The sequence below is a fragment of the Aquarana catesbeiana genome, linkage group LG03, assembly GCF_042186555.1.
Source record: "Aquarana catesbeiana isolate 2022-GZ linkage group LG03, ASM4218655v1, whole genome shotgun sequence".
Taxonomy (NCBI): Eukaryota; Metazoa; Chordata; class Amphibia; order Anura; family Ranidae; genus Aquarana; species Aquarana catesbeiana.
In genome coordinates this window covers 640874618-641018796 of record NC_133326.1, presented here as the reverse complement: position 1 = coordinate 641018796, position 144179 = coordinate 640874618, and the positions used below count along the sequence as shown (strand labels likewise).

Genomic DNA, 144179 nt, shown 5'->3' with positions numbered 1-144179 from the left:
ACTAATAGGCAGCACTGATGCGCACTGCTAGACGACACTGATGCGCACTGATCGGCAGCACTGATGGGCACTAATAGGCAACACTGATGGGCTCTGATAGGCTGCATTGATGGGCACCGATAGGCAGCACTGATGGGCACTGATAGGCAGCACTGATGGGCACTGATAGGCACCACTGATGGACATTGATGAGGCAGCACTGGTAGGCACTGAAGAGGAGGCACTAATGAGGCTGCAATAATATGTGGCACTGATGCTCACTAATAGGCAGCGCTGATGAGCATTGCTAGACGACACTGATGGGCACTGATAGGCGGCACTGATGGGCACTGATAGGCAGCACAGATGGGCACTGATAGGCAGCACTGATGGGCACTGATAGGCATTGATAGGCTGCACTGATGGACATTGATAAGGCAGCATTGGCGGGCTCTGATTAGGAGGCACTGATGAGGCTGCAATAATATGTGGCACTGATGCTCACTAATAAGCAGCACTGATGGGCACTGCTAGACGACACTGATGGGCACTGATAGGCTGCATTGATGGGCACTGGTAGACAGCAGTGATGGGCACTGATAGGCAGCAGTGATGGGCATTGATGAGGCAGCACTGGTGGGCATTGATGAGGCAGCACTGGTGGGCATTGATGAGGCAGCACTGATGGGCTTTGATTAGGAGGCACTGATGAGGCTGCAATAATATGTGGCATTGATGCTCACTAATATGCAGCACTGATGGGCACTGATAGGACGGTACTGATGAGGAGGCACTGATTGGCAGCACTGATGGACACTACTGATTGGCGCTGATTGGTAGTACTGATGGGCACTGATTGGCAGCACTGAGCTCTAACAAAGGGTGAGAAGGTAACTCCTTATCACCACCACCACTAAATCTCTAAAGGCCTGCCATTACATGTCTCAAATTTTGCCATTAATAAGCTGAAGTTTATGCCATGGGTGACCCAGTCGGCAACCACATGGCTTGACTTGGAGCTGGGTGGAAAATTGTCAATTTAACAGTGACTGGATCTAATCAGACATAGCTCCCAACTGTCCCTGATTTCGAGGGACTGTCCCTGATTTCGAGGGACTGTCCCTGATTTGTAGCAATGTCCCTCTGTCCCTCATTCCTCTTCATTTGTCCCTCATTTTGGTCTGATCTATATAGATGTATATAAAATGCACTTTTTAAGTATCAAAAAGTGTTTCCCAGTGCTAAACCTTTCATCTGATTTCTAAATTGCTGCATTTGTAAATTCCGAAAGCCAATATAAAGGAATAATAGTGGTAAAAAAAAAAAACACTTGTGGGTTTAACCAATCTTGGTATTTTTTGTACAATTCTCCTTTAACGGGACGTGGCCAGGGGTGTGTCCTATGCCTGCATTTTTTTGTCCCTCATTCCCATCTCAAAAAGTTGGGAGGTATGGTTCAGGTATTCAACAGTTCTAGCCGGCAGCTGAATTCAATAGTTGTCAGGGAAGATTCTCTTCTCCACACTGTTTAGCGTGGATGGAGGAATCTCCTGGATTTCTGTCTTGCAAACTGAACAAGAGAAATATTTGTGTGTATGGCTAGCCTTAGATATACAGCATTTTGCTACCTACATGACATTCAGTAACAGTTTGTTCTTATGGTAAAGTGGTTGTAAACCCTTCCATATACTCAGTGAAGTGACTAACCTCATGTGATAGACCGAGATTAAACAAATCCTCCTACATAAGTTGTACCTCTTTATTGTTTAAAACTTCTCTACATCCGATCAAAGTCCAGAAATTAAGGAAGCTGTTGTCACGATCAGAGGGTAAGACCACCTGGGACTGTAACTTAAGATCTAGCAGAACAATGAACAACTCACCAGGTGTACCCGGGAACAGATCCTCACAGCTGTGGGAGCAGTGCGATCGCAAGCAAACAGAGGTGTGCCAGAGTCGCCGGGTCCAAGGATCTACCCGGTCTTTACCAGATCCACTGGAGGTGTGGATGTTGCGCTGTGTGGCAGCTCCCAGGTTGCGGCTTTCTAGCATACCCGTACGGGCACTATGGTTGTCACATCATCCCTTTAATCCCGGACACACATTAATTACACGGGTTCTGTGGCTGATTAAGGTGGTAATTAAACTTACTTGGTGCCTTATCTGCATTAAATCAGCTTCAGAACCTGTATAATTCATATGTGTCCTGGATTAAAATGATGATGTGGCAACCCTAACGGGCACAGTGCAAACAAATAGCACGCTGGAAGGACACGGGGTACACACAGAGATTGAGAGACACAAAGCAACAGGAAATGAAGGGATCCAGAGACATAAACCAAAGGGAAAGAAAACTGCACAGCTAGAGGGAAACACTGGGAACAACAACAGGATCAAACAACACACAGAATAAACGATTGCTCAAAAACAGCAAAGACCAGAGGAACAGAAGGGTTCAGCTTCAGCATGGAGACACGTTGCTCAAACACTAAACCACAGGCAGGGTTGCCACTTTTTCTTCAAGCCAAACCTGAACACTTAAGCGGCACACAGTAGCATTTTTTTTTTCATATACACTATAGGATTGTAACAGACCTGGGACACCTTTGGGCACTCCAAAGAGAATAGTAATGTGGCGCACATAGTGCCCCCTCACCCTCCTGTCAAGCCCTGTTCTGTGTCACAGTCCTGTTTGAATAATATGTCTGGGTTTCAGGTGGACTGAAACCCAGACACATGATTCAAAACCCGGACCATTCAGGTGAATCCCGGACAGGTCGCAACCCTAGCCACAGGGTGCACAAGGCGAATTGGCAGGAACCCGAGCGGCTCGAACAAGAGGTAAAACCCGGCACTGGATCAATGTACACAGAACTGTAAGAGCTGTCAGAAAAAAGGGGCGGAGAGCTGAAATTACACACTGCAGAGCTCACTGAGGAGAGCTATAAGAGCTGATTGGAGGGAAGAGACACACCCCTTTCACACAGCACACAGAAACAGAGCTGAGGCTGCCAATCTGCTGGAGATCCCTCCCCTGTCACTATTTTTCATCTGGTGTAAAGAAAACTTGTCAGAAGTGATTTGTGCTGATAGCAGAGGAACAAAGCAGCAGGCAGAAACACACTTAGTGTTCTGGATTGAGACAACTACACAATATAGAGGGATATGCTTTGTTCATATTTCATTTCTGAGGTTTACAACCACTTTAACAACTCTACCAATGCCCACAAGCCCTACAATAATCTCTACCTATGCAATTTACTAGTAACACTCCCTATGTTTTCCCTATCATAGATAAAGCACATTGTCCGTGTGGGTAGAGTGACTTCAACCTTTTATAGTGAGTGGGCTGCCATCATCCTTTTTGACCCTCCTAAACAAGTTCAAAGACCAGACAGGCCATTACGGTTACAAAGAATTCAGCCTGGTCAATTTCTGTAATAATTCACCGGGACCGTGAATTTTGAACCTGTTGAATTCATGGTAGCGGCAAACGTGAACCCCATCCCTAGAGTTCAATAATGTAACAAGTAGCTATTACCCAGAAATATTCTAAAATATATGCCTCAGTGTATAGTAAGGCCCCATTACCTTGTCTTGCCACTAATGTCAGAGTGGTGTTAGGCATTGTTTCTTCATATAGATAAACAAAATCGTTCCCCTAATTATGGGAAGAGAAGTACCCCCAAAATTAAGCATTAAAATCAACAAGACATTTACAGTGCCTTGCCAGAAAATGTTAATGTGCATAACTATTCACCCCCTAAAGTCAATACTTTTTAGAGCCACCTTTTGCGGCTATCACAGCTCCAAGTCGCTTTGGATAAGTCTCTATGAGCTTGCCACATCTTACCACTGGGATTTTTTCCCATTCCTCTTTGCAAAACTGCTCCAGCTCCTTTAAGTTGGATGGTTTGCGCTTGTGAACAGCAATCTTTAAGTCTGACCACATATTTTCTATTGGATCGAGGTCTGGGCTTTGATTAGGCCATTCCAACACATTTACATGTTTCCCCTTAAACCACTCAAGTGTTGCTTTAGCAATGTGTTTGGGGTCATTGTCCTGCTGGAAGGTGAACCTCCGTCCTAGCCTCAAATCACACAAAGAGTGGTACAGGTTTTGATCAGGAATATCCCTGTATTTAGCACCATCCATCTTTCCCTCAACTCACTGACCAGTTTCCCAGTCCCGACTGCTGAAAAAGTCAGTGTGAAGAAAAGAATAAAGTTGGCGATCAGCTTCTGTTAAAGGGGCATCGATCCCATAAGTGCCAACCCGTGTTGCTAATCAGTGCCCTTCAGTGCTGCAAATCCATGCCCACCAGTGCCATCTGTCAGCGCCCATCAGTACTGCTAGTTAGTGCCCACCAGTGCAATCTATCAGTGCCCATCAGTGCTATCAATCCGTGCCCATCAGTGCCTCATCATCAGTGCCTCCTGATCAGTGCTCACCAGTTCTGCCTATTAGTGTCCATCAGTGCCACCTATCAGTACCCATCGGTGCCGCCTATCAGTGCCACCCATCAGTGCCCATCAGTGCTGCCTTTCAATGCCACCACTCTGTGCCACCTATCAGTGCCCATCAGTGCCACCTATCAGTGCCCATCAGTGCCATCCATCTGGAAAGCCTCATTAGTGCCTTCTGATTAGTGCCCATCAGTGCAGCCTATCAGTGCCACCTCAGTAGTGCCCATGAGTGAAGGAGAAAAATTACCTGGTCGCAAAATTTTATAACAATATATGAAAAACTTTTTGTTTTTGTTTCAAATTTTTAATTTTTGTTTGTTTAACAAACAAAAAAAAAACAAAAACCCAGTGGTTATTAAATACCACCAAAAGAAAGCTCTACTTGTGTAAAAAAAAATTATAAAAATTTCATATGGGTACAGTGTTGCATGACCGAGCAATTGTCATTCAAAGTGTGACAGCGCTGAAAGCTGGAAATTGGCCTGGGCAGGTAGGGGTATAAGTGCCCAGTGAGCAAGTGGTTAATATTTGTATTTTTTTTCTGGACTTTGATCAGTATTGATTTTTCACTTTATGGACTAGTAGAGTTTAAATGATATATATTTGATCACTTATGTGCTGCACTATTGTTTATTATGTATTGAGTGTTTTTGTATTAGGACACAGCAGCTAGATGTTTTTTATCCTAGCGCACCAACTTTTACAATGCAGTTATGTATTAATTAAAAACCCTGAAATTTATTTTTAAATACAACTATTGTAGGTACCTGAATCTGACCTGGGAGGAAGGTTGCACAACAAAGAATGAAAATGTTTCATATATATATAGATATATATCTATATATATATAGATATATATACATATATTTTTATTTGCTGAGGTTTATAGAGTTGCGCAACCATAATGACCATAACATATGTAGGTGGTATTTACAGTGTGCATCATGTGCATATGGTGGTGCATGATTTAGCATTCGTAAATGATTTTAGATCATTAAAAATGCGTTTTTAGGGAAATGTTGATGTTGCTAGGGGGAGTTGTCTGTTAGAATTTAGGAAAATGCACCCAAAAAGCATTTTTTGCTGCAATTTCATTAACCACCTCACCTCCGAAAGGTTTTCCCCATTCATGACCAGGCCATTGTTTGTTTTTTAGCACTGGTAATTGCACAGTCATGAAACACTGTACCCAAACAAAATCAATAGAATTTTTTTTCAGACAAATGGAGCTTTCTTTTGGTGGTAAGTGACCACCACTTTTATTTTTTATTTTATAAACGAAAAAAGACCGAAAATGTTGGAAAAAAACAATAATTCTTACTTTCTGCTATAAAATGTATCCAATAAAACAATATATGCAAAGCAAATGTATTCTGCTACATGCTCCGAATATGACATGAGCAAATATTGCTGTTTTTTTTTTTTAAGAATAATATGCCGATTAGGAATTTAAACAAAGTGGTTTGATTTCACGTAAACACAATCAAACATAAAAAATATATATAATTTGCTAATTTAGGTAAACCAAGGAGACATTCTGATATGATCGCATTCAGAGGTAATTTATTGATGTTGTTCATTGACTGGAATTGTTCTTGAAGTTGCATGCTGAAGATGAAATTAGATTTCACATAAACAAAAAGTAACAAGTGCTTCCCTTTCCTAGAAATCCAATAGGCGTCATTGTGGGAACTGGGGCATTGTCAGGACATGTTACTTCCACATGATGAGCCCTGACCAGAGTGGAAAGGAAAGGGGGTGGAAGGATCCTGCAAAATGGAGGTAAATGACTGGCTTACATTACCGCTAATCTCTTAAATGCTGCACTTACCATATGTCAAGCGTCGGGGCTGTAAAAGAAAACAACTAAATAAAATCTCTTCTTCCTAAAGTAAATCCTAAACGATTGGCATTTAGTTTGTTAAAGCATTTCATATCATAAACAATTGCTTTTGTGTGTTGTTTTTTTTTTTTAATTTCTATTAAAATGCTTGTCTTACTTTTTTTAACCTTTTTTTGCATTTCGGTGCTACTGATCTTCTGTATCTACTTTGCGTACTCTTTCTCAGGGGAGTTTTTCTGATGACAACAGTGGAACATGTCTGCATAATGTGTGTTATATAGAACCACTTTTTGTCTCTATCAGAAGCCTGTATGACAGGGTAATAATACAGGAACACAATTGGGAGACGGGACAAAGCGTTGTCACCCCAAAACAGGAAGTGCCTGAACAAGGACCTCCCCCTCTATTTTCCCTTGATCCGGGATAGTCAGTCACTAATTCCCTATTGATTACATGTAACTGATATGACATCAGTTGAGCTCTGGCCACTCTTCCGACCTCAGCATTGCAGCTGGCAGAGGATACAATTCCTACATAGCTACATAGTTAGTAAGGTTGAATAAAGACACCAGTCCATCCAGTTCACATTCCTGTGTTCCATGGAACTGTGCCTGCTGCTGGAGCCTTGGTCTTACTGGTATCGGAGAAGTTGTAGGCAGCAGGGTTGCTGTGCAGAGTGAAATTCTGCTTCTTTTGTAGAAGCTGTCAGGATGTTCTGCAAGACCAAGACTCTGCTGGCGTTTGAGATGCTGTGGTGCTGTTGTGCTGCACCAAGGCTCTGCTGGTGTTGGAGAAGCTGTGGGGGGTGTTGTGCTGGACTAAGGCTCTGGTGGTGTTGGAGAAGCAGTGGGGGTTTGTGCTGGACCAAGGATCTGCTGGTTTTGGAGAAGCTATGGGGGTGTTGTGCTGGACCAAGGCTCTGCTTGTGTGGAAGAATCTTTGGAGGTGTTATGCTGGACCAAGGCCCTGCTGGTGTTGGAGAAGCTGTGGGTGTGTTGTGCTGGACCAAGGCTCTGCTGATAAGAAGCTACGGGGGGTGCTGAACTGAGCATCTGCTGGTGTTGGAGAAGCTGCTATGATGTTGTGCTGGACCAAGGCCTTGCTGGTGTTGGAGAAGCTGTGGGTGTGTTGTGCTGGACCAAGGCTCTGCTGATAAGAAGCTACGGGGGTGCTGAACTGAGCATCTGCTGGTGTTGGAGAAGCTGCTATGATGTTGTGCTGGACCAAGGCCTTGCTGGTGTTGAAGAAGCTGTGGGGGTGTTGTGCTGAACTGAGGCTCTGCTGGTGTTGGAGAAGCTGTGGGGGTGTTGTGCTGGACCAAGGCTCTGCTGGTGTGTAAAAAGTTATGGGGGTGTTGTGCTGGACTAAGGCTCTGCTGCTGTTGAAGAAGCTGTGGGGGTATTATGCTGGACTAAGGCCCTGCTGGTTTTGAAGAAGCTGTGGGGGTGTTGTGCTGGACAGAGTTTCTGCAGGAGTAAGGAGATGGCTATGACATGGCAGGAGGGAGGCAAAATTGTGACTGTATGAAGAAAAACAACTGTGATTTCATACCGAGCTAAAAACATTAAAGTATATAATTATATATTGTGATGAATATCAAGTGGATAATAATATAAACAAAAAGTCCAATAATCCACCACCGATTAAATAAACCCACAATCGGTGGTGGATTATTGGACTTTTTGTTTATATTATTATTCACTTGATATTCATCACAATATATGATTATATACGTTAATGTTTTTAGAGTGGTATGAAATCACAGTTGTTTTTCTTCACACATTGAGGCTTTGAGCCTTACTACCTGCTGCTTTGTTTATACCAGTCTTTCTTAACCTGGGGGTTGGCACCCCCTCTGGGGTTGAATGATGATTTGCCAGGAGTCACCGAATCCTGGGCTGTTCCTGAAGCCCACACCGCTCTCCCAGCCTTTTCGCGGCCGTCCAGCACAGGCTATCCCTGGAGCCTGTGGCCACCCAGCTGGCCTGTTCCTGGAGCCAGCGGCCGCCCAGTCAGCCTCTTCGCAGCCGCCCATTCAGTTCACGGCATGGCTGGGGGGGCAGAGACTAGGGGTCAGCTGATTGGTGAGGAATGTGCAATGGGAGGGTCTGGAGGAGACCCTATCTCCTGATTTCGGAATAGGTGTCACTGCTGCGAGACACCACAGAGCTGGAGACACAGTGAGTAACACTACCTGTGATTAGAGTTGCCATTAAAAGTCCCCACTACAGTTTTCAGATCAGCAGATGACCTTGATCTAGAGCACAAATCACGTCCAATCACAGCTGATCATGATGTAAACAGGAAGAGCCGTTGATCGTCTGACAGACGGCTGCTCTCCTGACAGAGGGGTCTGCCATGATTGTTTATCAGCGCAGCCCCCCCTCGGATGCCCGCCCAGGACCACCAGAATGCTGCCAGGACCACCAGGGATGGCCACCACACTGGACCACCAGGTATGCCACCCTAGACCACCAGGGATATGCCAATCAGTGCCCAGGCAGCTGCCAATCAGTGGCAATTAAAAATGCCTGCCAGTGCCACCAGTGATACCTATCAGTGCAGTCTATCAGTGCCAGCCATCAGTGCCTATCAGTGCCGCCTATCAGTGCCCAGCAGTGCTGTCTATTAGCGCCACCCATAAGTACCCATCAGTGCAGCCTTTCACTGCCCATCAGTGTCACCTATCAGTGCCCATCAGTGCCCACCAGTGCCACCTATGAGTTCCCATCAGTGCCGCCTATCAATGCCCATCAGTGCTGCCTATCAGTACCCATCGTCAGTGCCATCTCATTGGTGCCACCTCATTGGTGCCGCCCTATCAGTGCCCATCAGTGAAGGAGAAAACTTACTTATTTACAAAACTTTATAACAGAAACAAAGAAAAACTTTTTTTTTTTTTCAAAATTTTTGGTCTTTTTTTATTTATTTAGCAAAAAAGAAAAACTGCAGAGGTGATCAAATACCACCAAAAGAAAGCTCTATTTGTGGGAACAAAATAATACAAATTTAGTTTGCGTACAGTGTAGAATGACCACGCAATTGTCATTTAAAAAGTGACAGCGCTGAAAGCTGAAAATTGGCCTGGGCAGGAAGGGGGTGTAAGTGCCTGTTATTGAAGTTGTTAACTAATACTTTGAGGTATTTATAAGGAAGGGAGAAAATGGAGCCATAGGATGTGTACTATTTAGGAATTTAGGAGATAAATGATCACACCCATGTAAAATTTAGGTATGTGAGCTGAACGCTCTGATTAGAAATCTGCCTTTAAATAAATGAAAAAGGTAAAATACATCATACAGCTCCATGAATTAACACTATAGTCACAACTAAACTGAAGACAGAGCCGCTTGAGGGTTAAACTCACATTGCTCTATTCTCAAGGCCAGATAGTTGAAAGAACAGAGGCCAGAAAAATGTTATCACTTTCTCTTTTTTTTAGTATCTGTTAAATATTAATCTCCAGTGTGATATACATTAAAGTCAGTAAGTTCCGGCACCAACGGACATGCCAATGCACTGCTTGTGTACTTTGCTTACTATCTATAGAAATGGTTAGTCCCTTTCAAATTAAAAGATGCACCTACAATTTTGAAAAAAAAAAAACTACTTTTACTTTTTGCTATAATAAATATCCCCAAAAAATATATAAACAAATCAAATTTCATCCTTAGTTTGGGCCGATATGTATTCTTCTACATATTTTTGGTAAAAAAAATCACAATAAGTGCATATCGATTGTTTTGCGCAAAAGTTATAGCGTCAACAAAATAGGGGATAGATTTATGGCATTTGTATTATTATTTTTTTTTTTTATTAGTAATGGTGGCGATCTGCGATTTTTATCGGGACTGCGACATTGCGGTGGACGGATCAGACACTTTTGACACTATTTTGGGACCATTGACATTTATACAGCGATAAAAATAAAAATAGCCACTGATTACTGTATACTGTAAATGTCACTGGCAGGGAAGGGGTTAAACACTAGGGGACGATCAAGCGGTTAAGTGTGTATCCTCAGCGTCTTCTAACTGTAGGGGGAAAGGGCTACCACTGATCACTGCTCCCGATGACAGGAAACAGTAGATCCATGTCATGCCACTAGGCAGAACAGGGAAATGCCTTGTTTCCCCGTTCTGCCTCTCCTCGCTGCCATTTCGGGCCAAAGGCAGACATCGAGTCTGCAGGACCCACGGGCACGCTCCCGTGGCGCACAGCGCAGGCGCACGCGCTATCCTGCGTTTGCGGACTGACGTACAGGTACGACAGTTTGTGCAGGAGTGCCATTCTGCCGACGTATATCGGCATGAGCTGGTCGGCAAGTGGTTAAAGTCACAGCAACTTTGAAAAGGTTCCTGCACTAGTTTGATGGTGCCAGAGAGTGTAAAGTTGCATTAAAGTCACACTCGAAACCGCACTAGTAGGAATGGAGCCTTATTGCCAATATGATGTGGACACCCTAAATGACTGAGTTCAGGTGTTTCCTGTGAAGAAGTGTTAATGCTAAACTATTTCTGCCCCTGTACATAAAGACAACTCCATGAAGATATGGTTTGATGACCTTGGTGTAGAGGAAATCTCCTGGCCTGCCCTGACCTCAATCCTAATGAACACCTTTGGGATGAACTGGAAAGCCAATTGCAAGCCAGCTCTTCTCATCCTGCTGCTGGCCTCACAAATGCTCTTTTGGCTGAATGGGCCAAAATTCCCACAGACACACCCCAAAATCTTGTGGAAAACCATTTCAGAAGAGTGGAGGCTGTTATGGCTGCAAAGGGTCAGCCAACTCCATAATAATATCCCTGGTTTTAACCACTTGTGGACCGCCCCATGCACATGTAGCGGGTGCCCTGCATATCTCGCTGCCTGGACAAGCTGGCCAAGATTCTTCTGAGAGGGAGAAAAGTGCCTGTCAGTTTCTGAGGGGGATATTTCCCCCCTCCTTTTTCTCTTCACGCAGACACACAGGGCTGCTCACTCTGCATCCTCCCCTGTGTCCCTGTTGGCAGGAGGAGGATAGCCAATGACAGGAACAATTACAGGAGCAAATCAGAAGGACTTCTGGAATGTGCAGTCCCCATCTAAAATGGCCCCATAGCTTTCTATGGGCACAGAAATACAAGGGCCCGCCTGCTCCAGGAAGCAGGAAACGAAAGCTCCATCTTGCTGATCTGAGGAGATTCAGACAGCACGAGGCAGAGGATCAGACCTAAAGGTGAGGTACTGCCTCCTAGGTGAGTTCCCTGCACGATTTAGGCCTCCTCTGCCAGTCAGGACATCCAGCCTGAGAGAGGGGGATCCCAGGGGCACGTACAGGCGCACCCGCCCCGGCAGTGAAGGTAACCAGTCAGGTCACCAGGAGAGCCTAATTGTTCCAGGACATACGTTTGGGCCTTGACCATACGGTTGGTTGAGGAGGCTTTTGCCCATTTGCAGGAAACAGGGACACTGCACCACAGAAGAAGTTAAATGGACACTATACAGACATCATTGCTGTTAGTAATCTTGCTGACACATGTAGTGCCACAGGGCTAAAGTATAAGGTCATTCATTCACAGAGACACTGTATACAGACACCATTGACCTTTCACCTTGCTGAGGAAGATCCTGCATTCTTTACTTGATAATCAAGGAAAGTGGCTAGCTGAAGATACAAACTGTTATCTTTTCTTCAAAAGGACTGATGCTGCTAGTGCCATACGGATCTGCACACACATATTCAGGGCTCTGTATATGCAGTGTGTGTGTGGGACAGTTTATCTAGGAAGTTAAGCCAATACATGTTGATTTGAATAAAGTGTTTAAAGTCAGGCCTGTGGTGTCAGGGGACAGAAGAGAGAGGCCTGACATCAGAGGGTCATTCCTCTGCTCTCCTCATGCCTGGACTCACAGAGCCGACCTGAGTAAAGGTAACCAATCTGGTACAGATTACCATATTATGATTATTGTTATTGAAGTGTTTGCCTCTGCTCGTGGGGTTATTCTCAGGTTTGGAATACCCCGAAAGCAGCCTGAATATGGTATTGAGCTATATTGCTCTTAATCTCAATTATTGCTGTCCAATTGCATTACAGTGGAACCTTGGTTTACGAGTAACGCGGTTAACGAACGCTTTGTAAGTCGAGCAACTTTTTTTTTTTTTTAAATCCTGACATGGTTTGCGAGTGTTGTCTCGCAAAACGAGCAGGATTCAAGCCAATGGGGTGTGCAGTACCGCATTTGGCCATACGTGCGGGACGCCGGTGACACTCGGAACGGTTCGGAGCCATTCGGAAATACTTGGAAACACTCGGAAATGCTCGGAAACACTCGGAAATACTCCATTCCCGAGTGTTTCCGAGCCTTTCTGAGGGTTTCCGAGTTCAGCCGAGCTGTCCCCGAGTATTTCCAAGGCTGTTTGTCGCCCCCCCCATCTCTGGCCACATGCGGTATTGCATGCAATAGAAGTCAACGCAGAACGGAAACTCGCTTTGATATGCGAGTGCTTTGAATTACAAGCATTCTCCTGGAACAGATTATGCTCGTAATCCAAGGTTCCACTGTACTTGAATATATATAATGTTACAGTTTGTTACTCTTTTCCACAACAATATTGCAGTAAAGACAATTTCTGTGTTTTATCATAATGTGTGTGTTTCTCATTGGTCATTGCACTTACACTATTGCAGGTGTGCCAGAGGGGCTGAGAGTGTTCTTAGAGTTGAGAGGCAGTGTACGGAACCAAACATACTTAAGTACATAGTTAGGCACACATTTAACACCTTCATTGGCGCTAGAAGTTAACCCATTCCCAGCCAGTGTCAGTGCATAGTATTAGCACTGATCACTGTATCAGTGTCACTGGTGATGTCAGTGTCAGTCAATTCCCATCCAGTGTCAGATTGGCCGCCACACTATCACAGTCCCACTATAAGTCGCTGATCCCTGCCATTACTAGTATAAAAAAATAACAATAATAAAAATTCCAGTTTATATACCATAGTTTGTGTACGCTACAATTTTCACACAAACCAGTCAATATACACTTATTGGGATTTTTTTTACCAAAGACATGTAGCAGAATACATTTGGCCTAAATTTATGCAGACGCTTTATTTTTATATTTTTTTTTATTGGATATGTTTTATAGCAGAAAATAGAAAATATTTTTTTGCAAAATTTTCTATCTTTTTTCATTTATATGATAAAAAAATAAAAAACACAGTGGTGATCAAATACCACCAAAAGAAATCTCTATTTGTGTAAAAAAAAAATGACCTAAATTTCATTTGCGTACACTATTAAATGACCGCGTGGTAATTGCGCGGCCATGCAACAAAGCGCAGTGCCGAATAGCAAAAAAAATGCCCTGGTTATGAAGGGGATAAAATCTTCAAGACGTCACGTGGTTAAAATGGGATGTCCAAAAAGCTCAAGTATGATCGATGTCCACAAATGTTCAGCCTTTACAAAATATAATGTAAAAATAATGCAAAGAATGCAAAAAAATTGTAGCTATACAGTATATATATACTGTATACGTATATGTACTATGCCTAGGCAAGGATGTTGTCATGATCCTTCCAGCAAAATCTTAAGAAATTATGAGAATCCCAAAACTTCCAAGAAAACACTCCTGGGGCTTTTTTCAGGATATTTGGGATACTCAGTATTCCCCAAGATCTCCCCAGAAGGATAATGACATTACATACTGCAGTAGAGAAACCAGGGGTAAGGTAGGTGTGTTTACTAACTTTTTTCTCTGCATTTTTTTATACCTTTCATGCAGTGATTTCTATAGGGGAGAGGACCCTTATTCATTAGGCGCCCCTATCTTGTAAGTGACGTATCATTTTGGAATAGACGGAACCTTTAGCAAACAAAAGAAAAACAGAAAGTAGATGAGATCTGTGGAATGCACAGGCCGACAGTTCATCTGTTTACTTTGTCTAAGTTTATTTTCAAATTATCGTCTACTATTTGATATAAAAAGTCCCAAAACTTTCCAAAACAGTCACCCTTAGCCAACGCCAATAATGTGTCATGGCAGGTGTTTTCCATAACGCCCGCTAAATCCCAATACATATGTTTTCTATTTGATTGCGTTATTTTGTTCTGGTAGACATACATTTTAAACTTACGGTAACTTCTTGCACAGTTTGATCCTATCAAGCCAATTCTAAACAGCCTGTTTGTGAGTCACTGGAAACATAAAGTAAAACAAATCACAGTTTTTATAGAAAAGATTGGTCATTCTGTACAGTGGATATACAAACATCTGCCAGGCAGGTGACGCACATACACTATATTACCAAAATTATTGGGACGTCTGCCTTTACACGCAGATAAACTTTAATGGCATCCCAGTCTTATGCCGCGTACACACGATCGGACATTCCGACAACAAAATCCATCTGATTTTTTTCCGACGGATGTTGGCTCAAACTTGTCTTGCATACACACGGTCGCACAAAGTTGGTCGGAAATTCCGACCGTCAAGAACGCGATGACGTACAACACGTACGACAAGCCGAAAAAAGTCCAATAGCCAGTGCTGCTCTTCTGCTTGATTCTGAGCATGCGTGGCACTTTGTGCGTCGGAATTTTGTACACACGATCGGAATTTCCGCAAACAGATTTTGTTGTTGGAAAATTTTAGATCCAGCTCTCAAACTTTGTGTGTCGGAAATTCCGATGGAAAAAGTCAGATGGAGCATACACACGGTCGGAATTTCCGACAACAAGCTCTGATCGCACATTTTCCGTCAGAAAGTCCGACCGTGTGTACAGGGCATAAGTCTGTAGGGGACCATTCTTCCAGAAGCGCATTTGTGAGGTTAGGCACTGGTGTGGACAAGAAGGCCTGGCTCACAGTCTCTGATTTAATTAATCCCAAAGGTGTTCTATCAAATTGAGGTCAGGACTCTGTGCAGGCCAGTCAAGCCTCTCCACCCCAAACTCGCCCATCCATGTCTTTATGGGCCTTGCTTTGTGCACTGGTCCAATTATTTTTGGTGGAGGGGGGGTTATGGTGTGGGGTTGTTTTTCAGGGGTTGGGCTTGGCCCCTTAGTTTCAGTGAAGAGAACCCTTAAGGCATCAGTATACCAAGACATTTTGAACAATTTTTTCCTCTACAGTTTGGGGATGGCCCCTTCCTGTTCCAACATGACTGCGCACCAGTGCACAAAGCAAGGTCCATAAAGACACGGATGAGCGAGTTTGGGGTGGAGAAACTTGACTGGCCTGCACCAAGTCCTAACCTCCACCCGACAGAACACCTTTGGAATGAATTAGAGCAGAGACTGCGAACCAGGCCTTCTCGTCCACATCAGTGCTTGACCTTACAAATGCGCTTCTGGAAGAATGGTCAAAAGTTCCCATAGACACACTCCTAAACCTTGTGAAGCCTTCCCAGAAGAGTTGAAGCTGTTATAGCTGCTAAGGGTGGGCCAACTCAATATTGAACCCTACGGACTAAGACTGGGATGCCGTTAAAGTTCATATGCGTGTAAAGGCAGGTGTCCCAATACTTTTGGTAATATAGTGTACTCTATATACTGGTTCAGCCTCCAGTGTCAGTTCTCCACCTGCACCGAATTCTCCTTTTGGGTTATGAGCTCAGTGACAGGACTGTTCTCACTCCTTCTATTAGCACTTTGAGAGAGATGGCTACTTCTGTCTACCCACAATCATTCTTTTACAGAAGGGAGGGGGGGACTAGGTGATAAATGTATGTTCTGAAACAAAGAGTGCAGCTCAAATTGTCCATGAAATTGCCTCAGTCAAAGTCCAGACTGTCTTACAAGTCCATATTAATCATTTTAGACTTGTGAAAATCTTCTGTGTTTTTTATTGCCAATCGAACCAATCAGTGCAGTCTAAGTTCTCGCCTTCTTTTGTGGACCTCAAAATGAATCAAGGTCAATAACGCATGTGTGTTATTTAGCCAACATGATATCCGGCACTTATCCCTCTTTCTTCTCCTCCACCACTCTCATAAGATGTAGTACATGTAAGAGAAATTAGGGAAATATAGTGCTCTCTGTACATGTTTGAGAATATTTATATGGTGTGGTGGAAAGCACTATTGGCATAGCAGCAAATTAGTTTTTATTTCATTTTATTTTTTATTACAATTTATAATTTACACTGCTCTGACTGTTTACACATAGATAAATGAATGTTCAATAAGCATTTGAAGTGTAGGGACCCTGCTCTAAACAGTAGCATACCTATTCTAAATTTAGTGCTGCTAAGCTGTAGTCCGCCTGAGTATGAATTGGTAGTTCTGCTTTCCTCAGGTCTTCCCTAAGCTCAGTGCCATTGTTGGCTTCTGCTTGCTGTTGGGGATTGTCCCTGGCAATAGCGTAAGCGGATCCAGTAGCTGGAATTATGAATACTCATATCTCCCAGGTCAACCAATAGAAGGTTTATTGCTAGTGGTGCATGTTTAAAGGCAACCCAGGCTGGCCAGGGGCACCTCCCTTCCTCTCTAAATACAGAACTTGGGCAGGGTACGCACATACCTGAATTGGGAAGCCATTCCACCATCTTAGCTGCCTACGCACCATATTCTTGAAGATCTTGTGCACTAAATGATTTCCACACTGTTTGTTTTTCAGATACTTTACATGAATCACGATGATCCATTACAACACAGCACATACCGAAACTTACAAGAACTTGGGAGGGGGGGGGGTTCCACACAGTCTTTCCATATACCCAATTTCTCAAGTAGCATTTCTCGATTTACGTCCCTTCTAATAGGAGTGCCTAGTGGTTTACCCCAGGGCTTGTTCCTGGCTTCCCTACATTATGACTGGAGCCTCTCTGGGGCTCTGTCTGGAAGTTTTTTATAGGACCAGTAAACTCAAGGAGAGAGGAATTAGAGCAACAGAAAAATGACTGTTAGGTCAGACTTGCACTCTGTACTATTCGAGCTGTAGAGCAACATAAATACAACACACCTACTCCTTGAATGAGCCACTATAGCTTCTTGCTATGTCCACAGCTGCTACCCAACTCTTCCAGACACTCTTTAGCAGATCAAATTTTCACCTCCGGTGCTCTGATCAAGGTAATCACATTCCTGCACTTCCTTCCCTAGATATATCCTCCAGTAGGTCAGCAAGAAGCTTCAGACCCCAGGCTAGGGCCTCTCTAGCACAGTACACCTGTCCTGGGTAGTAGGGTAAAGGAACAAGAACTGGATCAGTACATACCTCCCCTTACAGGCAAAGCCCCAGAGAGGCTCCATGTTCACTCCTTTATATACTGTAGATGATGACAGCTTGGGGAGCTGTCATTCGGCTAGTGCTACAGTTGGGATCAATTGCATGTGTCAGGTTGTCTGTTTTTTTTTCAGGGGAGTTGGCAGCAGCAGGCACCATGATTGACGATGGATTTACAAGGAGGGGCATTTTTGGGGGGGGTTTACTTTTTAAATAAAGGACTTATCAAAAGTTTGGGTACCTTTTTTTCCTAGATGACGTCCTTTTTTTTTTTTTCGTGAATGAGTAGGGGTACTATGTATCCCTTACTCATTTGGGGAGGCGGCATATGGGGCCCCCATATTATTAAAAGGGGCTTCCAGATTCCAATAAGCTTCAGACCCCTACAACCCCAAGGGCAAGGGTTGTGGGGATAAGGTGCTTTTTTTATGCAACATGGGGCAAGGTGCTTTGCCAGGGGGCACACCCCATGTTGAAGGTATGTGGCCTCGTATGGTTTGATGGGGAGTGCAAACTCATAACCCCCTTTTCTGGCCAGCCAGGCTGCATGCTCGGATTAAGGGTATGGTAAAGATTTATAGGGGGCCCTCAAGCTTTTTTTTCTTGTTTTTTTTTTTTTGCATGAAGCACCCTCTTAAAATCCATAGCAGACTCATCGGGTCTGGTATGTATTTTTGGGGGGGAAATTACGCAATTTTTAAAAACATTTTCCTGCAGGATGTACTACAGCAAAAATGGCATTTATGGAAAAAAAACAACAAATAAAACTTCTTTGAAAAAATAAATAAACAGCACACAGATCCCTCCAAAGTTTCCATGCAATACATAACAGACCCTTAGGGGTCTGCTATGTATTTTGGGGGATCTTTGTGGTCTGTGTACCATTTGTTCTTTTAAAACATTTGTCAGCAGTTTGAAACTCCCAGCTGCATGGGATTTTTCCTTTTTTTTTTTTGGTACATATTCCAAAGGCAGTGCCCCCCCCCTCCCCCATTGCTACTTTTTTACACCCCCTTGCCTATTAGCCCAAAAATAGGCACTTTTTACCACTTCAGCCCTGGAAGGTTTTACCCCCTTCCTGACCAGAGCGTCGCTTTAGCTGACAATTGCCGTCGTGCGACGTTGTACCCAAACAAAATTGTCGTCCTTTTTTTCCCACAAATAGAGCTTTCTTTTAGTGGTATTTGATTACCTCTGTGGTTTTTATTTTTTGCGCTATAAACAAACAAAAAAAAATTTTGAAAAAAAAGCAATGTTTTTTACTTTTTGCTATAATAAATATCCCCAAAAAATATCTAAAAAAAACAAATTTCTTTCTCAGTTTAGGCTGATATGTATTCTTCTACAGATTTTTGGTAAAAAAAATCACAATAAGCGTATATTGATTGGCTTGCGCAAAAGTTATATCGTCTACAAAATAGGGGATAGATTTATGGCATTTTTATTTTTTTATTTATTTATTAGTAATGGCGGTGATCTGCAATTTTTATTGTGACTGCGACATTATGGCGAACACATCGGACACTTTTGACACTATTTTGGTACCATTGTCATTTATACAGTGATCAGTGCTATAAAAATGCACTGATTACTGTGTAAATGACACTGGCAGGGAAAGGGTTAAACACTAGGGGGCGATCAAGGGGTTAAGTGTGTGCTAGGGAGGTGTACTAACTGTGGGGGGGGGTGGGCTTCCACTCACATGACAGCGATCACTGCTCACGATGACAGGGAGCAGTAGATCCCTGTCATGTCACTAGGCAGAAAGGGGAAATGCCTTGTTTACATAGGCATCTACCTGTTCTACCTCTCCACAATGCAATCGTGGGCCGCTGGTGAACATCGAGTTCCCGGGATCCGCGGCCTGCAGTGCGCGCGCGCCCGATAGGCAGCAAATTTAAAGGGACATACAGGTACGCCCATTTGCCTGCCTGTGCCATGCTGCCGACATACATCTGTGTACAGCGGTCGGCAAGCGGTTAATTTGACAGATTCGGCACCTATTTATTTTAGTGAGGTTCGAGTCCGACATCCGAACCTCTTTGACGTTCATCAAACTCAGGGCAGTTCGGCTCATCGCTACTCAGAAAATATTAAAGCCAGTAGGTCAGCGCAGCAGCCAAGCACCTATGCCCTGTACACACAGTCGGATTTTCCGATGGAAAAAGTGCGATCGGATTATGTTGTGGGAAATTCCGATCGTGTGTGGGCTCCATCGGACTTTTTCTGTTGGAATTTCCGACACACAAAGTTTGAGAGCAGGCTATAAAATTTTCCGACAACAAAACCCGATCGTTTAAATTCCGATCCTGTGTACACAAATCCGACGCACAAAGCACCACGCATGCTCAGAATAAAATAAGAGACGAAAGCTATTGGCTACTGCCCCGTTTATAGTCCTGACGTACGTGTTTTACGTCGCCGCGTTCAGAACGATTGGATTTTCCGACAACTTTGTGCAACCGTGTGTATGCAAGACAAGTATGAGCCAACATCTAACGGAAAAAATCTGATGGATTTTGTTGTCGGAATGTCCAATCGTGTGTACAGGGCATAACAGATATCAGAAGCAGATCAGTGATGGCAGCCTCTGTTAACAGGTGCTAAAAGTGCACAACACCTTTAATGGATTCCAATTTAGCTAACGATTACCAAACCACTACTGAATAAGATAAGCCAGGAAAAGCCAATACGTAAATAATGACATCATGTAATTACTTTTCTCCTTCAGGAATGTAGCTGGACGCTGACCGAGGGAGGTCAACAGTCCATCATATGACTGTCCATTGTACCCCGAGGCTGCCTGAGATGTCAGCGACACTTCCTGTGCTGAGGATTCGCAGGAGCTCTGGCAGGCTAGCAGCAAAGACATCCGCCTGAACTGAAATCAACTTCAGCGTTTATATCATCATCATCGTTCGTTTATAAACTGACAACGTGTCTTTTCGCACTGTCTATAGACCGATAAATTGGATTAAAATTATTAATACGAAACACAAGCGGAAACAAAAGATACCGAGTGAGCTTTGCACCAGTGTCATTTGTTTGCAGTTTATATGGATTTTTCCAACTTGTACAAACAGCAGTTAAAGTAGATCTAAACCCAATCACTCATGTAAGCTTTACCTTCTTCATTTCCTTTTTAAAGCCGAGTTCCACCCATTTCTGTGTTTATTAAAAGTCAGCAGCTACAAAAAGTGTGGCTGCTGACTTTTAATAAACACACACTCACCTGCATGCCATTGTTCATTTTAGTCTTAGGACTAAAATGGCATTTTAGTTTTAGTCCCATTTTAGTCTTCTGCAATTGTTTTAGATTTAGTCGACTAAATCTCCAGTACACTTTAGTCGACTAAAATGTCCTACGACCAGTTTTCAGCTTTCAGCGCTGTCACACTTTGAATGACAATTGTGCAGCCATGCAACACTGTACTCAAATTGCATTTTTTATAATGTTTTTGAGACAGACAGAGCTTTCTTTTCGTGGTATTTAATCACCACTGGGCTTTTATGTTTTGCTTAAAAAAAAAAAAAAGACAGAAAATTCTGAAAAAACGTTTTTCTTGATTTCTGTTATAAAATTTAGTAAATAAGTAATTTTTTTAATTCACTGATGTGCGCTGATGAGGCTGCACTGATGAAACAGCAATAAAGGGCACTGGTGAGGAGGCACTAATATGCAGCACCGATGGGCACTGATAGGTGGTACTGATATGCAGCAATGATGGACACTGATAGGTGGTACTGATATGCAGCACTGATGGGCACTGATAGGTGGCACAGATGGGCACTGATAGGTGGCACTTATGGGCACTTATAAGCGGCACGGATAGGTGTCATGGATAGGCGGCACTGATGGGCACTGATTGGCTGCAATGATGGGCGGCACTAATGGGCACAGAAAGGCAGCACTCACTGATGGTCACTGATTGGCATCACTGATGGGCACTGTTGAAGCTGCACTGATAATCAGGGCACTGATAATCAGTAGCCTGATTATTTGTGCAGATCTCCCCTGTGAGAAAATCTGTCAGTGTGAGGAAAGGAATGCCGATAACTGGCATTTACCTTGTTTACATGTGATCAGCTGTGATTGGACAAATTTAAACACATTGGTAAAGAGCTTCGTCATCAGGTCCTTACCGAGAATGGTGATGTGCCGCATCCCATGGACAGAGCGCACCATCGCATCGCTGTGGGCGCACAATTGCGGTGAGAGTGAGACGACATCATATGACGTTGCCTCAGAACGAGAGAGCTGCCGCCCGCCCATCATTTGACAATACAACGGGCGGGAGGTGCTTAAATCTGTAGCTTTCGTTAAAATAATACCTGCTAATTATACCATTAAGGTAGGTCCTTTTTCAGGGAATTCCTCTTATGGAGTGACAGCTGTCTTCCAATTGTGCTCCTGAGTTGTCATTTTGATACATGCACCCCTGATAGGATCTATTGCCTCATGAGACAGGGTGTCTGTTTAGCCCCTCTGAATGCCAGCACTCCTGGCAGGAAAAAAAGCAGCATAGTGCACATGGTTGAGGCGAGCATAACATTTTATTGTGCGAGCCACATAATAAACGTGGCGTCAGCCTGCAAGTCCCGCCCCTACGCGTTTAATCATTTACCAGACGTCCTCAGGAAGCATCTGGGAGTGGAGGAGCACGTGTGCAGTGTTGAAAAGGGGGATACGCTATTTAATCACAAGGAGTGAACGTGGTTAATGGCACTTTGAGAGGAATGGATGTTGTTCCTTCCACTGTGTAACATCAGAAAGAGACAAGGATTTTGTCACACCCGGTTTTTGTTCTTTGTTTACCTGGCCGTTAACAGCCAGTAAAGCAGCTAATCAGACCGATCTGTGTTTGATCGGCTGCATTGGAGGCCAGAGGAGAGGGGGTCTGGTAGACCCCAGATATCTCCATAAAGAGGAGCTGTTACTGCCCATGCTATTACAAGAGATATTGTTCATCCTTTCCAATAGCAATAAAGTTACAAAAAAAAAAAATGACAGGTACAATGTAAAAAAAAAAAAAATTATAATAAAAAAAAATGTAAAGTGTCCCCTGTGCTCACGCGCAAATGTGAACATGCACGTATGCATATGTAAATGGCGATCGCATCACACATGTGAGGTATAACTGCGAACATCAGAGCAAGAGCAATAATTTTAGTACCAGACCTCCTGTGTAACTCTAAACTGGTAACCTGTAAAGCGTCGCCTATGGAGATATTTAGGTACTGTAATTTGTAATACTAGCCCTCACCCTTCCTGAAACTCAACACTAACCCTCACCTTCCAGAAACCCTAACACTAACCCTCAAACTCCCTGTAACCCTAACACTAACCCTCAACTTCTCTGTAACCCTAACACTAACCCTCAACTTCTCTGTAACCCTAACACTAACCCCTAACCTCCCAGAAACCCTAACACTAACCCTCAACCTCCCTGTAATGCTAACCTTCAATCTCCCTGTAATCTAACACTAACCCTCACTTTTTCTGAAACTCAACATTAACCCTCACCTCCCAGAAACCCTTTTACTAACCCTCACCCTCGCTAAAATCCAACACTAACCCTCACCTCCCAGAAACCCTTTTACTAACCCTCACCCTCGCTAAAATCCAACACTAACCCTCACCTCCCAGGAACCCTAACACTAACCCTTACCTTCCAGGAACCCTAACACTAACCCTCAAACTCCCTTTAACACTAACCCTAAAACTCTCTGTAATCCTAACACTAACCCTCAACCTCCCGGTAACGCTAATCCTCAATCTCCCTGTAACCCTAACACTAACCCTCAATCTCTCTGTGACTCTAACACTAACCTTCAACCTCCCTGTAACACTAACCCTCAACCTCTCTGTAACCCGAGCACTAACCCTCAACCTCCCAGTAACGCTAATCCTCAATCTCCCTGTAACCCTGACACTAACCCTCAACCTCCCAGGAACCCTTAACACTAACCCTCAACCTCCTGTAACGTTAACCCTCAATCTTCCTGTAACCCTAGCACTAACCCTTAACCTCCCTGTAACACTAACCCTCAACCTTCCTGAAACTCAACACTAACCCTCACCTCCCAGAAACCCTATTACTAACCCTTAACATCCCTGTAACACTAACCCTCACCCTCCCTAAAACCCAACACTAACCCTCACCTCCCCGGAACCCTAACACTAACCCTCAACCTCCCTGTAACACTAACCCTCAAACTCTCTGTAACCCTAACACTAACCCTTAACCTCTCTGTAATGCTAACCCTCAATCTCCCTGTAACCCCAGCACTAACCCACAACCTCCCCGTAACACTAACCCTCAACCTCCCTGTAATCCTAACACTAACCCTCACCCTTCCTGAAACTCAACACTAGCCCTCACCTCCCAGGAACACTATTACTAACCCTCAATCTCTCCGTAACCCTACCTCTAAACCTCAACCTCTCCGTAACCCTAACCCTCAACCTCCCTGTAATCCTAACCTTAACCCATCGTCCCTCAATGTCTACACTCATGATTCCATTGTACCTATGGAGGCAGCCATGGTTGTCACAGGGGCTTTAAACATATCTGCCTTTGATTATCTTCATTACATGGTGGATTGATCGGAATAGTAGTTAACATAATAAAGATAGGGATTTGTGTTTTCTTTTCAGCGTTTCTGGCATGGTCAACCAAGATCCTCCGGGCAGACTTCCTACCCTACCTACTACTGGGACTTGTAGTTCCCCTACAACTGATTCTTGTAGATGCACAGCCTTTGGCACCCTAAGTACCATCCCCCTGCTGTGCTGACCTCAGAACTTGTCTAGCTGGTCCAACCATGACTTAGAATTTACTGTTTTACATCCTGCAAAATAAACTTACACAAATAGTCTTTAAATGTGAACTCCGAGATAAAAATCTATGATCTAAAAACATTCTATTTGTGTCTTCTTACTTAAATCTCGGTGTGTTTTGTGTATTTCTTCCAGATCTGTGCACTAATCCAGTGTGACACTTTCCCTCTGTGTAGGAGCTTCCTGTAATAAAGACCGGCCACTGTTGCTCTCTCCCCTTGTGCAGGGTGTCTGGTCTTGTCTCCGCCCCCTCCTATAGTTTTCTGTAGGCAGCTTGTAGTGAGTGGAGCATGTTGAGTCACTCCCACATCTCAGCACAATGCACATGCAATGTACAACACAGTGATGATGTCACTGCTACCTTTACAAGGTAATATCTGGGTTTTGCAAATTAATTTGGTGCACACAATGTAGAGTGTGGCTATTGAGGAATATATTTAAAGAATTTTTTTTTTTTTGTGTACGTTTGAGTTCAGCTTTAAAAATGTATTTTCCATAGGCAATAGAAATAAAATAGTACCATAGCTGTGTAAGGAGAAGGTGCTTGTTTGTGTTTGTTGGTTTCTGTGTGAATGGCATTAAATCATATGTAATATTAGGTAAAATGAGGAACATGCGTTACAGCACCTGGCATCCCAGGAATCCAGTTGTTTTCTTAGAACAGTAGTTTCGGATTTTTGAAGATCTGTCACCGGTGTCCTGAATATTTACTTAAAGATTTTTTAAAATAGATAAAAAAATATGCACTGGTCCAAATCATTTGGTGGAGGGGGGATTATGGTGTGGGGTTGTTTTTCAGGGGTTGGGCTTGGCCCCTTAGTTCCAGTGAAGGGAACTCTTAAGGCGTCAACATACCAAGACAATTTGGACAATTTCATGCTCCCAACTTTGTGGGAACAGTTTGTGGATGGTCCCTTCCTGTTCCAACATGACAGTGCACAAAGCAAGGTTCATAAAGACATGGATGAACGAGTTTTGGGTGGAGGAACTTGACTGGCCTGCACAGAGTCCTGACTTCAACCCGATAGAACACCTTTGAGAGGAATTAGAGCGGAGATTGCAAGCCAGGCCTTCTCATCCAACATCAGTGCCTGACCTCACAAATGCACTTCTGGAAGAATGGTCAAACATTGCCATAGACACACTCCTAAACCATGTGGACAGCCTTCCCAGAAGAGTTGAAGCTGTTATAGCTGCAAAGGGTCGGCCAACTCAATATTAAACCCTACGGACTAAAACTGGGATGCCATTAAAGTGGTTGTAAAGGCAGAAGTTTTTTTATATTAATACATTCTATGCATTAAGGTAAAAAGCCTTCTGTGTGCAGCAGCCCCCCTATTACTTACCTAAGCCCCATCTCGATACAGAAATTTTGCACAAAAGACTTGGCTATACGGGACCCTCCCTCCTGATTTGCTGAGACAGTAGCAGGAAGCTATTGGCTCCCCGCTGCTGTTAATCAAACTCAGTGAGCCAATGAAGAGAAAAAGGGGCTGAGGCTCCCTGTCTGAATGGACACACAGAGCTGTGGCTCGGCTCGGGTGCCCCCATAGCAAGCTGCTTGCCGTGGGGACACTCAGCAGGAGGGAGGGGCCAGGAGCGCCGAAGAGGGACCCAAGAAGAGGAGGATCTGGGCTGCTTAGTGCACAACCACTACACAGAGGAGGTAAGTATAACATGGTTGTTATTTTAAAAAATAATAAAAAACAAGACTTTACAATCACTTTAAAGTTCATGTGCGTGTAAAGAGCAGGCGTCCCAATACATTTGATAATATAGTGTTTCAGGAATATGAAATGTTGGGTTGACATATTCTTTAACAATGGTTGGGAGTATTTTTGCACCTTGTATTGATTGTTTATTATTACCTTTTTATATGTGTGCTTTTGCAAAAACAAAACAAAACAAACAAAAAAAAAAGTTTGCGGTTTATTGTAATCAAAGTTATTTTCTTGTATTGACGTTATTAGAGAATGGTGCAGTTTTGTGTTACCATAGGATATTTTGGCGCAGTTTGGTTGTACATTTATTTTTTTTTAAAGGATAAATGTTTCTTTTTTAAGTGTTTTACTGTTGCAGATTTGCATACACCAGGTGCTTTGCTGTCATGCGTTATATGATGTCTGGAGAAGTCGGAGAGTCCCCACATGTTGGGACTTTTAGTTCCCCTTCGGTTGACAAGCCACAGACCGCCGTCTGCTCTGGGAGAATGGCTTTCAGCACAATTTTTCTGTTCAGACCTTGTCCTGCCCCTGTGCCCCCTAACCCTGTCCCTGTCACCTTGTGGTTGGGTTCAGCCTTTGCCTGGTTCAAGATCTAAACACTCTGCAAGTTTTTGTTCCCTAAAACCTCGGGAAACCACAGAAGCGCAAATCCCAGCAAAAGAACAAGGAGGTCCAGGACCATCCCCCCATCATAGCAGCTGCCTTGAAATTGTAGTTTCCATAATTAGTTAGATAGCAAAGAATAGTGACTGTGTGCCTACAAAGTGGGGGAGGCAGAGACTGAAAGAGAAAGAAGGAGGGGACAGACAGGGAGAGACTCACAAGGGGGAGTGAGTAGTGAATTCTCTTCTGTCCTCTTGTCTAAGTCAAAGCTGTTGACCAAAAAAGACACTTTGCCTTATTCTACTGATTCTTGCATTTTTTTTTTCTTTCTAAGTTTTTTTCCCACTCCTTATTTTAATAAGCACAGCCTCTCAACCCCCTCCTTCCCTTCTTCTCTCCCAGAAGAGTCCCAGAGCCAAAGAGGAAAACATCTGGATTTTGTTTTTCAAGAAAGAGAGGGGGAAGGAGTGAGAGAGCGAAGGAGAGAGCAGGAATCATGGGTGTAGTGTGCACACCCCAAAAAACCCCTACTTTGGCAGTGGTGAAGTGGGAGAGGAAAGTTGGATGGGTCTAAGATGCTGGCTTGGAGAAGATCGGGGAACACAATACAGAAGAAGAGGACCTGCCTAGATACAGTGCAGGCTACAGGTCTCTTCTCCAACTGGATCATGTGCTCGGGGTAAAGAAAAACTAAATTTGCAGGTTTATCTGCTGTGGAATTTACAAGCGTGGACTTTCCTCGTGTGCTGTGGATATCACTTTGTCCTCTCAATCTGAACAAAGTCTGAAGAACATTTAACAAGGTAAAGAGACGGTAGTACTGACCTGTTTATTATTATTATTATTATTATTATTATTATTATACAGGATTTATATAGTGCCAACAGTTTGCTCATGACTTCTGTGTGTGTCCGATATGTCCTATAAGTGGTTCTGATAGGAAGTCCACCATAGAAGACCGGTGGTTCCAAATCTACTTTTAGCTGTCTCTAGTTTTGCAACACTGGAAGCCATAAAGTTTGGGATCCAGGAACGATGTCAAAACTGACCACGGCAATGACAAATACGAGCAACAGGCGCAGAGGTGTCCCCCAATCCTTGAAGTCATTGTTCTCTGCCCAAATCATACCGATTTTGCTGACCGGTGTTAGTTGCACATGCACAGTGAAGTTTGTGTTTCCTTTACTTCACTAAAAATATGTTGGAAAATCTTTTTTAATATATCGCCTTTGCTGATCGTAGTACATATTAGGATGGCACAGGTTGTGCCCAAGACAATCATGGTTTTGACTTTTATCAGGCTGCATATGGCCGCCCAAACACTTGGGTTTCCAACTAGCCTGTAGGTCCTTCTAGTAGTTGAATGGGGTATTTCTGCTTAAAGAAGCTAAAAAACCATAGCAGGTAGATGACTTCTGTGTGTGTCTCATATGTCCTACCGATGGTTCCAAGTTCACGTTTAGTTGTCTCTAGATTTTGCAATACCGGAAACCATAAAGTTTGGGATAGAAGAACAATGCCAAAACTGGCCAGGGTGATGACAGATATAGGCTGACCATGAATGTGCAGATACCTGACTGAGAGCAACAGGCACAGAGGCGTCCCCCAAACCTTGAAGGTATTGTTCTGTGCCCGATTCTGCTGACTGGTTGCACATGGACAGTGAAATCTTTGTTTCTTTTACATCACTGAAAATATGTCGGAAAATCTTTTTTAATATATCACCTTTAATGATTGTAGTACACCTCAAGACAATCACGGCTCAGACTTTTATCAGGCTCTGTATGGCCACCCCAACACTTGGGTTTCCAAGTAGCCTGTAGGTTCTTTCTAGTAGTTGAATGGGGGTACTTCTACTTAAAGAAGCTAAAAGAAACCATAGCAGGTAGATTGTATTTTTATAAAACACAGATAGCACATACGGGGGTTGATTAACTAAAACTGGAGTACTCAGAATCTGGTGCAGCTCTGCATGGTAGCCAATCAGCTTCTGACTTCAGCTTATTCAATTAAACTTTGACAATAAAACCTGGAAGCTGATTGGTTACTATGCAGAGCCGCACCTGATCTTGTTATCTAAAGTTTTAGTAAATCAGCCCCTCTGTATACACGATTTGCAGTAATAAAACTAGAAACTTTCAGAGTATTTGAGATTCAGGAGGGTTAATTGGCAAGCATGCCCTGACTTAAGGTGGAATAGAATTTGCAATGCAAAGCAGCAAATATCTCTATAAGGCTGTCCATAAACCACAAAATCAAAACATTACCATCTGCTAGTTATAATGTGGTAGTGTATGTCTACAGAGGATTTAGCCTAATGATCATTTTACTAATGTAAACCTTAAAGACAATAGAAAGAAAATTGTTCATATCGTAACTGCAGTACCAACTTCCAATTGCTTTGAGTGTCTTAGGTTACTTCTCTAAAGAAAGAGTTGCCTGCGTGTTGTCACACCTCTGTTTCTAAGTTGGCTGCAGAACTGCTGATCCTAGCATGTCTGTCAGTGCTTGCTGGACTGGTACAGCCGCATGCCCCCAGGGGGGTTTTTGTAGTAGTAAACAGTACATAGTGTTAGGTACTGTAGTGTGCACCTGGGTGGGTGGCACATGGGAATGGCTGCACACACCTCTGACTCACCTGAGATATTACAAATGAATGATATAGAATTTAGAAGAGGTCTTAGCAGGGGCAATACATTTTTGTGTTGTTGCATTCGTGTATTGACTAACCACACCATAACAACCATGCAAGTTACAAACTGATCTCCTGATCACGGCACTGGTCTCTACAGAAGGGACCTAGATGAAAGGCAATGATAGGCCAACTCTGCCAGAACACTTAAACCCCATACACACTATTAGATTTTCTGCAGATTTTTGTCTTCAGATTTACCAAAACCATGTAGTGCAAGGGCCTGCCTGATTGCATACAAATTGAAACTCTTAAAGTGGTTATAAACCCACTTTTTTTGACTTCTACCTATAGGTCAGCCTAGAATAAGGCTGACCTATAGGTAGTGGAAATATCTCCTAAACGTGCACCATTTAGGAGATATTTCACTTGTAATACACCGAAAATTATTTGCGCGGGGAAGAAACAAAACTAAGTGGGGTTTCTTCCCTAGCCTGTGCCGTTTTATCGAGGCTCCCGTGCGCATGCGCAGGAGTGACGTCACGCAGCTCCGGCGAATCACAGAGCCAGAGTCCGCGGCCCAGAAAGGAAGAGGGGCCAGAAGATGGACGCTGCCTACACAGGGGACATCGCTGGATTCTTTTGCAGGTGAGTGGCACATAATGGGCTAATATGCGTTGCATACTAGCCCATTATGCTTTTCATTTGCAGGCTTTGCAGCGAGCAAAAGAGGAAATAAAACCCATCAGGGTTTACTTCCTCTTTAAGGTTTGACCTCATATTATATGGTTTGGTAAAGGGGGAGATTTATTAAAACTAGAACACTAAGAGCACTTAGAATCTGGTGTAGCTGTGCAGAGTAGCCAATCAGCTTCTAACTTCAGCTTGTTCAATTAAACTTTGACAATAAAACCTGGAAGCTGATTGGTTTCTATGCAGAGCTGCTCCAGATTTTGCATGATGACGTTTTAGTAAATTTCCCCATTACATATAGTTACATAGTAGGTGAGGTTGAAAAAAGACACAAGTCCATCAAGTCCAACCTATGTGTGATTATGTGTCAGTATTATATTGTATATCCCTGTATGTTGCGGTCCTTTAGGTGCTTATCTAATAGTTTCTTGAAGCTACCGATGCTCCCCGATGAGACCACCGCCTGTGGAAGGGAATTCCACATCCTTGCCACTCTTATGCCCCGTACACACGGTCGGATTTTCCAATGGAAAATGTCCGATCAGAACGTGTTGTCGGAAATTCCGACCGTGTGTGGGCTCCATCGGACATTTTCCATTGGATTTTCCGACACACAAAGTTGGAGAGCAGGCTATAAAATTTTCCGACAACAAAATCCGTTGTCGGAAATTCCGATCGTGTGTACACAAATCCGACGGACAAAGTGCCACGCATGCTCAGAATAAATAAAGAGATGAAAGCTATTGGCCACTGCCCCGTTTATAGTCCCGACGTACGTGTTTTACGTCACCGCGTTTAGAACGATCGGATTTTCCGACAACTTTGTGTGACCGTGTGTATGCAAGACAAGTTTGAGCCAACATCCGTTGGAAAAAATCCTAGGATTTTGTTGTCGGAATGTCCGAACAAAGTCCGACCGTGTGTACGGGGCATTACAGTAAAGAACCCTCTACGTAGTTTAAGGTTAAACCTCTTTTCTTCTAATTTTAATGAGTGGCCACGTGTCTTGTTAATCTCTCTTCTGCGAAAGAGTTTTATTTCTATTGTGGGGTCACCAGTACGGTATTTGTATATTGAAATCATATCCCCTCTCAAGCGTCTCTTCTCCAGAGAGAATAAGTTCAGTGCTCGTAATCTTTCCTCATAAGAACATTCACCATTACAGTCACCATTAACTGATATTATTTTTCGTTCGGCCCGCAGGCTGAAAATCTAGCAGATTCATTCTTCCATGCTAACAGCGCTTGAACGAATCCTCCCTGCTGGGCTATTGTATCATGACTGCTGGCGGCAGCAGCAGCTGTCAGAATACCCAGGCAGAGACTGCATATGATTGGATGCATCCTCTTTTTAGGCAGACAACTTTCCACCTGGCTTCATTGATTTTTCAATCATAGGATGTCGGGAGGGAGGGGGCCGACAGAGCTGCACACTAAGCAAATTTCATCCAATTCATCAAGAATGGTAAGCTTTATGCTAGATTCATACTTAACCATTGGGGTGCATTCTGTTAACAGTTTTTTTTTTTTTCACAATGAATTGCTGGCAACGCACCTCAGCGTCCCAGAAAACAGACGTGCACATTTTCTGGCAACACACTGCAATGCTCATTAGTGCGCTGGAATGCATTGTGCAGCACGTCCATCAGGAAGCGACGTGCTTTGCCCTAAGTTGCAGCAACACATGTGTTAATATATACGTTCTCCCATCTCAACAGTGTAAGCCGAGTCGAAAGATCGTAATTCAGCCAGTTCAGCAAGGACCAGCCAAATTTCCATCCACCTATGACCATTCCCGTTTGAGAGGAGTCGATCTCAAACGGTACTCTTGGTATATTTTCCGATCAATGTATTCTGACAGTGAAGGAATCCCCGCTGTCAGAATACAATAGTGTTGAAGGGAGGATTCCTCCATCTCACTTTTGTGGATGGTGGAATCCATTCAGTTTTTTTTTAATCAAAAAACCTGAGCCATCTATGGCCCCTCCTGTAGAACAACTGCAAGGATTCCAGGGAAAAGGTAGATATTTTTTAACTTATCACCACCACTTCAGGATGTATGTACACTATATTGCTCCCGACTTTGTGAGAACAGTTTGGGGGTGGCCCCTTTTTGTTCCAACATGACCAGTGCACAAAGCAAGGTCCATAAAGACATGGATGAGTGAGTTTGGGGTGGAGGACCTTGACTGGCCTGCACAAAATCCTAACCTCAACCCAATGGAAAACCATTGGAATGAATTAGAGCGGAGACTGTGAGCCAGGCCTTCTTGTCCAACATCAGTGCCTGACCTCACAAATGCGCTTCTGGAAGAATGATCAAACATTTCCATAGATACACTCCTAAACCTTGTGGACAGCCTTCCCTGTTATAGCTGCAAAGGGTGGGCCAACTCAAGATTGAACCCTACAGACTAAGACTGGGATGCCATTAAAGTTCATGTGCGTGTAAAGGCAGGCGTCCCAATACTTTTGACAATAAAGTGTATATAGAAGATGGCTAGGTTGAGGCTAAAGGTCTGCTTTTGTAACTATCAGGAATTTTTATTGAAATTAAAATACTTATGGTTTAATCTATTTGATATGTCATGACAGTAAATGTAATTCCATGTATGATCCAACATAACTTTTTGTGTTTAGGTACAACGAAAAAAAGCGTCCCCATTGCTACTTATTCAGTACTTATCATTGGGAATATCCCAACTTACATGGATATTCCCGATGGTCAAGCTGTGGTTATAGGAGTGATCAGCACTGATAGGAAAGTTCAGAGATACCTGTTGTGTAGATTTGTAAACAGGCAGAGGGGAGACCTTACACAGAATGCCGCCATAAGGAAGATGTGTGCAGCTTAAAAAAAGTGGATAGGATGCATGGAGGGAGGTATGTAAGATGACAGTAAGCTGAAGAACGTCCTAAGGATCTGTAAGTTATGGGCTAAAGAAGCAGTACTAGGTGTGGAGATCTGTCCACAAATACGGCAACTTAACTTAGCAAATAATCTTTTGATCTCATTTCACAAAACAATCAAAGAAAAAAATGTTGATTTCCATTAACCACAAGGAGAAGGAAATGAAATAATTTTGATTTCACAAACATGGCAGAAAAAACAATCACTTTCAATGAGATTGCAGTAGGTCATGGTTCGGATGCATTTCCATTAGCTTTTTTTTTTTTAGCACCACAGTGCAGTTTGAGCACTGGAAACTAACACCAGGCGCAATGAAAAAGTGAATTCACAAAAAAAAGTAAAGCATACAAAAAAGTGCACAGGTTGTACAGGTAGTCCTCCTTCAAAGAGAAAGGACCCTACCCCTGATCCCCCCAGGGTGCAAGACTCCTGATGGGGACTGGAGTAGTCATGGTCCACCTGGTCGAATCCCATTCCTCAGGGGACCTGCCAAGGCAATGACCACCCAAGAACTAGATGGGGCTTCGCCAAAGGGAGATCCCATGGGAGAGGAAGAACCTGATGATAGGGCCACCTGTCCTTACCCCAAGACTTTCAGGGAAGTCCAAGGACCTACACCCTACTAACTGGAGTTAAAGCTCATAGTGCTGTGCATATAGTACAAAAAAGGTATAATTGTAGGGGTAAGTGCTTTGGGTTTCAATTGCTTTGCATTTCACTTGTTAAATGTTATAATTTAACCCGTTGAAAGGTGCAAATGATGGCTACAAGCCCAGTTTCGACTTCACAATTGACGGAGTTCTGGTGTTTGGTCAAACCTGGTGGTGGTGGATTGAATACAAAATAATACTTTGCGTTATGAAAGAATACTTTATTTGGTATTTGCAATTACTGGTGGATTAAATGTGAATGAAATTGACTGAAAATTGCCATGTAAATGGCCATCATACAACCCCATTTACTTGCTAGAGCAGTGTTCATCAACCCTGTCCTCAGGGCCAACTAACAGGCCAGGTTTTATGTATTACCTTGGGGAGATGCAGACTAGAATACTGCAATCACTGAGCAGCAAACGATATCACCTGTGATGTATTGCAGTTATCTTGCAAACCTGGCCTATTAGTGGGCCCTGAGGGCAGGGTTGATGACCACTGTGCTACAGCACTAGTGCGTTCTGCTGAGCTGCCTAGATCAGTTGGGGTGGGGGCCTTTCAGAATAAATGGCGTCCTACTGTGTAACGCAACAGTGTGAATGGTTTCTTAGACTTTCCCTGTCATACCCTGGGATATATTATAGCAAGAATAAGATCACACGTAGGATCAAAGCAAGATGGGATAAAAATGAAAAGTAAGGAAAGACCATAATGAGGTTTAATTATGTGAAAGCGGAAACTTGTTTCCTTGTTTTATGGTTACACAAACTACAAGAATATACTGCTAATCGCCCTTTTTAATGTATCAAAATTGTATACTTGTGTAGCTACATGCAGCAAAGTGGGTTATTGGATGGAATGGTGTTTCCTCCAGGTGCTCCAGTTCCCTCCCATAGTTCAAAAGCATACTAGTAAGTTAATGGGCTTCTCTCTAATTTGGCCGTAGTGTCTGTGAACTCTGATAGGAACATAGGTGTGTTCTCCACTAGTTGATGTTTAATATGTTGGTGCTCTATACATTTGGAAATGTAAAAAGAAAACCCTCTACCGGGGTCATGTAGGACATACTAAATCATAGTGATATGTGCAATCTAGAAAAAGCTGCTAGAGGAAGCAATATGATGCTGAGACGATGTTGGAAAGGATGGTGTAATAGCAGGAGTTATATGGACAGCTTTATGATGTAACAGGAGACGTTAGAACATAGTCAGTACTAAGACATTCAATCTATTTTCTAATGTCCAGAACTTTTAGGTCACCAGTAAAATGTACTAAATAAGTCCATGGCTAGTTGGAGCTTACCATCTCTACAGTCCGATGCATACATTTCATGGGCAATCTATGGGATGAAACCAAAGGAAAACCACAGTGGCACAAGAAGAACCAACAAACTCCAGCACTCTGAACATTTAAAGTGGTTGTAAACCCAAGAAAAAAAAAAAAAAAAACCCTGCAAGACAAAAACATAATGAGCTAGTATGCATAGCATACTAGCTCATTATGAATTACTTACCTGAGATCGAAGTCCCCGCAGCCGCCCTAGAACACCGCTCTGGCGGCCGACATCGCTCCCGGAGTTACTTCCGGGTATCGCGAGCTCCGGAGCTGTGATTGGCCGGAGCCGCGTAATGACACACTCACCAGTAATGGCACACTCACGGAATCAACGGCATTGCTTCAATGCCATTGCTTCAGTTTGCTTCAGTGCGCATGTGGCGACGCCATCGTACATACAGGGGATATCCAGGGTAGCTACAGGTAAGCCTTATTATAGGCTTACCTGTAGCAAAAAGTTTGTTGTAAGGGTTTACAACTACTTTAAACCCAGCCTTTCTCAACCTTTCCAACACAGAGGAACCCTTAAAAATAGTGTTCCGGTCTCAGGGAACCCCTGCTAAAAATGACTATATCTACAACTTAAGGTACATTAGTGTGATGGTCAGTGGGAAGATTGATGCTTAAACTTGTGGTCACTGGGAAGAGGTACCCTCTTACAGATAGCTAAAAAGATCAATGAAGTCAGTGGGAACTTATCTGAGAGAGGCATAAATTGCTCATTGCTCAAGGAACCCCTGGCAACCTGTGGAGGAAACCTAGGGTACCACAGAACCCTGGTGGAGAAACCCTGATTTAAACCTATTGGATATTGCCATGTAAGTTAGAAACATAGAAACACAGAAGATCGATGGAAGAAAAAGTCCAAGTGGTCCATCGAATTTGCCATAGATCTAGGCCCTGTGTTAAAGCAGAACTTAACTGTATCTGAGCACCACAAACTAAAAACGCTATTTAAATCATTAACTAATAATAATAATATTTAAAGCAAATTCACCCATCCATCCATGTCTCCATGCTTTAAAACACCCCCTAGCATTTCTAGCTGTGGACATCTTGAGTAAGGGCAGATGATTCATGTAGGATTTACTTTCTGGAATCCATCTGCCCTTAGCTCAGGCATGCAGGCAGGAGGGTGTGCTTAGCTGAGAAAGCCCTGAAGACTCCTGGGTTGTATGACATAATTTGCCTAGGCCAGAAACAAGGAAGCAACTGAAGAAAAGTAAGAAAAAAGTTTAAAACTAGGAAATATGATTTACAGTGCCTTCCTATCTATTTACTAATGCTAGCAGCATAAGGATTAAAAATAGTTAATCCTGATTGAGAGAGTATAGTTCTGCTTTGGACATACATGTCCATTCAGGGCACAGTAAGTATTTTTACAAAGGGGCCATCCAACCAGCCCATTTTCACCTCGTCATTGATCCCCTATTACTCCTCCCTCCGTCATAGACAGGGACAATACCTGTTGCTTCTGGGTATGGGGAACATAAGACCTTCTCCCTTGAGATGGTGCTCAGAACTAGTATCTAATAGCTAGACATGAGCACTTTCACATGATGGAGGTATTGATGCCACCGTTCCCCCTGGCATCTGATGCTGGCTTGGGGGAATGTGACATTGGGGTCTTTAGTGTCAGCTATGATGGAAGAAGAGGCAGGGTAGCGCTAATCAGGTGGGATACTGAACACACCAAAAAGGTACGTTATTTCTTCTACTGGAGTGCACCACAGCAGATAGTAGTGTCTTACTGTGTGTTGTAGTGTGCTCCAACACTGGTTCATTTATAAGGTGTGTTGGGGGGGTTGCCATTAGAATACACACCAATGTGCATAACTCACATTTTTGCATGTTGCGTCCGGTAATGCGCCCATTACTGCAGCGCAACACCACAAGTCTGGCCAAAAACTTTTAATCATGTCCCCCTTTCGCCTGTTTCCTCAAGGATGTTTATGATCTGTAAAAGAGCAGCAGGCACAGGCCCCCCGTCAGATATGCCAGTGTTATCCTAATGTATATGGGCACATTTATGCTTAATAAAGCTTTAAACATGTAGAGTATATAAGTTTATTTAGGGTCTGCTTTCAGCTGTTAAAAGTTCAAAATCAACAGGTAGGAAATCATTTATGTTGGGATGAGTCTTCAAAACTCAGAACAAACATGCAGCAAGTGAAGACAGAGCAATATCAGAACTCCTGATTACTTTTGTGAGTATCACAGTTATTGGATCACCATGGCAGATAGTCAACTGGCATTTTAAGAAGGAGATCAAAGATCCTCAATGACAGCCCACGTATCTCTCCTTTAAGAAGGCATTATGGTCAGTTCAGCATTGTGAGATGTGTGCGGTACATGTTGTTTGGGTGCACAGACCTTTTGAAATATGTAGCACATTAATCTGGGAATTCCGTAGGAAGAAAGAAGGCCATATATGGACAATTGCAGTATTTTCATGCAATACAATCATTTTATCTATTTGTAATGGTTATTGTGGATTGCGGTGAAATAGAGGGACAATCTCTTGTCTACAGGAGGATGTCAATTCTGCCAGCCAGCTGTTGTCTGAAGGAACATTTCACCAAGCAAGCTAGTGAACTTGTACCGACCCTATTATTTCTCCCTGAAATATGAGGTTCTTCCAACATCTGCCTACAACATCCTCCTATTTTCTCCATTGGTATAAACATAAATGGCCAGCCGAGCCAATTTTCTGTGTCTATGGGTTCACCAGCTTATGGGGTACACGAGGGAGTATGGGTTTGGCATACTCATCTGACTGCCTTCAGAGGTCTTTACTGTTTTTTTTTTCCAGAATACAATAAATATTTACAGACAAAAAAAATGCATTTTCAAACTCTATGCCATGGATAGGAATACAAAAGCTACCCATCACTTACCTGAGCCACCATAGCTAGTTACAGCATAGCTGTGATGGACTGATATAGTCATTGCTATTTAACAATGTCTGCATGCATCAGACATTATTCTGTACAGATACATCTGGTAGTTCCTTTCATACCCAGTCACCATCCCTTTTTGTTTGTTGTACATCTTATTCTGCACGGCAGAGTCCCTTGTTATTTCTAAGTGCACTGTTTATCTTTTTCGGGAATCCCCATCCTACCTACTGTTCATCTGATCCAATCCATTGCACTGTATATCGTATACAGCACATTCCACCCTTCATTTTATACAACATAGTCCACACTACATCTCTATATAGCACAGTCCACTCTACCTCTTTATATAGCACAGTCCACTTTACATCTTTATATAGCACAGTCCACCCTATATCTTATACAACACAGACCACCCTACAAATTATATAGCACAGACCACTCTATATCACATACAGTACAGACCACTCTTCATCTTATAAAACATCTTTATATAGCACAGTCCACTTCACATTTCATACATCGCAGTCCACTCTATGTCTTATCCAACACAGTCCACTCTACATCTAATATACTGTAGCGTAACCAACTTTCCATATTAGCACAGTTTACTTTCCATCCCATTCTGCACAATCTTATTTAGCTCAATTTCCTATTTCCGCTGTTCACCCAAATCCACTCTTCCATCTATTCAGCACAATCCACTGGCGATGTTATTCAACATTGTTCATTCTGCATCTTATGCAGCACAGTCCAGTATTCAGTCTACTTAGCACAGTCCAGTGTTCAATCTACTTAGCACAGTTCAGTGCCCAGTCTACTTAGCACAGCCCGGTGTCCAGTCTATTTAGCACAGTCCAGCGTTCAGTCTACTTAGCACAGTCCGGTGTTCAGTCTACTTAGCACAGTCCAGTGTTCAGTCTACCTAGCACAGTCCAGTGTTCAGTCTACTTAGTACAGTCCGGTGTTGTCTACTTAGCACAGTCCAGTGCCCAGTCTACTTAGCACAGTCTGGTGTTCAGTCTACTTAGCAGAGTCCTGTGTTCAGTGTACTTAGCACAGTCCAGTGTTCAGTCTACTTAGCACAGTCCAGTGTTCAGTCTACTTAGCACAGTCCAGTGTTCAGTCTACTTAGCACAGTCTGGTGTTCAGTCTACTTAGCACAGTCCAGTGTTCAGTCTACTTAGCACAGTCCAGTGTTCAGTCTACTTAGGACAGTCTGGTGTTCAGTCTAGTTAGCACAGTTCAGTGTTCAGTCTACTTACTACAGTCCGGTGTTCAGTCTACTTAGCACAGTCCAGTGTTCAGTCTACTTATTACAGTCCAGTGCCCAGTCTACTTAGCACAGTCTGGTGTTCAGTCTACTTAGCACAGTCTGGTGTTCAGTCTACTTAGCACAGTCCAGTGTTCAGTCTACTTAGCACAGTCCAGTGTTCAGTCTACTTAGGACAGTCTGGTGTTCAGTCTAGTTAACACAGTCCAGTGTTCAGTCTACTTACTACAGTCCGGTGTTCAGTCTACTTAGCACAGTCCAGTGTTCAGTCTACTTATTACAGTCCAGTCTACTTACTACAGTCCGGTGTTCAGTCTACTTAGCACAGTCCAGTGTTCAGTCTACTTATTACAGTCCAGTGCCCATCTACTTAGCACAGTCCAGTGTTCAGTCTACTTAGCACAGTCCAGTGTTCAGTCTACTTAGCACAGTCCGGTGTTCAGTCTACTTAGCACAGTCCGGTGTTCAGCCTACTTAGCACAGTCCGGTGTTCAGTCTACTTAGCACAGTCCGGTGTTCAGTCTACTTAGCACAGTCCATTGTTCAGTCTACTTAGCACAGTCCAGTGTTCAGTCTACTTAGCACAGTCTGGTGTTCAGTCTACTTAGCACAGCCAGTGTTCAGTCTACTTATTACAGTCCAGTCTACTTACTACAGTCCGGTGTTCAGTCTACTTAGCACAGTCCAGTGTTCAGTCTACTTATTACAGTCCAGTGCCCAGTCTACTTAGCACAGTCCAGTGTTCAGTCTACTTAGCACAGTCCAGTGTTCAGTCTACTTAGCACAGTCCGGTGTTCAGTCTACTTAGCACAGTCCGGTGTTCAGTCTACTTAGCACAGTCCGGTGTTCAGTCTACTTAGCACAGTCCGGTGTTCAGTCTACTTAGCACAGTCCAGTGTTCAGTCTACTTAGCACAGTCCAGTGTTCAGTCTACTTAGCACAGTCTGGTGTTCAGTCTACTTAGCACAGCCAATGTTCAGTCTATTTACCACAGTCCAATGTTCAGTTTACTTAGCACAGTCCAGTGTTCAGTCTACTTAGCACAGTCCAGTGTTCAGTCTACTTAGCACAGTCCAGTGTTCAGTCTACTTAGCACAGTCCATCCTATTCACTCCAGTGTCAATGCTACATATGTACATTTTCTTATTGTTCCTTAAAGGTTAGTCATTTATCCATTTCATTAACTTATCCATCTTAACTAGTTCAGAGTCCAGTCCACTATCCATCTTATGTGCTACGGTCTTATGTCCATCCTATCCACTCCAATGTCCATGCTACTTTCCATGCACATTTTCCCAACATTCCTTATGAGATACTGCCACATTTCAGTCAACTGTCCATTCTTTCCTTCCCTAAATCTGATTTCTGCCTATGGCTTCTGTGTCTTTCCAGCATAGAAAAGAAGGCCTTCCAACCCTCCCAGACTGCTTAAACTTAAACCCGTTGATGTTAAGCATTTAGCCTTCAAACCCACAAGTCAGTCATTTCACCCTTTTACCTACCCCCCAGACTGCCCGTCTGGCCCCAGTACAGCTGTATATTAGCATCAGGGTTAAAGAAAGATGTGACATTGCAGCCCACATGTTTCATCTCCTGTGCCTGCATAACTTTTCAGACCAGATGTTCTCTATCAGAGGAGGCACAAAGGTTCTGAGTCCTTTCTCACACATTACTAGCTGCAGGCTTAACTCTTTCTGCTTATATTCCGTATATACCCTATACCACTACTGCAGAGCTCCCGGACCTTTGGAATCACTGCATATAAATAATCCAGAGAAAATTCCATGTCCCAGCTAATTTCAAAAGTCTTACATCAGTTTTATGTGAGGCTTTGCTTCAGTTTTAGGTACTTTTTTTATCCTATGCCTATATATCAGATAAAGGCTGTGGTCTCGGGTCACAGAGTTACCAGGGGAGACATACAGTAATCCAAATCTCATGTTGCCGATTGTCATTAAAGTGGAACCAAGCTATGATATACTTAGCTACACCCCACTGCAATATTTGTGGGCTCCCTCTTCCTCTGGCCTTTTGCTAGGTTCAACATCTTCAGTCAACATGATTGACTGGCTCACGATGACATAATTCCTGCCCAGTGTATACTCTAAAGATGATAGTGAACAGGAAGGTAAGAAGTCTTTATTTCTTATATGTTTCTTCTGCAATAGAAAAAAAAAAATCCGGCTTGTAATATTTTTTACAACGTTCCACCTTGACACATTCCCACATCATAAAAACTTTCCAGACTGGTGCACTACCTGCCGGTGGAATCTGGTTGGCCCTCATGTTGCTGTTCCGTTCTGTTTGTACATTTCTGTTGCTGTTCTATGGATTGTATACTCTGTATTTATAGACTACCTACTCTAGGTCCATCACCCAGGAGGTCTAGCGGAATAGCATGGCATTTACCTTTTCTCTTCTTCATTGGTCTGATGTGTATTGACATGGAGTGGGAAAACTAGCTAGCCAACTGTTTTGAGTGGGGGGGATTTTGGAACAAAACAGTTGGCCGACGGATCAAGAAATTTAAATCTAGCCCTGTGTACACCTTAAAGGAGCACCCTACCTATCTGTAAACATTTAGTGTTGGGTGGGATTAGGAGTGTGAAAGCAGTGTAATTTTACTGACAACAGTTGGTCATCTAGTGATCTCCACAGTTGCTGGGCTCTCTACTCTGTCTGTGTAATCATTATCACAGGACATAGAAGCCCTCTCCTTCTCCCTCAAATTTTTCAGTTAACTACAGTGGAAAAATTGGAACCAAAGTATTAACTATTATGGGGAAAGTTGTCAAACCTGTCACACAGCAAGGCAATGCTATGCAATGAGAGACAGACTAAAGCTGTCCATAAATTGTACGACTTTCATCTGGGACCTGGGGAACTGGCCAAAATTCACCCAGTTTGTGGCCCTGTTGGCTACCTCTCCCTGATATCCCTAATCTGTCATACCTGACATCCCTCAAGTGAAAAATAGAAGGAACTAAGCGTAAAATTCTCAGCTGAAAAGGGGCTGCACCAGCCAGGTTCAAAACCCGCATATACTGTACCTTACACTAATGTAATTTCCAACAGCCTGTCCCCACCTTGTCCCTTCACTTTCACTTTGACAGCCTTCAGAGCAGTGGCGGTTGGTGCTCTATTTTTTTGGGGGGGGCAGCAAACAAACCACCCACCACTCCCATTCACTCGGTCCGCCAGTCAGACTCGTCCTCCGTCGCTCGTCTATCTGCCCTCCAGCCCCACATTTATCCCATCTAGGTCGCGGGCAGCTTCAGTGGCTTCCCCTGCGCCTCCTCCTCCTCGGTGGCTTCCCCTTGTGTCTCCTCCTCCTTGGTGGCTTCCTGCTCGATGGCCAATACGGTCGCTTCTCCTCTTGGCCAATCGGGTCTTAAGACCCACTTACTGATTGGCCGGGAAGAAAAGCAGGAAGACAATAGTGAATATTAAATTGCTATTTTCATCACAGCTGGGTGGGCTCAGGGTGCAGTGCTCTGCGCCCCGAGCCCACCCTTTTTTGAAGCCAATTAGAGCCCCAGGCTCTAATCATGTGCTTCAAAAAAAAAAATCATTGAAATCCATGCATCCGGCGCCCTGCATGGAGATTAGGGGCCGGAAGCGTGGATTCGGGGGGGCGGTGCCTGCGTGCCCCTAATAGAGCGGCCGCCACTGCTTCAGAGTAGCTTGCAGTCTGCCCAAAAGCCGCTCCAAAGAAACAACTACAACGACTTTTTTTGTCTAAAAATTTTTAGGTTTGCTGTGTGAGTGAGAACGCATAACAAACATATAGTGGGTTTTTTCAAACTTGGCTGCAAAAGTGGAATTACACTTTTAAAAAACAAGCCTGCGAACTTAACCACAGTGTGTGGTTTTTAGTGAAAATTTGTCTCATCTTTGCACAATCTGTCCTTTACACAGCTATCTCAGTCAGTTGCCCGGGACTGCAGGGGCCACAAACACACAAAATTAACTGTAAAATAGCTTTCTTGAGGTCTGCAGTGAAGCCTGCAAATTAGATTTGAGGGTAAAGGAAAGTATTTAGGGTCACTATATTTATAAGAATCTTCAAGCTTTAAGGCTCCACCGCTGTGTGACATGGCTACATTGATTAACAAAGCCATGTCGCACCTATGAACAAAGCCATGTAATCACCATGTCTTTGCTGGCCTGGTGATCACATGGATTTGTTGCTAAACAAAGCCATATGATCACACACAATAATCTCTTGTAGTACTATATGGCTTGCCAGTTTAGTGGAGGTCAGAGGTGTTATCTGACTAGGTATTAACTGTAACTTATCAGCCCCGAGGTTTGTAGTGAGGCCTGTAAATTAGATTGCAGGGTAATGCAATGTAATTAGGTTCAATATATTTATAAGCATAATCAAGCTTTAAGGCCCACCGCTGTGTGACATGGCTCTGTTGACGAACAATGCCATGTCACACCCATTAACAAAGCCATGTAATTTCCATGTCTTCACTGGCCTAGTGATCACATGGCTTTGTTGCTAAACAAAGCCATGTGATCACACACAGTAGTCTGTTGCAGTACTAGATGGTTTGCCAGTTGAGTGGAGGTAAGAGGTGTTACCTGACTAGGCATTAACTGTAACTTAGCAGTCCTGAGGTTTGTAGTGAGGCCTGTAAATTAGATTGGAGGATAAAGTAAATATACAATATATTAAATTACAATATATATATATTTGGTTATATATTTGGTAATATATTAAATATACAATATATTACCAAAAGTATTGGGACAACTGCCTTTACACGCACATGAACTTTAACGGCAACTCAGTCTTATGCCCCGTACACACGGTCGGACTTTGTTCGGACATTCCGACAAAAAAATCCTAGGATTTTTTCCGACGGATGTTGGCTCAAACTTGTCTTGCATACACACGGTCACACAAAGTTGTCGGAAAATCCGATCGTTCTAAACGCGGTGACGTAAAACACGTACGTTGGGACTATAAACGGGGCAGTGGCCAATAGCTTTCATCTCTTTATTTATTCTGAGCATGCGTGGCACTTTGTCCGTCGGATTTGTGTACACACGATCGGAATTTCTGACAACGGATTTTGTTGTCGGAAAATTTTATAGCCTGCTCTCAAACTTTGTGTGTCGGAAAATCCGATGGAAAATGTGTGATGGAGCCCACACACGGTCGGAATTTCCGACAACAAGGTCCTATCACACATTTTCCGTCAGAAAATCCGACCGTGTGTACGGGGCATTAGTCTGTAGGGTTCAATATTGAGTTGGCCCACCCTTTGCAGCTATAACAGCTTCAACTCTTCTGGGAAGGCTGTCCTCAAGGTTTAGGAGTGTGTCTATGGGAATGTTTGACCATTCTTCCAGAAGCGCATTTGTGAGGTCAGGCACTAATGTTGGACGAGAAGGCCTGGCTCGCAGTCTCCGCTCTAATTCATCCCAAAGGTGTTCTATCGGGTTGAGATTAAGACTCTGTGCAGGCCAGTCAGGTTCCTCCACCCTAAACTTACTCATCCATGTCTTTATGGAACTTGCTTTGTGCACTGGTCCAAATCATTTGGTGGAGGGGGGATTATGGTGTGAGGTTGTTTTTCAGGGGTTGGGCTTGGCCCCTTAGTGGACAGTGAATGGAACTCTTAAGGCATCAGCATACCAAGAAATTTTGGACAGTTTGGGGATGGCCCCATCCTGTTCCATCATGACTGCGCACCAGTGCACAAAGCAAGGTCCATAAAGTGAGGCCCGGAGCGAAAAAAAAAAAATAGCGCAGGGCTGGCATAACAGTGTGAAGAGGGGAAACAGGTAAAGAAGGGGTCAACTGGTAGCTTTGTGTTAGTAAAGGGCTTACCTGAATGGAGGGGGGGGTAGTCTGTGGCAGGGTGGGGTTAAGGCAGCTCAGGGAGGGGTGGCTAAGCCCTGGCATCCAGTGGAGCTCGATGGACGCAGGAGACAAATTCCCACCCACCCTGACATCGGGAGCAGCGGGATTGAGGATGTCAAGGCAGCTGGGTGGTTGTTGGTCTTTGCTGGCAGAAGAAAAGCTAGGATAAGGAAGGGTTCGGGTCCCATCGGTGGGATGTGTCCCTCTGGTGTATTCCAGTTAATGTTGGTTTAGCTGGAATATGGTACTGGTTGCACTGCGGTCAGTGTGTTGTCTCTGAGGCCTATTACAGGCATACCCCACTTTTAAGTACACAATGGGCTTTATTTACTAAAGCTGGACGGTGCAAAATCAGGCTCACTTCTGCATAGAAACCAATGAGCTTCCGGGTTTTATTACCAAAGCCTAATTGAACGAGCTGGGGTTAGAAGCTCCTTGGTTTGTATGCAGAAGTGAGCCTGATTTTGCACTTTCCAACTTTAGTAAATAAACCCCATTGAGTACTTAAAAGTGGGGTATGCCTGTATAGTAAAAGGTCCAGCAGTGCATAATTGGAACATACTGGAGTTTTGGGTGCCTCCAAAGACCAACAGGCTTAGTGACTGATATGTTTCTGTTATAAGGAATGTTTTTTCCTTTGTTTATGTTAGTTTAAGTTTATTTGTTAATAAAGAGGCTGCTATGGCCATTTTTTACTCCACTCCCTGTGTGGTCTCCATTCATTTTAGGTATCGGAATGGGATGGGGTAGAATGGGTGTGTGGCCGGGTAGCCTTAGTTCGGCTAAGGTTGGGGACATCTGTTCTACACTGGTCAAGACGGCAGGATTGTACTTCTTGCCAGTTTAGTGGAGGGAAGAAGTGCTGCCTGGCTAGGCATTATCTGTATCTTAGCTGATCTAAGGTCTGTAGTGAGGCCTGTATATTGATTGGGAATGTAAAAGAAAGTTATTATATTCAATAGTTATAAGTATAATGATCCTTTGACTTTCCAGCGTCTGTCAAAAAATGAACCTGAGTGGACTGACTTTCTAACCAGAATGTTACAAAAGAATAACGATGTGGCTAACGTAAGCCAGTAAGACACAAACAAGGCCTCTATTCTCAGCTGACCCCCATATTTATCATTTCACTCGATGAATAACAGATTACTGGCGGATCGCAGGATGGAAGTGAAGCAGGTTTGGCACAAATATGAATACACTACATCATCACCGGCCACTAATTTCCTCCTGTTCCCCGTACTGGCAACACTTGATTCACTTAAGAACGCCTTATTTATACTTTGATTAGTACCATTTCAGAGGGATGTGACTAAGGGAGGAAAACAAATGTGTTCTATGGCTGGAAGAGATTTAGACGCAGCTGTCATGGAGTCTGTCGCACACCCTGCTAATATTACATGTCTAGAGCACAATGTGTATTCTGGCTACGAAAAATCTAAATTAGCTATGCTTGCAATCACTTCCAGGCCTTAAAGGGGAACTCTACTTTAAAAATAAAAGTCCTTCCAAGTAGTCATAAATGCGTCCCTTGCAGGGAGGCTGTACCCACACTGTAAGGGTTAATTGCTTGTTTTGTCCAGGGGAGAAGAGAAATTGTTTTATTCAGCTGATCCTCTGCTCCCCCAGCAGATGGCGCTCCCCAACGGACTGGCGATGGACTGTCCATCGACGTCATCACGTCCAATGTGGGGCTACGGACCCAGCTTTGGTCATAATGACATCAAGACCCTAGACTGCTGGATTGTGGGGGAGAAAAAGTTGCGGGTCTAGCTTTGGGTAAGAGCAGAGGATCGGGTAAGTAGAGTGGAACCTTGGATTGCGAGCATAATCCGTTCCAGGAGAATGCTTGTAATGCAAAGCATTCGCCTATCAAAGCGAGCTTCCCCATAGAAGTCAATGGAAACTAAGATAATTCGTTCCGCATTGACTTCTTTTACATGCAATACCGCATGTGGCCAGAGGTGGGGGGGCGCCGGAGAGCCTCGGAAATACTCGGGGACAGCTCGGCTGAACTCGGGAAGCCTCGGAATGGCTCAGAGACACTCGGGAACCAAGTATTTCCGAACGGTTCCGAACCGTTCCGAGTGTCCTCGGCGCCTCCGCACCCCTGGCCAAATGCGGGTCTGCACCGCCCACCAGATTTTTTTCTGCTAGTTTTGTGAGACAACACTCGCAAACTGAGTCAGAATTTAAAAAAAAAAGTTGCTCGTCTTTCAAAAAGCTCCTTAACCGCGTTACTCGTAAACCAAGGTTCCACTGTAAACCTTTTTGTGTTCCACGGCCCCCCTGCAAGGGATAATTTTTTTAATTGCCCACAGTTGGGTTTTAAAACTGAATTCTGGTAACAAAAACTCATTTGAATATATTCCTTAAAGTGATTGTAAACATTTGATTGAAAAAACATAAAAATAACAAACATTGCCTATACTTACCTGCTCTGTGTAATCGCATTGCACAGAGCAGCCCCGATCCTGTTCTTCTGGGGTCCCCCGCCAGCGTGCCAGGCCTTTCCTCCTCATCGGGTGCCCCCATGGAAAGCCGCTTTCCATGGGGGCGCACGTGTGGCCTTGCTCCCAAGTCCCACTGCTGTGTCCATTGACACAGACAGCGGGACTCGGCCCCGCCCCCGTTCCCGTGCCACAGTATTTGATTACCATTGGCTCCAGCTGCTATCAATCTGTCCAATGAGGAGAGAGACAATGGCTGGAGCCGCTCGTTCACTTCGCTGGATCGGATCGGTCTCAGGTAAGAAAAAGGGGGGAACTGCAGCAAAGAAGGTTTTTCACCTTAATGCATAGAATGCATTTCAACACACATAGAATGCATTAAGGTGAAAAACTTTTAAGGCTTTATAACCACTTTAATAGCCACAAAGGATAGGACCTTATTCTGTGCTCACCAAATACCTTTGCAAACCCAGATATTACCCTATAAAAGCAGCAATGACTTTAGCACTGTGCAGAGAGCAGAGCTGTGGGAGGGGCCCAGCAGGCTCCACCTACTACAGGCTGCCTGCACAAACTCCAAGAGGGGTGGAGACAAGACCAGTCACCCTGAACAATGAGAGAGAGCAGCAGAGACCGCGGTCTTTATTACAGAAAGCTCCTATACAGAGAAAACGTTTCACACTGGAATACTACACAGATATAGAAGAAATATACAAAGAGCATAACAGTTCAAGTGAGAAGACACATGGTGAAGGTATTTAGATATTTAGATATAATTTGTGTGTCCTGGAGTTCAGTTTTAAGAGTTTCCCATAAGCTTTACATGTTAAAGTGTTACTAAACCCAGGACCCTGCATTCACTATATCTGGTGGTCTCCCACAGTACACAGAACACGGAAATGCAATTATTTTTTAGTTTAAATCTAAACTACTTAATACCTTTTCTCATCAGCAGTATATAGCAGTCTTGTGACTTGTATCAGTGTCTGTTTAAAGCTTGTAGGAAGTGTTTTCATTCTGCTCTGACTGTCCTACCAGGCTGCAGGAGCCCTGACCCTCTGTCTGGACGGTACTGATTGGCCCTGTGCTGATCACATGCACCCTCCCAAGAAAAAAAAAACTCTCTAGAAATACACACCAAACTGAGCATGTGCAGCTTGTCCCTTAGCCTCTGTTCTATCAGGAGATGGATTGGGGACAGTAAAAGAAGGAGAGGATCAGAGAAGACAGGATCAAACAGCCTTTTTACTTAATGCACAGTTTTAACCGCTTGTGAGTATAACAAGCATGCTTTACTGCATATACAGATTGATTTTACTGTTGTGGGTTTAGTAACACTTTAATATAGTTTAAAAGGTTAATCTGCAGCTTTAAAAAGAAATCCCTGGTGGTCCTTATTCAGGTATTTCCTGGTATAGGGTGACAATGCTCAATCCCTGTCTCCTAATTGTGCACCGGCATTGTCACGCTGTCACATGACTTCCAATGGAGCCTACAAGTGGCCATTTCAACACACATTATATAAGCATGGTCCACTCCTATCACTATCAGGAAATCAGGAAACCTCGCATTGCAAGAGTTGTTATGGACAGGAAGTGGTTGAAAAGAGGCTGCGGGGGATCAGCAGCACTGATATGCAAATGAAGGATGAAATGTCATTCAGTTTGGGTTTACATCTACTTTAATGGCCTTGCATCTCCTCTTTATATATGCTTGAACTCTGCATGCTGCCTTAACACCTCTCCCACACTCCCTGCCATAAGAACACTCGTCCATGACCTTTAGCTAAAGAGGACCTGTCACTAACTTTACACGGCTGCGTGAATAAATTGCTGATGTGTCATTTTTCAGAATAAACTGTCCTAGTAACATTACAACAAAGTTCTCGAGATGCTTTTAAAAAAAAAAAAAAAACCACGCACCAAAAGCGCCATCAGATTAGCTCAATCAGCAGTGGAGAGTATGCACTTTGAGCTCAAAGATCTTTTTTCAATTGCTCTGAAAAAGGGGAATTGGGCATTTCCTTTTTTCAATGGTTTACATTGACATGCAAGCTGAAAATAAACTTTTGCTGTGTTTAGAATGCTGATAGTGGGTATCTTTGTCTGACGTACTGCCTATATGGTGCGTTTATGTTTCATTCTGCACTACGTGCATAGGTGAGGCCTGCCTTCACAATAGATCATTGGAACGCACCATGTCTCAGGAAACTGTCACAATAAAGGAAACACACAAATACATTATCTAAATAGAGAGCTGATCCAAAAAGGGTCACTAAGATCTTCTTAGTCTGCAATGCTGGAGGAAGGGTGTGACATCATTCTCCAGTGCGACTGATAGAAGAGACAGAACGCTGGGTCTCTGGTTCAATAGGGAGTCTTTGTAGGGTACGGGGCATTTTTTTCCATTTTTCCATTTTTTTGCACCGCCAGCACTGAATGCATGTAATGGCAAGGGGTGCTGAGGTATGCTCGAGGGTCTATTAATGCTGGCTGTTGGAGGATCTATTGTTGCTGTGGTGGGTATCAATTGTTGCTGGGAGGGATCTAGTGTTGAAGGAGGGGTCTATTCTTGTTGGCTGCTGGAGGGTCTATTGATGCTTGGGGGAGGATAAATTGTTGCTAAGAGTGCTCCACTGCTGAGGGTGGAGTCTATTGTTGTTGGCTGCTGGAGGGTCTATTGGTGTTGGGAGGTTCCATTGCTGCTGGAAAGAATCTACTTTTGAGGGAGTGGTCTATTCTTGTTGGCTGATGAAGGGTCTATTGTTGCTGGGGTAGGTGGATTCAGTTACTGCTGGTGGGAATCTACTGTTGAGGGAGTGGTCTATTCTTGTTGGCTGCTAAAGGGTCTATTGGGGTAGGTGGGTTCAGTTGCTGCTGGGAGGAATCTAATGTTGAGGGAGTGGCCTATTGTTGTTGGCTGCTGGGGGGTCTGTTGATACTGGCTGCTTGGGTATCTATTGTTGCCAGTGGGGCTCTCCTAATGCTGGGGTGGATCTATTGTTGCTTAGGGGGTATTGTGTTGGGGGGCAGTCTATTGTTGCTGGGGGGACTATTGTTAAAAGGAGGGTGTATTTTTGCTGGCGGCAGGGGGTATATTTTACAGCTCATCGTTAACAAATTCCATACAATTTACTTAACACCGTAAAATGATTCTTGGTTCTGTATTCTCTAAAAGGGATGGTACTGGGAGGTGGATAGGAGGAGGAATCAAGAGATGGTGCTTGGAGGTGGATAGGGGGCGGAATCAAGGGATGGTGCTCGGAGGTGGATAGGGGGTGGAATCAAGGGACGGTGCTCGGAAGTGGATAGGGGGTGGAATCTATGGACGGTGCTCAGAGGTGGATTGGGGGCGGAATCAAGGGACGGTGCTCGGAGGTGGATAAGAGGTGGAATCAAGGGACGGTGCTCAGAGGTGGATAGGGGTGGAATCAAGGGATGGTGCTCGGAGGTGGATAGGGGTGGAATCAAGGGACGGTGCTCGGAGGTGGATATGGGGTGGAATCAAGGGATGGTGCTCGGAGGTGGATAGGGGTGGAATCAAGGGACGGTGCTCGGAGGTGGATAGGGGCAGAATCAAGGGATCGTGCTCGGAAAGTAGGGAGCAGAATCAAGGGACGGTGCTCGTAGGTGGATAAGGGGTGGAATCAAGGCATGGTGCTCGGAGGTGGATAGGGGGCGGAATCAAGAGACGATGCTCAGAGATGGATAAGGGGTGGAATCAAGTGATGGTGCTCAGAGGTGGATAGGGGTGGAATCAAAGGACAGTGCTTGGAGGAGGATAGGGGCGGAATCAAGTGATGGTGCTTGGAGGTGGATAGGGGGGTGGAATCAAGGGACGGTGCTCGGAGGTGGATAAGGGGTGGAATCTAAGGAAGGTGATCAGAGGTGGATAGGTGTGGAATCAAAGGACGGTGCTCGGAGGTGGATAGGGGGCGGAATCAAGGGATGGTGCTTGGAGGTGGATAGGGGGTGGAATCAAGGGACGGTGCTCGGAAGTGGATGGGGGCGGAATCTAGGGAGGATGCTCGGAGGTAGGTAGAGGGGGGAGACAAGGGGGACTTGAAAGGGGGGTGTTCCTGCACCTATTTATTGTGGAAAAAAACCCTGGTAGGGTATATCCTCTGGCTTATGGACATCTTTGTATTCAGCCCTCTAATGCTGTATGCTGGGGTAAAATACCCATACATGCATAGACTTCTTTCCATTTTAATAGATACCTCTATCCACGCTAAATAACGTGAATGGTGGAATTTACACTGCTGGTTATTGTATTCACTGCAGCGCCCACAGCTGTCTGAATACTCGAACAGTGTCTGATTACCCGAACAGTGACTGCATCTGATAAGAGGAAGTCTAAGACTGAAGCACCTAATCATAAGTTAATTGTCCAGACACAAATTGATTCCACCATAGGGTAAAAGATTGTATTACAGAAACAATGCTTTCAGGGGCCAGAACACACCACCTCATCAGGGCTTGAAAAAAAAGATTGGCGTATTCTGGACTGAGTAAGGTATGTGCGTTTTTTTAACCTGGCTGATGTACAATCTTCTCCGGTTCCTACACCAATACACCAGCCAGGTTCAAAAAAACACATTTACTTTACAGTTTACAGTAATCCTTTTTCAAGACCTGATAAATGGGTTCTGCCCCCCCAAAACACTTTGTCTCTTTGATAAAATCTTTTACCCTATTTTGGAATAAATTTGTGTCTGGACAATCAGCTTCTGGCATGGTAGAGCCAACGTGTTCCAGAGGGCCAGAACCCCTTCACCAGGGCTTGAAAAAGGGACACAAATGTATTCCAAAATAGGGTAAAAGATTTTTATCAAAGAGCCAATGTGTTTCGGGATGACAGAACCCCTTCACCAGGGCTTGAAGGAGGTTAATGTGAATGGACTGCCCTGTGTTTGAAATGCTTGCCCTTAAATGGAAACACGCATTTCTGCTACGCTCAAGTGTGAATGGAATGTTCTTTGGAGGCAGTTTTTAGGCCACAAGGATGACCAGGGAGGAGAGGTGAGGGTTAAAAAAAACACTCATCTATCAAAGTCGCATCGGAATCCTGATCTAGGCTGCTGCGACTTCTCTGAGTAAAGTCGCATTGAAGTTGCATCAAAATCGCAAGTAAGTCACAGGTTCAGCTCACACTGCTGCGACATGGAGTCCTACTTGTGGGATCCCAAGTCACATGACATGTCAAATTCAATGTTTTTGGTATCTAATAATAATATATATTTTTTAACAATCATATATATGTTGTTAATTGTATTCTTTTTATTTTATTTTGAATTTTGCATTTATTTTATCTGGTTCTTACCTAAGCTTCTTCTTTTTTTCTTTCTTTTTTCTTTCTGTAAATTTTTATGATGAAAATTTAATAAAAATATAATATATATATATATATATATATATATATATATATATATATATATATATATATATATATATAATTAAAAAAAGAAAGTCAATGTTTCCCTTTGAGAGCTGTCTTAACTGATATTACACAAGTTGCTCCGACTTTAGAAAATGTTCCTGCACTACTTTGGTCCAACTTGGGTGCCATTTCAGACCTTGTACAGGTTTCTAGATGGCATCCAAGTCGGAGAAAAGTCAGAAGGAAGTCGCAGGCAAAGTTGTACGACTTTGCCGCTGTAGCAGTATGAACCGAGCCTTAGTCTTTAGCTACATTCAACCTACTAGGATGATCAACTGCTTCGGAACCTAAAACTTTTTAAATGTTTAAAATCACAGTAAGTTTTTAGTCTTGTGCTCATGCAAGAAATATTAGATATTGGTGTAATGATTTAAATCGCATTGGGAAGTTGTAAAAAATATGATTTTAGCAACAGTAGCAAATATGTGATTTTGAGTACAGAAAAAGATCCAGTGAATACTTTCCCAATTAAAAAAATTAAGTAGATTACCCAAAAAAAAAAAAAAAAATCGCAAAAAAATCAGACATAATCCATCGCAGTCACATGACATTATTGATCGTTCCATCTGGTGATTTTATGATTCTTGCATCACATGAGCAACCATCAACTGTGTAGCTGTCGCCTTAGCCCTGTCGATACCACAAAATACGTCTGCAGAGTTTAGTTATGTGACATTTTGTACCGCGCTTTTCTGTGTGATGTAATCTACGAGAAGCTGGTTTATTGGCAGGGAAGAGGTTAATAGAAGACAACTGTGTAAAGATAAGACAGCTGCGTGACAGGAAGTAATAGAGAAAAAGAACACGCTGATAGGGGTAGAGGGGAAGACACATGCGGGATATGTGTCTGTACAGACTGGCCTGCTAAGGCTCACGTACCATGCAGCCAAACAGGACAGTTTAATTCTTTATATTGCACAATGTGTCCGCGCTTTTGAGAAGATGGAGAACGTTCTGTGCCATGTGGTGCTACAAAGCATTTCTTATACTCTATATACCCTAAGCATTTGCTTCATTCCTTCCCGTGAGCCTTTCTCAAACTTTTCAACACAGTGGAACCCTTGAAATAACTTTCCGGTCTCAGGGAACCCCTGCTAATAGTTACTATATGATCTACAACTCATAACTATATTACCAAAAGTATTGGGACGCCTGCCTTTCCACGCACATGAACTTTAATGGCATCCCAGTCTTAGTCCGTAGGGCTCAATATTGAGTTGGCCCACCCTTTGCAGCTATAACAGCTTCAACTCTTCTGGGAAGGCTGTCCACAAGGTTTAGGAGTGTCTCTATGGGAATGTTTGGCCATTCTTCCAGAAGTGCATTTGTGAGGCCAGGCACTGTTGTAGACGAGAAGGCCTGGCTCGCAGTCTCTGCTCTAGTTCATCCCAAAGGTGTTCTATCGGGTTGAGGTCAGGACTACAGACCCGTCATATTCTTCCACCCTAAACTCACTCATCCATGTCCACCTTGCTTTGTGCACTGGTCCAAATCATTTGGTGGATGGGGGGATTATGGTGTGGGGCTGTTTTTGAGGGCTTGGGCTTGGCCCCTTAGTTCCAGTGAAGGGAACTCTTAAAGGGGTTGTAAACCCTCGTGTTTTTTCACCTATGCATTAAGGTGAAAAAACTTCTGTCACTCAGCAGCCCCCCAGCCCCTCTGTTTTACTCACCTGAGCCCGTTCCTTTCCCCGCCAGAGGCGTGCTCTACCTCTCTGGCCGAGGTTCTTGACTCTTGATTGGATAGATTGATAGCAGCGCAGCCATTGGCTCCTGTTGCTGTCAATCAAATCCAATGACGTGGGGGGTGGGGCTGAGTCAATCATTCTGTGTCTATGGATGCAAATGCTGGACTCGGGAGTGCACCCGCACGGTAACCCCCTGGGAGAGGGCTTCTTCTAGGGGGTTTCCAAATGCCAGGAGGAGCCGCGAGCGTCGCCAGGGGACCCCAGAAGATGAGGTTCGGGGCCACTCTGTGCAAAACGAACTGCTCAGTAGAGGTAAGTATGATATGTTTGTTATTGAAAACAAAAACAAAAAACAAGGGTTTAGTAACCCTTTAAGGCGTCAGCATACCAAGACATTTTGGACAATTTCATGCTCCCAACTTTGTGGGAACAGTTTGGGGATGGCCCCTTCCTGTTCCAACATGACTGCACACCAGTGCACAAAGCAGGGTCCATAAAGACATGGATGAGCAAGTTTGAGGTGGAGTACCTGTACTGGCCTGTACAGAGTCCTGACCTCAACCCGATAGAACATTTTTGGAATGAATTAGAGCAGAGACTGTGAGCAAGGCCTTCTTGTCCACATAATTGTCTGACCTCACAATTGCGCTTCTGGAAGAATGGTCAAACATTCCCATAGACACACTCCTAAACCTTGTGGACAGCCTTCCCAGAAGAGTTATAGCTGTTATAGCTGCAAAGGGTGAGCCAACTCAATACTGAACTCTATGGACTAAGACTGGGATGCCATTAAAGTTCATGTGTGTGTAAAGGCAGGCGTCCTAATACTTTTGGCAATATAGTGCACATTAATGTGATGGTCAGCGGCAGGAATGCTTCTTACACTTGTGGTCATTTGGAAGAATCATCCCCCTTACAGATAGTTAAAAAGATCAATGGTGTCAATGGGAACTTATCTGAAAGGCAGAAATTGTTCAAGGAACCCCTAGAAACCTTTGAAAGAACCCTAGGATTCCATGGAACCCTGGTTGAGAAACCATGCTCTATACTCTACTGCAGGCATCACTAAATGGCGGACCATGGCTTGTTCCAGATCCGGACCAAGCCACTGTTCCATCCGAACCCACGGTCACGCCATTTAGGAGCCGTTTCTATCCTCCAGGCTTTGTCGCTGTTATTATAATATCATTTTTATATTAGTCCTAGCGGCCAATCACCTGCTGGTTATTACAAAAAGTTTACCTCTTGCCACCCGCACTCAATCCAAAAATGTTCTGCCTCTCTGCTTTGTCTAAGATAGGAAAGTAAAGGGGGGCAAAGGACACTACTCTGGTTGTGTGTGTGTGTGTGGAGGGGTAAAATGTGAAGAGGGGCAGTGCTGTGGGAGGGGGGGGGTGATGTAAGGGGGAAAAATGCTGTGGGTAAAGAAATTTGAAAGGGGGCAGTGCTGGGGGAGGGTGATGTAAAGGGGAACAATGCTGTGGGTAGGGCGATGTGAAGGGGGTAGTGCTGTGGCGGATGGGGTTGATGTGAGGAGGGTAGGGGATAATACTGTGGGGGGTTTTGCTGTGGGGGGGGCAGTGCTTTGGGGATGTGAAGGGAGCAGTGCTGTGGGGGGGGTGGTTGATGTGAGGACGGTAGAGCATATTACTGTGGGGGGGGGGGGGGTTGTTGCTGTGAGAGGGGGGCAGTGCTTTGGGGAGGGGGAATGTGAAGGGGGCAGAGCTGTGGGGTCGGTGTTTGATGTGAAGAGGGCAGAGAACACTACTGGTAGGGGGATTTGTGATGTGAAGGGAGGCAGTGCTGTGGGGGGGGGGGGTTTAAAGGGGGGGAGTGTTGTAGGGGAAATGTGAAGAGGGCACAGTTCTGCTGGGGGTGATGTGAAGGGGCAGAGGACAGTACTGCAGGGGAGGGATGTGAAGGGGGCAGAGGACAGTGTTATGGGGCGGGGGTCATAATCTGAAGGGGTGCTTAAGACTGCTGGGAATAAAGGGTGTGTATGTGTGATGTGAAGAGGGTTCAGTACACTATTGTAAAGGAGGTGAGGGGTGATGTGCAGGGGACCTGAGAACACTACTGTGACGGGGAAACTAATGTGAAGTGGGGGGCTATGATGTATGGGGGGGGGGACTGAGGACAATGATGCAAGGGATTGTGATATAGGAGGAGAGGGCTTTTTTAGCAGACATTTTTTTATGTCTGCTAGAAGAAATTTTTTAAAAAGTTGAACCTCCGTGAATTTTAATTCAATACCCCTGCTCTACTGTACACTCCAAATATTTATTATCCTCTATACCAGTATTTCTCAACCTTTTTTAAGTCAAGGTACCTTTTAAAATTTTGCATCTTGTGGCACCCTATTGTAAAATGAAAAAAAAAGACTAATGCCGCGTACACACGATCGGAAATGCTGCCAGCAAAACTCCGATGAGAGCTGTTTGTTGGAAAATGTGACCATGTGTATGCTCCATCGGTCTTTTGCTGGTGGAATTCCAGCCAGCAAAAGATTGAGAGCATGTTCTCTATTTTAAGTCCCTATCCGAAAATGCGTTCGTCTGTATGCAATTTGGACGCTCAAAAAATCACGCATGCTCGGAATTCCGTTGGAAAAACTATCCAAGTTTTCTCTGATGGAAATTCCGATCGTGTGTATGCGACATAATAGTTTTACATATTGAAGCAACATCCACACACATAGGACACCCATCCATCACTCAGCTAATGTGACTCCAGTGCTGATGGAGAGGAGCAGCGGAGGGGAAAATAAGAATGCTGTGCAGGCGCCCAACGTCCTCCTTATCAACCGATGATGCCATTGGTTGTTAGGATGCCAGTGGCTGGAAGGTTGTAATGGTGGACAATGAAAAGGATTTCAGTTGCAATGTCTTTCCTGTGGAAGAGATACAGGGGTTGGTTGAATTTGGTAAACTTTGGTCTTTTTCCAGGTTTCCTGACTTTGTGTACTGAGTGTACTCTCAGCTTTATTGGATGCCAGTTTCATTTTCTTGGTCTTTTGCACATAAAAACTGCTAATATAGGAATGATCTCATAGGTTTGAAACCTGCTCTAAAAAACAACAACTGAATGAGAGAATATACATTGAATGAGTGATGAAAGAGGTCCTAGTTAGTCTGGGTAGTATGGATGGTTCTTAATTTAGACACTTGGACAAGAGAAGCCTTCCTGTTTTGCTATAAAATAGCTGATTTCCGCAAGCTGCTATAGAACTATCTCCTAGTATGTCTTTAAGAACTAATAGGGCGTATTTCCTAGGATTCTTTCCTTCTGCACTCTCTCTTTTAGGATTACATTGGGGAAATTGTTACAGTACAGGTCCCAGGAGAGAATTGAGATTGCTAGATCTTAACATTCGAAAAAAGAGCTGTGATGAGCTCTTCGTTTATCCAGCCTTGAGTGTGTCCTGCCAGAATGCAGCTAAGTGATCAGGATCCCTCAGTAAGAGAAAGATCTTCTTATTTCATTTTTTACACCGTAAGAATTCTTTATAAAATGTATAACATTAAAGCCTTCTTGATGGGGTAACATGTTGCAGTGCTGATCTTTTGTAGCTGTATCTGGATATGCAGGGAAGATGACAACTCTTCAGCTTGGGAAGAATGAGGAGAAGAGGACTCAGATCCAGGCAGTGGTTGGAAGAGGGGAGATAACAAGAAGGGGAGTATGTGCGAAACAGACAGGCAACTAGCATATTTAAAAAAGAAGTTAGAAATGGTAGTCTCTTTTCCCTTAAAACCCAACTCCAGGAATTACATTAACCACTTCAGCTCCGGAAGATTTACCTCCCTTCATGGCAGAGACATTTGTTGCGATACGGCACCGCTTTACTTTAACTGACAATTGCGGCGTGTTGTGGAAATTTCTATTAATGTATGTTGACAGATGTCCCACAGTGTCAGTTTTGCTGTAATACGCTCATGCGAGCATGTTCACACTTACAGATATTGGTGGAAGACCATTGGCTGTGGAAACCTTCCCTTGGACATGGCAGATCTGTTTGCTCTTTTAGGGATAATCGTTTATGCCTCGCCAAGGGACTGGCCACCTCATGGCAACTCCATTAACACTCCAAGCAGGCAGATCTGCATACATGGGAACTATAGCATAACCATACAAAAATTATGGTTCACTGAGCCATGATAGAGTATGGCTCACGTCATTGGTAGCAGTGGGACCATGACCATCTGCACACGTCACTACTGTAATTCTATTTGAATATATACATGTGTGTGATTGGTTCTTTTGAAAAAATACAAGTTCCCCATTGAAAACATAATTTTGTGACGAAACGCGTCTGGAAGGTACGTGCTGACGTCACCACATCGCCCCATTGAGGAGGACAGGAGTTCTGTGATGTTGGCGCTTCGTTTTAAGCTTCATTTGATTGTTCGCTTGTAAGTGATTTTCTTTTTAATGATAAAACAGTTTAAACATTATTACGCTATTGCTATTATTCCATTCTTTTTGGGACTGGTTTATCCAAACCATACAAGGTATGGAGCCTTCGGTTCAATGCTGTGAGTCCGTTCCATCCATCCATTAGCCTCATCATATCCAGTCGGTGATCCATTTGTTCATTAGGATATCTGCATTTTGAGCCTGCCATCTGAATCAACGTTAACCTGTGATTCAAGTCTGCTACAAATTCATCATACTGTGATTATTTTACAATCAAGGCCTGGGCTGGGTTTAAGCCATCTGTCTAATTGGCTTACATTTCTGGTAAGCATGCCATTCACCAGTTGGGGATACACTTCGTCATGTCAAATCACTGGGTGTAATTTTTGAACCATTGGAACATTTATCATTTTGGACTTTATTTAGCACTATCACAGAAGTTTTCATTTTATATGTTTTTTGGATTGTTCTATTTTTTACAAATTATTTTATTTTTTGCTTCATAGCTCATACTGAAAAGTAAATATTTTTTCAGGTTTATTTTTATTTTAATTTATCTAGCACAGCTTTTCTGTTCTATATTTGTTTTGTGTATATCCCACATTAAGCTGCTGCTTATTAGATTCTTCCAAGCGCAGTTTTCTCTGTTTTCTCCAAAGAATACAAGTGTCTGGTTGATTCTGAAGCCACCACCTTCCTTTGTTTATTCATGTTTACAGTATAAATAAAAGCAGTAGAGCATTCTATGGCAGGATTCTGCTAAGCTCAACGTGATACCAGCGTCTGTCTGTGTTATTTGGAGATATACAAGCGCGCTTTCCCGGCATTATACCAGAGAGCAAATTATTTTCTTATAAGGAGAGCTTAACATTTCCAGAACAGCTGTATCCAAATAAAATGTATGTCCTTTTTTCCCACCAATAGAGCTTTCTTTTGGTAGTATTTGATCACCTCTGCATTTTTTTTTGTTTTTTTTTTGCGCTATAAACAAAAAAAAGATCGACAATTTAAAAAAAACAACAAAATTTTTTCATTTCTGCTATAAAACATATCCAATAAAAAAAATTCTAAAATCTAATTTCTTCCTACATTTAAGCTAAAATATATTCTGCTACATATTTTTGGTTAAAAAAAAAAATCCCAGTAAGCATATATAGATTGGTTTGCACAAAAGTTATAGCATCAACAAACTATGGGATATTAAGAAAAAGTGTGTAGCGCCAAAAGTAAATGAACAGCGATGTGATGAGAATATTGTGTTATAAATGGACAGCACATTGAAGTCCAATTTTGTGAATGAAAATCAACAATAAAAAACCAATGTAGTGATATATATAGATTTAAATGCACAGTCCCATGATAGGATCAGCAATATAAACTTATTGGTGAAAACACAACAGTTCAGTGCAAAGATGTGCACAAAAATTTGGTGGTGACTTGAAAAGTGAATAGTTGATCCAGTACAGTGCTCCAAAATCATCCTCCGCACCCCTGTGAAATGGACACCCACCGGAAAATCTGGCTGCCGCTAGTTTTATTTTAAACTATGGGATATATCTATAGAATTTGTATTTATTTATTTTTACCAGTAATGGCAGCGATCAGCGTCTTATAGCAGGACTGCAATATTGGACACTAACTGACACTGTGTTTTAGGAACCAGTGACACTAATAAAGTGTTCAGTGCTAAAAATATGCACAGTCACTGTACTAATGACACTGGCTGGGAAGGGTTTAACATCAGGGATGATCAAAGGGTTAAATGTGTGCCTAGCCAGTGTTTGCATACGGTGGGGGAGGTGCTTTTACTAAGGGAATATATGGATCCTTGTCCCTGCTTTGCAGGAACACAGGATCCATGCCTTTCTTCCTGACAGAATGGCAATCTGCCTTGTTTACATAGGCAGACTGCTGTTCTGCCTCTGTAACGAACGATCAGCGTGTGCTGATGGACATCACCACGGTACCTGCTGATTGGCTCCCGTTGTGCAAAATCACAGCGGGAGTGAGCCGCCGGTAAAACTGCTTTAGGGTGGTCATGAAGTGGTTAAAAAAAAAGCTACTCTTGCAATGGGTCCTCCCACACTGAAAAGGGTTAAATACTCTTTAAAAGTATTCTACGGTCACAGCACACACTTTCATTTTTATAGCATTAGCTTTGTAATAACAATACAAACAATAGTTATTATTGACAATCCAATATGAATGTACCTGAAATTGTTCCTGTTGTGAGTTCTGCCTGTCTGCTGGCCGTCTCTTTCCACATCTTCCTTCCTTTCATATCTCTTTCCACTACTTCAAGTTCTAAGGACTACATATCCCATGGTCCTTGTTGCCTGCAAGCAGTGATTTCTGTACTGACTCCGCCTCCTGAAACTCCTCCTCTCAACACCTCTGTAGTTCAGAAGGCAGGTTCTGTGAACTGTGTGACACATCAGTGCTTACTCACAGGACATAGTGACTATGTGTCAAAGAATTCAAGGAAGGAAATGTGTGGGGATCTTCCCAAAGTTTACAAACTTCAAGATCGTTCAGATTAATAGGAGTAGACTTGAATTAATTGAAATAAAATGTGGAAATGAATATAGGATTTTACATTTTGACTATAGATATGCATTTAGATTTGGGAAAGCATAAAATAAAGTTTAATACTTACCTTGTTCCTTGCTAAAACAGGCTCCCTTCATCTATGCAACTGGTCCCCCAAAGCCTCTTCTATAAGGTGCTCCATGCTGTAGTCTCACAATGATGCCATCAAGTACAACCAAGGGACAATAGCCCTGCATTGCACATGAGGACAGTGAAGGACTGTCCAAAAGCTGGAACAGAGAAGAGTCTGGAGCAGTTCCCAACCTGGGGCCTGTTGGATTGGGAAATAAGGTATGTATTACCTTTTTTCTCATCCCCTAAAGTTAATGAGCGTTTTATCCTTTCGGTGTGTATGGTGGTGATGGCCAGGGAACAGATTCATCACTGCAAGGGCAGTTTTTTTTTGTAATTCCTGGAGTTGGACTTCTAAGTCTTCCTAGAGGAGGCAAAGTAGTAGGTTCACATTATGGCAGGCAAAGTGAGAATCCTATACGTTCCTTCTTTCCTCTCCCCTATCACTCATGCACTGCCAGAGCTCCCAGAAACTCCTGTATAACTTTTGACTTTTCAAGAAGTCAGAACTTTCAGAGGACTATGTGCACTACAACTCAACATCAGTGATTGTCCATTGGCATTTTAACCGTAATGATATAATAAAAGGCCCACTGATTCTTTGAGAGTTTAGTAAATGTCATATTCTCTACCTTATGAATATGCCCCTAAGTCAGTGGTTCTCAACCTGGGGGTCGGGACCCCCCCGGGGGTCAAATGACGATCTGCCAGGGGTCACCGAATCCTGGGCTGTTCCTGAATCCCGCACCGCTCTCCCAGCCTTTTTGTGGCCGTACAGTTGGGCAGTTCCTGGAGCCGGTGACCACCCACTCAGCCTCTTCGCAGCCGCCCATTCAGTTCACAGCATGGCTGGGGGGTAGAGACTAAAGGTCAGCTGACTGGGGAGGAATGTGAAGTGGGAGAGGCTGGAGGAGACCCTATCTCCTGATTTCGGCATAGGTGTCACTGCTGCGAGTAACCACAAAGTCGGAGACACAGTGAGTAACACTACCTGTGGTTATAGTTGCCATTAAAAGTCCTCACTACAGTTCTCAGATCAGCAGATGACCTTGATCAAGAGCAAGTTGGCTGATCATAACTTCCCCCAGCACTGCCACTGATCCCACCCCCCACCAACACTGCCACTCGTTCAACTCCCCGCCAGCACTGCCACTCATCCCATTCCCCCCACCATGGAGTAAGAGAAAATAAAATAGAGAATACATGGAATGGAGAGGAAAAGAGGAGGAGGAACAAAGAAAAGGGAGAGAAAGAATACGAGAACAAGAACGACGGCTAGAGAGAGGGAAAGGGGAAAAAAAATCAAGAAATTGGGATAGAAAGAGATAAAGGGGAAAGAAAGGAGAACAAAGAGAAAGAGTGGTACATCCTAAAATGTACCATAAGGGGTTTTAATACTGTACGAGTGGAAGGGACTCAGGGAGCGCTAAATGTCCGTGGGTTATGGGCGCAAATCACTTGTCTTGCCTTGGGTGCCAACAACCCACGCTATGAAAATAATTTTACTGTTAGGGGTCCCCACATCTTGGGGAATTTTATCAAGGGGTCACGACACAAGAAAGGTTGAGAACCATTGCCCTAAGTGAATGTTATGAAGAGACTTTTTGGATATTTGCACCCAAATATGATCCTCAATGAATCAAACAGCAGTGAAACTTGTTTCCACTGACTTGTAGGAAGGGTATACTCACCCTCTGGCCAATAGCATTTATAAAAAAATAAAAGCCTAAATCAGTGCTATTTAAAGAGGAGGAATGACGTATGTTATCAGTTGGAAGTGTCACATGGTAAACACCCTGTCACCCATGTCACTGTCAAGCATTTTTCTTTGACAAGTCTTTTCCTCAAGAAATAATAGTTAAACATTGTGAGGCGTTCACTGCTTTTAAACTGACTCTGAAACATATGAAGCAAGATCATAGTGAGTCGGTCCATACCAAAGTCATACTATAGTTATAGGTGGAGCCTGGGTGGGGGGCATCCTGTCTTTATTCCCAATTCCATCCTTTCCTATTGTTCCTGCTCTATACAAATGTGCTGTTTTCTTGGGGACATATTCCCTTTTTTTCGAATTTCAGTGCCTGGAACAATTATACTGGTCAGGGGAATTCAAGTTTTAGAAACACTGGGCTCCATTCACAAAAGTATCTCGCATGCGATATGTAGGTGTTCAGACACATTTTCCATAAATAACGCATGCGAACCTGAAACTGTCAGTTAACTATACCGTTCTGCGGTATTTATCCCAAAACATTGATAGCGTTAAAAATAATTAAATGTATGCGGTAATTAAGTAGTGATCGAAGACATGCAGTATTTATGAAATGTGTTCTGGATGAGTCATCAGCTGTCAGTGGGGCTCCCCACTGACAGGTGAGTGTAAAAAAAAAGAATTGCTGGCAATTTGAAAAAAAAACGTGGTGGGGTTCCCCCCACAATGTTTTTGAGAGGAACCCACACGCCAATTTTTTCTTTAAAAAAATTATGTGGGGTCCCCCCAAAATCCATACCAGTCCCTTATCTGAGCATGCAGCCTGGCAGGTCAGGAAAGGGGGGGACGAGCGAGCGCCCCTCTCCTGAACCATACCAGGCTACATGCCCTAAACATGAGGGGGTGCTTTGGGCCAGGGGGGGCTCTGCCCCCCAAAGCACCGTGTCCGCATGTTGATGGGGACAAGGGCCTCTTCTCCACCACCCTAGCTGGTAGTTGTGGGGGTACTGTTGAGTATGTGAAAACTCTTGAACGGGTGTTAAACTCAATTCACAGAAGGAAATGAATAAATAAATGTATGCAGTAATTAATTACTGATCAAGGGCATGCGGTATTTATGGAATGTGCACTGGATGAGTCATCAGCTGTTAACGGGGCTCCTCACTGACAGGTTCATGTAAAGAAAAGAATTGTCGGCAATAAACAATTAAAAATGGTATGGGGTCCCCCCCCAATGCATACTAGGCCATTCGGTTCTGGTATGGTTTTTAAGGTGAATCCCCACGCCAATTTATTTTTTTAAAAATTGTGTGGGGTCCTCCCAAAATCAGTAGCAGACCCTTATCTGACCATGCAGCCCGGCAGGTCAGGAAAGGGGGGGGGCAAGCGAGTGCCCCCCCTCCTGAACCATACCAGGCCACATGCCCTAAACATGGGGGGGGGGTGCTTTTGGGCAGGGGGGCTCAAAGCACTCTTCCCCGCAACCCAGACCAGTGGTTGTGGGGGTTTGTGGATGGGGGCTTATTGGAATCTGGAAGCCCCCTTTAACAAGGGGGCTCCAGATCCTGCCCCCCTATGGTAATGAGTGTAGGGTACATAGTACCCCTACTCATTTACCAAAAAAATGTAGTGGAAAAAAAGACAGGAGCCAACTTTTGACAAGTCCTTTATTGAAAAAACAAAAATAAATAAGTACCCCAGTGTAGATCCATTATCAATCATGATGCCCAACGACCCGAAAAAAAAAACTCTGCTCCCGCTGTCTGACAGCTCTTCCTCCTCTATATAAAAGCTATGTAAACTAAAGAGCAACGCCACCCAGAGGACCTGCCCTCTTGTGACATCACCGACAAAGCATTCCCCAGTCAGTGACATCACACAGGGTGGAGGGATTCCAGAGGGATAAGCCCCCGCCCGCAGACCCCCACAACCAATGGCCAGGGTTGTGGGAAAGAGGCCCTTGTCCCCTTCAACTTGGGACAAATTGTTTTGGGGGTGTGTTGAGGGCATGTGGCCTGGTATGGTTCAGGAGGAGGGGGGAGGCACTCATTCGTCAACCTCTTTCCTGACCTGCCGGGCTGCATGCTCAGATAAGGTATGGATTTTGGGGGGCCCCCACGCCATTTTCAAAAAACGTATTTGGCACAGGGGTTCCCCTCAAAATCCATACCAGATCCAAAGGGCCTGGCATTGATTGGGGGGGACCCAATGTTTTTTTTTCCCCTTAATATTTCATTGCCAGCAATTCTTTTTTTTTACGCTAAGCTGACTCATCGGTTGTGAAGGACGTGGCAGCCGTCCACTCCTTAATAACCATGACAGTTACTGGTTGTTAAGGACACCAGCGGTGTCCACTCCTTAACAATGCAGTATTTACTGCTGTAAATAAATACGCTGGCTACCACTAGGCATTAAATTACCGCATGTTTTCACTTCTAAAATACCGAATGACTTCATAAAACAACTCATGCAGTATTTTAGTAGCATTTTTTGTGAATGCTTAAAAAATGTACCGTATTTCTTAAGGTGCTCCATACCGTCTCATAAATGGAGCCCACAGTCTTTTGCTCATTCAAGACAAAGTGAAGGTGTCTCCTGATTGTATGCCTGTGAAGGTTCTCATTTATCCAGGTCATGGTATATCTAGTAGTAGTTTGTCATTATTCAACCGGATGCTGAAGACATTTCACAACTTATACAAGCTTGTTCTTCACCTCATTATTTATATCCATACAGGTAGCACCGACACCTTAATCCAAACAAAAATTCGTACCTTCAGCTATGTGAATCAAAGATAGCACCTATGAATCCTTAATGACACAACAAATTGAATTATCAAACTAGAGGTGGTTCTGCAAATTTCACACTTCCCATCCTGTTCTTGGACATCTGCCTTTCCATGGTGATTGGATTAAGACGGTGGTGCTAACTTTGTGGATATTATTGTTGGGGTGTTTTCCAGACACTCATTAGGACTGAAGAAGTAGTTTGGATAAGCTACAAAATGTCTTCATCATTACAGAAAAAGTCCAGTTAAGTGTGATTACTACTTTCTAGATGCATCCTGATCCAACCCCCCCAGTAAGCTAAACTCACCTATCCATGTTCTCTCGCTGCCCCACCACTCTGTGGAGACCTTGATATAATGGAGTAGGTTTCTGGGCATGGAGAAATGTGGAACCTCTCCCATGTTAAAGTGTTCAGAATCCCAACCTTCCAGCAAACTCACCCGTCCGACTCCCGACTCCATTGGAGCCCTTGCTGTATTCAAGCAGAGCTTCCATTTATGTAGGAGAAGTTCTCCCACACGTGACAGTGATTAGAACTGTGTGGTCACTCTCCAGCCCCAAACACCGCCATGTGGGTGAAGGCTATGACTGCATTTGACATTGGATAAACATAGTAGTAAAATTTACGAGTGGTATGGCAACAGGAATGGGTGAGTGTGCTTTACTTGTGGGTGGGATATTTGGAGATTTTCAGGTATATACAAGTTAGCTATTGTAGTGCAACTAATAATAAAAGTCCATTATACACAGTCCATAAGCTGTGATATAATCACATCACCGCTGTGACACACGTGAAAATATATCCAAATCTCCAAAAGTGTCATGCGTCACCAAACAAGTAAATTGAATGCTCACCTCAGTGTTTGACCTCATGAAAAAGGTCAAAGAACATGTAAAATCATTCTCAGGGCAATAGTGGCAATCGAAAAGCCAAAGCCGCTTGCTTATATCACCCCTTCAAGGTCCTCCTCCATGGCTCCAGGGACTGCTTTCTCTCATACACTCAACGATACCACTCTTCAAAAGACATGGATATGCATATGAAATTCAAATGCAGCAAGGCTAATTCTATTATGTGTTCCCCGGCTCACCACACAATAAACAAAGATGGCTGCGGGATGACGTCACTCCGCCCCCCACTATACATGTTACTTCCTATGATTTGACTTCATTAGTAGGGGGTATCAGGAGACACTATCACTTTGCTCTAAATGGGAATGTCTCTTTAAAGATGGAATTCATTATCGGCATATTTATTTCAGGCCAGTTGTTCAAAGTATTAAAGCAAGAGGATCAGCATAACTACATATACTGTACATGCTGTGCGGCCATGTAAATGTAGCCTAAAAAACACTCAACTCAAATTTGCACAGTGAGAAGTCAGCAATGGCGGCTCCCATATTTCTTACAGGAAAAGTTTCCTTTAAAGGGACAGCTGAGAAAGTGTGTTACCTATTTTATACCTCCTTCACTTCACTGACAGTAAGACACTTGTATAACAGGAAGAACTACCCTCTGCCCTTACATTTAAACAAAAACAAAGCTATAATAAGAGATGTCCATCATCCGCTGAATTCCCCTAATGACATAGGAGGCTGATGTGTGAAAAGTGTGTTATAAAACAAATTCTGGTGGTTCATAGCGACCAATCAGCCTTCTAGCTGTCATTTCTGCACTCTAGGTCTGAAAGTGATTTAGGGACTCTAACTCAATGTTTCCTGCTCATTTCACACTTTTTGTACATTAGTCTTACTCTATTCTTTTATACATTAGCCATTATACTTATCCTAAAATGAGAAGCTGTCCTCTATTATATAATAATGCCAGCTTTTAGGTACTGAGGTGAATTTATCAAAACTGGAGCATCCAGAATCTGTTCAGAATCAGTTCACAGCAACCAATCAGCTTCTACCAATCATTTTCAAAGCTTAACTAATGACACTGAAGGTAGAAGCTGATTGGTTGCCATGCACGTGATGCACTCTAAGGTCCCATTCACACCTGAGCGTTTTGTAGCTTGAAGCCTGAAGCTACAAAATGCTTGAGGGGAAAAAATCCATTATTCTCTATGGAGATGGTTTACATCTCCACTCCAAGGCGCAAATTGGGCAGATTTGGGCATTTTTGGAGCAGGAAGCAGATGACAAAATCTAAAAACATAGCAACAAATGATGAAACAGATGATCATTTTTCCAATTGGCTAATAAAAAAAACGCCAAAGCTCAAAAACGCCGGACAACGCTGCATGGAAACGCGCAAATATGCCCGAAAAAACACCGGAAAAACACTCAAAAACTATACGCTCAGGTGTGAATGGGGTCTTATAGCAGTGTGTGTAGTGAATATGACTCCCAGGAGGAATATTTTTTCTCTCTAGGTGAAGCTATATGGAAAAAAAAATGTAATTTCTAATCCTGAAATGAATCAGGTATTAGCCAGAAAAGAAAGTTAGACAGTACAGCAATAGGTAAAATGTAAAATACAGCACAGCCTACATATTATAATGGTGAGGAGTATGCAACATACAGCACAGTTTACAAAGTGCAATGTTCAGGAGTATATAAATACAACACAGATGACAGAGTGCCCTGGTCAGGAGTACATACTGTAAAGTACAGCACGGATTACAGTGTGCTGCGGCCAGGGGTATAAAAATACAGCACAGATTACAGAGTGCAATGGATAGGAGTATATAAAGTACAACACAGTTTACAATGTGCAGTGGTCAGCAGTATATAAAGTACAAGAGAGATTATAGAGTGCAGTGGTCAGGAGTATATAAAACACAGTACAGATTACAGAGTACAGTGGTCAGCAGTACATAAAGTACAGTACAGATTACAGAGTGCAGTGGTCAGGAGTATATAAAACACAGTATAGATTACAGAGTGCAGTGGTCAGGAGTATATAAAACACAGTATAGATTACAGAGTGCAGTGGTCAGGAGTATATAAAACACAGTATAGATTACAGAGTGCAGTGGTCAGCAGTACATAGAGTACAGCACATATTACAAAGTGCAGTGGAAAGGAGTATATAAAATACAGCCCAGTTTACAGAGTGCAGTGGAAAGGAGTATATAAAGTACAGCCCAGTTTACAGAGTGCAGTGGAAAGGAGTATATAAAGTACAGCCCACTTTACAGAGTGCAGTGGAAAGGAGTATATAAAGTACAGCAGAGATTACAGGGTCAGGGATATACACTGTGCAGGGTGGTCGTTGTTATGTATCCATACATTGGTGATCAGTGGAAAAATGACCTATTACATTGATAGTTAGTGTAGTGGCCCCTTACACATTTAACTGGCTACCAACATTGGGAAGCCCCTTCCCAATGTTGGTAGCCAGTTAAATGTGGAGCCATTTGCTCCATCTGTTTACCCATCGATTTCTACTACTAGGGATTCATTGCTAGAGATTTTAGTAGCACGATTGAGCTACTAAAATTTTTTTGCTTAGTCCTACTGTAATGAGGTGATCCCACATGGTTAAATCTCTCAGTAGCTAGAGATAAAAATTCTTCTCTCTATCCCCAACCTACTGTATACCTTCACCTTCAGAAAGGTGAGGCTGGGCCTAGGAGTGAAGTATTCTGTACCTTTTGGAGTGGGTCATGGCTAAAAAAAGCACCCCCCCCCCACCCATCCCATATGGCAATGCCCAGGCCAGGTGATTGGCCTTTAAGGCACCTAGGGCAGAATTTGGGGGGTGCGGGGGGCTGTTTTTCAAATGCTCAGGCAGCAGAAACATCATTTTGTCTGGCACTTAGTGACCATACCTGCCTGCCATACTCCCATGGACATGCTAAGTTCATGGATGTAGAGACCACCCTGGGCACTCTGTCAGCACTGCTAAGCACATTCCTTTTCTCTAAAGTGATGAAAGATTGGGTGTAAAACTACGGTATATATTAGTTCAATTCTTCTGTGTATGTTATATCTCCAACACCATGCCTTCCTAAAGTGCAGGGTGCTTGAATCTTGCAAAAAACAAAAGTGCTTCACCCGAAGTGTCATATAAATCTGCTCACCAGATATCTCTAGCCACTAGGTGACCACCAGGCATATAGTAGAGGCAAACCTTCCTCAGTTAGCTAAGGTCTTCCAAGCCACATGTAGCTCCTATCTACACTGTTTCCAGTGTCGATCAAACTTCATTCAACCATAGATGGTGAATGGTAATTCCACAAAATATTTCACTCTGAAGTGTAAATCCAACGCTCCTTCTCCTGAAATCTGTGAAAATTGGCTTCCCCATAAACGAGCCACAGAGAGGCAATATAGTGTAATATGTAATATATATTTATATTTATGTTGGACTGGTTTGACACTACATCTATGGTATATTTGCTGCTACAAATGGTACACACACCTAGGTGTAGGTGATTTTGATATATATATGTGTTTTGCGCCCAATCTTATATAACTTTATGCCTTATTATTTGTAACTAATTTTTTGGTGCGGCGTCACAATATTGTTTTGATCTTACTTTATTATCACAATATTGTTTTGATCTTACTTTATTATCACAATATTGTTTTGATTTTTACTTTATTATCACAATACTGTTTTGATTTTACTTTATTATCACAATATTGTTTTGATTTTACTTTATTATCACAATATTGTTTGTATTTCAATTTGGCGCCGTTTCTCATTTCATATTTTCACATTCCTTTTCTCTGCCACTGACAGGCTGTCAAAGTTGGACATTCTGCCAGGGGCGTGACATATTTAAGTGCTCTGTATTATGTAACTAGTACTGTCTTCTGCAGTATGATATATAGGTGTACTGACAGTGACATACTGACATGGTATGATCTTGCCATACAGGTATGTAGAAAGAATAAGGCCCAGTTGTTTCTTTACATCATTTCTATATCCATCCCTTTCAGTGAATGGGCACACTTTTGCTAGTAAATTTTATTTATAGAGCTGCTGATTTTGCAACACCTTATTTGTCAGAAAGAAGGTATTACCCTTTGAGTGTGTCTGCTATTGTACTTAGGTGACACAATGACAGCATTTTATCATACTGCCTGCCAGAAAGCAGCAGACGAATTATAAGCTGTGTCTGACGCAGGTCGGCCAGACAACAATGGTGATCAGGGTCAGCTCTCTCTAGGAGACCAAACCCTTCTTCATCTACAGCCTTGTTTGTTATTGCAGAGCAGAACAATGGGCAGCAGCGCTGGACAGGGGAACCGCACTCTCAGCTGGCGCCTCGGTCACACTCCTGCAGTGACAGGGTACTGCGATAAGGCACATGCCACTGCTGATGTTATCTGTGATAAGGAAGACATCATTACATTCTGCCATAATATACAATACACGTGTCCTTCACTATGAGCTGAATAACTGTTAGAGCTCCGCACATTACTGGCACCGACAAAGTGTTTGCCAACTCATCCTGAACTGTTTGTAATAACTGTCACTTGGTCAGTTGGCGCAAACTTCCCATTGCTTCATCATCTCTTCCTCCTTCACTCTCACTCGCCCAGGTGTAGAGATTACAGCATATTAATTCTAGCAATGCATAGAAAACGAAAGGGGAGGGTTAGATGGTATATATAGGCATTAGGGCTCATTCATGCTACAATGCAGACTTCTACAATGCAAGCTTTTTTTGTGCGTTGAGGTGCAACGGGCTGTCAATGTACTAGAACACATACAAAACAGGTCCTGCTCTATTTTTTTTTACTACACAGTGCACTGCGATGCACACACAGCATTTGCATCTGTTGTGTTATAACGCACCATATGTGCATTGGGGGGCAATTAAAGCGAATTTTAAAGTAGAACTATAGGCAAAACTTTTTTTTTCCTTTTGAAAAGATTAAGGGAGAGTTAAAACTCCTGTAAGGTTTATTTTTGCCATCTTTGTCCCATTAGGGAGATTTCCCCTTCACTTCCTGTCCCATAGCCAAACAGGAAGTGAAGGGAAATCCCTGCAAATAAAGGGAATTTCTTGGGGGGTTTCGTCACATATGGCGACCCATCACATTTGGCTACCTGCTGGACTGCGCATGCGCGACGCCGCCATATGCGTTTCAACACTGTGGCGATCTACACTTGCGCAGAATTATATGGCCACACCCCTGAGTCCAGGTTCAAGCCCCACCAACCAAGTGGACATAGAGTTAAATTATAATTATGCCGAGCGAAGCGAGGCCGTGCCCGAAGTGCGGCGAGCGAAGCGAGCCCGCGAAGGGCCCCGTGGCAAAGTGGTGTCTTACAACAGTGTTGGAATGCATAAGGCGGCATCGCGCATGTGCACTCCAGCGGGTAGCCAAATGTGATGGGTCGCCATATCTGACGAAACAGGTCCCCCCAGGACACCTGAACTAGTGTCCCCAATAAAAGGTTTCCCCTCTATTACTTTTCTGGGGACAACACAAAATTTGGGGTTTTCTGTTACTTTCATTTTCAATGATAATGGTAAACAGGACAAATAGGGAGGGTGAATCTCCCCAACGGGGGCACAGACAGCAATAAAATTTGACATCTAATCTAAATCTCCTCTATCCAAAACGAAAAAAAAAGTTTTGCCTTTAGTTATACTTTAAAGTGGTTGCAAAGTCAGAAGGTTTTTTATCCTAATGCATTAAGATAAAAAACTTTCTGTGTGCAGCAATCCCCCTCAGCCGCCCTAATACTTACCTGAGCCCAACCTTGATCCAGCGATGTGCACAAGAGCAGCGGCTCCCGCTGCTGCCAATCACAGCCAATGAGGGGGGCACCGAGCCGTGCACTGTGTGTCTTTATAGAAACACACGCGTGCCCCCAGAACAAGCAGCTTGCTCTGGGGGCACTCAGCAGAGGGGAGGAGCCAGAAGCACCTGCAAGGGACCTGAGAAGAGGAGGATCAGGGCTGCTCTGTGCAAAACCATCGCACAGAGCAGGTAAATATGACATGTTTGTTATTTTTAAAACAAAAAATCAGAACCTTTAGTATCACTTTAATACTTACCTTAACCCACAATCCTGTGGCAGCTAGCACTCCTCTCCAGCTCCAGAATGTGGGCAGGTCCCCAATGTCATCACGTACAATGCAGGACCAGCAGTGGCCACTTCTTCTGGATTGTAGATGATGCCTTTGGCGAGAGGGGTGGTGACATGATCGAAGAAAAAAAGCGTGGCTTCTAGGGATCATTTGTCGCTACAAGAATTGGTTGGGAGAAAGTCTACAGGACCACGGACTAAGATAAGTTCCCCCCCTCTGTTAAATAACTGGAAAAACAAGCAATAGTTTAATCAAATGTTGGGGAGCACATTTCATTTTTGTGGCCAGCCTGAAGTTTGACATTAGTTTGCATCAGTAGAATTTAATTTATAAGATTTTTGTATTAAGTACATTCGCACAATTTTCTAATCATTAGTGGTGTCAAATCAACGTTTGTTTTCAACTGCACTGACAAGAAAATTCGAAGGAGTAGGATGGAAAATTTTTCTTGACCAAAGAAATTTCTAACAGCGAATGTGGTTTATGTTTGGTAAAGTCCATTCATTCCAAAATTAAATGTTAAAAGCAACCAAAACTGTGAAGTACTTTCAAAAGCATAGGATTTCGGAGAGGAGCAACAAAAATGGGGCAAGGCCTGGGGGATAAAACATATCAGGGGAGACTTCAGAAACGTAATATGTGCAGTCTAGAGCAATGGTCTCCAAACTGTGGCCCGGTGCTTGGGTTTATCTGGCCCTTGGGGAACTATTCCACCAACTGACAGCAATGATGGAGCACCATTCCCCCTACTGGCATCATCAATATTCCTCCTATTAATGAGACGCTAATACCCGGGCATATTATACTTCCACTGGACACAGTCTGGTCTCCCTAAGGCCTGAAGAACAGTAAGCTGACCCTTTGCTTAGAAAGTTTGGAGACCCCCTGACCTAGATGAAAAGGAAAGGGGGAGACATGTCTGAAACTTCTACATACATTAGTGTGAATAAGGTTCAGGAGGGTAGTATCTTCAATAAGAAGCCAAGATCAAGACAATGGAGACATGACCTCAAACTAGCAGGAAGAAGGTTCAAAAAAAAGTATTTTACAGAGAGTACTTAATGCTTGGAATAGACTTCCAGTAGAGGTAGTGAGTCAGTCAACAGTGGGTGAATTCAAACATGCTTAGGCAAACATAGACCTGTACTCAGACAAAAAAAATTACAAATAGTATATGGAAAAAAAAATTGGGGGCAGACTCAAAGTCTTTTTTCTGCGATTACTTTTTGTCTTTATTTCAGCTGTCACTCTTCTGTGTTTCTTTCAAACGATATTCGCCAAGGCGTCAAATGTACTGGTCAGAGTTTTTGTGCAAACGTTTGTTCTGAAATCTACTAGTGTATAGCCAGCTTTAATTGAAAGTTCTGTCCAGTTATTTCTAGGTGACAGACTGGCTTTAAAGTCTCCACTTAAAAGAAAACCCAGACAGCTCAATGTGTTAAGACAACACCACTATCTGGAATGGATTTCAAAACTTTGTCCTTTAACAGGGAACTAGCAATTAAAGTGAACAATTATTCCAAAGGCAGACAGGATAAGGATTAGTGCTGAGAGATTTAGCGGCCTTTGCCTTGAAGTGTTCCTGTGAATCGCCTCCTCATATTTCTCCTCCACTGGTTGAGCACACCCTCTCCAGTTCTCTTCTGCTCCCTTGAAGTTCCCAATATATAACAAGGAAATGGGTCCCCTCTGTTTTCCCATAGAGGGGACAGAGGCTGACCGAGCAGAAACTCCATTGTTTTAGCAGGGGATGGATATAGGACAATCTCGGCCTTTGTTTTGTTTTTAATGATGTCCATTAAGGCCCTATTCACCTCGTCCTCTCCCTTCTGCTCTTCTCTTTTTCCAGCCAAGCTGATCTTTTTCACATTTTCTAAAGCCTGTCAACCTCATGCAAATGGAATTGCTGTCAAGTGGTACACCTTTAACCTCTTTTGGAGACAAATGGAAGGCTTGTTTGGGACCACACATGGTGCTGTAATACCACCAGGCTCAGTTTTCCCCTTTGTAGGTCACTGGCCATTTTGCAGTATAAGCAGTTATGATTGTGATTGCTGGGGGATTCTGTAAATAGCCCATACCTCCCAACCTTCGGCGATAGGAAAGAGGGACATATTATATGTATGAAGGCACAGGATGTGTCCTGCTTTGCCCCCTGATATGTGGACCATGAAGAATTAATACACAAAAAATGATTGGTTAAACCCACAAGTGTTTTTTTTTTTTTTTACACCACAAGTTTTTCTTTATGCTAGCTTTTGAAATAATAATAATTCAGGGGATGGATGAAATGTTTAGTGTAGTATAACACTTTTAGTAGGAATTCCACCCTTACAATTAAAAATATATATTTTTTTTAAACCTAAAAATTGTCCCTGTACATTCTAGTCCATGGGGTTCAGCATTGTCTTGCTTGTAAAGTTCTCCCTACACTGCTCCTCTCTTGCAATGCCACCTTGAATTCATATACAGTGCATGTGCAGATACGTCACAAAGATCTTTGCCAGGTCTATGGGACCTGGCAGATCTCAGCAGCATACCCGTGCATGCGCCCAACCCTTTGCACATGCACAGACTTGCCACTCCCCTGACAGTAAACTGGCAAAGACTCCTGTGCCATTTCTGCACATGTGCGAGATCCCACAAGCTGCATCCTGAGATGAGCAATGAAGTCCCAGGAGGCAGTTTGCCGGACCACACGTTTGCGCATTAATGTCGCAGCAGATCCTTGAGTGACCCATGCCATTCCTGTGCATGTGCCGGTCCAGGTACGTCATTCTTGGCTAGATGAGAATAATGGACTTGAACTTAAGAAGAGAAAACATTTTTTATGTAAAATTTTTTGGGTTCAACAATGCCCCCTTCATTGGAGCTTGAGACTGAAAACAATGTGAATAGACTAGAAGTGAATTGGACACGCACAGGTCTTGTCAACAGCTGGTTTGGCAGCCTATATACCCTAGAATACCAACTAAGAGTCTTCCAGATGACATACATCTGAAATTGGATTGAAGAAGACTGCCTTGAGGCCCCGTTCACACCTATGCAAATTAGACGCGCATTTCCCCGCATCTAATTCGCATAGCCGGAGAATGTGACTGGCTCCCTATGGAGCCGGTTCACATATCTCCGGGGTGGCTGCGGAGCGCGCTGCACAAAAACTTTGTGCGTCTTTGGCTCCAATTCAGGGGCAAATTCAGGCATAGAATCGTCCCTGATTCGTCCCTGAAACGGGGAACAGGGACGCACAGCACTCCTGTGCGATCCGCAGCGTGTTATAGTGTGAACCCGGCCTTACATTGAATTTGCTTGCAGTGAGGTGGTGGGAGCAAGGGGGGATCTGTAGTAATATATTCAATTGCCTTCAGGTTGACCATTAATGTAGCTTTTTGCAATTACTTTCATCCAGCTTCTGATTACTAATACTATCAAAAATGATTGAAAAAGCAAAAGTAACCGATTATTAACAAATACGATCGAACAGAAAACGTTGCTAAAGTTTATCCGTTTACCGCCGATTGAATTCACCTTAAATGTCTCATGTGAGACATATGAATTTTGGCGGAAATAATTAAATAAATTGCATAACACTCCTGCACTCTGAGAATCAAGATCCGTTTATCCCCCCCACCCCACCTTGTTTGCGACCCCCCCCCCCAACTCCCTTTTTTCCCTCTACATCTCTCTCCCCCCACTTCTTCTCACTTTCTTTAAACTTATCTTCCTTTCCTTTTTGATCCCTTCTTCTTCTATTTTTCTCCATATCTTTACGGCTCCACACCCCACACACAGGGGATATGGACATGAAGCATAAGATAAAAGTTCACGCGAAAATACATAATAAAACATATTATAAGGGTATAAGTTATAAACTGACACCGACCCTCAAGCCGAGGTCGGGGGTCAGTGCGTTATGCACGCAGTTAGGCACCTCCAAGAGAACCCATAGGGAGATGTCAGACGTCGCATGGAGCATGGAGAGTTGGGAAATTTGGGCTGCCCGATAATATTTTGCAATGTCTGGAATGCCCAGCCCGCCCCGTAACTGATGAGCATATAGAGTAGAGCGGGAAACCCTGGGACGCTTAAGTGCCCAGATGAAGGCGAGAAGTCTGTTTTGGAGTAGGCGCAGATAGAAAGCAGGGACCCAAACAGGAAGAGTCTGAAAATAGTAAAGAATCTTTGGGAGGCTGGTCATCTTAAATGTGTGAATGCAGCCGATCCAGGATAAGGTGGGGAATCGCTGGTACGCCATGACAGCTGTGATAGTGCGCAAAAGCGGGTAGAAATTGGCGGAGAAAAGGGAAGCATAAGAGGGGGTCAACTTGATGCCCAATTAGTCCAGAGAGGAGCTAGCCTAGCGGTAGGGGAAGGAAGATTGGAGATGTGAGCCTAGGGAACCCGGGAGAGTAATGTTCAGGGCAGTTGTTTTGTGTGGGTTAATTTAGAGACCTGAAATAGCAGCAAAGCGGGTTAGAAGGGCCTGGAGGTTTGGTAGGGTGACGATAGGGTTGGTGAGGTTCAGGAGGGCATTGTCCGGGAACATGTTCAGTTTATAGCAATCTCCCGCATAGGGCGATGCCATTGATGTTAGGGTCTGCCCTAAGGGCAATGGCCAGCGATTCGAGGGCAAGAATAAAAAGAACGGGGGACAGGGGGCATCCTTGCCTTGTTCCCCTGGAGATGGGAATTAATTTTGCCCTTTCAATATTGGCCTCTTCTCATCTTTGAGTAGATATACTGTTATGTTTTGAAGGTACACAGGCCAGGAACGCATAACGCAGTCTGGATTCTAGTAGTACACGTTGCTTTTCCTCTTGTTTCTTATACGATGTTGTATGATGATGTATTATGTTGTACTGTATGTTCTTTCATCTCCACTGCTTTGATGCTATGGATCTTGTCTTTTGATTAAATAAACAATTTGAAAAAAAGAAGTTTATCGGTTCAATTTGATTCTTTTAAAGAATAACTGCCTTTGAAACAAAATTAATTGAATACAAGAGCCCCATCAATAATCTGATAGACAGCGAAAGTCTTTACTGCTACATTCGATTGGGAAGTCTTCAATTCAATTTACCAGTGGTCAGTAAGAAATAGAGAGCTATTAGTTTGGATATTTTTTTAAATTTGATCAGAAAATTGGATCCAAAACGAGATAGAAAAATTGTATTTCCATCTGTTGTGTCAGCTTAACATTGTTACTAGAACATTAATTGCTTGGTGGAACTATAATGACTCATTATTGAATTTGGATGCGCCTCTCTCTATAAGCTAACCTTGTTTATCTGCCGGCTTATTACTGCTCCGAGTTAATCAATGTCATTGCAAACTGCTGTGTCACTGCTTTGTTTTTTATGTACTGTATGTTTAATATCCAGCAAAGCCATTATGTAACCTGAACTTAATAAGAGAAGAGATGTCCCAAAATATTAATTTCAAAGAAGAAATGTGTTTTAAAGTGTCACTAATGCCGCGTACACACGGTCAGAATTTCGGCCCGCAAAAGACAGATGAGATTTGTTCGTCGGAAAATGCGACCGTGTGTAGGCTCCATCGGTCTTTTGCTGGCGGAATTCCAGGGGGCAAAAGATTGAGGGCATGCTCTCAATTTTTCGGTCGGGAAAAGTTCCAATCCGAAAATGCAATCGTCTGTAGCAATTCCGACGCGCAAAATCCCTACGCATGCTCGGAAACAATTGGACGCATGCTCGGAAGCATTGAACGTCATTTTCTCGGCTCGTCGCAGTGTTGTACGTCACGTTGTTGACGGTCGTAATTTCAGCAAACTTTTGCGCGACCGTGTGTATGCAAGGCACACTTGAGCGGAATCCGTCGGAAAAGCCATCATATCTTTTTCCAACAAGAAAACCGATCGTGTGTACGCGGCATAACTTTACGAGTCTGCTTGAATAAATTCCTGAGATTTCACAATATACAGCAACGTTATTTGTTTTTTCCCTAAAGCTGTACTTTCTTTCATTAAAATCTGCACTTGAGCTTGCACTCAGTGATTGTGCCTACGCTGAGATGATGTTATCAGTCTGCTGCAGACACGAGGAAGTAGTCTCCTCTCATTCGGTGGTCAGACTGTACAGTAGAACTTTGTACTTAGCCACAGGAAAACTGTGCTCCCTCACAGTCCCCCACGGTCTAGCAGTGGACTGTTCCTGGCCTATGGAGCTCTGGGCTTGATGATATCAGGATCCGTCCACAATTCAAGACAGCTGAAGCTTGTGGATGCCTAGCCTTAGACAGCATCTCAGTCTAGGAAGTAGATGGTGATCCTGGGTGATGCCTGAACAAAGATGGCACCAATCTACTAGAGCAGGTGTCTCCAAACTTCCTAAACCAAGGGCCAGTTTAATGTCCTTCAGACTTTAAGGGGGCCTGATTGGTCAATGGTAGTAGAAAATGGCCTAGCATCAATGAGAGTACACAACGCCTCAGTCTTGATGGTCAGTGGGAGTAGGAATAGTGCCCCATCAATGCTGTCAGTGGGAGGAATAGCGGTCAGTGTCAGTGGGAGGAATAGTGCCACATGGTTGGTGTCAGTGGGAGGAATAATGCCTCATGGTCGGTGTCAGTGGGAGGAATACTGCCCTATGGTCGATGTTGGTGGGCGGAATAATGCCCCATTGATGGTGTTAGTGGGAGGAATGGTGCCTTGTATCAGTGGGAGTAGAAGTGCTCCAAGGGCCGGATAAAGGCAAGTAAAGGGCCACAGTTTGGAAACTTCTGCACTAGAGAGATAAATAGATAATTATTAGGAGGAGCACTTGGATCTCTGTGAGAAGCAATAAAAAACTGGAATTGTTACATTTAGCATGCATGCACCTAATATTACTAAAAATGATCTTCAAGCATAGAGTCCCTCATTTCCATCCGAGAACTTTGGGAAGTATGCATTATTCTCTGAAATACTTTCACACCTATCAATGCAGAGCTTTCTGAATGTACATTAGCCTTGTAAATACTGGCCCAGCTACAGGCCTACATCCTGGATAGGCTCCCATTTCCAGACGCAAGGCAGCATGTGCTTGTCAATGATTAAACTGGCTCAGTGGGTAGGATGCCTTCTTAGCACTGCACAGGCTAGGATCATGCACAAGGGTTAATCTTGTCTTTCTCCTCTTGTAAAACACTTGAAACCTCAACTCTGCCAAATATAAAAATGAAATGGCAGGACGTGCACTGACAGCTACTGACAAGCCACATCACAGGGAGCAGCAGATGTGAAGAACTTCTGAAATTGAGTGAGTCAGGTCTGCCTGGGTATATAAATACTATGACGACAGGGAAATATCACCCACCACTTTATAAAAGTCAGGCAATGGTGCATGTCTACGTATACCGCGTCTTTCCTGCCAAGGGTAACCACAGACAGGAGCATCATGGTGCATTTGTTTACAACATTTTATGAAGTGTTGTATTGATCAGAATATACGATCAGCAATTGCTATCACAGTCATTTTGTCTTTATTGGTTAAATCCAACAAATCAGTGTTTTTCAGAGAATTTCCAGACGATGGTTTACCAAAGCATTCATTCACACCTAGGGGGAAAAAACAATCATAGGCAGTGGAATAATTCCTGCATGTGAATGGGCGTTCAAAGAAAAAAACTGGTTCATTAATAGTGCAACGACTCCTGTGGAAATTGTGTCAGACATGTAATAAAAACAGGAAGATGGAGGATGAGAAGGGCTTCAAACTGTGTAGGTTGGAAATAAAAATAAAAAATAAATAACCTAGATCCCTCTGTTATGTTCTCCCCTGAACTTGAATCGATCTCAGGGTCGGGGCCAAGGGGAGGTGGCAGTCATGTTGGAACAGGAAGGGGTCATCCCCAAACTGTTCCCACAAAATTGGAAGCAAGAAATTGTCCAAAATGTCTTGGTATGCTGACGCCTTAAGAGTTCCCTTCATTGGAACTAAGGGGCCAAGCCCAACCCCTGAAAAACAACTCCACACCATAATCCCCCCTCCATCAAATGATTTGGACCAGTGCACAAAGCAAGGTCCATAAAGACATGGATGAGTGAGTTTGGGGTGGAGGAACTTGACTGAACTGCACAGAGCCCTGACCTCAACCCAATAGAACACCTTTGGGATGAATTAGAACAGAGACTGCGAGCCAGACCTTTTTGTCGAACATCAGTACCTGACCTCACAAATGCGCTTCTGGAAGAATGGTCAAACATTCCCATAGACACACTCCTAAACCCTGTGGACAGCCTTCCCAGAAGAGTTGAAGCTGTTATAGCTGCAAAGGGTGGGCCAACCCAATATTGAACCCTACGGACTAGGACTGAGATACCATTAAAGTTCATGTGTGTGTAAAGGCAGGTGTCCCAATATTTTCGACAATACAGTGTATGAGTGACCACAAACAAAGGGAACTACATCCGCAAGGTGCTGAGGTAAAGAAACCCCTTCACTGGTTGAAAATCTCTGAAAGAAATGATAAAGAGCCTCACAATGTGTTATATGGCCATTGTTATTGCTCATTGTTTGGTTTGGCTTGGCTGACATTTTGGTAAGAATTCTCATTTTAGGTCCCAGTACAGTAGTAGTTTTCTTAAGCTGGCCATACACTAGAAGAGTTTTGTTTGCAAAACTTTTGTAACAGGAACGTTTGTTCGATTTTAGAATCATTAAAGCGAACAAAAAGTTTTGAACAACTTCTTAACGACATTTGTCGAGTCATCAACTTGATGATAATCTTCGTCTGAATGTTCATATAAACATTTGTTCAAAAATGTACTAGTGTATGGCTAGTTTAACTTGGATGCTCAGATTAAAACGTTTAGGAACCCGTCTACTAGACAGATCTGCTAAGTATTGTTTACTGTCTCTTGGAAAAAAAGGGAGAATAAATCACTGACATCCCATTGTAGATTTCTGAGATATTATCTATGTTCATTTCAGGGTAGAGTTACAATGTAACTAAAGAAGACATCAGAGCTTCTTGATGGGTTTGATTATATCATAGCAACTGTGCAACTAATTCAAACACCCCCTCCATGGAAAAGATGGGAAAATTAAATTTTAATTAACGATACATTTATTTTCCGTAATACGTTTAGTGATAAATTATGATAAATGGATCTTCATTGTTCAACCACATCCACATTATCTGCCTTATTAACCGCTTGCCGACCAGCCGCCACAGTTGCACTGCGGCAACATGGCTCGGCTGCGCGAATCGCCGTCATGTTACGTCGCTTCTAGATTTGGCCCACGGAGCCGGTGCGAGTGCCTGGCGGTCGCGATCACCACCGGGCTCCCACGATTGCTCAGGGCACATGGAGATCTGTGTGTGTAAACACACAGTTTCCGGTTTTCTGAGGGGAGAAGAGACAGATCCTCTGTTCATACAGAGTATAAACAGCGATCTGTCATCTCCCCTACAAAGTCCCCTCCCCCCTTCAGTTAGAACACACAATACAGAACACATTAACAACTTGATCGCCCCCTAGTGGTTAACCCCTTCACTGCCAGTGATATTTTTACAGTAATCAATGCATTTTTACAGCACTGATTGCTGCAAAAATGCCAGTGGTCCCAAAAATGTGTCAAAATCGTCCGATGTGTCCGCCATAATGTTGCAGTGCCAATAAGAATCGCAGATTGCCGCCATTACTAGTAAAAAAAAAAATCAATAATAAAAATGCCATAAAACTATCCCCTATTTTGTAGAAGCTATAACTTGTGCGCAAACCAATCAATATACGCTTATTGCGTTTTTTTTATACCAAAAATATGTAAAAGAATACAAATCGGCCTGAACTGAGGAAAAAAATAGTTTTTTTATATATTTTTGGGGGATATTTATTATAGCAAAGAAAATATAGCGTTTTTTTCAAAATTGTCACTCTTTTTTTGTTTCTAGGGCATAAAATAAAAAACGCAGAGGTAATCAAATACCACCAAAAGAAAGCTCTATTTGTGGGGAAAAAAAAGGCGTCAATTTTCTTTGGGCGCAACGTCGCACGACCGCGCAATTGTCAGTTAAAGCGACGCAGTGCTGAATCGCAAAAAGTGCTCTGGTCAGGAAGGGGGGGGGGGGCAATCTTCCGGGGCTGAAGTGGTTAAACAGTATCAAAGGAGCACTCAGAAATATTGCATCCTGATAACTCTCTGTAGTTTATACATATAATGATAGTATTTATATATTTGTATATTTATTCCTTTCACATGCTTTGAAAATTCCTATTTTTATTATATATAAATATATATATATATATATATATATATATATATATATATATATATATATATATATATATTATTATTATTTTTTTTTTTTTTCTTCCACTTAATTTGAAATATTTCTGGGCAACCTAATTAATTTTATATTAATTTTTATTATTTTATATTAATTATATTATATTTTATATTAAATATATCTGGGTACATTATTACTATACTAGGAAAAGTGGCATCCAATGGGTAATGGTGTCCGTTTATGAAGCAGTGAAATCTATTCACCGCTTCATTCTCCGGCATTCACAGTGAAGATCTTTCTCCTCTGTGTGCCAGTTTATGAAGCTTTGTAGATCGCTTCACCTTTGGAGGAGTGAAGAGATCTACAAACGCTTCAAAGCAATGGAGAACGGCCCCTGATACTGGAATCTCGTGAGACTTTACGAGATTACAGTACCAGAAATACAGAGATGTCAGTTTATTAAGCAGTGATAAATTATCACCGCTCAATACACGGACGATTAATGTTAATAAAATAATGAGGCCCCCTACATTATATACATATGTATACACACACACACGTTATATATATATATGTATATATACACACACATTATATATATATATACATATACACATTATATGTATATATGTATATATATGTATACACATAAATATGACAGGGGGACATGGTTACAGTGTTGGGGGGTCTGAACGAGGCATAAGGAAGTTAAAAATCTTCCTCCTTCCCCCTCAGATCCCCCCGAGATTTCCTCTTCACTCCCTGATTCACCACCTCTGAGCTGGTGAACCTGGGAGTGTGAATTATGACACAGATCGCCAGTGAAGCGCTGAGATCACCGCTTCATAAACTGGCCGTTACTGTGTCATTCAATGAGGATTCTCCGTGTGTAGAGATAATCGGCGGGAGAACAAGTTCAAACATGTTCTCCCCCGATTATCACTGTTTCATAAACTGTTTATGGACTGTGATCAGCGGCGATCCTCGGGATCACCGCTGATCACTGCTTCATAAACGGACACCAATGTGTTATTTCTCCTGGATCTGTGTAATACAGTAGCAGCGCTGAGCACTGGCCATCTCCAAGGCCTGAGAGGTTGTACAGTAAAAACAGGAAGGAGCGTTGAGTGTACAGAACATTCAGGTCAATGCAATGGCTGACTTTTGAACTGTAGAGGACAAAGTGTGTTTTTGAAGCATGTCCCTGATGTCACTGGTGCCGACTCCCTATAGCAGTGGTTCTCAACCTGGGGGTCGGGACCCCCTCGGGGGTCAAATTATGATTTGCCAGGGGTCACCGAATCCTGGGCTGTTCCTGAAGCCCGCAACGCTCTCCCAGCCTTTTTGCGGCCGCCCAGCTGGGCTGTTCCTGGAGCCCGCGGCCGCCCACTCAGCCGCCCATTCAGTTAACAGCATGGCTGGGAGGCAGAGACTTGAGGTCAGCTGACTGGAGAGGAATGTGAAGTGGAAAGGGCTGAAGGAGACCCTATCTCCTGATTTCAATATAGGTGTCACTGCTACGAGACATCACAAAGTCGGAGACACAGTGAGTAATACTACCTGTGATTATAGTTGCCATTAAAATTCCCCACTACAGTTCTCAGATCAGCAGATGACCTTGATCAAGAGCACCTAAGTTGGCCGATCAGAACTCCCCCCAGCATTGCCACTCATCCCATTCCCCCCAGCCCCCTCCACCAAGGACTAAGAGAAGGAATAAAAATAGAGAATACATGGAAGCAAGAGGAAAAAAGAGGGGAAGGAACAAAGAAAAAGGGAGAGAAAGAATATGAGAAAGGGGCAGGGAAAAAAAAAACAAGAAATTAGGATAGATAAAAGGGAAAGAAAGGAGAACAAAGAGAGTGGTACATCCTAAAATGTACCATAAGGGGTTTTAATCCTGTACAAGTGGAAGGGACTCAGGGAACACTAAATGTCCGTGGGTTAGGGGTGCAAATTACTTGTCTTTCCTTGCGTGCTGACAACCCATGCTACAAAAATAATTTTACTGTTAGGGGTCCGCACAACTTGGGAAATTTTATCAAGGGGTCACGGCACTAGTAAGGTTGAGAATCACTGCCCTATAGCCAGTTAGGACGCCATGCCTATCAGTTAGTTCTTCAGTACAGGCCCTTATGAGCTGAAAATAGAACTACACCAGAGGGCTCGGGTACAATGGAAAATACAAGTTTTGACTTGCTCTCCAACCAATGTATGGAATTTGTTGGCATTTCTATTAGGATCAGTTTATGTTGTTTAGTTGAAGCAGTGTAAATCAAGCTTGACCTATGATCTACTCCATTGGTGGTGGACGGTGTCCCCTTTCACCAGAAGCAATTGGTCAATTTCCTGTAAGACTTAGCTGACCTTGGTGTACACTGAGCCAACACAGGCATCATAGGTGTGCGCAGCCTGTTGCATTAGGGCGTGCGCCCCAAAGCTCAAACACACATGCGTGTGTATTATATATGGCAGTGAACAAGCCAGTAGGGCTTTGTCAGCAGGGCAGAGATTGGTGTCAGTAGTTTAGCTTTATTTGTATTATTTTCTTTTTTTTTATTTATTTGTTTTCATGATGACAATTCTATTTTTTTATTTTAAAATTTTATTTTTTTAAATATATATATATATATATATATATATATATATATATATATATATATATATATATATATATATATATATATATATATATGTATATATTAGGAGCCCTGTTGGGGTGCTTTGGTGAAATATCAGTGTCTAAGCAGACCCCCTGATGTCTCACTTTTGACAGAGATTCCCCAGTCCCTTTCTCTGCAGCCAGGCAGCAGGGGGAATCTGCACAGTACAGGGTGATTAGGGTGTGCCCAGGCACACCTCGCACCCCATGTGCGCACACCTATGACAGGCATAAGTTCACTTTAAGGGCACTTTATTATGTGTTTCAAGCATAACTAACTAACAACATTGTAATATATTTTAGCTTACCCATTTTTAGATATGGAGGACGCTTTTTTTTTTAATTTTTCAGGCTTAAAACAATTTTAGCAGGTACAGAAAATACCTGACGATCCTGCCAGAAATGTGGTGTCTTCACATGCTGTGAGCTGAACTGAAAGCAAAAACATTCCCAAGTCAGATAACATGCGGGGAGCTTGGGCGATCCAGCATAAAATTCTGTATATGTAGTTACCTCTTTGAGGAGTTGACCACAGATCTTCACAAAGTAATATACAGTATACTAGAGAACAAAATAAAGGCAGAGTGTCAGCAGATGGCCAAGTAAATTGGAATCAATATATATGCAGTTCACCTTAGAAAGTGGCCAAGAAAACACCAGTATTATGATGTTAAGGTAACATATTCTGAGTCGGTTTATATATATGCGATTTGGATGCATTTTGAACCGCATCCAATTTGCATGATGTGAAATAACCTTGTTTTTTATCGTGCCTGTTCACATATGTCCGGTGTAGCCGGAGCGCGGATTCAGTGCGAATTGAAAAAGAGTTCTGCCAGTTTTCTAAGCAGTGCGGTCCGGCTCAGGTTCCAGGCCTACTGACTTCTATGGGAATGCTTCTAAATCGCACATGTCATCAGTTGTGGACAGGATAAAACCCTGACCTGATCCTTATCTATACCTGCCCTGATCCTTATCTATACCTGCCCTGATCCTTATCTATACCTGTCCTGATCCTTATCTATACATGTCCTGATCCTTATGTATACATGTCCTGATCCTTATCAAAACGTCACTTCCGCCCATAGCTCTTAAAGGGACTTTAATGACATAAAACATTTTTTTATTGCATATTAGTGTAAATATGAGATCTGATGTCTTTTTGACCCCAAATCTCCTATTTAAGAGGTCCTGTCATGCTTTTTTTCTATTACAAGGAATGTTTACATTCCTTGTAATAGGAATAAAAAGTGAACTTTTTTTTTAAAAAAAAGGACAGTGTAAAAATTTCAAATGAAATAAAAAAAAAAAAATTGTTTTTATTTATTTCAAGCTGCGTGCGAGCTTGGCCCTGTCCCGCCATGCATACATGAGTAGCGCCCGCATATGAAAACGGTGTTCAAACCACACATGTGAGGTATCGCTGCGATCGTTAGAGCGAGAGCAATAATTCTAGTCCTAGACCTCCTCTGTAACTCAAAACATGCAACCTGTAGAATTTTTTAAACATTGCCTATGGAGATTTTCAAGGGTAAAAGTTTGTCGCCATTCCACGAGCGGGCGCAACTTCGAATCGTGACATATTGGGTATCAGTTTACTCGGCGTAACATCATCTTTCACAATATAAAAAAGATTGGGCTAACTTTACTAACTTTTTTAATTCAAAAAAGAAAAAAGTGAATTTTTTCCAAAAAAACTGCGCTTGTAAGACCGCTGCGCAAATACGGTGTGACAAAAAGTATTGCAACGACCTCCATTTTATTCTCTAGGGTGTTCGAAAAAAAATATATAGTGTTTGGGGGTTCTAAGTAATTTTCTAACTTGTAAACACCAAATCTGAGAAAGAGGCTCGGTCCTTAAGTGGTTAAAGCTAAACTTCGGGTACATTTTTTAATATAGTCTTCTATAGCCACAAAGGATATAAAACCACCTTGTGAGCTTTAAATGCCTTTGCAAACCCAGATATCACCTTGTAAAATAGCTGTGACATCATCACTGTGCTGTACATAGCCTGTGCAATAAGCAGAGCTGTGGGAGAGGTGGTGCGGGCGCCACCCACCACAGGCTGCCTGCAGAAAACTACAGAAGTGGGCGGAGACAAGACCAGTCACCCTGTACAAGGAGAGAGAGCAGCAGTGGCCAGTCTTTATTAGAGAAAGATCCTGCACAGAGATAACCAGTGGCGGCCCATTAAGGGCGCACGGGCGCCACCCTCTCTCTCCTGCCACCCCTCTATCACCAATAGATAGATTCATGCATTGCTATCTATGCCCGCCGCTGCCACCCCCTATTCAGGTGCCCAGCCCCTTTTCGGGTGCAGGGCGCCTGAATTACAGCGACGGGGGAGTGTTTTTGAAGCACCTGATTAGAGCCACAGGCTCTAATAGGCGTCAAAAACGGTGACCTGCGAGCACCATGCTGGGCGCTCGCAGATCACTCAGCTGTGTGAGAAAAGCGAATGACTATTCGCTTTCCTAAAGCTAAACCGCCTCTCCGCCAATCAGGTGCTCCGGTCTGTTACCTGTCACCTGACTGGCTGAAACGACAGGCGCCACTATTGGATGCCTATCAGGAGGAGAGGACGGGAGATGAGGACGGCAGGAGATGCATGGAGGACCCCACTCGTCACCGTCACCCGATGCCCCACCAAGAAAGGGTAAGTGCCAGCCAGACGGCGAATGGGCGGGGGTCACACTGGGGGCATTCAAGGGCACACTGGCAGCATTTAATGGGCACACTGGCAGCGTTTGATGGGCACACTGGCAGCGTTTGATGGGCACACTGGCAGCATTAGATGGGCACAGTGGCAGCGCTTGACACAGTGGCAGTGTTTGATGGCACAGTGGCTGCAATTGATGGCACAGTGGCAGCATTTGAGGGCACAGTGGCAGCATTTGATGGCACAGTGGCAGCGTTTGATGGGCACAGCGTTTGATGGACACACTGGCTGCATTTGATGGCACAGTGGCAGCGTTTGGCACTGTGGCAGCGTTTGATGGCACAGTGGCAGCATTTGAGGGCACAGTGGCAGCATTTGATGGGCACACTGGCAGCGTTGGATGGGCACAGTGGCAGCGCTTGACACAGTGGCAGCGTTTGATGGCACAGTGGCTGCAATTGATGGCACAGTGGCAGCATTTGAGGGCACAGTGGCAGCGTTTGACGGGCACACTGGCAGCATTTGATGGCACAGTGGCAGCGTTTGATGGGCACAGTGGCAGCGCTTGACACAGTGGCAGCGTTTGATGGCACAGTGGCAGCATTTGAGGGCACAGTGGCAGCGTCTGATGGGCATAGCATTTGATGGGCACACTGGCAGCATTTGATGGCACAGTGGCAGCGTTTGGCATGGTGGCAGCGTTTGATGATTTTTTTTTCAAAATTTTTTTTGCGCCCCCCCCAAAAAAAATTTTGAGCACCAGCTGCCACTGGAGATAATGTTTCACCTTGGATTACTGCACAGATCTGGAAGAAATACACAAAGCACACCAAGATTCAAGGAAAGAATATACATGATGAATGTATTTAGATAATGTTGGCTTATCCCGGAGTTCAGCTTTAAATAGGGGTGTAACATGAATCATGGTCAGAAAGATGGACTTCTCCTTTAACCTGTCCCCTGCAGCCTTACGGCCCCCCTATGCAGCAGCACAATCCGCCCCGGCTGCACGCCGGCCCCTCCGCATTCCCTGTAAAACATTTCCTATACAGTAACTTAGTAAATAAGCCCATCAAACAGGAAAACAGGAAAAATAGAAGATAACAGAAAAACCCAGCGAATGCAGCCGGTAGTAGTTAGCTACTGAGTGACTTTTCTCTGGGAGGCAAACAGCTTGGAAAGCCGCAAGGAAGCGGAGGATATGGGAGAGGGACAGAAATAGCTCCTTCTCCCCGAAGCGGAAGATGGGAACAGTAAGCAGATGTGACCTCACGCCTCTCTCTCCCTAGCAGGGTCCCTTCCCACTGGGGACACGTCTGCTCTTTTACCCCCCTTCCTCCATCCGGACAATTCACAGACACAAGCTGGGGATCCGGCTGGTGTGCTCCGCTGCCGGATATGTCCCTTTGTGCCCTTTATATCCGCACCAAATTGTTTTATTGTATTGCAGCCACTCACAGTGACAGGCCGGAGAGTGGGAAGAGCGCTGTAATGTCACATAACATTGTATATGATAATGTCACAGCGCGGGTCAGCCCTGGGGTGGAGAGGGATAATCCCTAACTCAATGACATTTAGTTTGCTCAAGTACTGTACATCATAAACTATTGTCATTTTTGTAAATAAATGACTTCTTTTAACCTTCATTGCATCTCGGTGCTGCTGATCTCCTGTCGCCTCTTTGCAGTCACTTCCTGCAATTGCTGTATGGCCTTTCTTAGAGTGGGTTTCCCAATGGGGACAAACAGCTGCCCATGCTTGCAGAATGCTTTTTGAAATGGCCACTTGTCCATAAGGAGGAAGTAAACTCTTAAATATTTTTTTTTCCTTTCCCTGCAAAGTAAAGGCATAATGTGCTAGTATGCATCGCATACTAGCACATTATGTGACACTTACCTGCAAACGAAGCCCACATCGCCCCCGCTGGAGGCCGCATCCATCTTTGTCTGTCTTCCTTCCGGGGACCGCGGACTCCAGCTGTGTGACTGGCCGAAGCAGCGTGACCTCACTCCTTGTTACGGCACAGGCTTCTGAAGAAATTGCACGGGCTGCCGTTTCTCCAGAGCGCATGCGCCGATGACATCATTGGCGCAGTATACAGTAAATATTTCCTAAACGGCACACGTTTATTAGATATTTATTAGATCTTTACAGTACCTAATTCTAGGCTTACTTATAAGTATAAATTTGCATGAAGGTTTACAACCTCTCTAACCACTTGACCTCCAGAAGTTTTACCCCCCTTCCTGACCAGGCCATTTTTTTGCGATACGGCACTGCTTTACTTTAACTGACAATTGTGGGGTCAAGCAATGTTGTACCCCAATAAAATTGATGTCCTTTTTTCCCCACAAATAGAGTTTTCTTTTGGTGGTATTTGATCACCACTGCAGTTTTTATTTTTTGCGCTATAAACAAAAAAAGACCAGCAATTTTGAAACAAAAAAAACTATATTTTTTACTTTCTGCTATAAAACATATCCAATAAACAAGTGTAAAAAAAAATCAAATTTCTTCATCAATTTTGGCCAATATATATTCTGTTACATATTTTTGGCAAAATAAACGTATTTTGATTGGTTTGCGCAAATTATGGGATATGGGATATATTTATGGGATGTATTTATAGAATACTTATTTATTTTTATTTTTTTCTAGTAATGGCGGTGATCAGCGACTTATAATGGGACTGCGATCTCGCGACAGACAAATCGGACACCTAACTGACACTTGAAACTTTTTTGGGGACCGGTGACACCAATACAGACACACATTGCGATCGTGGCAAAACTGCACTGCATTTTGGGTGCCGTTGAAAAAATGGCACCTGAACCTGCGTTTTGCGATCGTGGTGCGTTTTGAGATCGCGGGCAGAATCGCAGTGATTCTCCTGTGATCCCAAAATGCCAAGGTGTGAACAAGACCTTATATAGGATGTGTTTTTCCTGGTCAGATCACCAGGTGAAAACAGAGGGAAAAAAGAAAACGAATGCCCATTTCACAATGGTGGAATCTGCCAGCGGATCCGTTCGCTCAGCAGAGGATCTTTGCACTGAGCAGGGGGCTGACAGGTCCATGTCCATTCTGCTGATGCAGAGCTGTGAGACAGACACAGCCTGCTGTTCTCTATGAGCTGTCGGATGAAATTGGACCGCCTGTCCATTTTCATTCAACGGTCATCCGATCTGCCAGAGGGATCCCCATCCATCTGTTTTTAGCGGATTGCAGTGGTGGCTGGTGAAGTTTTAGGATGGGGCCGCAAGACATCGCCCTTCCTTTTTGACCCCTCACACTTCTCAAGCCCCACCCCTTATAGAATCCACTCACTTCGTCCCTTGTATTCCACTTGTTTCCACCGATAGTGTCAGGAGTATACAGCTCAGCATCACAGGGCAGAGTATACAGCCCCAGCATCACAGGACAGAGTATACAGCCCCAGCATCACAGGACAGAGTATACAGCTCAGCATCACCAGACAGTGTATATAGCTCAGCCTCACAGATCAGGGTGTACAGCTCAGCCTCACAGATCAGGGTATGCCGCTCAGCCTCACAGATCAGAGTATACAGCTCAGCCTCACAGATCAGGGTATACAGCTCGGCCTCACAGATCAGGGTATACAGCTCAGCCTCACAGATCAGGGTATACAGCTCAGCCTCACAGATCAGGGTATATACAGCTCAGCCACACAGATCAGGGTAAACAGCTCAGCCTCACAGATCAGGGTATACAGCTCAGCCTCACAGATCAGGGTATACAGCTCAGCCTCACAGATCAGGGTATATACAGCTCAGCCACACAGATCAGGGTAAACAGCTCAGCATCACAGATCAGGGTATACAGCTCAGCCTCACAGATCAGGCTATACAGCTCAGCATCACAGATCAGGGTATACAGCTCAGCCTCACAGATCAGGGTTTACAGCTCAGCCTCACAGATCAGGGTATACAGCTCAGCCTCACAGATCAGGGTATACAGCTCAGCCTCACTTATCAGGGTATATACAGCTCAGCCTCACAGATCAGGGTAAACAGCTCAGCATCACAGATCAGGGTACATAGCTCAGCCTCACAAATTCGGAAATTTGTTAATTCGTAAATTAGTAAATTTGAGAATTCCAAAATCCAAAAATTCGAAAATAAGAATCAAAATCCGAACATTCAAAAGAACGAAAATCCGAACATTCCAAAATCCGAAATAATAACTAACTAACTAATAATAATAACTATTACTAACTATTAAATTATAGGTATTGGAATTTCCTTTCAAATTTGGCTGTTAGTGAATGTAACAAATACGAATTTATCCGAACTTAGGAATTATCCGAAATAATGAATGCCGCATCTAAACAAATGGAACGTAACAAATTAATAATAATAAATAATAATAATAAAAAAACCTTTTTATTATTATTATTATTAATTCCTTACATTCCCTTCATTTAGATGCGGCATTTGTTATTTTGGATAATTTGTTACTTTGGATAAATTTGTATTCGTTAAGTTCATAAACAGACAGATTTGAAAGGAAATTCCAATACCTGTAATTTAATAGTTAGTTAGTTATTATTTTGGATTTTCGAATTCTTGGATTTTCGGATTTTAAAACTTCTGAATTTTCAAATTTACGAATTTACACATTTTTTAATTTACAAACTTTCGAATTTACAAATACAGCATCTATACGAATGGAACATAACGAATTTGAATTTTTCCAAAGTTACAAATTTATTCGAAATAACGAATTCAGATCATAAAATATGACCTGAAAAAACAAAAAAAAAACAAAAGCGAAAACAAAAAATGTTTTGGCAGTGCACATGTCTACTTTCTATATCATAAAGCACACCACGCTCTTCAACTTGAATGCCACTGTTTATGCCAAATAAAACTTGTTTCCACAAGCACAGTCAGTTTGATACTATAGTGTCATAGAGACACCACAATAACAAACTTATGTTGTATTGAAAGTATCTTTGCTGTAACAATTAGGAGAAAAAGAAAGTAGTCTGCAACAATGTACATTATACTTACAAACTGCTGTCACCACAGGATCCTCTTATGCAGGTAAAAGATGTTTAAACCTGATGAACACTGAGCTTTTAAGAAGAACCACAAGTGAAAATAAAATAAAATTGTAATATATAAACAACAAAAATATACAATAAAATTGTAACATAGAAATAACAAAAACATACAATAAAATTGTAACATAGAAATAACAAAAATATACAATAATAGGGAAAGCACTCAAAAATAATAAATAAAAAAATACTCAATGTATCATATATAAGGAATTTATACACAACAATCTCACCGTTTCCAGTGGATATATAACAACAATTCTAAAAATGTATTATATACATCATTGATTCTTATATCTTGATTCTCTACCATTCATGCTCAAATATAAAATGTGTACTCCAACTATGGAAGGCAGCTCACCATTTTGGTCTGACCTCTATTTTTTAGGAAGGTCACAAAGCTCTTATGATAACCAATGATATGGCTCAGCGTCAATTAAATTCACATATAGGTTTGCTTCCTCTTCTGATACAATATGGTCAAAAATAAAATTGCAAGCTTTTCCTTGGGGTTCATTTATTTAAAAAAAAACTGCTGTGCATTCGAACAGCCATCACAAATAGTCCCCGTATTCGGTGACTATGCTTATTTCCTATGATCATTAGCTCCATCTAGTGGGCATAATGCAAATTTTTGGCTGATTTGAGGTATATAGATGGAGCTGATGATCACAGGAAATAAAATAGGAAATATAAACCTGATAGACACAATACAGGGATTACTGGTGAAGGCTGAGCATTTGCACAGCATTTTTTTTTTAATAAATAGACATCATCATGAAGAACCACAATAAAGATTTGATTGAGGGATAAAAAACATACACTCACATTTGAGAAGTGCCAACCAGCAGAGCATAGAGACAATGCTTAGTACACAGCAGGAGACACAGCTAACAATTGGTAGAAGTGGCCGGAAATGCCAAGGTCGTGAGCAAAATATTATGACGCCACCACAAGAACCCGACCTAGGTATGTTTCATCTAATGTCTTCAGGGGCTTATGGGTAACTGACATCATTACATTTTAACAGAATAATATTTACATACAAAGAAGTTTTAAACAAGTAAATATAATATACCATCCTGTCTATTTATTAATGCTAGCAGCATAAGGGTGAAAAGATCCTTAATGTTGATTGACAGAGCTTAGTTCAGCTTTAATGCAGCCACAATCCCAACATCACATCCGTTCTCAGGCTCCCTATTCTAATGAATGGACTTATAAAGCACTGCGTAAACTGTTGACACAATATAAATCCCGTATAATAATAATCCTCCACCTGCAGGTGGAATAAACAGCATAGAAGGTATAGAAACTTAAAGTGGAACTCCAGGCAGGTCACCCCTCCCCAATCTTTCTGAAGTCCCCCCTGGTTTATGCAGACAGGGAATACTGTGAGCCCAGCATGTGTAATGATGCACCACCAAGGACAGGGTGTAAGCGACAAGTTGGGCTCAAAGGAAATGGGCAGCATGACCGTTGTCCTCTGCTGAGTCGGATCTGAAATGGATGTCTCATATGTGACATTTGTGTGTGTTCCAATTTTTCCTCCATCTTTTTATCCCTACAGGTGGAACTGGATGCAAACTGATTTCATTCGGGCTGATGAACCTGTACAGACCCAGATGTGGGCAGGTTTAGGCAGACGCATGTCCACTTACATCCAACCACTCATGATACATTGCAGGCCATTTTTGATCCATGGGGCAAAAATGGACCAACGGAATGCCCATGTGAATGGGGCTTTACAGTTGACACAAAAGAATATAAGTCACATGGAGAGAGCATGAGTGCCGACTCATACATTGGCATTGTGAGAATGAGCAGTAAAACACCCATGGGGGGGGGGGGGAGGGATTTACTAAATTTGGAGCACTCAGAATCTGGTGCAGCTGTGCATGGTAGCCAATCAGCTTCTAACTTCGGCTTGTTCAATTAAACTTTTACAATAAAACCGGAAGCTGATTTGTTTCTATGCAGAGCTGCACCAGATTTTTCACTCTCCAGTTTAGTAAATCCCCCCCCCCCCCCCCCCCCACCGTGTAGCACTGCAAAGTAAAAAGCAGAGCCATGAGTAAGGCTTGATGTACACGGGACGTTTTTACACCTCCCCTGAACGGTTGGTTTAATTTGACAGATAGTAACCCACCTTTAAAACGTCCATTTTGCCGTGTTTACATGCCGTGGTTTAGCCGCATTTGCGTTTAGAAGCGTTTGAAACAAAATGAATAACGCCTGTAAACGAAACGCGGCTAAACGTGAGTTACCGCGTTTAGCCGCCTTTAGCGTCTGAAACATCAGCGTCTGAACTTATTTTTTTGCCTTGAAAGAAAAGCCTATAAACGCAACTGCCTAAAAACTACATTAAACGAACCTGTGTACATGTACACATAAGATAACATTGGATGAGTTCAGGGGCAGTTGAAAAAAGCATCCAACTGCCTCTGAAAGTCCGTTTACCAGCAGCAGTTTACATGAGGCCTTTTATAAATGTTCTCCTGTACATATATAATCAAATGTTATACATAGAGACAAGATTTTTTTATTGTAAACACTGATAACATTATTTGCATCAAGCTGATCTTTTATACATCATTTCTTTATCTAGAACTCTTTGAAATTATGGAACATTTTTTTTACCTTCCGGACTGCGCAGGAGACAGCAGAAACAATGACTACATATAGCGACAGATACAGTCACTGCATAACCGGATTTTCCATCCCCACATATTCTAGATGCAAAGATGGGGCTGACCAGCTGATGTAGCTGGTTTTTCCGCATGTCAACACATTGTCAGATCCAGCCTAATCTGTCAGATCAGTGTAAGGATGCCAAAACGGCTTTGTGACATTTAGGTGACGGCTGATGGGCTACGTCAGCCTCCAGCCAAGGAATGCATTATAGCAGGCCCCATATTTCTCCCTTGAAAGATTTACTTTAAGATTAGGAGTTACTTTAAAGCAAATGAGAGGTCCGCTTCCCTGCCAGCCCACCACCACCCAAACAAGCTGAAAATTAAACTATTTAACCAGAAATTACACAAACTATACACCTTGTCCCAGCTTCTGAAAGGTCCAGTTGGAGTCAATGCTCCTCACTGCTTCCTCCATGGCTACTCAAATTCTCATGAGGATGCCCTCCTGCAATGGGCTGGGATGCAGCCTTGCGGGAATTTAAATGCCCGGTTATCCCAAGAGGCAGTGTTAAAGTAGAACTAAAGGCACAATGGAACATTGTATCAAATACTCACCATAATTTTATTTTCCTGGCACCACTACTACATGTATGATACCATGTTGGAACCAGGAAAACTTTTTTTCATTTTGGATAGATAAAGAGGGTGTTATAACCCCTGTCGGTATTTTTGTACCATCTGTGTCCTATTGGGAAGATTTCACTTCACTGTGTCCCACAGCCAAAACATGAAGTGAGAGGAAATCCCTTACCTTAAATAGTGTTTTCATTGGATGATTTCCCCTCTATTTCTGTGTCAGCCAAAAATTTGGAATTCTTTTCACTTTCGGTGATAACTGTAGACATGACAAATGAATCTCCCTAAAGGGGGCACAGACAGACATAAAAACCTGACATGTGTTCTAACTCCTCTATACTCTATCCAAAACTTTAAAAAAAAGTTTCTTCTTTAGATATGCTTTTAGGCAGTGGTCTCCAAACTGTGGACCGTGGGCTGGATATGGCTGGATATGGCCCTCTTCCTGTAGGCCCTTGGAGTACAATTCCTCACCCTGTTTTTAATGATGGAGCATAATTTCTCCCACCGATGCCAACAATGGGGCAATATTCTGCCCACTGATACTAATGATGGGGCTTTGTTTACCACCACTGATGCTGGAGGATTTTGTACTCCCATTGACCACAATCCAGCCTCCCTAAAGTCTAAAGGACAGTAAATTGGCCCTTTGTTTATAAAAATTGGAGCCCCCTGCTTTAAGGAACAGTTTTTTATCCATCAGAAGCCAGGACCGAGATGTGAATTTTTTTATCTTTTAAAAAATATATATTTTATTGTTAAAGTTTTTTTTACCGCTAATTTTTTTTGGGAGGCAGGGGGCTGGCAATAAATCAGATATTCTTTTTTCAAGGAAGGTCTACTTTACCAAAGTCCACCCTGGAACAGATGGGGCTTTAAGCCTAATTGAGGTAAAAACCTGTAACTGCACTTTCATAATGGAGAGTTAGATACCACTATCTTCTCTCCACAGGACACCATAGTAAATACTCCAAACTGTGCTGGAATTTTACCTTTCATTCACAAAACACAGAGTCCGGCGTGAAGCCTGTGGGCAGGTCCCATAAAACATGATTGAATCATCTACTTGTCCTCCCGCAGGAACCCGCCTAATATCAGAGCTTGCTCAGGCCTAGCACCGGTCATACTCGAGACCACAGTCCACTAGTACTCCATTTTTCTCATTTACCTGCACGTGTGGTGTGTCTCAAACATGGAGTGCCTAATGAACATATTCACTATAATCCTGGTCCTCCTTGGCAATTCCACCACTCTGACTCAGGACACCTCTTGCTCTGGACACCTCTTGCTCTGGGCCCGACCTATTGCACGTGGTTACAGGACAGGCTTCTCATTCCCTCATCCACCACCATTCCCTAGCCCGACCAGGTTTGCACACAGTTGGTAAAACCAGGATCCTTCTCCTTGTATATGCGTAAATCATAAGGTGTACAGTCTAGCAATAGCCAGAAGCTCTGCCCAACTCAATTTTATTTGAACAAGTCTCTTAAAAGTCCATCAAATCACATTTCCTCTACTGCAATTAGAAGTTCTCAAGTAATCAATCATCCTGCAGTTCTATTTCAGGTGGTGGTGTACCTTAGTGTGCACAGTAGCAGGGATGCCCATCCCAAGGGTAGGAAAGAATAAAGTTTTTCTTCTTGGGTCATGGCCTTCTCTCTGACTTCTCTTCCCATCTGCCAGCTTCTCTCCAAAAGAGACCCTTAGCTAATCTCAATCCATTATTTATATGATCCTGTCAGAAGGAAATGTAACTTATTTTTCTTCCTGGATGGATTTTGAAGGAGCAACAATGTTAATGGGGCAACATCGTGACCCCAGCCTTTGAGCCTGCAAAGAACATCCCAGATAGGAGGAGAGCCCTGACCTTTGACAAATCACGTGACTTCCTCCTGACATGTTTTTTTTTACCCATTCATCCCCAAAGCAAGTGAAGTGAAGAAAACATGCAACGTTCTCACTGTGCTATGTATATGTGCAAGAAGAATTTTTTTTTTTTTTAATTAGTGGTATGATCACAGTAAGGAAGTAAAGCGGAACTCCAGACAAAAAAAAAAAAACAGGATAAAAATGAATAGCTCATTCAAAGAAACCATAACAAAATGAGCATCTGCTGCAATATTTAGCTTCAGTCTAGTTATTTCCCCACAATACTTTTTTCTTCCTCTAGATGTCCTCAGTTGGATGGCCACCATCATTCAGCCGACTTCTTCAGAGCCCAGGCCATCCTGGACCTGCCCTATTGAATTCCGACAGCTGGCACCTGTAGCTGTCACAATACCCAAATAGTGACTGCATTTAATTGAATTACATTTTGCGCCCAGCTCCTTCAATTTTCAGATTGAACAATATTGGGCAGTAGGGTGCCAACAGGGCCACCTACAGCTCCAATTTTGTCCTGTTCCTGCTGAATTCACTGTGTATGGCCAGAATTAAAGGTTTTTTTTCTTACGGAGCTCCGTGGTGTGGTACTTGTCAAATCCCTGTAAACAAATAAGTGAACCATGAAATTGCAGTACACAAAAAAGTGCTCAAGGGCACAAAATAGGACCAACCTTTGAAGAGGATATACCGCATCACTGAAAACCCCAGGGTCCAAGTCTCCTGACAGAATCAAGGTAATCTTGGTCTACCTAGGCCAAAGTTAGACGGACTTCACTCCTTAGGGATCGGCTGAAGTTGTTTCTCCAAGCACTTGAACAAGGCTCTCCCAAACAGAAACCCCTGAATGGGGAAGGGTAAAAGACCCAAAGGCCACAGATCCCCATGGGCCCCTGAAAAACCTGTACCCTCCATCTCTGTGCAGAGAAAAAAAAAATTACAGCGTAAGTGCATGCATAAATAAAAAAGTGCAATATGCAGACCTTCCAGATGGCCTACTCAAGAAATGGAGGGCCCACCGAAGAAACGTGTGCAAAATAGCACAGTTGTTACCGGAACAGGTGTCCTCACTGGAAGATTCCCCTTTACCTCCTGCTCATGTGACTGCTGTAAAATTTTGTATTTCTAATCACTTTCTGTAATGGTGACCATGGTCAGCAGTAGAAACAGAGTAAAGCCTCGTAATCACGGTCGGATTTTCCGCAGACAAAACCTCGGACTTTTGTCCAAAGGCATGTGCCTGGATTTTGTCTTGCATACAAAGGAATAAGTCGGCCAACAAACATGAACGTAGTGACGTACTACGTGGTTTTTCAGCTCTTTAGCGCCACCCTTTGGGCTCCTTCTGCTAATTTCGTGGTAGTAGAAGTTTGGTGAGTGTTGATTCGCGCTTTTCCTTTTGCGCTTTTCATTTTGCGCTTTTCAGTTTGTTTCTGAAAGGCCGTTCATCAACCAGACATGTTGCGGAATCGGAGGAGATGGCGTGTTATTTATTATTGGTCTTGGAGTTATTGCTTTGACCCAAGTCCAGTCCAGGAACAGGAGGAGGAGGATTTCTTGGACCAAAAATTGGTTGCTTTATTAATTGTGACCAATTATATCATATGCCTTTACTGCGGGAGCTCCAGGAGAATAATCCGGATGATTTTCGGAATTCTCTGGATGACAGACCCATGTTTTCACCAACTCTTGGCATTGGTGACCCCCTATATTAAGAAGCAGGACACATGCATGAGGCTTTTATTTTATTTTTTGGTTGAATAATGATTTGATTTGTTATATTTTCTATATTTTTGGATGCATAGAATGGACTTTTTGGTTAAGTTCTATTGGCAGATAGCATGTCTAATTTTATTTGTTTTCTTTTTTTAATGCACAATAAAAAAGTGTGTAGAATAATACTTGGCTATGTGTTTTACTTTAAATGACAGTTTGGGAGTAGGCAGTTACATTTAAAAAAATACAATGTAAAATTGACAAGGGACACCAACATAGTTGTATCTTTGATCTTAAAAACTGGGGGATAATGGTGTTGGTGTAACTTGCCCAAGAAAAAAAAAAAAGCATAGCAGCTTCATTATTATCCCATTAAAGAAGAAGAGAATGTGCGCTGCATTTCGAGATTTCATAATTTGGCACGTCACAAATGTTAATTCTCCATTACGAACGCTAGTTTACAAGACCGACTGGCTCGTCCTTGCTTCCGAGCATACGTGTTTGTACTTTTGTCTGACGGACTTGTGTACACACGATCGGAAAATCCGACAACAGACATTTGTCTGCGGAAAATTTTAAAGTCTGCCATCCAACATTTGTCCGTGGAAAATCAGACAACAATTGTCTGATGGAGCGTTCAAACGGTCGGATTTTCCGCCAACAGCCTGTCATCACACAATTCCCATCGGAAAATCCGATCGTGTGTATGAGGCTTAAGACTCTCCCCGGTGGGAACACGGCAATAAAAACCTGACCCTTATAGATAATAAAAAACTTCCCTATTCTATACAAAACACTTTAAGGGGTTAAAGGGGGGCATGGATTGGTTGCTGTAAACGTCAGTTATTTCTCCGCTTCGGTTGTTATAAATTGGCTGCAATGTTTTCCTGTGCGGATTCCAGCATAGCTATAGATTTCAGCTATATGATACATCTCTGTGATGGAAGATTGTGAAGACATTTTTTTTTTAAATTACTATTAGCAGCAGAAAGTCTCTGTGACACTGAGCAGCAGTCACCACCGCAGTAAATTCCCCTTCCTGTCACTTAGCCAAGGGAGACTAATGGCCCGTACTCACGATCCGAATATCGTACGACCGATCGTACGACCGATTTAGCTTAATAGTCACAAGTAGAAATTGAATAGCTAAATAAAGTCACGAAAATTCTCCTACGACAGAAAAAAAAAATCGGAAGTGATGTCATGTGTTGTAATGTATTTGTATTGAATTTTTCGGGCGACTGTACTGACTAACCGAAAATCGTACGAGGAAAATTTTCGTGCATGTCCGATCGAATAAGATCGGATGAACGGTCGTGATCGGCTGTCGAAAGTAGTGTACACACGATCCGAAAATCGTACGATCCTTCCTCGGACAACCGTTTTTGTACGATATTCGGATTGTGTGTACGGGCCATTAAGGCTCGTAGACACTATAAGAAAATCAGGCAAGAATTTTCGTCCAAAGAACTTTCCTACGATTTTCATATAGTGTGTACACAACTTTCGACAGCTAATTCCGAATTTTCGTAGGAAAATTCCCGAAGGGACAAACTCCAAAATTTTTCTCGTATGGGAACAGAATGAACGATTTTCGTTTAATGTGTACCGCTTTCGTACGATTTTCGTACAAGAAAAATCTGAAAACAAAGACTGCTCAGAAAAAATAAACAACAAAATAAAAGCCTTGACTATGGTATTAAATATGCCTTGTTACTGCTGTACCGAAAAAAAAAACATTCTTCCCATAATGACCACACCACACCAAATTGGAGTTAAATTGGCCATAGCAGCCTTTTTATTAAACAAATATAAATAACCAATAATTAACATTAAACATAAAAACCAGACCAGACTGTTTATTAAAGAGAAAGAGCCACAAGGTCCTAATAGGCATTAAACCCAGGACAGTACCTGCATTTCACTTCACAGACCCCCAGCCACAAAAACCACCAACTCGGAGACTAGCAGGTACACATCCACCACCTGGGAGCCGAACCTCAGACGGGTTCCTACACTATACATACCTTTGGTGCCCGTATGAACCTAAAAAGGACCTTGCACCCCGCCACCACCAGAACTGGTAAAAAAAAAAAAACAACCCCCAATTCCCTAACCGTTACAAAAACCACCATATTCAGGGCGGGAGGGTGGGAAATTGCTCCCTCTGCTCTCCGACTGTAGCCCTCCCCTTCCGGTAAACTGACTAATTAACCTTAACCTTAGATCCACCCAGCTCAAACCCTGCCCCATACAGCCTAATTAACCTATCCTGCAGCATTACCCAAATGCCCAAAGCCTTGCAACATGCCCCTTTAACCCCTGTCATGCCGGCCCTGCGTCTATTGCTTTCTTCTTTTTACTCCGACCTCTCTTTGTCGTACGAGAATTTTCGTATGAATTTTCATTCATTGGCTCCGATTTGCTGTGAAACAACGAGGAAAATCGAGCAATCGTTTCCCGATTTTTTTATAGTGTGTATCCTACATAACTGCTCAGAGTAGGTGGGATTCATTTCTCATGTAGGCAGAGCACCTGGGTGAGATCTAGAGAAATCTCTGTCTCTGTGTATTGTCGGTTTATATCACAAACTCCTTTATCTTTTCATCATCCTCTAAATGTTGGGGTTAGTTTGCATGCAAACTCAGGCTCTGAAATATTCTTATCTAGCGCATTTTCCTTTATTTTTTTTTTTTTTTTTATAAAGCTGAACTCCAGACAAACAGCTAAATACATATGAAAATGATGAAATGCATACTATATATCAGAGTTGTTTAACCTGTCTGCCAAATCTGCATTGCTGTGCAGAACACATGCGATGTCTGTTCAATGCGAATTTGGCCATACGGCTTGTATGGCTGAATTTGCATCACGTTCAGACCAAAATGGTTCAAGACCCTTTTTTGGTCCGCACTGGAATCGAATCGCATGGGTGTTCCCATGCGATCCGACTCCTATACCATTTTACAATTCGCACTGCGATCTGCGAACCGATTTGAGGGTGTCATTAACTTTACATTGACACCTGCAGCGGTTCGCAGATGTCAGTGTGAACTGTCTGCGAATCAGGTGGGATGCGGGAATCCGCACAGGAGTTGCAGGGTTTCCCGCATCGCACCAGTGTCAACCCTTCCTAACACTTAGGGGGTCTTGTCCCACCCCCAGCCTGTGACTGGACAGTGAAGGAGAAGCAGCAGACTGTCACTCTGCTCTCGCCTCCTTTCAGCGTATGCCTTGCTAGCACATGAGCACTGCAGCACATCTGATTTTTGACTCCTTTTGCCACTTCTTGCTCTTCCATTGTGAGCTCTGCAGTGTAAGGATCGCAAGACGTGGATAACAAGTCCATACCCACCAACTTATTGAGATGGGAACGAGGGACACCTATTAGCAAAACTATGTAGGCATAGGACACACCCCCTTAAAAGAGAATTACACACAAAAAAAATGATTAGTTAAACCCACAAGTGATTTTTTTATCACTAGTATTCCTTTATACTGGCTTTTAAAGTGGTTGTACATCCTGTAAAACCACTTTTACCTACAGGTAAGCCTATATTAAAGCGGAGCGCCGCCGAAAAAAAAAATTTTAAAAGTCAGCAGCTACAAATACTGCAGCTGCTGACTTTTAAAACATGGACACTTACCTGTCCAGGGCGCCCGCGATGTCGGCACCCGAGGCCGAAGCGTCTCTCCGTCCTCGGGTGCTGCCGCCTCCATCTTTGGTAAGGGAATCAGGAAGTGAAGCCGTGCGGCTTCACTTCCCGGTTCCCTACTGCGCATGCGCGAGCCGCGCAATACGAATGCTCCCTGCTGCCTCTGGGACCCGTGTGTTTCCCAGCAGGCAGCGGGGAGGGAGCAGGAAGTGGCGTAAATAACCGCAGATTCTGCGGCTATCTACGCCGGAAGTGGGTACAGATACCTGTAATATACAGGTATCTGTACCCCCTTCCCCCCTGAAAGGTGCCAACTGTGTCACCGGAGGGGGGGAGGAACCTGATGAGTGGAAGTTCCACTTTTGGGTGGAACTCCACTTTAAAGCTTACATGTAGGTGCTTGAAATATCTCCTAAACCTCCACAGTTTAGGAGATATTTAATAAAAAGACGAGCGCCGATGACTACGGCGGATGCGCCAATGTCATCAGCACATGCGCCCTTTAGAATTGCACACCGTGCCATTTCTAATAGGGGTCATGCCGTGACTGGCGGCTCCCGCGCGCATGTGTGGGAGTGACGTCACGCGACTCCGGCCAGTCACAGAGCCGGAGTTTGCGGCCCCGGAAGGAAGAGGAGCAAAGATGGACGCTCCCTGCTAGTGGGGACAACGGAGATATCGCGGGCTTCGGTGTCAGGTAAGTGACACATAATGGGCTCCTATGCATTGCATAGGAGCCCATTTATGCTTTACCTTTGCAGGGAAATAAAGAGGAAGTAAAACCCACCAGGGTTTAAGGGTTTACTTCCTCTTTAACACTTACAAATGCAGCAATTTACTAATTGGATGAAAGGTTTACCATTGTGAAACACGTTTTGAAAGACAAAAAGTGAATTTTGTATAAAACTGAATAGATCAGACCAGAATGAGGGACAAATGAGGAGGAAAGAGGGACTTTGTTCCAAATCAGGGAGAGTCCCTCAAAATCAGGGACAGTTGGGAGCTATGCAAGTCTACTTCAGGTATTTTCACTGTCTACGTTTAAAAGAGAAGTGTGGCTAAAACTTTTTGTTGGCTATACTTCTCTTTTGGGTCACAGAAGTACAATTACTAATGTATTGCTTTGCCCCAAAGTCAGTTGATATGGGGTCCCATTGCAAGGCAGTTTTTTTTTGCCTAATGTGGGGCTTTAAAGCCCCACTCTGGGGGAGTCTTCCCCCTACCTATTCCCTATCTGAACGCTGGGTTTAAAAAAAATCCCTATCCAATGCCCGTTTTTAATTCTCTTAATCTGCGGTCATATGATGCTTCAGCCTGGAGTCTCCTCCTTTTCTGCTTACTTCCTGCTTGGGGATCTTCTTCAGGTATCCACTGAGCTTGAAGGAGGACAGATGAATTTGGCCCCAAAAATTCAGCTGGGAGCTATGGATAGTACCAGCTGCATTCTGTTTATCCATCTTCATTTTGAAGGGACTGTCTCAATTCTTACACTCTAAGCACCTATTTACACTGAGCTTGAGCTTTTTCAGACAATCTTAGAAAGTGTTTTTCTTTTCAAATTTTTATCTTTTCGAGCTTTAGTCATTTTTTTTTGTTGGCCAATGGAAACCAATATCATCTGTGACACCATATGTCGTTGTTCTATGTATTTTGGTGTCTTGTGTTATCAGAGGTCTGAGCCATGTCCGCTTTACAAGGTTTCTTGGCAGCAACTGCTGCATTGTTGTTAGAGGAAGAAGAGAAGAAGAAGAGGTGAAGATACTGGATCCATCCGCTGGAAAAAAGAGAGGCCAGTTTTGGATCATGTACTGGGAAAACATTACGCCCAATTTCTTCACTGTCCCTCTGCCGCTTGCCAGAGTTTTGATAATGGGAATCACTGGGGTCATAGAGGTTCTTGTTGGCCTACACCTGGTAGATGAAAGTATTTGCATCCAACATGAACATTCCTGACACGACACTCAGGTGTGTATGGGCACCATTGCATATAATGGGATCCTTCACGATGGGCAAGGTCACGTTTTGGGAAACCCATGATAGACCTATCAGGTGTTAAAGGGAACTGAAGGGGGCAGATCTAAGAATAAGCATGCTACATCAAACCTTCAGGCTGGGTTCACACTGGAGAACGCTGCGGCTCACAGCAGGAGTCTGGTGCGTCTCCATTCACCGCTTCAGGTCTGATTTCAGCCTGAATTTTTGGCTGAATTCGGACCTGAAACAGACCAAGAGACGCACATGGCTCCTGTGCAATTCGCAGCGGTGATGCTGCGGAGATGTGTGAGCCGACTCCGCAGAGAGCCGGTCATAATCTCCTGCTATGCAAATTTTTTAATGCGGGGGAAACCGGATCCAATTCGCAATAGTGTGAGCCCAGCCTAAAGGGTGTTGTGTTATTGGGGTGGAATTTAAACAGGTTGGTTACATTTTTAGAACCAAGTGGTGGGAGGTGTGCCTACTGTCATAAGAGTCAGAGTGCAGTGCTGGAACTACCTAGGTCGCAAAGGTTACACTTGCAACCGGGCCCTGGCGTTCCACCACCGTGACAGTAAGAGGAACATGTAAAAGGGTCAAACTGTGGGACTCGGTTCACACTGCTTTGACCCCAAAGTTGTGCGACTTGCTTGCAATTTCCTTGCGACCTGCTTGCAACTTTTGTGATTTAAAGTATTACTAAACCCAGGACCTGCATTCACTATATGTGGTCTCCCACAGTACACAGAACATGGAAATTCAATTATTTTAGTAAATATAAACTTCTAAATACCTTTTCTCATCATCAGTATATAGCAGTTTGTGGCTTCTATCAGTGTTCAGCCGAACTCTGGTTAAAGCTTGTAGGAGGAGTTTTCGTTCTCCTCTGATTGTGCTATGAGGCTGCGTGACCCCTGACCCTCTGTCTGGACAGTGCTGATTGGCCCTGTGCTGATCACATGCACAGTCCCAAGAAAAAAAAAACTCTCTAGCAATACACACCAAACTGAGCATGTGCAGAGTGCCTCCAAGGCTCTATTCTAGCAGCAGATAGATTGGGGACAGTGGAAGAGGGGAAGGATCAGAGAAGACATGATCAAACAGCCTTTTTTACACAATGCTAAGGACTAACCCCTTAGGTTCCACAGTGAGTATAACAATCATGCATTACTGCCTATACAGACTCATTTTACTGTTGTGGGTTTAGTAACACTTTAACATTGCAGTCAAACTGCAGCAAAGTCAGAGAAAAGTAGTGATGCGACTTGAGTCGCATTGGACCCCACAACAGGAGTAAAGGGCTCCCGGATCAGTGGGAAGGACCCTGGGCCTCAAGGGAAGGAAAGGGCCCCCGGGACCATTGGAAAGGGTCCCAGCGGTCAAGGGGGCCCTTCATGGTTTCTTGCATCGGTGTCCTGAATGTTCTAGTTATGCCTCTGTCACAGTTGATCTGAGGTACTGTATAGCAGGATAAGTATGCTACTGCCTAAAATGAACAGCTAAAAATGACACAATTTCTCTCACTTTCTGTCTTGTCACCAAGAGAAAGAAAAGAGTAGAGAGGGGCTACAACCCTATCACTGCCAATGCCCCATTGGGCGATTGCCCCTCATTTCCTGTTCTGGTGACACCTTACCGAAACCTGATGTACACAGTGTCACCATGACATGAAGAATCCAAGCACAATAATCCCAACACACACGTGAAAGTAGCTGCAAGTGGGTGCTGCATTAACCAACAGCTGGAAACCGGTCATATGCCTCATGAAGGGGTCCTTCGAGGCTCAAAAATGTCATTTTTGTAACTATGCCAAATAAATCTTTGGGCTTGCTCTGGAGAGCCCTGATGTGCTGGTGATCTACATCTCACCATGACATGAAGGGTAGCAAATCTCCCCAACAGGGACACAACAACAGAAACCTGGCAAGTTCCAACCCCACTTCATCCAAAACATGTCTTTGCTTAATTCTAAAGGCTAGGGTACAGGATAGACTGACCCCCTCCCCACCAACATCCCCCTACCTACATGAGCTTATCTCAAAGTATGTAAAATATTCATCCACAAGATGAAGCCTTTGATATGGAAGCAGTCTGTGCATGAAAAGAGTATTTTTTACAGGAAACTTTAAAGAGGACACATGCTTATGGCAAACAGTTCATGAGTAAAATATATACAACAAGACGTTATCAGAAGAGCTATTTCCCGCACAACTCCTAAAATGTGGTACATTGTCCATTATCTAGCAAATTCCTTTCCTGAATAACCGTCATCTTATGTGTAGGCTGTTCTGCTGGATGTAGAACTGTGCATAAACCAAGATCACTTACAATGTAAGCTAAACATTCCTTACTGACAAATGTTACTTATGATAAAAGATCCCTGATATCACTTACTTAGAAAAGATGTAAAGGAAGATTTGTAGGTTGGCCATGAAAGCTCAAGCCTACAGAAGCAAGACTTTGCATTCTTCTACACCTTTCTCTTTGTGTCTTTCTGTTCCTTATTGGGTTGGTCTATAGAAGAGAAGTTATTTTGTGATTCTAGGTAATTCCAGGTGAACAATTAAGGGGACTAATGAAAGACATATAGGGAGCTGTACTATCTTCTAAGGCAGGGGTCTCCAAGCTTTCTAAACAAAGGGCCATTTTACTGTCCCTCAGACTTTAGGAGGGCCGTTCACATGATCAGAAAATCGTACAAAAAATACCAGTTCTGAAGCGATCCTACGATAATCTGATCATTACTTTATAGCTTTTGAGAGCAGATCACGACAGGTCATCCGAAATCATCCGAAAGGAAACACACGGAAAATACCAGATCGTACAATTTTCGTTTAATCAGTACAGTTTTCCGCTGAAAATATAATACGTCACTTCCAAATTTTTTTCTGTCGTACGAGAATTTAACTTTAGTAACCTCTTCATTTTCGATATGGAGACAAAAATAAAAGCACAATAGGGCCCCCATCATTGGTATTAGTGGGAGGAGCCCCATTGTTGGGTGTCAGTGGGAGGCATAGTACCCCATCGTTGAGTGTCAGCGTGAGACATCGTGCCCCATCGTTGGGTGTCAGTGGGAGGCATAGTGCCCCATTGGTGGGTACCAGTGGGAGGCATTGTGCCCCATCATTGGGTATCAGTGGGAGGCATAGTGCCCCATCGTTGGGTGTCAGTGTTAGGCACAGTGCCCCATCATTGGGTGTCAGTAGGAGGCATATTGCCCCATCGTTGGGTGTCAGTGGGAGGAATAGTGCCTCATTCTTGGGTGTCAGTGGAAGGAATAGTGTCCCATCATTGGGTGTCAGTGGGAGGCATAGCGCCCCATAGTTGGTGTCAGTGGGAAGAATAGTGCCTCATCATTGGGTGTCACTGGGAGGAATAGTGCCCCATCGTTGGGTGTTAGTGCATAGGAATAATGCCCCATCCTTGGTGTCGGTGGGAGGTATAGTGTTCCAACCTTTCTATCAATGGAAAAAAGTATGCCCCATAGTTGATGTCAGTGGGAAGAATAGTGCCCCATCGTTGGGTGTCAGTGTTAAGCATAGTGCCCCATCGTTGGGTGTCAGTGGGAGGCATATTGCCCCATCGTTGGGTGTCAGTGTTAGGCATAGTGCCCCATCGTTGGGTGTCAGTGGGAGGCATATTGCCCCATCGTTGGGTGTCAGTGGAAGGCATAGTGCCCTATAGTTGGTGTCAGTGGGAGGAATAGTGCCCCATCATTGGGTGTCAGTGGGAGAAATAGTGCCTCATCGTTGGGCGTTAGTGGAAGTAATAGAGCCCCATCATTGGGTGTCAGTGGGAGGCATAGCGCCCCATAGTTGGTGTCGGTGGGAAGAATAGTGCCTCATCATTGGGTGTCAGTGGGAGGAATAGTGGCCCATCGTTGGGTGTTAGTGCATAGGAATAGTGCCCTGTCCTTTGTGTCAGTGGGAGGCATAGTATTCCAACCTTTCTATCAATGGAAGAAAGTATGCCCCATAGTTGATATCAGTGGGAAGAATAGTGCCCCATCGTTGGGTGTCAGTGGGAGGAATAGTGCCTCACCGTTGGGTGTCAGTAGGAGGAGTAGTGCCCCATCGTTGGGTGTTAGTGCATAGGAATAGTGCCCCATCCTTGGTGTCGGCGGGAGGTATAGTGTTGCTACCTTTCTATCAGTGGAAGAAAGTATGCACCATAGTTGGTGTCAGTGGGAGGCATAGTGCTCCATCACAGGGGTCAATAGTGCCCCACTGTTGGTGCCAAAAGAAAGAATGATGCTACATTGTTGGTGTCAGTAGAGGGAATAATGCCGTGTATCAATGAGAAATATAGTGCCCCAAGGGCTGGATAAAGGCAAGCAAAGGGCTGGCCCACGGGCTGCAGTTTGGAGAACACTGCTCGAAGCCTTGCCCAGACTGTCAACCTCTTGTGTATTGGGATCTTTTTGCAGTGGTGACAGTTTTTCCACACCGTCCAATCAGAGAATGCATTGCAATAATTGGGGTTGATTTACATGCTCAATTAAGCTTTGACAAAACAGGACCTAGAAGCTGATTGGTTTCTATGCAGAGCTGCACCAGGTTTTGCACACTCAAGTTTTGGTAAATCAACCCTATTATGTTGCTCTTTCCACATTGTCCAATCAGAGAATACATAAGATATATATATACATATATATATATATATATATATATATATTTCATTTTTTCCCCCTTACATACATTGCAAGCACTTGTAATTGTAATCTATTGCACTGACAAAAATCACTGAGTCACTGTTGTCATCTTTTAGTTAAAAGGCATTCTTCAGCATTAAGGATCGACGCTGTTAAAGCTGGTACCTGTGAGTCATTCCCAAACAGGGCACCGAGTCCTGTCATTATGGTTGGGTTGGTAATGAATGTGTGAGATGCTTGCCAGCTGTCTGAGAGTCAGAGATCATTACACCACTTATACTTCATGTGTATAAGGAACAGTTTTCTATTCTGCTGCAAGCCTTATCTCACAGAGATGTATGATCAGAGCTTATCATAAAAATGAGAGAAAAAAAAAAAAAAAAAACACATGTTCTACATGAACTGATAAAAAGTTCTAATCTACTGTACGTGTGTGGTGACAGCTGTTTATGATTATGACGGAGTGTGGGGTTTTACCAGAAAGTGCAATGAAGTGTAACTTGTATCCAAAGAATAGGAAGTCCCCGTAGCTTCTGATTAAATGTCTGTTTCCACTTGGCAGGTAGCGGGGGATGATATTTCGCTCACCCACATACAGTAGAAAGGAGGCAACCTACTCAAGACCTCATCACATCGCACCTTGGAGGCAGACAGATGACAGGTAAGTCACTGCAAGCCAATGTACTGCCATAGCTGATAATAAGAAGAGTATTTGTGAGTGTGAGTTCTTTATATGGGTCATATAGGTATAGCTACTCACTACATCAAACTCAGTTTAGAATACGCTCTCCATTTAAGCATTTTTATTAGCAAATTAACTGAATGCCATTTGAAAGGACTGTTGAAAGGGTTACATTTTTTGGGAAACAGTTTAGAATTGTATGCAACCTCCCTTAAATAGATTTATTCCTCATATACAATATACAGTATTCATGCTATTCCATTACACATATATACACATACAGTATGCATAAACAGTATAAGTATACATAATCGGGTAAACACATTACAGGTGGTCCGGTCCCCTAGTTACAAACAGTCGACTTACAAACGACTCCTACAGAGTGAGGCAACAGGAAGTGAGAGAAAATCTACCCATAGGAAGGGAAATTCACTCCAGTAATGCCCTGTACGATGGAAAATGTTCGATGGGAGCTTGTTGTCGGGAAATTACGACCGTGTGTAAGCTCCATCGTACATTTTCCATCGGAATTTCCGTCACACAAAATTTGAGAGCTGGATCTCAAATTTTCCAACGACAAAATCCGTTGTCGGAAATTCCGATCGATCGTGTGTACACAATTCCGAAACACAAAGTTCCACGCATGCTCGGAATCAAGCAGAAGCGCCGCACTGGCTATTGAACTTCATTTTTCTCGGCTCGTCGTACCTGTTATAAGTCACCACGTTCTTGACGTTCGGAATTTCCGACAAGATTTGTGTGACCGTGTGTATGCAAGACAAGTTTTAGCCAACATCCGTCGGAAAAAAATCCATGGATTTTGTTGTCGGAATGTCCGATCAATGTCCGACCGTGTGTACAGGGCATAAGGAAAAAGGTGTCTCCACTGACGCTTTATCACCAGTCCTTGTTTCCACAACACTCCAAAATTTTCAAAATCCGATTGTCATTGGGACAGGAAGTGAGGTGAAATCTTCTGAACAGGAGCACAGACAGCAAAATAAACATTACAGGGGTGATAACCCTTCCCTATGCTATCCAAAAAGCTTAAAAACAGTTTTTTTGGCTGGAGCTACACTTCAAAAATGTACCTTTTCCGACTTACAAACAGATTCAACTTAAGAACAAACCTACAGACCCTATTTTGTTTGTAACCCGGGGACCGCCTGTATTACGATACCTAAAGGTAGGTGTATTTAAAGCAGAACTTTACCCATAACAACTTGATAAAAAATAATGTTCTTTAGCAAGAAACATACATTCTACATTAATAATTATGCTACCAAAATTAGTGTGTGCTGTAAATTGCCTTCAGCATTATTCTTATTTCTACTTGCTGGAGGCTGCCATTTTGCTGAAGCCCAAAGCCCCTGAGCAGCAGGAAATCTTTAGGCTGTCAGCAGATTGGCCTCTACATTTTCAGCACAGTGCTGAAAAATAAAGAGCAACTGAGCATGTGCAGAGCAGGGTGAGACAATGTATTACTGGATGTTAAACTGTATAGGCACTTTTAATGTTTTACATAGCTATGCCTGCAAAAGGGGTAAGCCTGAAGTGATCTAGCAGGACTTAATTTTCTGACTAAAGTTCCACTTTAAATCTCAAAGGTACACAGCCCCACTGCAAGGGTTAAAGCTGAATTGCAGGTTTGGATTTTATAGCATAGTTACATTAGTCCAGCTTGCACCAATGTAAGTATGCATATGCCATACCTGTGGTAACCCTGCAGAAGTGGAAATCACTGTAGTAGATGCCACTACTACAGTCATTGCTGTTGTCTTCTGTGTCTTTTGCACGGACACCATTCAGAGAACACTTTGCATTTTCTTGATAAATACAAGGCATTGTCTGATTGGATGAGGTAGAGATTGTTATGTCACTGCCCCAACTCTCCACTTTGTCCAATCAGAGAATACCTTATATTTATTGAGGAAAATGCAAGGTGTTCTGTGAATGGTGCCCATGCTAAACAGGCAACCTTTAGAGCCTTTTCACACCGGGCCGCCCGCAGCGTCAGCGGTAAACCTGTCAGCATTTTACTGTCGGATTATCGGCGTATTTCGGCCGCTAGCGCTGCGCTTTTACCCCCCCGCTAGCGGCCGAGAAAGGGTTAAAACCACCCGCAATGCACTGCAATAGCGGCGTTTTGCCGGCGGTATCCCAGCGCTGCCCCATTGATTTCAATGGGGAGCAGCGGTAGAGGAGTGGTAAACACACCGCTCCTTCACCGCTCGAAAGAAGCTGCTGGCAGGACTTTTTTTCCCGTCCTGCCAGCGCAGTGCTCCGGTGTGAAAGCCCTCGGGCTTTCACACTGCAGACAATGGAGAAGCTGTTTGAGGGCGGATTGCAGGCGCTATTTTTAACGCTATAGCGCCTGCAATACGCCCTTGGTGTGAAAGGGGTCTTAGTGGTTACAATGCAGCAGGACAGCAACGATCACTGTAGTAGTAGCACCTACTACAGTGATCTTCATCTTCAACAGGAATCCCACAGAATAGGGCACATGCATACTTACATTAGTCAAAGCTTGACCAAAGTAACTATTCTATAAAATTCACACCTAAACTTCAACTTTAAATGCTCATTTAGTCTGGGGCAGCCATTCTCAACTAGGGTTCCATGAAACCCTTGGGTTCATCTAGAAGTTGTTATGGGTTCCTTAAGCTTTGGCTGATTGACCTCCTATTTGATGGAGCCTGCAAAGTTCCGGGACCATGCCCACTTAGCAAAGCCAGCAGAAAGACAGCAATGATTTTTTTAGCTGTCTTTAGGGTGGCAGTCTGACCACCACTGTAAGGGTTGCATTCTTCCTACTTACCACTCATGTAATGGGTATTTTTCTCATTGACCCCCGATTAATTGGTTTTAGTAAGGGTTCCCTAAGACCTGAAAATTATTTGAGGGGTTCCTCCGTGCTAAAAAGATTGGTTCCTCTGGGCTAAGTTGAGAGTTGAGAAAGGTTGGTCTAGGGGGATTTAAAACACTTTTACTTACCTGATCCTCCACTCCCCTTTGCTCTGGCAGTAGACTGTCCCTCACTGTCCTCAAATCCAGACTTTCTGAGTCTGGAGTCTAGAACAAGTATGCAAGATAAGGAGTTCTGACTTCATTTTGATTCTCTAATTTGCATTTGTGTTCCTGGTAAGTGACTTGGAAAGTATTAAAACCAGCGACAGCAAGGCAAGTAGCATTTTTACATGGACATCAGTAATGCCTGCCTCCACATTGCTCCACATTTTCACTGCAGATTTCTTTTGACTATGTATAATTTTTACAATGTATCTATTACTTTATAAAGCACTTTTTGCCTGTTTTGTTAGGTACCTGTAAATAATTACCAAGGTTATTTCTAGTTCAATGTAAAATTTTAGGCCCCTTTCACACGGGCGCCTCCATTGGACGGACTCCGCTTGCTCAGCGGGGGATCGATCTGCTGATCCCCACTGAGCAGGTGGAAGACAAGTCTGTCTCTGCTGATTTTTGCAGAGCGGAGAGGGACACAGTCCCGCTCATCTCTATGGGGAGGTCTGCCTGTCCGTTTTCATCTGATGATATCCGATCCGCCAGATGGATGGAAAATAGGACCACCATCCGCCTGGAGTTTGCGGACAGGATTGGATCAGATAGCGGTGGATGTCAGCGGACATGTCACCGCTGACATCCGCCGCTCCATAGGGGTGAAGTCACGATACACGTATTACCTTATTTGGTTGCAACTTGCCTCACACAAAGTTCCATCTCTCTTTCTATGTTTATTTCAATTAGGGGTGGAGGCACATAGTACAATGTGTGTGCCTCATGTAAAGTCCCAAACATTTCCCCCTTCCCTTATCCATAGGGGTGAATGGAGGGTCCTATCAGGTCCGTCTGAAAAACGGACAGCCAGACCTGATCGAGCAGCCCACGTGAAAGGGCATTTCTTTTCCTATATTATTTATATGTAAATACACATACCATCTATTTACTGATAAAATAATCAGCTAAGTAAGTGATGCTTCTATCTTCAAGCATCGGTCAAGATCACCGGACCATTTTTTACCCTTTAGGGGGGAGATGATAAACATAGTAGTCAGAGATGCTTGATAGAGCACAAAGATTTTCCAACCTGTCTGAAAAATCTGTGTAGGTAGTGAAGGAGCAAAAGGTAAAGTATGTACCACTATTACTTTGAGTTGAGAACCACTGTGAGGTAGGGACCTTAAAGTAATACTAAACACACACTGTTTAATATTATCCCTTCTATTATCTATTATATATGTCCTGTATATGGATGATGGCACTGTAATTATTTTTATGAAAAAAAAAACCTCCAGCCTGTGTCTTAGAATAAGAGGGAGGTGAAGCCTCCATCAATCTACATGTTATAGCTACATGGGCATGGAGGAAGAGGGAGAGAGTGGGCTGTCATTTACCACTGTGTATATGCCCACATGTGTGACTCTGTAGTCACATGGGCTGCTCAGATGTAATAGGGAGGAAATGTTCAGCATAGTAATCACTGAAAACTGAGCATGTGCAGAACTGCCAACACTGCTCCGCAAAACCCCTAGCTGAATTGGGGACTTGGACAGAAGGTGGAGATAGAGAGCAGAAGGATCGACCAGGTTTTTGCAGAATACAGAAAACCAATCCCATAGTGGCTCAGTGAGTATGAACAGCATGTAATACACCATTTATCGATAGTTTTTTTATGATGTGGGTTTAGTGACACTTTAAGGACAGCCAAATATTTCCCCAGTTCCCATAGATATATCCACCTGTCTATTGCTCCCTTTAGTCAGAAAAAGTTGTGGCGCCAGTCACCAGTAACAAGAAGCATTCTATGCCCCTGTGTTAACCACTTCCCCATTTAACACCTCATGTAAAGAGAACATCAATCTATATTCCCCCTTTACAATTACTGCATGTTCTTTACTACTAGTTGTGAAACATGGCTGTCACTGACAATCAGCAGTGTTCCTGGAAATGTAATCACTATGTGAGATAGAGATCACATGGCTTTGTTTATAATAAAATGCTTGGTCAGTCACAGCTATAATGGCATTTCTTTCTATGACCTAAAATTTTATGAAAGATGGCAGTACACAGTTAAAAAAAATTCAAGTTTTAAAAAATAAATGAATAAAAACCTTTTTCACTTTTTTTTTGTCAATTTGTTAACCTAAAATAAAAAGAAATCTGCAGGAAGTTTATTAAAAAGGTTATTTCCAAATTACCTGACGAATACTGAAACTATTGAATTTGGTGTGGGCATCTGGGTGTCAATGACTTCTAGGTTAAAGCCTAGCCATAACTTTGTGTTAATTTAGAATGCAAAAGTGGTAGATTGCTGTGTCACCATTTGAGAGACATTACCTTATTTCCTGTCTAGCTGACGGGCATCAGAGAGAACAGAAAGTAAGGGAAAATGTCCCAACTTCCTGTCTGTTGGACTGGTGTCAGACAAAACATGAAATAGGAGGAATTGCCCTAATATGGATACAGGGAGCAATAAAGACAGTTTGTCTAGTAGAGTACGGAAGGTTTAGAACGTTTCTCTGGATTTTATTGCAGGCTCTGTGCCCATGTAGGAGGCTATATCACTGAGAGTAACCACTAAAACATAGAGAAATAAGGTCCTGGTAAATGAATGAGGGTGCAGCTCAGTCCCCAAAAATGAGATCTCTTAACTAAAGAAATGTTTGAAAAGCTGCACCAAACACCAACAAATCAACAATTATATATAAAAATGTTGATTAGTTTTAGACAAAAGTTAAAACCATGAGGAAGATTCCATGAAGCATAACACAGGACATAGAAAACAATACATACTGCCATGTATACATATCAAAGTTAGTATCCTGACACTCAATGCGTTTCGTGAAACAAAGTTCACTTCTTTAGAAGAAAATTACGTTTCATAGGGTATCAAAGTTGGTATCCTGACACTCAACGCGTTCCGTGAAACAAAGTTAACTTCTTCAGGAGAAAATTAAATTTCATAGCCTCTGTGAGAGGCTATATGGCTATATCAGCAATTATATATATATATATATATATATATATATATATATAATTATATATATATATATATATATATATATAAACAGTATAACAGAAAAAAGAACTGAAATTTTTACTATTAAATATTCAAAAAAGGTTCCTTCAAATTCTCAAGTTCTTTCCTGGTAAGGAACAATGAAGTGTACTGGAGAGACAGCATGGGACTCATTCTGTCCGGGAGCTGTAGAGTGGGCAGCAAGCCACAACACAGGGGCCACACATGGTAGAGCAGTGTTTCTCAACTCCAGTCCTCAAGGCACACCAACAGGTCATGTTTTCAGGATTTCCACTATTTTGCACAGGTGATTTGATCAGTTTCACTGCCTTAGTAATTACCATAGCTGTTTCATCTGAGGGAAATCCTGAAAACATGACCTGTTGGTGCGCCTTGAGGACTGAAGTTGAGAAACACTGTGATAGAGAGAGCCAAAGTTTCAATCATAAGAGGGAAGACTGAAAGAAAAATATAAGATAAAGCTAATAAAATGTCTAAAAAGGTGAGCTGATATGAATTTTTTTTTTTTTTGCTAATGGTGAAAGTGGGCGAGTGGAGCCCAAAAGTGGGGCAAATAAGTAAAAGATATAGGTGAGCTCCTCAAAAAGAGGGGTCAAAAAGCAATGCACTAAAAAGAACCCCCAGAAAGTGAAGGGGAGGCCTAAGCATAACACACCAGTAGGAGCCCCCAAGAAAAAAAAGGAGTATAAATATAAAAAAGTAAAAAGAAGTAAAGGACCACAAAAGCATACAGATAAAAATGCCAATAAGGCAAATAAACTGCATACAACAACAGAACTTACCTAAATGTGACCATGATTTCCCATTATGGAATTGCATGTAGCCAGGGTGTTCACAGCTGTGAGCATGGTCAAAAAGAAAACGGGGAAAAAAGAGGGACCCCCATATATATGTGCACCTGTCAGAGGACAAACCGCCCAATCTAAACGTCATGTGGGGGAAGAGAAAGACAACCCCCCCAAGCCCTACCAAGCACACCACAAGTCGAAAGAACACCAGGGTGATGGTGGCCAAACAATCAAGCGCACATGTGTCAGACAAGGCAACGCAATGACACAATAGCAAACACTAACTAATACATTACAAATTGGCATTTTATAAATGACTACCAGAAACAGTCAAAGCAAGTGTTCCTCTCATTAGTTTACAGTCCTGTATAACCAGTTTGCAATTGTTTCTCTGTCACCCTGCTAACACTTTTTCTTTATATTTTTTTATTCCAGACCCTCCAAGAATTTTTCAGCGTAGAATGGACTAAATGTTCCTTTTATGGCTCAACGCTGATCCATGCAGGGTGTAATTCCATACACCAGCCTTAATACAACTGCCAAGATGAGCATATATCAACAGTACTTGAATGTATCCAAGATTTTGGAACATTATAACTACACCAAGGGGCTACATAAAGACAACCCTTCCCGTTCAGCAATTTCCATCATATTTATCATCATTTGCTGCATCATTATTCTGGAGAATATTCTTGTCCTCATTGCCGTATTGCGCAACAAGAAGTTCCACTCTGCCATGTTCTTCTTTATTGGAAATCTGGCATTTTCAGACCTCCTTACGGGATGCGCCTACATTGCCAATATCTTGCTTTCTGGCAGAATGACCCTCAGCTTGACTCCTGTGTCATGGTTCATCCGCGAGGGCACGGCTTTCACAACCCTGGCTGCATCTGTCTTTAGTCTGTTGGCCATTGCTATTGAGAGACATGTAGCCATCACAAAGGTCAAGGTCTACAGTAGCGACAGGAACTGTAGGATGATCCTCTTGATTGGAGCTTGCTGGGTTATCTCAATGGTAATTGGGGGCTTACCTATTATTGGCTGGAACTGTATTGGAAACTTGGATGAGTGCTCCTTTGTTTTTCCTTTATATGCCAAAAAGTACATTCTGTTTGTAGTAACTATCTTCACCGCCATACTTTTATCCATTGTTATATTTTATGTCCGTATATATTGCGTGGTTAAATCCAGCCATGCTGAGATAGCAGCACCACAGACTCTTGCCCTCCTAAAAACAGTTACAATAGTTCTTGGAGTCTTTATTATCTGTTGGCTACCTGCCTTCACTATTCTCCTCATGGATGTGTCATGCAAAGTGAAATCCTGCAACATTCTTTACAAAGCTGACTACTTTTTTGGGTTGGCCACCTTGAATTCGGCACTGAACCCTATGATTTACACCTTAAGGAGCAAAGATATGAGAAGAGAGTTTCTGAGGGTTCTTTGTTGCTGGAGCTGTTTGCGCAGAAAAAAGACTCCCGACAGGTGTATGCTACATATACGTAGTTCTAGCTCCCTGGAACGCTGCACACAAAAACACTATTTTCCCACTTCACCTATTATAAAGGACTGCAATACATTTGTGTGAGAAAGTTGCCGTTCAGGGGTTTCTGAATATAAACACCTCAACATTCTGATGGTGGTTTGGTTGAAATGAGATGACAACCACAAATGTGGTGTCTGGACTTAGGTACCCATCAGAAAGTAGTTGGCCAGGAAGGTATTTCTATGTTGTCTAATTACATTTCCTCATATTTCTGGCTTAACCCAGTTACCTGCCAGATTTGAGGGCTATGTCCTGTTAAGGGAAAGTTCTCAAAAGTGTTCAGCACTCTGGTTTACTTTTGTATAGATTACAGAACAATCCAGTATGACAGAGGCTTAATGTGAAAATTATGTAAGTATTGTGAAGTCCCCATAGGCACTTTATTTAGAGGATATAAAAGTAATTATTCTGTATGTGGTAGAAAAAAAGGACTCAACACTCCCTAAATTAATGCAGATCTAAGTTAAAAGACATATAGCATCACGAATATATTGCAGTATAAAGTGCCACACAGGAAGGCAATCCTGTTATTATAAAGGTTGCAAAAAATTGCAGAAGCCCACAAGCTGTTAATATTAAAGTGTACCGTTTTCTCATTTGATCTCTGTATAGAAGACTACGGAACAGTATTTCTGGCACTTAAATGCAATAGGTAATATGTACTGTTTTCTTCCACAAGATAAGAGAGTAAATTGGTATCAATTGTATGCTGTTCTTGTCAAGAAGCACTTTTTGGGTATTTATAGGAACAGTGATTCTGGCTGATAACCTACTGCACTTACGACAGGGCTGGGCAGATCCCAAGAGCCAACATAAAATGCCACCAAAATGATGGACTCGGTTCTAAAAAGTGGAAGGACCTTTTTCCTGGCTTTGTTAGGAATCATGTACTGTATGGCACATTAAGCTTTGTACAGGTATGTTCTTATATGTCCATGGCTAGTGCAAGGGAAATGCTTATGATCTTTGTGGCCAACAGAGTTTGTTAAGTCAAAAACTTTGATGGGACAGTTGTGTCCCTGTGCCCACCAGTACTTCCAACCACTTGTTGGCAGACATCAATGTAATGTGTTTGTCACATTAAACATGATCTCTTAGAAAATTTTAGGTGGGAATAGATATTAAAAAATGTTAGCATCCTGACAGAGGAACACAGAGATACTTAAATCTTTTAGGGTGTGAAGCTACGTATCCCATAGTGTACAACCTGTCTCAATAACTAACATTTGAAATACCAAACGTGCCTTTCTCAAAAATAACTATTGAGGCCTATGTTAATAGGCTTTTTTTCTGCTTAAACTAGATTTGTAATCCTATACAAGCCTTTGGAAAAGCAGGTCAGAGGAAGGTCATAAGTAGGCCAGTTGCACCTGTCAATGAACTTTTAATGATCTCAGAGGCATTTCAAACTGCTTCTATTGACACAAGCCTAAAGCATGTTGACCCAGGCTCTTGCTGTCTTACCTTACCTTATAAAACAGAATTGTATTGTATTTTCCAGTTAGCACTTAGACTGGGTTCACATATATGCGGAGTCGGTTTCTGTGCAGAGTCCAGTGCGGTTTCCATTCAGCGGTTCAGGTGTGATTCAGGTGCTCATTAGACACTTAAATCTCACCTGAACCAGACTGAGAAACGCGCAGGAACCCTTCATTAATTTGCACCGCAACTGGCCTGCATATACATACAGTATGTGAACCGGCTCCACTGAAAGCCGGTCTGGTTCACATGTTATGCAAATCAGATGCGGTTCAAAACTCATCCGAATCGCATATATGTGAACCGAGCCATACAGTTTATGAGTATCCAGATTTTGTCTCAGCATGGCATACATATGTCAATGCGGTTCAGAAGGTATTGCACCTACCCTCCCTGCATTTTTTATTCTAATGCCCCGTACACACTTTCCGCCAACAAAACCGTTGGCTCAAACTTGTCTTGCATACACACGGTCACATAAATGTTGGCCAACAATTACGAACGTGGGAACGTGGTGACGTACAAGACGTACGACGAGCAGAGAAAAAGGAAGTTCAATAGCCAGTGCGGCTCCTTCTGCTTGATTCCGAGCATGCGTGAACTTTTGTGCGTCGGACTTGTGTACACACGATCGGAAATTCCGACAACAAAGTTTTGTTGGCGGAAAATTTGAGAACCTGCTAGCCAACATTTGTTGGCGGAAAGTCCGCCAACAAATGTTCGATGGAGCATACACACGGTCGGACTTTCAGCCAACAAGCTCACATCCAACATTTGTTGTCGGAAAATCTGATCATGTGTACGGGGCATAAGAGATATCTAAACCTTAAAAGTCAAGACAGCCTATACATGGGCAAATATGCAGAGAATCAACCTCTTCCTGCACTGAATTTGAACATGTATGGCACCATAATTCTAATATTTTTTGCTACTGATTACAGTCAAACAAACCCCCAGCTAGGGATCTACCAATGTATGCTTACCAGGAGTAAAATATAACTGCAGTAATCAAGCATGTTCCATCACTTGAAAATGTCACATTATGTATAGCGGGGCAAACTGTTCTCACAATGTTTTTTTTCCAAGAGCTCATTTCTTATGATCACTTCAGCATGTTCACTGTTATCCAACCAAGGTATTAAAATTGTTTACATTGGCAAGGAAAAAAACCATCAGCGTAAGGGCTCTAAAAAGCAGAGAATGTTAAAGCCAGATGATTTTCACTTCGTTTTGTGATGATAATTAAAAAAGTAAGCCTGTTTTTTATGGAGAGACATAAAACAGACCCATGCTTGCTTGGACTTCCTGTGGGAATGTTTTTGTCTCAGCAGGAAGTGGACCTGCAAACCTCCAAGTGTCAACAGGCCTAAAACAACAGAATTATCATGAATTATTATGAATACTGATATTGACTCTGAAGCCTTGTTTTTAAAGAAGGAAAATAAGGAGACCTCTCAAAGCGCTTTGTCTTACTTGCGGAAATAATACGCAATCCAGGAATTTAAAGCTGAACTCCAGGCAGATAGCACATAGCTGACATACATATAAGGAAGCTATTTTAGTTTCTGAAGGATTTTATTTCTGTCCATCTGGTCCTGAGATTCAAAAAGCCCTGCCAGATAACACAGCCATGTTGGTAAGATACGAAAGAGCAGCAGGTTAACCTCTGCTCTCCTCTCTTCAGCATATTCCTTGTCAAGAGGACAAACAGGGGAGGCTGATATAAAGACAGATTCAGATGCTTATATTAGTTGTATTTAAAAATACATTTTATGTTGCTTTAACCACTTGCGGGCTGCCCAACGTACATTTACTGCGACAGGGCGGCCGCTCTGTGCCAGATCACCTATCTAGTAAGCGATCTGACATTTCCGGGCCTGGGGCGCGCATGCCACCAGCAACCTACTCCCGCTCGATGTCCGCCCGCACCAGCCATTTACACAGTACACAGGCAGAGCGACTATCTGCCATTGTAAACAAGGCAGATTGTCGTTCTGTCAGAAGGGAAGACACTAATCCTGTGTTTCTGCTAAGCAGGAACATGGATCTTTGCCTTCCCCTAGTCAAAGCACCTCCCCCACAGTGTGTAAACACAACCTAGGCACACAGTTAATCCTTTGATTGCCCCTGATGTTAACCCATGCCAGTGTCATTAGTACAGTGACAGTGCATTTTTTTTTAGCACTGATCACTGTATTAGTATCACTGGTCCCCAAAAAAGTATCAGTTAGGAGTCCAATTTGTCAGCTGCAACATCGCAGTCCCGCTAAAAGTCACTGATCGCCACCATTACTAGTAAAAAAATAAAAATAAAAAAGCAAAAATATCCCATAGTTTGTAAACACTATAACATTTGGGCAAACCAATCAATGTACGCATATTGGGATTTTTTTTTAACAAAAATTTGTAGAAGATTACATATTGGCTTAAAGTGATTGTAAAGGATCGTTTTTTATTTTTTAAAAATAACAAACATGTCATACTTACCTCCACTGTGCAGCTCATTTTGCACAGAGTGGCCGCGAACATCCTCTTCTGGGGTCCCCTGGCGGCTCTCATGGCTCCTCCCCGCATCAGATAACCCCTTAGGAGAAGCGCTCTCCCGAGGGGGTTACCTTGCGGGCGCGCCCCCGAGTCCAGTATTTGCGTCCACAGACACGAATGCCAGACTCGACCCCGCCCCCCTGGCGGCCGCGTCATTGGATTTGATTGACAGCAGCAAAATGTTTTGTTTTTTTCAAAATTGTCGGTCTTTTTTTGTTTATAGCGCAAAAAAATAAAAACCGCAGAGGTAATCAAATACCACCAAAAAGCTCTATTTGTGCGAAAAAAGGACAAACATTTTACTTGGGTACAGTGTCGCACAACCGCGCAATGGTCAGTTAAAGTAAGGCAGTGCCGCATCATTAAAAATGGCCTGGTCAGGAAGGGGGTAAAACCTTCCAGAGCTCAAGAGGTTAATGAATACATAACTGCTTCAATTTGTGATATTTTTTTTTTGCCTGGAGTTCAGCTTTAAACGAGAAACACCCCATGACATTTATGCTAAAAAAATATTTTTTTTGGTAGAAAGGTAAACAGCAGTGTAGAACAAGTGTATGTACAATATAGATCACAATTATCTTCACACCCTTCCTGCTTGAAAGGTCCAGTTTAGTAACCTGCAGGAGACAAATCAGCTGCACCAACATCTCCCTGGAAGTCGGAGACTGTCCGCTGAGTTCTGATGGTCTTCTATTTACTTTTGGTCAGGGATTTCAGTCCCTGTGCATATATCTTGAAATTTTCACATGTTGCATCAAGTGAACTCTGTTCCACCCAAACCCCGTTCCCAGCTCTATAGGAAATGCTACATCCAATCTCACCAAAACTGAGACAGCTGTTGGGTAGTAATGTCAGTCATCAACTCTTTACCATAATTTATTGAGTTAGTTTTTTTCAAAGTGTTGACCCTATATTTACAGAGGTAGCAATTTGTTTCAAATTTGAAAAGTAAGTAGAATTTACATTGATATTTTTGAATGCTTCCTTTAAGTGAAGGACAGGTCCAGACAGTACAACAATGACAAGTCCAGACAGCCTCTAGTCAGTTGACTTTGATACAAACATGTGGATATGTGTGCAGTGACCCAACTAGCCCACAACAAAAAGTGTTCAGATTCTTCAGTCTCACATACACCATAAGTTATTTTTTATGCCGTTTGACAGGTAATGAAAGATAACTTTCGTTTTCAACTTACAGACCTGTTCTGGAAAGAAAAAGGTGTTGTCCTTAGCAGTCAACCATATTTCATCTGTTGTTTTTAGAGTAGATTAATAGTAATGGAATCATCTGATTAGTATGGGCACTACATCTAATTTTCCTAGAGTCCTCCATTTATCTGCTCTGTGAACTATTGATCACTAATGACTGATATTAAGGTAACTAAAAATTGGCAGTATGTGGCTTGATTAAAAAACATACTTTCTAAAAATATAAGAAACATTTTTCCTGGAAGCAAAATAGGATTAAATTAAATCAGCCTTATGATTATTAACCTATTAGTCTTGGTAAAAGAGCATTAGAATGAAATGGTTCAGATTGGGACTGGTGATGAGGCATCTAGTTTGTCCCCATCATCTGTTAAACTAAACCAGCCATTTTTAGTCAGAGTTCCACAATAGGTTGTTGGAGGCTCTTTGAGCTGTGGTCGATTAGCCTCCTATCTGAGGAAGTTTTGGGGCCAATGCTACTTGGAAAAGCCAATGGCATGACGACTTTTTAGCTGTCTGAAAGGGTGGCATTTTCCCCACTGACAACCAATGTAAGGGGCATGTTTCCCACTGATGCCTGATATATTAATTTTAGAGAGGGTTCTCCAAGACCTGAAAATTACTTTGAGGGTTCCTCTTGGGTAAGAAGGTTGAGAAAGGCTGAATATTCCATGTTGATTGCTTGCTCCTTTCAGAGGCAGCTATTGCCTCTACTCTAGCTTGCGTAGAACAACTCCTAATACACTTCAGTGGGGAAAACACAACTTTAGCCAATGCAAACAAACATAAAGCTATAGAGGAGTGGTCAGAAGAAGATGCCTAGCATGGGACCTTTACATGAATGGATCATGAGAAAGGAGATAGCAAATAAACTAGAATCACACTTTTTTCCTGACGTAATGGTTGCATCTACCAAACCAGCATGGTTGACCAGATGCTCCATGCTGAGAGATATAATATAAAAGTGTATTGAGTTAAAATTCTATCTCAGATACATTTTCCAAAAGCAGCAATACAAACTGCTAGAACTGTATACAATATGTGTTGATTAGCTCAATGTACCTAAAATCAGGGAGCATTTGGTGGGCTTCAGCTGCAGTTTAACTTAAAACAGCAGACCTGGAATATTTGCCAGGCATGTTGCTTTAATGGGCAAGCTAAAGCAGCTCACCAATCAGGTTCATCAATAACTGTTCAGTGATTTTAGAGTTCCATATCTTGACTTCTGTCATGAGGAAAATAAAGGATATTATGACAACGAGGAGTCTAAGTAATACCGTTATGCTCTTTTAAAGTTTATTTATGGGTGCCCTGTTGGTATGTGACATTAACTACTGGCTCCATATTCCTCTATGATACTCTAGGTTCCAGCTTCCAGAACCACCTTATGAGACTCCCACGTGCAATATCAGCAGTTGGGAAATCTAAAAGTTTCCGTATCTGATGGATAAAAGCAAGGCAGTGAGCAATACAACCCATGAGCATTCACACGCACCTGAAATGTCAGTTTCAGGAAGGCAGAACTCTAGTAAGGCAAAGATCAACATGCAAAGAGCAGAAATGGAGAGCAACCAATAAAACATTTTATTAGTGCACTAGAGTGATGGTAGGGCAATCTGTATAGTTTCTATTGATTACAGCAGTGTTTGATAAAGCCCAAATGACAGCTGTCAATTGAATTTGACTGGTTATTGTGTGCTGATGCTTTCCATTTATAATATAACATGTCACGACTTAATGGCAGTTTCAAAAACTGTCTAACATGTTCATTCAGCAGTTGTCTTTTTTTTCTATGTGCATACATACATCTCATGTATATGATTTTAATAGGCTCTTTAATACGCTTTGAACGGTACAAACATTTCCATTTTTTTTGCTTTTGCTTTAATGGTACTAAAAATAATTGCTGTCCTTCGGGTACATTATTCACCTAATGCATGTCCCCTTCTTTCAATTAAAAAATGTGTAGCTTCGTGTAAAGCAAGGAGGGTGAAGGCATTGCCCACAGCCACCATTTACAATGTAGTAATGATTTTTCTAGTTTGGTTTAGTACTGGTAGGCTACTTGATTAAAGAGATCTAAAAGTACCCAGACAATTCAGTTGTATAATCTTTAGATTTGCCAACAATTATGAAGTGTGAGGACCTACCTAAACAATCTACTGATGTTACATCCAGTAAAAAAGACCTTCACTCTACACCAGCCATTAGCATTCCTCCAGAAGACCTTCACTCTACACCAGCCATTAGGGTTCCTCCAGAAGAAGTTCACTCTACACCAGCCACCTTAGGGTTCCTCCAGAAGTTGCTAGGGGTTCCTTGATCTGTGGTTGGTTAACCTTCTATGTAATGGTGCCTGCATGGTTCCAGAGCCAACACCACTTTGCAAAGTTAATAGCATAACAAAAATGATCTTTTTGACTATCCTTAAGGATGGTATTCCCGATACCACTATAAGAGGGGCATTCTTCCCACTGACCAGCATTGTATAGGGCATAGTTCTCACTGACCACTGATGCATTGGTTTTAGCAGGGGTTCCTCAAGACCTGAAATATACCTCAAGGGTTAACCTAGGGTAAAAGGGTTGAGAGAGGCTGCTCTACATAGCTGTTGGCAAATCTTACAGGGATTGTGCAACCAAGTAGCAATGTGAATGACCAGTTTAAGGCCTTCAGTGTGTCACACATTACATTTTGAAAGTAAAAAAAAATATAGGATTAGCATTGCTAAAAATTTCAGTGGTTTAATAACTTGCAGCTAAAAAGGTTAGTGCTACATGAAATGTAGGGAAGGGTTAGAGCCCCTGCCGGCTTTTAATGCTAACGGAATATCCCCTTACTTGCTGTTCTCCCAAAACACATGGAGAAAGAGCAAAAAATCCTGTCACAGGGTCTAAACCTTCCTCATTCAGATAGAAAATAATATTTAATTGCTGCCTGTGACATGTTGGGGGATTTCCCCTTACTTCCTGTTTTGTCTGACACCTATCACTAGTGAAGGAAATATCCCTCATGAGCAAACAGACTGCCAAAAATCCTGCCATGGGTTCTAACCTCTCCTCACTCGGCTAGATGTGTTTTTTTTTATTGCTGCCTGTGCCCCCATAGTGGGGATCTCCTCTTACTTCCTTATCTGTCTCCCACTTCTCAAGTAGAAAGGAAGTGGCCAGAGGTTCTGTCTGACACTCCTCAAATAGAGAACAAAGATACATTTTTCTAAATGAAGATACAGACAGCAATAAAAAGATGACAGAAGTTCAAACCATTCTGCATGCTATCCAAAAATAAAACAAGCCAATATTTTTTTTTTTTACCTAAGCTGGACTTTAATGCTGAACAATGGGAATTAAAAAAAATACTTTTGCAATGGTGACAACTTCACTGCAAGGGTTGACTGCTTGTTAAGGCTACATTCACACTAGCTTCCTGCGTTTAAATGTACTTTCCTTTATATGCATTTATATACGTTTACATGTGTTTAGCTGCATCTAATCTGCCCTTGGATGCACAGGATCCTATCCATCTAAACTGAACATACCTAAACACACTTAATTATACCATTAAGTCATTTTATACATTTACTAGATATGCATTTATTAGAAAGGTCCTAAAAACACATATATTCTATAATGGAGAGATATGGTGCTGCTACCCTTAAACTCGATATGAGGTGTAGGGAATTCCACAGCTGCACAAGCTGCTCAATCAGACACCCAATTAAAAAAAAAAGTTGGCAACTGGGTGTTTAAAATCTTCTTTAATGTATACCAATTAGGAGTATGGATCCAACACCAAAAAAAATTCTAATGCGTTTCAGCCCTCACGGCTTAATGGGCCCATAAAGGCTTAAACGTATCAGCATTCTCTTTGTGTTGGATCCTTACTCCTAATGAGTATACAGTAAAGAAGATTTTAAAGCTTTGAATAACCGGTTGCCGACCTTTTCAAATTAAACACATACATTTGCAGTTTTTTTAGATCCAGTGTGAATGAGGCCTAAGTGCAAAGGCAAAGGAATTAGTTGTAATCACCCTATTCCTTGCTTTGGCAGGCTTCCTACGCTCTCCTCTTCTCATTGACACTCCCGATTGTGGGCTACCCTTACTATTCTCACATACAATGCAGGGCTGCTGGTCCTGCACCGTATGTGATGAGGTCAGCGTGCGACCTTGGGCCAAAGAAAAAAGGCTTAGAGGGGAACGGTCATACAGCGTGGTGGAAGCTTGCTGGTGTGAGGACTAAGGTAGGTATTACAGGTACTGTAGGTCTCTTCTGCAACAAAGAGCCTGCCTGCTCACAGGCTTTGAGACTTTAGTTCCCCTTTAATGAGCAGTTAACCCTTGTCATGCAGGGGGGTCCACCACAAGGGTGTTTTTTTTAAATCCTGGAGTTCAGTTCTAACTGGCTGATATGGGCTATGCCATCAATTTTCTCTTTTCCATCTGAGACTTATTATTACCCATAGGGCCTCTTGACTAACAATTGTTAAAACGTATTTGGCTTATTCAGTAAACAATGTAGGAAGCAAAGTGCTAGGAGCAATGTGCAACAACTCATAGCAACCAATCAGAATTTACTTTACTGACGTCAGACCTGAAAAAAGATGGATTCTTGCTGGTTTCTATGGGAAATGCATTCCGCAATGAGAGCTTTGCTCCGTGCACCAAGTTATCAAAGAGTGACCGTGTGACAAGTTTCAGAAAACTTTTCCCTTTGTTCTTTAAATGTGTGTAAAATTCTTCATTTATGTACACTACATGTTTTTATTGTATAAATGTAATTTCTTTCTCATGGTGCAATTTTGCTAAAATGTTTGTTACAGTATTTCATATGTATATTAAACTCTCTGGAAATGTATATTAAACATTGTGCTTTTTTGTACAAAATGTTTGCATGTCTTTGCTTCAAAGGTTACTTTTTTGGGGCACAGATTCTAACCATATTGGTTAAACAGAATGGGAGGGAGGTACATACCGTACATGAAATACTGGGATCCAAATAAGAAAGGAAAAGGTATCCATTGTAAGACAGGGCTTTGGGTATCGTTTTTACCGCTTCAGCCCCAGGAGATTTTACCCCCTTCCTGACCAGAGCACTTTTTGGGATTCGGCACTGCGTAGTTTTACAACAAACAAAATTGACGTCCTTTTTTTCCCACAAATAGAGCTTTCTTTTGGTGGTATTTGATCGCGTCTGCGGTTTTTATTTTTTGCGCTATAAACAAAAAAAGAGCATCAATTTTGAAAAAAAACGCAATATATTTTACTTTCTGCTAATATAAATATCCCCCAAAAATATATAAAAAAACCTATTTTTTTTCCTCAGTTTAGGCCGATATGTATTCTTCTACATATTTTTGGTAAAAAAAAATCGCAATAAGCATATATTGATTGGTTTGAGCAAAAGTTATAGCATCTACAAAATAGGAGATTTTATGGCATTTTTATTATTAATTTTTTTTTTACTAGTAATGGCGGCGATCAGCGATTTTTATTGGGACTGCGACATTATGGCGGACACGTTGGACAATTTTGACACATTTTTGGGACCATTGGCATTTATACAGCGATCAGTGCTATGAAAATGCATTGATTACTGTAAAAATGTCACTGGCAGTGAATGGGGCTAAAACTAGGGGGTGATCAAGGGGTTAATGTGTTCCCTAGTGTGTGTTCTAACTAAAGGGGGGAGGAGACTGTGCAGTGGAGATGACAGATCGCTGTTCATACTCTGTATGAACAGACGATCTGTCTGTTTTCCTCTCAGAGAACCGGAAACTGTGTGTTTACACACACAGATCCCGGTTCTCTGTGTGCCCCGAGCGATCACGGGATCACTCCGTGGGTGAGCAGGGGGCACGCACACGCCCCCTAGTGGCCGGATATGTTACCGACGTAACATGACAGCGATTCACACAGCCGAGCCATTTTGCCGCAATACAACTGCGGCAGCTGGTCAGCAAGCGGTAATATGACCCACTTCACATAATGAACTAAAACCATAATTTTATAACAGTCCTGTTGGTGAATAGAACCCCCTATCTTTTTATCCTTGTTTTTCCTGTCCCATGAGTGAGGTGTGAGGAGGTGGAGGCTCAAAATACTTGACTGATGGTTCAGTTCATCTCTTTCACAATCGCTGATGAAGTGGGTTGACTGATTCGAGAAACGTGTTGAGTTCTACCCAGATCCCACTATTATGATCAACATGCAAGATCAAAGTGATATATCTTTTGGATATACAGTATGTATTATATTGATGGGTGAGGATAACCAGGGTATTATGTGAAAGGGGGTGGTGTATGAATTCATAACATCAAAACTGTCATTATGAGGCACTGGAAGGCCCTCTAGAGCAGTGGCTCGGACCTCACTGACCACTAAACTCACAAATTTGAATCCCGCGGACCACTAACATGAATTTTACATGTCTTATACACACAATGCTCTGGCTCTCTGCCCCCTTCCCCTGGATCACATTGCTGCTTTACACAGACTCATCATTGGATCTCACCTCCTTATCCAGCCATGCGCTCTAGCTCCATCCTACAGTCTATGATCTGCGCTGCCATTGGAAGTCCCCTCTTTCCTCACCTCCTGCTCTCTGTACAACTCCCGGCGCCTTCCTCTGAGTCCACAGGAACCAGAATTACAGAGGAAGCATCGGGTATCAATGCGCACTAACAGTATTGACTGTCAGCATGCATTGAGAACAATCTTAGAAACATTATTGGGCGGACCATCAAGATTTTCTCGTCGACCATAGGTGGTCCACGGACCACTGGTTGGCGACTGCTGCTCTAGGGCAGCCTTTCTCAAGCATTTTACCCCAGAGGAACCCTTAAATAATTTCCAGGTCCTGGGGAGACTTTACTAAAACCAATTCATTTAGGGGTTAGTGGGAAACAATGCCACTTATACTGCCTCTTACAGTGGAAAGAATTACATTTTAGAGTAGTGGACAGTAGAAAGAATGCTGCCTTACAGTGGCAGTCTGTGGAAAGAATGCTATCTTTACAGTTGTGGTCAGGATACCATTCTTACAGACAAATAAAAAAAATATTTGTGTCATGCAGCTTGCTCTGCTAAATGGCGTTGGCCCTGGCCCTGTAGACTCATCAGATGGGAGGTCAATCAAGCACAGCTCAAGGAACCCCTAGCAAGCTCTGGAGGAACCCTAGGGTCCCACAGAACCCTGGCTAAGAATGGCTGCTCTAGGAATGTTTAACAGTTGATTACAATGAAAATATTTCAACAAGTAGAAAAAGTTGTGTATTTGTGATAAATCTGACTAGCACCTGTAAAGTTTCAATCTGTAAGCAATATTTCCATGTACTAATAATTGGGGATGTGGTGCCTTGATCCCTGTGGCCAGCTGTAGTCTATACCACTTTCAACCTTGTGGCAACAATTTCACAGAAGCCCTTTTCTGTTCCAAGACTGTGCCCCTATGTGCAAAGCCAGTTTTATTAAGACATAGGAGGTTATTTACGAAAGGCAAATCCACTTTGCACTGCAAGTGCACTTGGAAGTGCAGTCGCTCTAAATCTAAGGGGTAGATCTGAAATGAGTGGAAGCTCTGCTGGTTTTATCATCCAATCATGTGCAAGCTAAAATGCTGTTTTTCACTTTCCTTGCATGTCCCCCTCGGATCTACAGCAACTTTACTTCCAAGTGCACTCTCAGTGCACTTTCAAGTGCATTTGCAGTGCAAAGAGGATTTTCCTTTAGTAAATAATCTCCATAGTTTGATGATGTTGGTGTGGAGGATGCACTTGTCCTCGACAGAGCCTTGACCTTCATTTTTGTGATAATCTAAAATGACTGAAGAGCTGAAGCTATTGTAGCAAAGGATGTGGGATGGGGTGAAGGGGGGGAGGGGCAACTTCATATTATTACCCAAAGCTTAGGAATTTAACAGCTCATATAGGTTTGATGGCCAGGGTTGAAAGCTTTTCGCCAAGTAGTGAATGCACTGAAGTATATGTTTTGGATGGGAGCGTTGGCATTTTGGCCCCTAGGGTTCCCATTGTTGTAAATTACAGTCCTAACAATTCTGGTAAGATTTGAAATGTTTACATGTGGAAGGAAGGCATGGCAAACCCTTGGCCCTTGAATTCTGGGGAAAAGTCTGAATGAGGTGGATCCTAACTGTATTTAGGAAATAAGGCAATGTTCTGTCCTGGTACTGGTTACTGCTAATGTTCTCTATGTGTGTTTTTTGCCTATACAGTAAAACCTTGGATTGCGAGCATAATTCGTTCCGGAAACATGCTTGTAATCCAAAGCACTTGTATATCAAATCGAATTTCCCCATAAAAAAATAATGGTAACTCAGATGATTTGTTCCACAACCATTTATTTATTCATAAATCCTTCAGTTTATAGTCCATATAAAAAGATTATAGCAATGAATAGGTTGTGCAACCATAAAATGTCCATCCACAAATGGCAACCTCCACAAGGGGAATAGAAGCAAAATCCAGCATTAGCTACAGAGTATAAAAGAGAAGAGAGGTGCCTCTAAGTGTAGTAATATGGTTACATTTAATGAAGGTACAACATTTAGCAACTCACATGGTTGATGATTAACCACTTAGCTCAGATCAATTTTCAGCTTTCAACACTGTCGCACTTTGAATGACAATTGCGCGGTCATGCTACACTGTACCCAAACTAAATTTTTATCATTTTGTTCCCACAAATAGAGCTTTCTTTTGGTGGTATTTGATCACCTCTGGGATTTTTATTTTCTGCTAAACAAATAAAAAAAAGACCGAATTTTTTTTTTTTTAAAGTTTTTTTTGAGTCTGTTACAAAACTTTGTAAATAAGTAAGTTTTCACCTTTACTGATGGGCACTGATGAGGCTGCACTGACGGGCACTGATAAGGCGGCACTGATGGGCACTCATGAGGTGGCACCAATGAGGTGGCACTGATGAGGTGGCACTGATGGGCACTGATAGGTGGCACGGATGGGCACTGATAGGCGGCATGGATGGGCACTGATAGGCAGCACAGATGGGCACTGATAGGTGGCACGGATGGGCATGGATGGGCACTGATAGGTGGCACGGATGTACAGTGATTGATGGTACGGATGGATGCCAATCAGTGCCAAACAATAATACCTGCCAATCAGTGATGCCCATTGTGGTCACTGATTGGCATCCATTGTGGGCACTGATTGGCATCTATTGTGGGCACTGATTGCATTCCTGGTGGTCTAGGGTGGCATACCTGGTGGTGACATCCCTGGTGGTCCTAGTGGCCTCCCTGGTGGTCCTAGTGGCGTCCCTGGTGGTCCAGTGTGGGCATCCTTGGGGGGGACTGAGCTGATAATCAGCACAGACCCCCCTGTGAAAGGAGCAGCCAATCGGCTCTCCTCTACTCGCATCTGACAGACGCGAGTGAGGAAAAGCTGATCAACGACTCTTCCTGATTGGACACGGTTGATCAGTGGTAAAGAGTCTCCGTAAGAGACTCTTTAACGAGATCGGTGTAGCGGTGTGTCAGACTGACACACCGCACCACCGATCGCCGCGGCGGCTGTTATCCTGCTGGTCGTCATATGACGTCCGTTCAGGATATTGAAACCACTTTGCTGCCGTCATTTTGCTATATGGCGGGCGGCAAGTGGTTAAAACAGGCACATCTAAGTATGCAGGCATCCGGGGTAAAGTTGTTCCCATCCGGCTCTCACCAGAGCCGGATGTGGACAGGCTCTGGTGAGCCTGTCCATCCTGCAGTAAAGCAATCTGAAAGCGAGGCTTGAAGCGCTTATGGATCGCAGCGTGGAAGAGATGACATCTATGGCGGTGTGGAGGATGGTCTATGTGGACAGCGTTTCCCTAGATGTGCCTGTTTTAATCATCAACCATGTGCGTTGCTAATTGTTGTACCTTCATTAAATGTAACCATATTACTACACTTAGAGGCACCACTTTTCTCTTTTATACTCAGTTGCAACATGATGTTACTTGTACTATATATCAAGACATTGCTTGTATATCAAGTCAAACTTTATTTAAAAATGTTGCTTGTCTTGCAAAACGCTCTCAAACCAAGTTACTCTCAAACCAAAGTTTTACTGTATTTGGAAAGTCTTTCTTAGATAACCACCCCAGAACTGCTTAGAGCTGGGAAACCGGGAAGTAGCATGAGCAGACAATAAACTGCTCCAATTGCTTCATGTTTACTGATTATAAACACGAACCCATTGGGCAATCCACTAACTAGGAAAACACATTGGTTAGGGTTTCTTGTTTACGTACAGGGTGACGTGTAGCACAAAGCATCTTAATCACGCTGCCATCATTTGGAAATGTAGGACATTTAGGTTAATTATTTGGAGAGGGATGTTGCAATGTTTGGTTTAAGACATGAACTGACCCCGTGTCCTTTTGCTACTTGTTAATGAGCTGGACTTCATCTGCTCTGCTTTTCAGTGTACCAGGAATAATATGGCAGTGATTCATGCAATTATTACAGCAATGGTCAAATTTCTAGGGGTCATGGCTGAAAAAATGCTCTGAATGTCACAGGAATAGTGTGTTTGCTTGCCTTAAAAATTTGTATATCAAATTAAATCACATCACAGAGCGGATATTAATGATAAAGGGACACTGAGAGGCTAACCCTATGAATGAAATTACAATAACAGTAGAGATAGTATTTTAAAATAGATCTTAACTTTACCTTTTTCACTTACCTTAAGCCGCAGTCACATGATCATCCAGTGTTGAGTCCTTTTTGTCTAAGTTTATGTCCACTCTATTTTACTGCCTGCGAGATGTGGTTATTTCACATTGGCAGACCAATGGAGGGGTTCTCTTAGGCTCCATTCAAACTTGTACGACTTCAAAGTTGCGCCAACTTTGGAGTGCAACTTTGATGCAACTTTAGATGGGTGCAACTTGGAAATGACTTTGGCTTTGACCAGTGATAATGGAAACTGTTGCACACAAGTTTCATTTTATAACATTGAGGCTATGTTCACACTATTCTGACGCGGAAGTTGCACGACTTCTGATTCGACTTTGCCCTGTGACTTTATGTCCGACTTCAATGAACGGGATCTGACTTTGGGTCTGGTATGAATCTTGAGGGGGAGCCCCATGCCAAAATAAAAAAAATAAAAACAGCGTGGGATCCCCCTAAGATCCATACCAGACCCTTATCCGAGCATGCAGCCTGACAGGTCAGAAAAGGGGGGAGGATGAGCGAGCCCTTCTCCCCATCCATGTTGATGGGGACAAGGGCCTATTCCGACAACATGGTGGTGGTTGTTGGCATCTGCGGGCAGGGGGCTTATAGGGATCTGGAAACCCCCTTTAACAAGAGGGCCCCCAGATACCGCCCCCCCCATGTGAATAAGTATAAGGTACATTGTACCCCTACCCATTCACCCCAAAAAAGTGTAGTGTTACAAAAAAACAAGAGACTGTTTTGGAAAAGTCCTATATGAAAAATGAAGAATGTCCCCTGTCGTAGCTCCGTGTCTTCTTCCTCGGGTCTTCTCCCTCCGCTTCTTCGTCCTTCGCGCTTCGCTTCTTTTGCCGGTTCTTCTTCCTATGCCGATGACTTCTTCCTCCGCCGACCCGGTCTTCCTCTGATGCTGCCATCCGCTGTTATGTCAGGTCCGGTGTCTGCCATTTCTTATATAGCCATTGGGCGTGGCCATCTGGTGGACGTCACACGGAGACCCCACCCCCTTGTGACATCAAGGTGGAACTTCCATTCAAATCAATGGGCTGAAATTGTGCACAAGTCGGACCAAAGTAGTGCAAGGAGCATTTTCAAAGTCGGACCGACACAAGTCGGACCAGTTAAGACGGCTCTCATAGGAAACTATTGATTTTGACATGTCATGCGACTTGTGCCCTGGAAGTTGGAGCGCATGTCAGGCAAGTGTAAGCCGGCCCTCAGGTATGACTTTCATGCAACTTCTGAGAGTTAACGTTGAAGTCTATGGCTCTCAAGTTGCATGAAAGGCGGACCAAAGTAGTGCATGAACTACTTTGAAGTTGCTGCAACTTTAAGTCACACATATACAGTTAGGTCCATATATATTTGGACAGAGGCACAATTTTCATACTTTTGGCTCTGTATGCCACCAGAATAAAATTAAAACAAAACAATCCAAATGAATTTGAAGTGCAGACTTGCAGCTTTTTTTTTGTTCAAGGGGTTGAATATAAATATCAAGTACAAATTTTAGGAACTGCAACCATTTTTATACACAGTCCCCCCATTTTCAGGGGCTCAAATGTAATTGGACAAATTAATACAATCATAAATAAGATGTTAGTTTTTAATATTTTGTTGAGAATCCTTTACTGGCAATGACTGCCTGAAGTCTGGAACCCATGGACATTACCAAAGATTGGGTTTCCTCCTTTCTGATGCTTTGCCAGGCTCTAACTGCAACTGTCTTCAGTTGTTCTTTGTTTGTGGGTCTCTCTGCCTTTAGTTTTGCCTTCAGCAAGTGAAATGCTCAATTGGGTTGAGATCAGGTGATTGACTCGACCATTGCAGAATATTCCATTTCTTTTCCTTCAAAAGCTCCTGGGTTGCTTTTGCAGTGTGTTTTGAATCATTGTCCATCTGTACTGTGTCCAATCAACTTTGCTGCATTTGGCTGAATCTGGGCTGACAGTACAGCTCTAAACACTGCAGAATTCATCCGGCTGCTTCTGTCTTCTGTCACATCATCAATAAACACCAATGACAAACTGCCTCCACCATGTTTTACAGATGACGTTGTGTGCTTTGGATCATAAACTGTTCCACACCTTCGCCACACTTTTTTCTTCATGTCATTCTGGTACAGATTAATCTTAGTTTCATCTGTCCAAAGAATGCTTTTCCAGAACTGGTCTGGCATTTTTAGATGTTTTTTGGCAAAGTCTAATCTGGCTTTTCTATTCTTCAGGCTTATGAATGGTTTGCACCTTGTGGGGAACCTTCTCTACTTGCTCTTGTGAAGTTTTCTCTTGATTTTGGACTTTGACAATGATGCATCCACCTCCTGGAGAGTGTCCTTCACTTGTCTGGATGTTGTGAATGGGTTTTTCTTTACGATAGAGAGGATCCTGCGATCATCCACCACTGTTGTCTTCTATGTACGTCCAGGCCTTTTTATGTTGCTGAGCTCACCAGTGCGTTCTTCTTTCCTCAGAATGCACCAAACTGTTGATTTGGCCACTCCTAATGTTGCTGCTATCTCTCTGATATATTTGTTTCATTTTTGAAGCCTTGCAATGGCCTCTTTCACTTGCATGGACAGCTCCTTTGAATGCATGATGTAGGTTCACAGCAATAGGTTCTAAATGCAAATATCACACTTAGAATCAACTCCAGACCTTTTACCTGCTCAACTGATAAAGAAGTAATGAGGGAGTAGCCCACACCTGGCCATGAAACAGCTTTTGATTTAATTGTCAAATTACGTTTGGCCCCTTGAAAAAGGGGATGGCTATTCTTAAGAGCTGTAATTCCTAAACCCTTCCTCCGATTTGAATGTACATACCCTCAAATTAAACCTGAGAGTGTGCACTTTCAGCCCATAGCCATTATGTAACTATAGCTTGAATATGTTTGGATAAATACCTCAAAAAATCTAAAATCGTGACTGTGTCCAAACATATATGGACCTAACTGTATGAATGGTAATCATTGGAAAACATGGGGAATGACTTGTCATGCAAGTTAGATGGCTGGATTTACAGTCCCTGCAGGCAAAAATGGCATCAGTGAGGGTTCTGGATGGGGGGACTCAGGTGAGTATAAAGGACTTCACAAGGTAAGGACTTCTAAAATCTTGGCAGGATGGGTTACAGCAAGATGGGAAAAAAAATAGTTTTTTGGCGGAGTTGGACTTTAACGTAGCTATACATAATGTATTGTATATAAGCTTTAAAGAGGAAGTAAACCCTCATGGGTTTACTACCTCTTTGTTTCCCTTCAAAGGTAAAGCATAATGGGCTACTATGCATCGCATAGTAGCCCATTATGTGTCACTTACCTGACACAGGAGCCTGCGATGTCGCCGCTGTCCCCTCTGCTACGGAGCGTCCATCTTCTTTCCGGGTATCGTGGCTCCGGCGCTGTGATTGGCCGGAGTCGTGATGACGTCACTCCCGCGCATGTGCACGGAAGCCACCACTATCTGCATATCGCCGTTAGCAGCGGCATGGTCAGTGCGCCTGCGCGCCGCTGTCTACGGGGCATGCGCTGTAGACAGCGGTGCCTGTCTTTTTGCAAATATCTCCTAAACCGTGTAGGTTTAGGAGATATTTCTTGGACCTACAGGTAAGCCTTAATCTAGGCTTACCTGTAGGTCAAAGTGGTCTGTAAGGGTTTACAACCACTTTAACAGAACCATAAAAGTTGTTCCTGCCAACTGTACGTATACATGCGGCCTCATGGAAGTGGTTCTTTTTCTATGGGGCCACATACTTTAAATTAGTATCATTGTTAGTTAGTGTCAGTGTGTTTTAGGCAGGATAAAAAAAAAAAAAAAAGTGCACCATTACTTCTGGGCCCTACTATAGGTACAGACAACAACTAACATACACATATGTAGTATTGCTACAATCGTCAGGTGCAGGAGAATTTATTTTGGGTTGTTCTTTGGTGGTAAATTATGGTAGTAGCAAGAGATTTACAGCTAAATGTAAAAAAAATGTTTTTTCTTACTATTGTGAGCCAGTTTCTTTTGATAATAAAAAAAAAATCAGGAAAAAAAAAAATCACCAAATGAAAGCCCGAATTATCCTAATAAAAACAAGGTAGAATTTACGTGGATACACCAAGTAGTTGTGGCAATATGTTCAGTTTTACTAACACATGTAAAAGTTGAAAAATTGTGCTTAGGCATTAACATTTGTTTTACTCTTATGCAGGTAGGGGTTAATCACCTGCCGAATGCTCAGAGTAAACATTCTGTGAGGGGGCAGCAGGTGCAGGCACAATCACGTACCTGTACATCTGCCGATTCTTCTGGGTTTGACGGCGTGCCTGCACGTGCCCCCTGCCAACCCATGCTGTGATTGGACACTACACAAGTTTGGCAGCTGATTTCAGCCAATGATTTTGGCTGAAGTCAGCTGATCGGCTGTTTCCAATCACACACAGAGTTCTGTGTTTACAAAAACACAGAACTCTGTGTACAGGGACCAATGATCTGGCTGTTTCTTCTCCCTGCAGAACAGGGAGGAAAAACAGCCAGATAGTAAAGTAAAAGCAGCACACATTACACATCGTTAGGCAAACAGTTAACCCCTTGATTGCCCCTAGATGTTAACCCCTTCCCAGCCAGTGCCATTAGTACAGTGTCAGTGTACAGTATTATCACTGATCACTGTATTAGTGTCACTTGAAACATCAGTGTCAGTTAGTGTCCGTTGGCACCAGATTGCTGCCGCCCTATCACAGTCACACTATAAGTTGCTGATCACCGCCATTACAGTATAGTGTCTATAACTTTGTAAATTACAGTGTACTGTATATACAGTATCTCACAAAAGTGAGTACACCCCTCACATTTTTGTAAATATTTTATTATATCTTTTCATGTGACAACACTGAAGAAATGACACTTTGCTACAATGTAAAGTAGTGAGTGTACAGCTTGTATAACAGTGTAAATTTGCTGTCCCATCAAAATAACTCAACACACAGCCATTAATGTCTAAACCGCTGGCAACAAAAGTGAGTACACCCCTAAGTGAAAATGTCCAAATTGGGCCCAAAGTGTCAATATTTTGTGTGGCCACCATTATTTTCCAGCACTGCCTTAACCCTCTTGGGCATGGCATCCACTAGAGCTTTATAGGTTGCCACTGGAGTCCTCTTTTACTCCTCCATAACGACATCACAGAGCTGGCGGATGTTAGAGACCTTGCGCCCCTCCACCTTTCGTTTGAGGATGCCCCACAGATATTCAATAGGGTTTAGGTCTGGAGACATGATTGGCCAGTCCATCACCTTTACCCTCAGCTTCTTTAGCAAGGCAGTGGTCGTCTTGGAGGTGTGTTTGGGGTCGTTATCATGTTGGAATACTGCCCTGCGGCCCAGTCTCCGAAGGGAGGGGATCATGCTCTGTTTCAGTAGGTCACAGTACATGTTGGCATTCATGGTTCCCTCAATGAACTGTAGCTCCCAAGTGCCAGCAGCACTCATGCAGCCCCAGACCATGACACTCCCACCACCATGCTTGATTGTAGGCAAGACACACTTGTCTTTGTACTCCTCACCTGGTTGCCGCCACACACGCTTGACACCATCTGAACCAAATAATTTTATCTTGGTCTTATCAGACCACAAGACATGGTTCCAGAAATCCATGTCCTTAGTCTGCTTGTTTTCAGCGAACTGTTTGGTGGGCTTTCTTGTGCATCATCTTTAGAAGAGTCTTCCTTCTGGGATGACAGCCATGCAGACCAATTTGATGCAGTGTGTGTGGCATATGGTCTGAGCACTGACAGGCTGACCCCCCACCCCTTCAACCTCTGCAGCAATGTTTGCAACACTCATATGTCTATTTCCCAAAGACAACCTCTGGATATGATGCTGAGCACGTGCACTTAACTTCTTTGGTCGACCATGGTGAGGACTGTTCTGAGTGGAACCTGTCCTGGTAAACCGCTGTATGGTCTTGGCCACCGTGCTGCAGCTCAGTTTTAGGTCTTGGCAATCTTTTTATAGCCTAGGCCATCTTTATGTAGATACAAAAAAGGATGCCACTTGCCCCCATCTATAGCTGGCTATCGCAGTAAGAAGCATTGGAAGGATAACAACAGGTATAAACAAGGCCAAGGATGAATCCAAGGAAAAAACCAAGCTTAACTTACCGACCAGCTCGCAGACAACCAAGTAAACCTGTCTAACAGTATGCGTTAAAAGCAGGGGTTTAGTCTGCACACATTTGCAAATGCATGCGTAAGCCACAGAGCCTCGTCAAGGCACCCTGGTATCTGTGGTACCTAACACCAACGTATAAGTGTCCCCACATCTTTATGTAGGCAACAATTCTTTTTTTCAGATCCTCAGTGAGTTCTTTGCCATGAGGTTCCATGTTGAACTTCCAGTGACCAGTATGAGAGATGAGAGCAATAACACAAACACACCTGCTCCCCATTCACACCTGAAACCTTGTAACACTAACGAGGCACATGACACCAGGGAGGGAAAATGGCTAATTAGGCCCAATTTGGACATTTCACTTAGGGGTGTACTCACTTTTGTTGCCAGTGGTTTAGACATAAATGCCTGTGTACTGAAGAGCGGTGTTCAAGTGCCGCGCAACAAGGCGCTAAAATAACCCCCCCACTGCGCTTATAGGCAAACTGGGAAAAAAATGATACTAATGAATGATGATTAATAAAGCTGCCAACTAGTGTAAAAATAAATTAGATAAACAATCTTCAATGGAAGTAGTGGCGCTAAATAGCAGATTAAAGAAGTAAATGTGAAGGTGAATCTCTATACCATAAATAGGGAAAGTGTTAACCTTCTCACTGCTAATGGTAAAAAAAAAAAAAAAAATATATATATATATATATATATATATATATATATATATAGTGGTAATCAAATGAACCCTCCCCTTTGCAGGTGGGGATCTAGTTAATCACAAAGTGGTATAAATAATTAAACATATAAATGGTGACAAAAATTCATAAAAATCAGTGATATAATAAAAAATTTAATAACAAATGTATAATAGATGAAACAAAGTCCATGCAAAATATTCAGTGTCAATAAAGTGGATGAAAAAACTTTTCATGCAGTAAATTGTCTTCCACCACACCATTCGTGACTATGATCCACTCTTATGGAGCCGCACTCACCGGAAAGATTTGCCTTGCATTCTCATGCTCGGCCAATAAGCAGAAATATAGCCTCCCAGGGGCTACCCAAAGCAAATGAGACCATATTGCAGCAGAAGGTGTCCTTCAATCAGCAGCGCTCATCAATCACATCCATATGAAAAAAATAATAATGCTTCCCATAGTATGATAACGTATAAACATTTATTTAAAAGAGCTTCCAAATCCTCAATCATTGTACTCACATTAATAAATTAAAAACCAGGCATGGACGAGTAATGACACGGCTGTGGTGTTATATAATGGTCACGGCGGACCCAGGATGCAGTGTTAACCTCACCCTTATCCCCTCGCTGGATCCTCAGCAGTGCGAGGAGATTGCCGCCGACCTACGGACAGCACGAACAGCTCAGCACAACACGTCACAAGCGAATCTAGGATGATAGGTTGCCATACAGCCCCGCCTCCAACATGTTTCGTCACGTTGACTTCTTCACAGGACTTTGTTTCATCCATTATACATTTTTTATTACATTTTTTATTATATCACTGATTTTTATGAATTTTTGTCACCATATATATGTTTAATTATTTATACCACTTTGTGATTACCTAGATCCCCACCTGCAAAGGGGAGGGTTAATTTGATTACCATTATATATATATATATATATATATATATATATATATATATATATATATATATATATATATATATATATATATTTTTTTTTTTTTTTTACCATTAGCAGTGAGAAGGTTAACACTTTCCCTATTTATGGTATAGAGATTCACCATCACATTAACTTCTTTAATCTGCTATTTAGCACCACTACTTCCATAAATGGCTGTGTATTGAGTTATTCTGTTATACAAGCTGTACACTCACTACTTGACATTGTAGCAAAGTGTCATTTCTTCAGTGTTGTCACATGAAAAGATATAATAAAATATTTACAAAAATGTGAGGGGTGTACTCACTTTTGTGAGATACTGTATATACCATAGTTTATAGATGGTAAAACTTTCACACAAACCAGATAATTTTGTGAAGAATACTTTGTGGCCTCAATTTATAAAGAAATTAGATTTTTCTATTTTTTTTATTGGATATGTTTTATAACAGAAATGAGAACATATTGTTTTTATTCAA

The 144179-nt window shown here is 42.8% G+C and overlaps 1 protein-coding gene across 2 annotated transcripts; it reads left to right on the top strand.

Annotated features, from left to right (window-relative positions):
* The first annotated feature begins 26876 nt into the window (after positions 1 to 26876).
* On the top strand, positions 26877 to 130078 carry S1PR2 (sphingosine-1-phosphate receptor 2). 2 transcript variants are annotated; one of them, XM_073622547.1, is made up of 4 exons: positions 26877 to 27474; positions 61611 to 61814; positions 111449 to 111547; positions 118850 to 130078. In XM_073622547.1, the coding sequence occupies exon 4, from the start codon at positions 118914 to 118916 to the stop codon at positions 120000 to 120002; it is 1089 nt and encodes a 362-aa protein (XP_073478648.1). In that variant the 5' UTR covers positions 26877 to 27474; positions 61611 to 61814; positions 111449 to 111547; positions 118850 to 118913; the 3' UTR covers positions 120003 to 130078. The 2 variants fall into 2 exon arrangements, with proteins under 2 accessions (XP_073478648.1, XP_073478650.1); XM_073622549.1 differs by lacking the exon at positions 61611 to 61814.
* Positions 130079 to 144179: the final 14101 nt, after the last annotated feature.

What these genes read in the sequence shown, in the direction of transcription:
- S1PR2 (XM_073622549.1), top strand. Translation starts at nt 118,914, where the DNA reads ATGCAGGGTGTAATTCCATACACCAGCCTTAATACAACTGCCAAGATG.